This window comes from Canis lupus, chromosome 33, assembly GCF_003254725.2.
Source record: "Canis lupus dingo isolate Sandy chromosome 33, ASM325472v2, whole genome shotgun sequence".
NCBI lineage: Eukaryota > Metazoa > Chordata > Mammalia > Carnivora > Canidae > Canis > Canis lupus.
In genome coordinates this window covers 25,682,025-25,822,962 of record NC_064275.1, presented here as the reverse complement: position 1 = coordinate 25,822,962, position 140,938 = coordinate 25,682,025, and the positions used below count along the sequence as shown (strand labels likewise).

General features: G+C 38.2%; 4 protein-coding genes and 2 long non-coding RNA genes across 13 annotated transcripts; 3 read left to right on the top strand and 3 right to left on the bottom strand.

Moving 5' to 3' along the window:
* Window positions 1-222: 222 nt before the first annotated feature.
* On the top strand, window positions 223-70,540 carry KPNA1 (karyopherin subunit alpha 1). 5 transcript variants are annotated; one of them, XM_025475407.3, is made up of 15 exons: window positions 223-360; window positions 1,597-1,654; window positions 22,415-22,548; window positions 37,576-37,683; window positions 38,991-39,090; window positions 42,062-42,156; window positions 48,775-48,906; window positions 50,272-50,360; window positions 50,700-50,799; window positions 51,353-51,516; window positions 52,498-52,576; window positions 56,864-56,989; window positions 58,710-58,837; window positions 63,423-63,601; window positions 65,201-70,540. In XM_025475407.3, exons 3-15 carry the CDS (start codon window positions 22,420-22,422, stop codon window positions 65,386-65,388), a joined length of 1,617 nt encoding a protein of 538 aa, XP_025331192.1. In that variant the 5' UTR covers window positions 223-360; window positions 1,597-1,654; window positions 22,415-22,419; the 3' UTR covers window positions 65,389-70,540. The 5 variants fall into 5 exon arrangements, with proteins under 5 accessions (XP_025331192.1, XP_025331171.1, XP_025331202.1 ...); XM_035709857.2 differs by lacking the exon at window positions 223-360 and adding an exon at window positions 679-732; XM_025475397.3 differs by lacking the exon at window positions 223-360 and adding an exon at window positions 1,238-1,261.
* Window positions 70,541-74,955: 4,415 nt separating this feature from the next.
* Window positions 74,956-77,754, top strand: WDR5B (WD repeat domain 5B). Of its 3 annotated transcripts, none has more exons than XM_025475430.3 (2): window positions 74,956-75,097; window positions 75,500-77,754. In XM_025475430.3, exon 2 carries the CDS (start codon window positions 75,573-75,575, stop codon window positions 76,569-76,571), a length of 999 nt encoding a protein of 332 aa, XP_025331215.3. In that variant the 5' UTR covers window positions 74,956-75,097; window positions 75,500-75,572; the 3' UTR covers window positions 76,572-77,754. The 3 variants fall into 3 exon arrangements, with proteins under 3 accessions (XP_025331215.3, XP_025331213.3, XP_025331214.3); XM_025475428.3 differs by having other exon boundaries at window positions 74,969-75,097; window positions 75,358-77,754; XM_025475429.3 differs by having other exon boundaries at window positions 74,975-75,097; window positions 75,361-77,754.
* Window positions 77,755-78,688: 934 nt separating this feature from the next.
* FAM162A (family with sequence similarity 162 member A) lies at window positions 78,689-106,385 on the bottom strand. The gene is made up of 5 exons (XM_025475443.3): window positions 106,210-106,385; window positions 87,920-88,042; window positions 85,756-85,864; window positions 82,368-82,476; window positions 78,689-79,997 (listed from the first exon to the last, which is right to left on the bottom strand). Exons 1-5 carry the CDS (start codon window positions 106,241-106,243, stop codon window positions 79,905-79,907), a joined length of 468 nt encoding a protein of 155 aa, XP_025331228.1. The 5' UTR covers window positions 106,244-106,385; the 3' UTR covers window positions 78,689-79,904.
* On the bottom strand, window positions 92,485-106,203 carry LOC125754244 (uncharacterized). Its single transcript, XR_007407923.1, has 2 exons — window positions 106,054-106,203; window positions 92,485-93,093 (listed from the first exon to the last, which is right to left on the bottom strand). It is a non-coding gene; the product is annotated as an uncharacterized LOC125754244 (long non-coding RNA).
* Window positions 106,386-107,722: 1,337 nt separating the features above from the next.
* MIX23 (mitochondrial matrix import factor 23) lies at window positions 107,723-131,068 on the top strand. 2 transcript variants are annotated; one of them, XM_025475465.3, is made up of 5 exons: window positions 107,723-107,882; window positions 119,068-119,193; window positions 123,991-124,137; window positions 128,815-128,874; window positions 130,738-131,068. In XM_025475465.3, exons 1-5 carry the CDS (start codon window positions 107,832-107,834, stop codon window positions 130,786-130,788), a joined length of 435 nt encoding a protein of 144 aa, XP_025331250.1. In that variant the 5' UTR covers window positions 107,723-107,831; the 3' UTR covers window positions 130,789-131,068. The 2 variants fall into 2 exon arrangements, with proteins under 2 accessions (XP_025331250.1, XP_025331261.1); XM_025475476.3 differs by having other exon boundaries at window positions 107,759-107,882; window positions 119,037-119,193.
* LOC112677328 (uncharacterized) lies at window positions 111,535-120,739 on the bottom strand. Its single transcript, XR_003146989.3, has 2 exons — window positions 120,485-120,739; window positions 111,535-111,790 (listed from the first exon to the last, which is right to left on the bottom strand). It is a non-coding gene; the product is annotated as an uncharacterized LOC112677328 (long non-coding RNA).
* Window positions 131,069-140,938: the final 9,870 nt, after the last annotated feature.

Below are 140,938 nucleotides of genomic sequence, written 5' to 3'. Positions count from 1 at the left end.
TGCCCGTTTACCGCGAATCTCCTCCTCCCCAGCGGGACCTCGCCCATCCCGGACTGCTTACTATTTAGGTTCCTGCTAACCGCGAGGGCGGTGCAGGGAAGGCGCTGGAAAACTACATCTCCCGGCAGCCTCTGCAGCAGGGCCGCCCGCAGGAAGCGCGCAGGCGTGCGGGCCGGCCCCCGCGCGCAGGCGCACTGCGAACGCCCGCTGAGCTGGGTCTCGCTGCTGGGTGCGCGGCGGCGGAGAGCGAGGCCTGGTGAGCCCCGGCGCTGGCCGGCTGCGGGAGCGTGCGCGCGGGAGCGGTACGGCGGGCGGCGAGCGAGCCAGCGGCTCACGCCAGCGTCGGTTGCCTCGAGCCTGGTGAGTGCGGGGCCCGCGGCTCCGGCCCCTCCCCCTCTCGCCGGCGGCTCCGGCAGCCCGCGGCGGGACCCGGACAGGCCCCGGGGCGAGGGCGAGGGCGGGGGCGGGGGCGGGGGCGGGGGCGAGGGCGGGCGCCGGCCGGGCGCAGCTCGGGTTCCTGGGCCCGGGGGCTCGCGGCGCGTCCGTGCGTCACGTCACGGCCCGGCTGGTGTGACGGCGGCGCGGCCGGCGGAGCGGGGGTGGGGGTGGGGAGCGCTGGTGTGATCGCCATCGGGAACGCCGGTCGGGGCGGGGCGGCGGCGGCGGCGGGGACTGCGGGGCGCCGGGGAGGCAGCGGGCGGAGAGGAGGCGAGCGCCGCGGGTGGAGATCCTGTGAGCGGCGTCGGGAGGGAGCGTGTCGGCGACTCGCGGGTCGCAGCCCGAGGCGCGCGGGGCGTCGGGAGGCCGCGGGGCGGCGGCGGGGGCGGACGGCTGCGGCCCACGGATGTGGGGGCGCCGGGGCCTGAGGCGGCCGCCGGGCGTGTGGTGAGGAGAGGCCTGACAACTTGGCCGGCGGCGAGCGCGTGGCGGGGGGGCGGGGGGCCGCGAGGTGTCCGCTGAGGGGGCCGAGGGTGGCCGGAGTCGGGGGGAGGTCGCCTCGGGGCGACGTTGTAGCTCGAAGGCAAAGCGTTTCAGGTGCCACTTTCCGGGGGGGGGGGCGGGGGGGCGCGAGGGGGGGGCAAATCAGAGCATTTTTTTTTTTAAGGTTTAGATTCACAGCGTGAGCCGTTTTGAAGTCCCATTTTCTAAACCATGCGAATCAATAATAGTTGTAACTTTCTCAATCTTTTTCTTTTTTTACCCCTCCCCCCCCCTTCAAAAAGCCGTTCCTTCTAAATCCCCGGGTCTCAGCGCTAGATGAGTAAGTGATTCCCGTCCCCCTCCCCCTCCCTCCTCTCTCGTCGCTTCAAGGCTCATTCTTGACCATTAACTCGTGCTGGGTGTTATGTCATATTTTTGATATGGATCAGAAGGCCTCCCCCCCCCCCCCCCCCCGTGAGGAGATGGGATTTTGCACCTTGTCAAAGGGAAGGGATCATGAAGTCTATTGTATTTGTACCGAAATCCTGCATTCTTTGGGGGGGGGGGGGCACCGTGTCTACCTGATTGTGAGACGGAGGGGGGGGGCACCGTGTCTACCTGATTGTGAGACGGAGGACTTGGGAGAAAGCGATGAACATTTGATCTCTTTTCCAGGTATTGCGCCGAATACCTCTGGTGTAGTAAAGCGTGCAGTCCCCACAGTAACTCTGAAGTAGGTGTTGATTTTTTTTTTTTTTTTTTTCGATTCTACACATGAAACTTTGAAGGCCAGAGAAGTTAAGAACTTAACCTAAAGTCATCCAGCTCTTACTGGATGGAACCTAAGAATTCAAGAGCACTGCCATCTTAAGAATTATTTCTCCAAGAAAAAAAAATATTTCTCCTCTCCTTCATACTTCTTCGTTGTGTTTTTTGTTAAAATTTTTAAAAAAGATTTTATTTATTTATTTACTTATTTATTTATTTATTTATGAGACGGAGAGAGGGGCAGAAACACAGGCAGATGAAGAAGCAGGCTCCATGCAGGAAGCCCGATGCGGGACTCGATCCTGGGACCCCAGGATCACGCCCCAGTCCGAAGGCAGGCACCAAACCGCCGAGCCACCCGGGGATCCGCTGTTTTTTGTTAAATTTAATGTTCATTGAGTGAACACTTACTGAGTGTGCGCTCTGAGACCAGGGATGCAGATGTAGACTGAACACGCTTGACTGTGTCATGGAATCGACAGTGAGGAGGGGAAGACTAAAATAAGGAATACAAACACGAGTTGCATGGCATTTTATCAGTCGTTGTAATTGAGCAGAAACTGTAATGTACTCTAGTAAATAGCAAAGGGAATTCAAATGGAATCCAGACCTGAGCCTTGAGAAGTTTACAGTCCAGTAGAGAAACAGAACATACATCCTGTAAAAACCCTAGAATAAACTATATGACAAGTAAACCCCTCACCTGAAGTCAGTATACTCGCATTTTGTTACTTTAGGCCCTCTTCACAGACCTGTGGTTTAATGTTATAGGCTTTGATTTTTGTCTAGGATTGGAACACGGAGAGAATTTTTTTTTTTTTGAGAATTTTCATGGCCATCCTAGACTCTAATTTACTGGTCCTTATGAATACTTTAGAGGCAAATTCTTTTTAAGACAAATTGATAGACCTTAAAAAAAACAAAACAAAACAAAAAAACAAATGAGGGCTTTCATTAGGTCGTTTGTGTTTTGTAAGCCATCCTGTTGCTCTTTACACTTTGGCTGTCCGGAGGTTCAGAGCTGTGTCCAATATTTGTGATTTTCCTTAGCCTCAGCTATGTTATATACTCTTGGAATTTCTCTCATTTGTTTCCGGGACTATTTTCTTTGTTTTCTGTTGCTCTCAATTTCGTTTCTACTTTTTTCCCTTATATTTGAGATTAGGGATTCTATCTTTTAGCGCCATTGTTTTAGCCTATGTTTGCTAAATTAGTGGTTATCTTGGTTTATGATGTTTGTGTTTTTAAGTCTGTCAGATTGTTTTTAGAAGTACATATGAATACTTTGTATAAAATCAATTAAGACTTTGGACCATACAAGTAAAAGTGACTGACCTAGTGATAAAGGCAATTCCCTTTTACCCAAAGTCTTTGTTTTAAGATCACCATACTCTGCAGGTATTGTGAATTCAGCCATAATAATGGAAGAAAATGTTGGAAATGGTAAACAATTCAATTAGCTGATTGGGGCTGATTTCGTTCTGTTCTTGCTGCAGTAAGCAGGAGGTGGCCCCAGGCCAACGGGGGGCCAGATAGGGCCTGCATTAGAAAATTTTGAGGCCCTGAATTGAAAGAGCAGGAATGAAGACTGATAGAACATGCAGTTCTGGCGTGTGTGTGTGTGTGTGTGTGTGTGTGTGAGAGTGTGTGTGGTGTGTGTTTAAGATGTTAACAAGCCCACAAAACACAGATTGAAGTGATAAAATGTTTCTGACCTAGTGTAGTAGATTAATTAGGACAGTTCTTGAAAGCAGGCAATAATCCAGAACGTGGATAATGGGGATAATCTTCTTCACATAACAAGAATAATGCTGCCCTTCATATACAAAGATAAGTCTGCTTACTCATCGTGATTGATTTTCCAGCATGAGGAGGGATATGTGCTGAGTTGTCCATGAGTCTCTGTATTCTGACCAGCAAGGCAGCTTGGGGCCAGAGTGGGGGCTTGTAGCTAGGGAACAGAAAGGCAGGAGGGACTAACGTCTATTGATGGATCAGGCACTACATTAAGTGTTTTTACTTAAGTATCCTTGCAAAACCACTTTGAAGAGGTGGTTACATGTACAGAGTGGTTAGGTAACTCGCCCTACTTCACATGATAGGTGATAGAGCTGGAATTCGTACAGGGCTGTTTGTACTATGTTCACATCAACCATTGAAGCTTGATTTTGTCTTGGTTTGCAGTTCAGTCTCCTAAGCAGAACAAACTAGATGTTCTTTTAGCATCATGAAATAACTGTGAAGATCTAATTTACTAAAAGCTGAAGAAAGACTAAGTTCCTTGCTTTATAAGCCATTAAAAAATACAATTTTTAAATTAGAATGCTATATATAAAAAACAGTTGTCTCTGTCCTAGCCTTGCATTTTTAGAGGCTACCTTTTTTTTTTTTTTTTTTTTTTTTTAGTAGGCTTAACGCCCAGTGTGGAGTCGTATGCAGGGCTTGAACTTGTGACTCTGAGATCAAGACCTGAGCTGAGATCAAGAGTTGGATGCTTAACTGATTGAGCCACCCAAGTGCCCTTACACTCTATTTTTTAAAGCTGTTTACTCTTACATTAATAATTTGCTTCCATTGCTTTTTCCTGATATAGCAATTTCAGGCATTATCTATTGACTTTCCTCCATGAATACACACTGCCTCTCGCATCCTCCCAGTATAACTGACATAGTTCTTTATTAAGTCAGTATTCAGAGTGTAAAGTATTATAACTGTGTTAATATTCAGAGCTGAACCATGTAGTATATTATGATGTCATTTCTTATGTTAACCACTTTGTTTTTTTCCCCAGGATTTAATAATACCTCTCTCCCCGCCTCCCTTCATTTCCTGAGATAGCTGTTCTGGAACTCCCTGTCCTTTTAATGCAATCTGGACTGGTTACTTTCTAGACCTACTTGGTACCTTTATTCTGGAACTTCTATGTCACTCTTTAAATTCTCTTTGCCTCTCTCCTTTGTTGGGTCTCCTGTTTCCCATATTTTCTTAGCCTCCTGAGCAAGGATACCTGGGAAGTAAAAACTTTTTGAGATTGTGCATGATTGAAATAAATCTCTATTCTGTTTTAACATTTTATCAATAATTTGGCTGGGTATAAAATCGTAGGCTTAAAAAGTGTGGAAGTCGTAGCTTGTTTTCTTACATTCCATTGTTGCTGTTGATGTCCAAAACCATTCTGATTCTTCTTTGTGACCCTCCCATCTTTCCCCCTGTCTCTAGAAACTTTTCAGTTATTATTTTTAACCCCCGAAATTTCATGATAATATACCTATCTAGGGTTTGGTGTGTGTTTTATTTTGTTTTGCTTTTAATGGCATTCCATGGATGCTTACAAGCTGGAAACGTACATTCTTTAGTTCTTGGAAAAATTTTCTAAAATTATATTTTGGACCTTAGGTTAAAAGAGTTTTGAATTTAACTATGCTTCTCAGTTCTTGATGCACTATCATCAGACTATACAGGGTTCTTTAAATTTTCCTTTCATTTCTGAGCCCTATTTCCCCATTTTTAGCAGGTATCCATTGCATTGTAATTGATGTATTTCTTGATTATATATGAAACATTGAATCATTGTGAATAGTGGTGTGTATGTATTTAGTTTATTATAGATGTTTATCTGTTTCTTGCTTTTTTTTTTTTTTAGATTGTTTTGGAGACATTTCTGTTTTGTTGTGTGCACATATAGTTGTGTATAATCCCATAATACACATCTGTCTACCACATTTTTTTTTCTTTCCCAGCTGAGTTGCCTTTATGGCATCACAAATACACTGTGGTAAATATACTCTTACTTGTACCTTATTATGGACTTGTGTGAGAAATTCTCTGGGATATATACCTAGGAGTGGGACTCCTGGGCATAGAATCAGAGAACTAGCTTGTGTGCCTACTAGAACTACAGAAGGATTCTTGTTTGCCCATATCTTTGTCAGGTACTTGGTTTTATTCAGCTTTCTAATATTTTGCCAATCTGATGGGTATAAAGTGGTATCTCATTGTTTCAGTTTACACTCTCTGATTACAATGAGTTTGAGCATCTCTTGGATCCATTCAGGTTTTCCCTTTTGAAGATTGTTTTGCCCTTAGTTTTTCTTTTCTTTGGGTTGCTGTCTTTTGGGTTTGCAGAAGTTCCTTGTGGAGGTTAAATTTGAATGTTGATTTTAGGTTTGGAAAATATCTTTTCTAAGCCTGTTGTCTTTCTCTTAATTTTGTCCGTAGTGTCTTTCATTGAATGGGTACTTTATGTTTGATGCCTTGCTTGATAATCTCTTCCTCATCAACTTTTTTGTTCTCTGTTGCAATTTGTATTATTTGGGTATTGGAATTCATAGGTTGTTCTTTTAATTTTCTTTCCTTTTCCCACTCATTTTCCATCACTTAGGCTTTTTTGTTCTGCTTCCTAAGAAATTTCCTCAGTGGTATTCTTCTAACCTTTTGAGTTTTTAATTTCTTTCACATTTTAAGTTTCTTAGAGCTCATTTTATGGTATAGTATCTTTATTTATGTTTTTCAGACACTATAATCCTTCTGAAGATGTTAATGATAGTTTTTTTGTTTCCTAACCACCCCCCCCCCCCCGCTCTGTTTCTTCTAAGTTCCTTTTTTTTTTGTTTCTTTTTGCTGTCTTTTCTCTATAGTGGCTTTCCCCAGCTATAACCTTATATGGCTGTCCATTCATATTTAAGAGTGAAGTGCCAAAAACTGAATTGAAAAGTCTATAGGTGTGGCTTGTTAAAGGTGTGACCATTTATGGGAAGAGGGGACACTCATAGGTCTTAGGTCTTTTCTCTTGGGCTGGTCAGTTTCCTTGAGAAAGAGCCTCCAGTCTCTTGTGGGGAGGGTATGTACACTTGGCTGCTATATTTTGAGAACCTATCTTAGAAAAGGAGCTGGGGTTCTCACTGTTCATTGTGTTCATGTAATCCTGTTTTCTGTGTGGCATACATTCCTATCCTCACTTGTATTGGAGACCTCCATTTTGGAGTCTCTGGTTTGGTTTTTTCAGAATAAGCCTCTCTACAACTATAGGGTTGGAGGAGGGATGGTTGCTTGGCTCTGAACAGTGGGGGGGGGGGGGGGGGAAGTCTGGCTGTGATGACTGTTTTGTAGACTTTCAGCTAACCTTGTAGTTTTTTCCCCTCAACCTTCAGAGATGCCTGTGAAGCCTCCTGCTTGTGGGCAGTGTGAATCACCTTCTTTGCAGGTTTTAGAGTTATCCACTTTGCTAGTTTAATGTCGTTTGACCATCTGTTTTACAGCTTCTAACAAGGTTTTGACATATCATATGTGATTCTCTTCTTTTTCCTGTGGTTCATTCCTTTAAAAGAAAAAAGGTTATAATTTTAGTGTTGATTTATCTATCAAAATTACCATTTTATTTCTTTATATACTCTTTTAAATTTGAGTATAGTTGACACACTATATTACATTAGTTCATAAACTACTTTCTGGTCTGTTCATTTGAGGGACTACTGTATGCTCAGTGCTATGCTTAGTATTGAAGATAAAAATTAAAATTTCTGAGGGGTCCTGACCAGCTTGGTTGGTGGAATGTTTGACTTTTGATTTTGGGGTTGTGGGTTCAAGCCCCATTTTGGTATAGGGATTACTTAAAAATAAAATCCTAAAAAAATTAAAAGTTCTGAGCTTTGAGTTGTTAATCTGTTTTGGGAAGAAAGGTACATCTTGTATGTGCAGTTTCTTAATTTGAAATGTGAAAACCTTCATAAGTGTACATGTGATAGATACATTACAGAACTTATTAATTTCAGTAATGAATATGAATTGGATTAAGGCAAGTTTCCAGTTTTTCTTTTTTAATATGAAGGAACTCTTTACACCATTTTTGGGAAAGATTTAACAACAACAACAAAAAAATTCAAGGGGCCCCTGGGTGGCTCAGGTGGTGGAGGATGGGACTCTTGATTTTGGCTCAGGTTCTCATCTTTCAGGGTCATATGTTTGAGCCCTGCTTTGGGCTCTGCGCTCAACAGGGAGTTTTTACCTCTCTCTCTTCCAACCCACCCCCCGCCCCCTCGTGCATGCGCCTGTGCTGTTGCACCCGCACAGTGCTCTCTCTCTTGTAAAAGATTTTTATTTGAGAGAGAGAGAGAACATGAATGGAGGGAGAAGGAAAAGCAGACTCACCGCTGAGCAGGGAGCCCAACACAGACAGATTCCAGGTCCTGTGATCATGACTGAACAGAAGGCAGACTCTTAATGGACTGAACCATTCAGGTTCTCTCTCATAAATAAATAAATAAATACATACATACATACATACATACATACATACATACATCTTTAAAGAAAAATTAGAGTTAAAAATAAATTTTAAAAATCCAGCTACATAGAAGGAAGGAGAGGCAGTTTTTCATAAAAATCTAAAGTTTTTAATCAGATCCTTGATGAAATAGAACATTGAGTTGATAAAATTCTAGCTGAAAGTAAAGAAATGTACTGTTTTCAGTATTTTAGATAGGCTGGGAAGCTTTCTGTGTCTATATATGCTTTCAGCTCTACTTTTGAAAGACTTATTATATAAATAGTATATTCTTATTATAGAAAATTTGGAAGATACAGAAGAATAATACTTTGTTCTTAAAATTTTTGTATACCACTTTAAGTTATGAAATATTTCTAAAGGTATAGAGAATAATATAAGTTGAGTTTTTGTTCCCAACATCCAGATTTTTCATATGTTAGTATTGTTTCTCATTTCTCAGTATATTATAATTTCCATAACTTAAGCCCTCATTTTGGAGTTTTTAGGTTTACAAATTTTCACTGTAACAATCACACTGCAGTGAACAGTCTTATACATACTAATTTTATTTCCTTTGGGTATATTCCGGAAGTGGAATTACTGAATCTTGAGGTACGGGTTTCTAAATCTTTAGTAAATATTTTCCTTTAAATGTTTAGCTATTGTGAAGGTCTTTGGGGAACATTACAAGCTGTGACCCTGTAGATACTAGAAGCTGAGGTCAGAATTCAGGGTCAAAGGTTATAGTCAACTTCTCAATGGAAGAAAGTTTGAAGCTGGGACATGAAAGAAAGTAAGGATTTCTATTAGATTTATGGGGTTAGAGCTGTAATATATAACTAGAGATGAGCACAACAAATCACGTTTGCAGTATTGACTTCTCGTAGGAGAGATTTAGGGCAGTATTTTTCAGACTTTGACCCCACTAGAATGTTGTCACTAAAATAAAGGAACTATTTGAATTATTTTATAGGAAAAAAATGAGTAGGATATCTTCATTTTTTAAAAAAATGAAAAGAGAGCACACAAGCAGGGGGAGGGGCAGAGAGAGAGAGAGAGACAGCAGACTCTGCTCAGCAGGGAGCCTGACCAGGGGGCACCATCCATCCAGGACCACAAAATCATGACCTGAGCTGAAATCAAGAGTTGGACACTTAACCGACTGTGCCACCAGGTACCCTGAATAGGTATTTTCTTTTTCTTTTTCCTTTTTTTTCTTCTTTTTCTTTTTCTTTTCTTTTTCTTTTCTTTTCTTCTTCTTCTTCTCTTCTCTTCTCTTCTCTTCTCTTCTCTTCTCTTCTCTTCTCTTCTCTTCTCTTCTCTTCCTTCTTTTTAGATTTAACTACTTATTCATGAGAGGCAGAGACGTAGGTAGAAGGAGAAGCAGGCTCCATATGGGGAGCCTGATGCAGGACTCCATCCAATACCTTGCGATCCCAACCTGAGCCAAAGGCAGATGCTCAACCACTGAGCCACCCAGGTGTCCCCTGAGTTAGGGTATTTTCAATTTTACTTCTCTAATTTTTATTAAAAACTTTTAAAAGGGCCTATCACTTGGTTAGAAGTTGGTAACATGAATAATTAATATTTATAATGAACTGTCTTTCATATTTAAATTTATTTATGCTTAAATTTATAAATCCATAACTTATTTTGTAGTCATACTTTCTCATGGTTTTGGTTTTTTGATATTAAGTACATACCATACATATTTTCTAATAAAGTTATACTTACTTTATATGGTTAAGTGAACTATATGAATGTTTTATAGTGTTTCACAAAGAATATTTTGAATGTTAAATACTCAGAACTTTTAGTGTGTGTTTGGGATTTACTGACTAAGTGGATTGATTCCACACACTAAATACTTACCATCTTGAATATAATAAAATATAAAAAGATCTACATTCAGTGTGTTGGGTATAGATTGGTATAGAATGAAGAGTATTGAATCAATCAAGACCAAGGGATCTTGTAGAACAAAGAAGTTCAAATCTGATTTAAGATGTGCTAATGATTCATTCTAGGTCCTTAAGCACTGAAGTAATACAGTGAAAAAGGTGTGGAGATAAATCTGAGAGCTATGTGAAGGATGAATTGAAAAGCAGAAAGCTTGATGTTAAGGAAGGGTGGTGGGTTAGAGTTCTTGTATTTATGTGGGTATAGGATTATAAGGACGTGGACTAGACTGGTAGGAGTGAGGATAGACAGGAGCAGATAAAATCAAACACTTTGGAGAGAATAACAAGGAAAATTTGATAATTAAATGGACATGAAGGAGAAAGTGGAAGATTTCATTTTGGAAGAGTGGAATGCTTTTCTGTTGTACCACCGATTTTCCATCTGGTTTCAAATTTTATTGCTTTCCTGGCTTTTTTTCCTTAGAAAACATGGAAAATTAGGCATAATGGCTTTAACTTTAAAGGCTTCTGGTTCCTGAGAGGGTACTTTGAAAAGTTGACAGTAACCTAGGTTTTTTAATTAATTGTCTATGCGATAATATCCTAAAAATATTTTATTGAGATAAGCAGAATTTTTCATGCTATTACTTTGCTATTCCTCTTATAATCCCTCTGTAGATTTTGTTTCACTTCTTTGTTATCAAGGTTCTTTCAGTCCAACTTAAGCCTACATTTCAGCTGTATTTTGCATTATTTTCCAGTAAAGCTTTTGTTCTACTATAGTGTTTTTCAATTGCAGATGCATATCAGAATTTATTTGGGAATCTTTGAAAGAAGAAAAAAAAACAATACCAGAGACCTAGTATATGCTTCAGACTTATTAATCAAATTCTTTGGAAGGATAGTTGAGGTGTCTGTTTTTCAAAAAGCTCTCCCTTGTGGCAGATATTTAACTCACAGAGAGGGGGAACCAACCAATCTCAGTTATCAATATGAATGAATGAATATTTAAGATCTTTAAATATAGACTTTATTTTTTAGAACAATTTTAGATACATAACAGAATTGAATGGAAAGTAGAGTTCCCACTACCTTCCCCACCATTAACATTTGCATCAGATTGGTACATTTGTTATAATGTTATAATGCCATACTGATATATCATTAGCATTCCAGAGTCCATAGTTTTCATTAAGTTTACATTCATTCTTCATGTTATACATATATGTGTTTTGATACATGTGTGGTGACAGGTATGCACCATTACAGTATCCTACAGAGTAGTTTCTAAATGCCCTAAAAATCTTTTCTGCTGTTGTCTTTATCCCTCCCATCCTACAAACCCCTGGCAACAACCACTGATCTTTTAACTGTTTACATGGTTTTGATTCCAATTATGATTCCTATAATTGGAATCATACCCACCTGTTTTTTCAAAAAGTTCTCAATGTAACAGATATAAAATCCTTGTCCCCCACAAAAGGTGGGGAGGGAGGGTATTATATTAACTAATCAATCTCATTTATGGATACTGGAAAAAAATTTTTATGTTTTTTTTTTATTTGAAGTATAGCTGACGCAATATTGCATTAGTTTCAGGTATACAGCTTAGTGATTCTATAACTATACCTGTACAATGCTTATCACAAGTGTAGCTACTATATTGTCACCTTACAACATTGTTAAAATACTGTTGATTGTATTCCTGAGAAGTTGCTGTACCTTTCATCCCTGTGACTTAGTCATTTCATAATTGGAAGGTCGTATCTCCCACTCCCCTTCACCTCTTTTGCCCATTTCTCCACTCCCCTTCCCCTCTGGCTAACCACCAGTTTGTTCTTTATGGGTTGGTTTTGCTTTATGTTTTGTTTGTTTTTTAGATTCCACATATAAGTGAAATCATACTGTCTTTCTGTGAGTTTTTTCACTTAGTATAATATCCTCTAGGTCCATTCATGTTGTTGTAAGTGGCAAGGTCTCCCTCTCTTTTTTGTTGGCAGAGTAATATTCCATTGTATGTATATACACCACGTCTTCTTTATCTATTCATCTATCAATGGACACTTAGGTTCCTTCCATATCTTGGCTATTATAAACAGTGCTGCAATAAAAATAGGGGTGCATGTATTTTTTAGAATGAGTGTTTCCATTTCCTTTGGGTAAATACCCAGTAGTGGAATTACTGGATTATTTGGTGATTCTTTTAATTTTTTGAGGAACCTCTAAACTGTTTTCTACAGTGGCTGCACCAGTTTGCATTTTCACCAACAGCGCATAAGGGTTCCTTTTTCCTCACATCTTCTCAAGACAACACTTGTTTCTTGTCTTCCTGGTACTAGCTATTATGGCAGGTGTTAGGTAATCTATCATTGTGATTTTGATTTAGTGGTGTAGAAATTTTTAAGAAAATATTAACGTGTGTAGAAATTTTAAAGAAAATGTTAATATAGAGTTTAAAAGGATGAAGCACAATGACTGTTTATTCCAAGAATCATTCAATATTAAGAAATCTATTAATATCTCGCCATATTAAAGTAGATAAAGTGGACCATTTTAATAACTGCCAAAAAGTCATTTGATAAAATCCACATATTTCGGGTTTTAAAAACTAGTAAAATAGATATGAATAGCTGGTACTTAGATGTTATTTTTTTTAAAGTATCTCAAAACAGTACTGCAACACAACTGGAGCTCGTAGATTGCTGGTAGGACTGCATGATGGTACAGCCACTTTGAAAAACTGTTTGACGATCTTATATAGTTAAACATATTCTTACCATATGACCCAACAGTGTCATCCTAGGTTTTTGCCCAAGAAGAATGAAAATACTTGTTCATACAAAACCCATATATGGGGCAGCTCGGTGGCTCAGTGGTTTAGCGCCACCTTCAGCCCAGGGCCTAATCCTGAAGACCCGGGATGGAGTCCCACGTCGGGCTCCCTGCATGGAGCCTGCTTCTCCCTCTGCCTGTGTCTCTGCCTCTCTCTGTGTGTCTCTCATGAATAAATAAATAAAATCTTAAAAATCCATATGTGAATGTTTATATAGTGGCCTATTCGTCCTCACCAAAAACTGCAAACAACTCCAATGTCTGTCATCTGGTGAACAGAAAAAATGTGGGATACAGTTCAGCATTAGAAGGAATATGAATTACTGATGGATGAAACAACATTGATGAATCTCAGATTAGTTAATACTGACTGAAAGAAGCAGGTTACATACTGGATAGTTCCATTTATTTTACATTCTGGAAAATGCAAAACTGTAGGGACAGAAAATAAATCATTGAGTGCCTGAAGTTTGGGGACAGAGTGGATTTACTAGAAAAGACCTCAAAGAACTTTTCTTGGTTAAAAAAAAATGTTCTCTATTTGTAATGGTGTTTACTTAAATGCTAAGTTTACTGTGTGTGTAAATTATAAATAATACCTCAGTAAACCTGGCTTAAAAAAAATACCCCAGTATCATGTTTAGTAACAAAACACTAGACCTGGATCAAGACCAGAAATGAGATAAAAATGCCTGCTATAACCTTAGTTGCTTAACATTGCAACTTTGTCCTGGAAGTACTAGTCCAATATTTTAAAACAAGAAGTGAAATTTAATACAAGCATTAGAATGGAGGAGGCAAAAGTTAGAATTTTTTAGAGATGTTAAATATCTGGAGTGTCAGCTGAAAGACTTAATTCTTTGGCTGGCTTAAAAAATTAATATATGTATAGTAATGAGTAATTTTTTCACATATAGACAGTAGCCAGTTAGAATATGATGGAAGAAAATTTCACATCTGTGATTGCAACAAAAAAGATAAATGGAAATATATATTTAATTCTTGACCAGGAAGACAGTATTGTAAAAATGTTGAGTTTCCTTAATCTATGATTAGAATGTTATCTGAATATCCAATGACTATTTTTTTCTTAAGACAAAAAAGATTGGTTTAAGTGTTCTTAAATTTTTTGGCCTGGGAACTTCTTTACACTCTTAACTTATTGAGGACTCCAAGGAACTTTTTATGTTGTTGTTTTATATCTGTTATTTACTGTATTAGAAATTAAAAAACTAACACTCAGAAATAAATAGCACACATTCTCTTAGGCATCATAGTAATGATGTCATCACATCATGAAACTTCTGAAAAACTTTGAAAGTGAAAAAGCACATGTAACATCTTAGTGTTACGAAAATAGTTTTCATGAAAAACATTTTTTTCACATAGAATATTGTAAGTATGGAAAAGTTTGAATCAATCTTGTGTTAACAGTAATAGTGGTGGGGAACTGATGCATGCATATTCACTGGTGTACTTTGGTGCAGTATTTTAGAGGGTGTTTTGACTATCAAAATTTTAAGTGCACATACTTTAGACCTTTAGGTTCCACTGTTTATTCATGATTGGATATAATTGCAGAATATGTGCAAATACGTGAAGGAGAATATTGGTTACAGCATTGTTTGTGATAGAAAATTGGAGACAAGCTTAATTGTCAGTGATGTTTAGAGTCTGGTCTTTATGGTATAAAAATTACTATATTAAAAATAACTTAACTCTATAGGCATTATATGGAAGATTGTCCAGAATTGAAGCAAACATGCAGAATTGTGTGTATAATTTCCCATCAGTATACTATAAAAACCAAAAGGGTATATGTATACTTGTATAAACAATTTTTGAAAGGATATGCAGAGAACTTGATGGTGGTTACCTTTAGGAGAAGGTACATTTTCATTGATCTGTTTATACCCATCCATATTGTTTGGGTTTTTAAATTTTATTTTATTTGTTATTTTTTTTATTTTTTAATTTTTTATTTTTAATTTTTTTTGTTTTTGTTTTTTTTTTTTTGTTTTTTTAATGTGAGCCTTTTTATTATTTAAAAGGGAAGACTATTTCAAAGGCACAAGTGTACTATATGGATGATAGAAATTACTAGTTTGAGAGATGGAGTCATTTGAGTTCTCAGATACCACAATTTAACAAAAAAGAAAGAAAACAGGCACTGGCATTTCTCATGTCTATCTTTTGAAGAGCAGTTGCTCTAATCAGATAGGATTTAACTGCTATTCTTCATCAGTTGTATTTTCTAATGTTTGTCCTTTAATTTGTACTCTTGTGGGTATTTCTCTCTTAACTGCTGAAATTCTATTCTTCACAACATAGCTGAAACACCATCTTCTCTATAAAGTTATACCTCATCACTTTAGTCAGAAGAGATCTTTTTTTGAACCTTTAGAGCTATTTATAGCCATTTCTTCATTACACAAATATCAGGTGTGAGCTATATATGGGTTAGACAGAGGGAGTATGCTTTCATCTTACTTCTCTTCACCTTATAAGGTAATATGCCCATTGTGCAATTGAGGAAACCAAGACTCCCAGAACTTTCGTATTTCTATATCATGGTGCTAGGAAGTAAATTTGAAAACAGAGCTTTAAGGCCAGCCTCTTCTCCGGACTTGCTGCTTATGTTACTTTAATAAAAAGAAGCAAGTGGATAACAGTTTTGTATGAACATTTTTTCCTTTTAGATTCTTTTTCATATTTAAATTTTTTTGCTTTAATTTCAAACTTACAGGCCTTTCAAGAAGTGTACAAAGGTCTCCTTTTTACTCTTCAACCCCATTCCTCAGTCATTCATTTTACCTTTTACTCCATTTTTATCATTTATTTTTTCTCCCTGTAAATGTGTATTCCTAACATTGCCTTTCCTTAATTGTGTGCCCTTCCAGCTCCATGTTGAGTACAGGCTTCCAATTACTGAAGTCTAATTGGTTTTTGGTATTGTTAATCTTTATCCAGGTCTTGTCCTGTATCCTACAGGCTTTCTCCTTTCTTTGACCTAAAGCTTCTGATTCTTGAACTTGGGTCATCATTTTAGCACTGCCTATTATTATGCTATATTGTGATATTTCAGAACCAAAATGCTACTTGCTTCAGGAATGCAGCTTTTTTCTCTAGATCATTTCTCAGCAGTGTTAAATGGTTCCTTTAGAATTATTTGCAGATTCTTATCTGTATTGCCTCTGCCTTTCAGTCTGATAAAGCTCAATCTGACAAAATACCACTGGGTGTATATATTAGTCTGCTTGGGCCACCATAAAAAATACAGATTGGGCGTCTTAAACAACAGAAATTCATTTTATCCCAGTTCTGGAGGCTAGAAATCCGTGATCAAGGTGCCAACAGGGTTGGTTTCTGGTAGGGCTTCTCTTCCTGACATGGGGATGACCATCTTCTCGCTGTAATCTTTTTTTGTGTGTACATAGGGGGTGGGTTGGAGAAAGAGCTCTCTTGTGTCTCTTCCTCTTCTTGTAAGGACACTAGTCCATACTGGATTAGGACCCCACTCTTATGACCTCATTTAACCTTAATTACCTCCTTAAAGGCCCCGTATCCAAATATAGTCATTATGGAAGTTAGGGCTTCAGTATATAGTTGGTAGAGGGGGAGCACAGTTCAGTCAATAACAGTAGAACATCAGGTTTATAATCAGGAACCTAGGTTCCTATCCTTGCTGTATGTTGTATTAAGTGTCACTTAACCTCTTTTAGCATCCTGAATCCTTAACTGTAAAGAATGAGAATAGTAATTTCTTGCCTTGAATGTTTGTTAAGACATTTAGGTAATGTAGATGTTACAGCATGGCACATTATAAATCAAATGATTCTCATTTGCTTGCGGTAAAATCATCTTAAAAATCACTGTTTTGTGAATTCCAGCCTGACAGCACAAAGAGTGCTATAGACCCATTCCCTAGTAAAATTGGGGAAAACTTGAAAAACAACTGTTTAAAGTGTCTGGAAATGCTTCTAGGTCATATTAAATGAAGAGCTTCCAATTGGAGGGAAGGTGTTTTTGGGAGGAGCAGGACATCAGTTTTCTCATCTTACCCCCAGCTGCTTGCTGCTGAGGCTAGGTTCTGGGTTCAGAGAACTGCATTGTGTCCAGTCCCCAGTTGTGGAACAGAGACCCTACCTGAGTGCAGAGCTGCTGGGAACACGGGAATAGATTATTTTTTTCTGTTTTATAAGGTGGTGATTCCATGTCAGAATAGACCAGCTGAGAAAACCTCAGGCTGCTGGAAAACCTCACCCGTAACAAAATACTCTGCTCCTATAGGGTGTATCTTTCAGAGAAGTGTGCTGTCTGTACTCCGGTTTAAGGGAGAAGATTTAAGATTTAAGGTCAGAGATTTGGTTGGATGGTTAGGGGGAGAAGCAGGTTATAATCTCTTCTTCAGGAAATTGACTTACAAGAGAATCCTGATAAGAATAATAGCTGATTTCTCAGGAGAAACAGTGGAGGCCAGAGGCAGTGTAATAATATAGTCTAAGTACTCAAAGACAAATACAGTCATCCAAAAATCCTATATATCCAGCAAAGCTATTTTTAAAAATGATAATGAAATGGGATGCCTGGATGGCCCAGTTGGTTAAGCATTTGCCTTTGGCTCAGGTCATGATCTCCGGGTTCTGGGATCAAGCCCTGCCTTGGGCTTCCTGCTCTTCAGGGAGTCTGCTTCTCTCTCTCTCTGTCTGCCTTGTGCCCTCCCTCCCTTCCTCTGCCCCTCATCCACTGCTCATACTCTCTCTCTCAAATCAATAAAATCTTTTAAAAAAAAAGTTAATGAAATGAAGATTTTCCCAGATAAAGAGGAACTGAGAGAGTTTATTACTAGCAGACCCACCTTGCAAGAATGCCAAAGGAAGTTCTTTAGGCTAAAAGCAAGTGATCCCACTTGAATCTATATGAACAGAGAGTACCAGTAAAGATAATTATGTAATTTTAAAAGAATATAACCACATATTTCTTTTTCCTTTTTAGTCAAAACTGATTTAAAAAGCAGTTTGTGGGGTGTGTGGGTGGTGCGGTTGGTTAGGCGTCTGATTCTCGGTTATGCTTAGGTCACAGTCACAGGGTCATGAGATGGAGCCCTGTATTGGACTTGAGCTCAGTGCGGAGTCCACTTCACATTCTCTCTCTTCCTCTGCTCTTCCCACTTGTGCTCACATGCTCTCTCTAAAATCAGTCAATCTATTTTTTTTTAAAGGCAGTTGTGTAAAATAATATGTATACAATGTGTTCTTGGGCCTGTATAGAAATTCATATTTGTAATATATCTGTCAGCACATAGGAGGTGATGGAGGCAAAGCTATAGTGACTATAGCTGGTAAAGTCATAATTACAATATGGTGCGTTGGTGGATTTGTAATATTAAATAGAATATGTATCACAATCAATATCATCAAATGGAGGAAAAGGCAATAAAGCGTAACATTTCTATATCTTCCTGGAAGTTGTTAAGCTAGTAGAAGTCTGAAGCTGTTCTTAAGTCTGTAGTTAAAATATGTATGGTAAGTCCTTGAGCAGCCACTAGGGGGAAATGTAAAAAAAAAAAAAAATACAGAGAAAAGGTCATTAAATTTAAGTGCTTCATTAGAAAATACTCACTTAATGCAAAAAAGTAAATAGCAGTCAAAGAATAATAAATGAATAAAAAAAAGACATGAGACATAGAAAATGAAAAAAGTACAAATCAAATATATCAATAATAACATTAAACATGAATTGATTAAAGTATATATATAATAAGGCAGAGATTGTCAGGGTATCCCAACTATATGCTCTCTATAAGAGGTTTACTTTAAGTTTAAAGATACAAATACATTGAAAGTATAAGGATGGAAAAAGATCTATTATGCAAACAACAACCAAAAGAAAGGAGTGGCTACATGAATATCAGAAAAAATAGATATTAAAACAAAAAATGTTACTAGAAATATAGAGGGATGAAAGAGTCCATCTACTAGAAAGATAAAAATTATAAATATATATGTATCTAATAACAGCACCAAAATACAAGAAACAAAACCTGACAGAAATGAAGAGAAAAATAGACAATTTAGCAATAATGGTTCGGTGACTGCAATATCCCACTTTTAGTAATGCATATAAAACAACCAGGCATAAGATCAACAAAGAAACCACACTATAAACCAACTAGTGCTAATAGGTATCTGTAGAGCAAACCACCACCCAGCAGCAATAGAATATATATTTTTCTCAAGTGAATGTGAGACATTTTCAAGGATAAGCCATATGCTAGGCCACAAAACAAATCTTAAAAGGATTGAAATAGTACAAAGGTTGTCCTCTGACCACAGTGGAAAGAAATTAGAAATCACTGACAGAAAGTTGGGGAACTCACAAATATATGGAAATTAACATACTTCTGAATAACCAGTAGGTCAAAAAACAAATGAAAAGAGACATCAGAAAATACTTTGAGCTAAATGAAAATGAAGTTACCACCTAAGAAAACTTATGGGATATAGTTAAAGAGTGCTTATAGGGAAACTTTTAGTAATAAATGCTGTTAAAAAGAAGAAAGATCTCAAATCAAGAACTATCTTTCCACCTTAAGTCACTAGAAAAAGAGCAAAGTAAAGTTAAAACAGAAGGAGGGAAATAATGAAGATGAGAGTAGAAATTAATGAACTAGAAAATAGAAAAACAATAGAAAAGAGTAAAGCAATGAAAAACTGGTTCTTTGAAAAGATCAATAAAATTAGCAGACCTTTAGCCAGATTGACATAGAAAAAAAAGAGGACTTAAATTACTAGAATCAGAAATAAAAGAGAGAACATTACTACTGGGATTACAAAATGGAAAGGATGATAAAGGAATACTATGAACTGTATGCCAGTAAGTTAAATAGCTTAGATAAAATGGACATTTAAAAAGATTTATTTTAGCGCACGCATGCGATGGAAGGAGGGGCAGTGGGAGAAGGGGAGAGAGAATCTCTAGCAGACTCCCCAGTAAGTGTGGAGCCTGATAACAGGATTCAATCTCATGAGATTCTAAGATCACGAGATCTTGATCTGAGCCAAAATCAAGTGTCAGATGCCCAACCAACTGAGCCACCAGGTATCCCTAAATTGGACAGATTTTTAGAAAGATACTGAAATTAACTTACATAGACAAATTGAATAGACTTATAGCAAGTGAATAGATTGAATTAATCGTAAAGCTACCCACAAAGAAAAGCCCAGGCCTGTATGGCTTCACTGCTGAATTCTGTCAAACACTTAAAGAAAAATTAATGCTAACTCTTCCTAGAAATTGAGAGGGGGAACACTTTGCAATTTATTTTATGAAGCTAGTATTAGTATTATCCTGATAGCAAAGACATCACAAGAAAACTACAGACCATTATGTCTTATGAAGATGGAGACAAAAATCCTCAAATTGTTAGCAAAGCTAATTCACCAGCATATAAAAAGAATTTTGCACCATGACCAAGTGGCATTTATCCCAGAAATGCAAGATTAGTGTAAAATTCACAAACCAATTAATATATCAGGAAATAAAAAGCAAAAGCCACATTTGTTCTCACAATAAATACAGAAAAATTTTTTGATAAAATCCATCACACTTTAAATGATAAAAACACTAAAAAAACAAGGAATAGAAGGGAACTTCCTTAACATGAATAAAGGCACCTATGAAAAAATTGAAAGATAACATCATACCTAATGGGGAAAACTGAACACTTTTATAGACTAACAATTCAAAAATGAAATGAAAAATTCAAAAGAATCAAAAAATTAAAATAGGAATAAATTTAACAAAAGAAATATAAAACATTGGAAACTACAAAATTTGTCTTTCAGCAAGGGTGTCAAGACCATTCAGTGGAAAAGTGGAAAAGAATAGTCTTTTCAACAAACGGTGCCTGGAACAAATGGGTAGCCATATGTGAAATAATATAGTTGGACCCTTACCTTATACCACAAATAATAATTAACTCAAAGAGGATGACCTAAATGTAAGAGCTAAAACTTTAATTTAGGATAAAGGAAGGAAATTTAGGATTAAGAATACAAACTTTTGTGCTTCAAAAAACACCATTAAGAAAGTGAAAAGAAGGGACACCTGGGTGGCTCAGCGGTTAAGTGCCTGCCTTTGGCCCAGGGTGTGATCTTGGAGTCCTGGGATCAAGTCCCACATTAGGCTCCCTGTATGGAGCCTGCCTCTCTGTGTCTCTCTCTGTGTCTGTGTCTTTGCCTCTCTGTGTGTGTGTCTCTCAAGAATAAATAAATAAAAATCTTAAAGTGGAAAAAAAAAAAAACCTATAGAGTGAAGGAAAATATTTAAAAACCGTATATCTGATAAGGGACTTTTTTTTTTTTTTTAAGCATGTGAGAGCGGTAAAGAATTTAAAAATGGGCAAAGAATCATTCAGATGTTTTTTTTTTTTTTAATGGAGGATATACATTTGGAAAAGAAGTATGTGAAAGAACAGCAGACACCAAAAATTGTGATAGTGGAGAAATTGTCAACCCTCATACACTGCTGGTGGGAATGTAAAATAGTGTAGCACTTTGGAAAAATAATTTGGCATTTCCTCAATTAAAGAGTGTTACCCTGTGACCTAGCAATTTGATTTCTAGGTATATTCCAAAGAAAAATGAAAACACATGTCTGAATAAAAACTTGCCTACAGATGTTTATGGAAACATTACTCAAAATAACCAAAAAGTAGAAAGAACTCAAATCTCTATCACTTGATGAGTTGATATATAATGGGGTATATCCATATGATGGGATATTACTCAGCCATAAAAAGGAATAAAGTACTGATATATGTTGCAACATAGATGAACTTTGAAAATATGCTAAGTATGAAGACATTTTTTGATACTGAAGAGTTCACAAAGTTTGTTTCTTGCACACCCTCTTTGAAAGAATTACTGGAGGATATACTTTAGCCATCTAGGATGAGTATAATAAACCTGTACACACAGTACATATATATATATATATTACCTTCCTCTCACAGCAAAAGTCAAAAAGGAAAACAAAAATAAAATGCCACAATCCTACCAGGAGGATGGGTCCTGAACAGCCGTATACTTTGGGGAGAAGGGGAAAGGAACTTTACAGATGCTACTTAGATGTTGGTGAAGTTAAAGGGTATATTAAAATTAGTGTTAATCATGTTAGCGTCTGTAGGAGTAGGCTTTCCAAACTACTGGGGAGAGGGAGAGAATCCCTGTAAACAGACAGGAAGAGGTGGGGTGAAAGCAATAGAAAAGCACAGGAAAAAAAGATAACAGTATAAGTAGGAAAAGATGCAAAAGTTGAACTTTTATTACAAGAAGTTATTCAACTTTATATCCTTTATCATGATGTGAATCTTCAATCTGTATATTAAACCTTTTTCCTTTGGAAAAAAAAAAAAAAGAAAATATGCTAAGTAAAGAAGCCAATCATCACACATATGATTCTCTTCATATGAATTGTTTTGATTAGAAGTGATAGCCAAACAGAATCTTTTTGAGGTGATGAAAATATTAAAAAATTGACTGGTGGTGATTTGTGTGTAGCTGTGAAAAGACATAAAGCTGTTGACTTGTACACTTTAGTAAAGGTGTTTTAAAAAGTAGCTATTTCTGGTGTCTCTATGTAGTAAGGCTAGGCTATTAGCGTAACAGAGCTCTTTACCATAAGCGAAGCTCATTTGTTCTCTTCCTCTCTCTCATTTTTGTAGAAATCATGACTACTCCAGGAAAAGAGAACTTTCGCCTGAAAAGTTACAAAAATAAGTCCCTGAATCCTGATGAGATGCGCAGAAGAAGGGAGGAAGAGGGACTGCAGTTACGCAAGCAGAAAAGAGAAGAGCAGGTAAATCCTTTACTCTTATTTATTTTAAAGAACTTCTGTTTTAAGTCTGAAACCACTCTATTTTAGTTTTAACAATGCTACATATTTATGTGTGTAAATACATAGCCCTTCCTTCATAAAATCAACGTGTTTTGGGAGTAGGGGAGAGGAAGTAATGAAAAGTGGAATATAAGAATCAAACCTAGTTCTCATATTCCCAGTATAACTACTGTTTACTATTTTGGCCAATTTTTTTTAGTGTATTTTATGTTTTTCTCAAGTTGCAACTTAAGATTTTATGTGCATGTTTGTTAATGAATTCTCAAGTGACCAGTAAAATACTGCTTTTCGTTATAATCTTTAATTTGAAAACCTGTAAACATACAAAATTAAAAAATAGGTGAGCCTCATACTCTTTTGCGTTCAGTAATTGTTAGTAATTTGCCATACTTCATGTCTATCTTTATGTTTATTTATTATGTACTATTTTAATCTATCTAGCAAAATATCTTGCTATTTTAATCTAGCAAAAATCTCAAGGAATATGTCTTCTAACCCCTAAATTAATTTGGTATGATTCATTAGGACATTGGTTTGGATCTTTTTTTTTTTTTTTTTAATTGGTCCTTTTTAACAGAATGAATATTTACAGGAGAATTTGGGACTCACTCTCACTTTACCTTCTAAAAATGCTTAGAATAAATGGTACATCTCAAAGGCAAAGAAATTTAAAGACAGGTAACTTTTTTTTTGCTAATTAGAGACTTTTGAGCTTGGAAGTACCTTTTGACCCCCATGCTGCAAAAGCTCCATAAAAGGCAAATAAATGAGTCACAATCTTTCATACCTTAGAAATAAGGTAATCTGTCATAAATATTTTGCAGTTATAGTGAGCTAGTCTCAAAATAACACTGTTCTTTTGAGTAATATTGCACTGGAACATCCAGTTAAAGTCCAAGAGTATATTACAACCTCAGTGTTTTTTTTGTTAGGGCTGTAGATGTTTGAATCAAACAGTCATTATTACTATTATTTTTTGGGCAAAGAGAGTTTTTTGGGCAAAGACTAGACTCTACTGTCTAGTCTTACAGTAGAGTTTATATATATATATTTTTTTTCTTAAAGATTTTATTTATTTATTTGAGGGAGACTGTGAGAGAGCAGCAGAGAGAGAGGGAGAAGCAGACTCCCCGCTGAGCAGGGAACCTGACATGGGCTCGATTCCAGGACCCTGGGATCATGACCTGAACCAAAGGCAGACGCTTTACCAACTGAGCCACCTAGGCACCCCTATAATAGACTTTATAAAGTGTGGTAAATTAAGTATGAGTTACAATTTATTCATAAAAGAATGAGTTTCTTTGGGTTTCTTGTATCTCTTTATTCATCTCTGCATCTTATTTGAAGTGGAATCTTTCCTTTGGATTAGCTTCTATTTTGGGGATAAATTTTAGAAATCATAATAGCATTGTTACATATTTATATTCCCATATGAATACATAAAAATATACACATGAGCCCAAGTATAGGTCTCAGTATAACCACCAGCTTATGCATCATATTTGGCATAAAGCCATTTGAAGATGTAGTAATGATGCTCTGCCATTGACAGCATTCATTTTATTCTCTCTTGGTGATGGGTGATTTCATGTAATTAGACTTCATTGTAAAGTTTATATAAATAAAATTAATTTTTCATATTAACTGCCTGAAGACAAGTGCTCTGAATGCTTAACATACCAAATGGCAAGTATGGCCCCATATATTGGACTAAAAATATTTGTAGTTGTAATCCTATGAGGTTCATTGTAGGAGATCTCAAATTATGCCCCTGGCTTTAATAAGTTTCTGTGATAAGTTTTTGGAATATTGCTCTATTTACAGTCTTTTTTTAAAAAATACTTTATTTATTCATGAGAAACACAGAGAGAGAGAGAGAGAGGCAGAGACACAGGCAGAGGGAGAAGCAGGCTCCATGCAGGGAGCCCGATATGGGACTCGATCCTGGGTCTCCAGGATCAGGCCCTGGGCCAAAGGCGGCGCTAAACTGCTGAGCCCCACCGGGCTGCCCTCTATTTACAGTCTTAATTTTTAAATTTCATATGTGCTCTATTATAAAGAGAAAACTAGTAAAGCCAATCAGGCTTCTTAATATCAAAACAGTACTTCATGCCTAATTTGTAAAATAATAAATATCAGTAAAATACAGATTCATTTAGGTACTGTTTATCTTTCCACAGTTGCTTTGTCATCAGGAAAGGCACAGGTTGAAGCTAGTTTGAAGAGCTAGATGTAAGGGTAGCACAGGAGTTGATGTTGGCAAGTGTGCAGAAGATACTAACTGCATCTTTAAAGAGCTATCTTTTTAGAAGACAAACACTTAATTTTTGTTATATCTAGGCAGCACTTTATAAATGACATCTGTCCACTTGACACAGACCAAACTAAAACTCATTTTTGGCAAAAAGTTTTACTAGTTGGTGTCATTCTGATTGAGCCAGTCCTTGTAAATTTGAATTAAGTAGACTTTTGTTAATTCAATGTGAATAGGTTAGCTTGTACTGCTTAAAAGTTCATAAGCCCCATCATGATGCAGAATGGAGGTTTGCTTGATGTTTTTAGTTGTAAGAAATATCTTGAGAAGTGAGCAAGTTGATAAACTTGTGGACAGGCAACTTTTCCCGTTGATTAACTTGGTTGACAAGTTCAGTCAACATGTAATCTGTAGATAAGGTATATAAATCTTGATTGTTTGACAGTTTTTTCTTTTTTAAAACCTTTCTCTGAGTAAGACATGCACAGTTGAAATAATTAAATAGCACTACAGTACTTGAAATTAAACTACCAGTGTTCCTGGTCTCATTCCCAAGTAAACCATTTTCAGTCCTCTTAACTAATAATTTAAAATGTCACCTTTTGATGTTCTGTTACGGTAAGTAAATATTTAAGCTCTTATACTGCTTTTCCCTTGTGCCTATTCTCCTAATACAGTCATACTACAGTATGTATTATTTATTGCTGAGCTGAATAGTATATGGTGATTTCCTTTCTTTATACTTTGTTTTTCCTGGAGTTGTCTGATTTTTTTTTTTTTTTTTTTTTTTTTGCTTGGTTTCAGATTTCTGGCTGTCTTTTCATTCTCTTCTACAGCTGCTTTAAAATTATTTTTATCTGATTCTCTATGTGGTTAAACTTCACAAATAATTTATCAGAAAAAAAAACCAAATAATTTATCAGTTCCATGTTTTTTTCCACTGGAGATCTCCACCCTATATTTTCTGTCTTCCTGCACCAGTCAGAATTGTTTATCCTGTGTTCTTGATGTTTAGCTGTAGGCTTAGGGGACTTCCCTTTGCTGAGAATTTCTCATATCTTACCTTGTCATCATCCTTGTGATGTAAATGGTATGATGTTTTTAATTTCAAATTCTACTTATCAATCAGTTGTATTAAAGATCATAACAGTACCCTGCCATTCCATTTTAATAATGACTACATGTGGATGTAAATTTTGCAGTACCAAGAAATGTTATTTTAGTGATTAGGTGTGATTTTGGAGTCATGTAGATGCTTTAAGTAATTGTGAAACAAAATGAAATCCTAATGAAGGAAGAAATCCTTAAAAATAAGAGGAATTAAATGGTCCTGTGTGTCATGTTTGTGGCTAAACCACACAGGAAATACAGCTGGGCACCCACAGTGGCTCAGTGGTTTAGAGCTGCCTTTAGCCCAGGGCCTGATCCTGGAGACCCGAGACCAAGTCCCACATCAGGCTCCCTGCATGGAGCCTGCTTCTCCTTCTACCTGTGTCTCCCCCCCCCCCCCCCCCCCCGTGTCTCATGAATAAATAAATAAAATCTTAAAAAATAATACAGCTTAATATATGGCACAGTGATTAATTTTCTCTGTTGGGCTGTGTCTTAAGGACAAAAAGAAGTATAAACAAATCTTGAACTGCTTCAGTGATCATATAGGATAGATCCTGAAACTATATATATTTATATGTGGATATTCCAGATAACTATGTTAATATTAGGAACCTGGATTTTTAAGGTTGAGATAGAAGTATAAAATCAAAGAAGTTATATAAATTTGAATAGGTAATATTAGTAGGATTTCATGATGTATAACACAGATATACACACAAACCCAGTTTTGTCCTAGTAAGGCTTCGAGATAGTGAAATACCTTATATCAGTGAGCACCTCTAGCACCCTGAGATTGCGGTCATTAGAGAATTTTTCTCTTAAACAAATAGGCTTCTTAGAAGAAACACCTGATTCTTGTTTTAGAGATAGGGAATATTCAAAGTGAATGTGTAGTATTTTTTCATAACATAGAGCGAGGAGGTTTAAGACTGTCGAAACTTGTGTTGAAAAGACTCAGGAGATAGCTTGAACAGGCTCCCTTTAGCCATAAGTGGGACATTTTGAATTAGATAGGGCACTTTGAGGACTCCTGCTTCCAGCCAAAGTGAAATAGCAGGGCCCAGATGTACCCTTCTACCTGAAACAAACCAAGAATAAACAGATAAAATACATGAAACAGTAGTTCAAGATACCAGACATTAACCAGTGAAGGACAGTGATCTCTAGAGATAGGAAACCAAAGAGGTGACCTCTATGATTGCTTCAACAAGAGAGTTTTCAAGTTACAATAGGGAGAGGGAACTAAAGGCCACCGCCTTCCTGAATTGAGGAGACAGAGCTGAGAGTCTGGGGAGATTAAGCCATCTAGAAACAAATAATAAAAGGAAGAGACTATGTATGGAGAAAGAAGCCTAGAGGTCTTCACTGTGTTTCTTTGAGTATTCAGCAGAGTACTGATCAGCATATGTGCTTGAGGAGACTACTCAAGGCTAGAGAAACTATCATCCAAAAAGATTAGAGGGAAGAGTGTGTGGCCCTTACACAGTGCTGAGAATAGCACCTGTTCCTCTAGCCAGACTGGAAAAACTCATCATTTGCAGGGCATTAGGTAGAGTATTCAGGAGAGTCTTGCCTCAGTAGTGGAGATTAATTAGCCATAGACTTAGTACTGCTCCAGACCTCCCTAACAAATCATAAAAGCAAGATCCAAGAGGATCAAACTGCACACTTTGGTGTTTCTGAGTTAGTAATTACACTTATTCTTCTTTTTCAGAATAATGAGTTGGTTTCTTAGCATCCTCTGGAGGGAACAGGAATGTGTTTTAATATTATTAAGAACTCATACTGTTGAGATAGACGTATTTCGGTTTTTTCAGCTATGTTTTCTATGTCTTTTAAAAAACTTTGACTATATAGTTGACATAGAGTATACAATTTAAGTTTTGACATATGTATATATCTGTGAAACCATCACCATACTTAAAATAGTGAACATATTGTTACCTGGTATACCTTTGTATTACTTTTCCCCACCCCTCACCTATCTCCAAGCAACTTCTAATCTTTTTTTTTCAGTCACCACTGATTACTTTGCATAAATGACTTGATACAATATGTGTTCTCTTCTGTCTGGCTTCTTTCAGTCAGCTTAATCATTTTGAGATTCATTTCTGTTGTGTGTATCAGTTCATTCATTTTATTGATGAGTAGCATTCTTTTGTAAAGATAAAACCACAATTGGTTTATCCATTCACCTGTTGGTGGCAGTTTGGATTGTTTCCAGTTTTAGATGATTACAAATAAAGCTGCTACTCATAAAGCTCCACGTTCGTGGACAGCTCTTTGTATGGACATATATTTCCATTTCTCGGGGATAGGTATCTAAGAATGGCTGGGTTGTATAGTAGATGTGTTCTTAAGAAGCTGTCAGCTGTTTGCTAAAATGGGTTGTACTACTTTACTTTCACGTCAGTAGTTTTATGAGAGTTTCATTTGCTCTACCACGTCTTTGTGAACATTTGTTATGGTAGGTCTTTTTCATTTTATCTATTCTAAGGTGTGCATAGTAGTATGCCATTATGGTTTTATTTTACGGTTCCCTAATGACTGAAGGCGAGAGCATCTTTTCATGTGCTTATTTGCCATCTGTATATCTACTTTAGGTGAAGTCTGTTTAGTTTTTAAAATTGTTTTCTGGATCCAAGATATATTGCTAGATATATGATTTTTAAACATTTTCTTCCAGTCAGTGGCTTGCCTTTTCATTTTAAGAAGCGCTGTTTAAAGAGCAGAAGGTTTTGATTTTGGAATTCCATATATCAGTTTTTTTTCTTTTACGGATTGTGCTTTTGTGTGTCAAATCTAAGAATCTTTGTCAAAGCCAAAGGTCGCTGAAGATTTTCTTCTGTTTTCAGTAAGTTTTATTGTTACTAGTTTAAATTCAGGTCTGTGACTGTTTACATTTAGTTTTTGTACATAATGTAAGGTAAGGGGAAAGGGGACATTTTTTTACATATGCTTCTCCAGTTATTCAAGTGTCATTTATTAAAATGATTGTTTCCCCTCATGAACTGCCTTAGAACCATTACATTCAGTTGGCCATCTCTGTGTGGGTCTGGCTTCTGAAGTTTACTCTGTTCCATTGGTTTATTCATCTGTCTTATATATCACACTGTCTTGATTACTGTAGCTTTTATAATAAGTCTTGAAATCATATTACTAGCCCTCTAACCTTGTTCTTTACAAAAATTGTTCTATTATAGGTCCTATGCATTTTTTTTTGTTTTGGTCCTTTGCATTTTTTTTTTAATAAAATCTTTTTTTTTTTAAGATTTATTTATTTATGATAGACATAGAGAGAGAGAGAGGCAGAGACACAGGAGGAGGGAGAGGCAGGCTCCATGCCGGGAGCCCGACGTGGGACTCGATCCCGGGACTCCAGGATCGCGCCCTGGGCCAAAGGCAGGCGCTAAACCGCTGCGCCACCCAGGGATCCCCGGTCCTTTGCATTTTTATATGAACTTTAGAATCAGCTTGTCAATTTGTGCACAAAAGTCTGCTCTGAGGATTTGATTGTGATTATATTAGATCTGTAGATCAGCTTGGGGAGAATGGATATCATAACAATGAGACTTCTGACTCATAAACCCCGTATCTCCATTTATTTAGGTATATAATAGCTCTCAGTGATTTGTAGGTTTTTGTTTTTTTTTTTTTAATTTTTTATTTACTTTTGATAGTCACAGAGAGAGAGAGAGAGAGAGAGAGGCAGAGACATAGGCAGAGGGAGAAGCAGGCTCCATGCACCGGGAACCCGACATGGGATTCGATCCCGGATCTCCAGGATCGCGCCCTGGGCCAAAGGCAGGTGCCAAACTGCTGTGCCACCAAGGGATCCCGGTTTTTTTTTTTTTTAATTTATTTATTTGAGAGAGGAAAGAGAGCCTGAGTGGGAGGCACAGAGGGTGAGACAGATGCTCAGACAGACTCTTTGCTGAGCATGGAGCCTGACGTGGGGCTCAATATCATGATACAGATCAGGACCTGAGCCAAAAGCAAGAGTTGGATCACTTAACCGACTGCGCCACCCAGGTGGCCCTGATTTGTAGTTGTTATTGTTTTGTTTTGGTTACATTTTTCCCTATGTGTTGTGTAGTTTTGATGCTGTTTGTCAGTGGTATGTTTTGAATTTCAGTTTTTGATTGTTCATTGCTAATATTTAGAGACCCCTGGGACTCACTGGGAGAGGTGATTCCTCCATTTTGAAGCATATCTGGGAAGGGTGGCACTGACTCTCAGGGACAAAAAGCCAGTGAACATTTCCTTCCCCTGCTCCTCAGCATAGGTGCAGAGATACCTGCTGAGGGTGGCTAACTTGGATACTGGCTCTTTGCTGTACTTCACTTCAAACTCCATACCCCTGCACTTTGGTGACTGCCCTTCTGGGACAAACCTGCATCAGTCCTAGTGCAGTGAGATCCACCGTCAGAGGGCCAGCACATGTCCACAGCATATCAGGTCCTTAAAGTTGGGAGTTTTAAAATTCAGTGTGCCTGCTTGGGATAGACCCCAAGGTGCTACCAGGCAGGCAGATGGCCAGGACACAGACGGGTGAAGGCAGCGAGCTGAGGGATTCCTAGGACCCATGAGGGGAGATTGTTGGCTCTTCTGGGAGGGCTTCCTGCACCATGGCATGTACAAACTCCCCCCTCTGGGGACTAGGGAGCTGACTCACATTTTTCTCCCCCCCACTCTTTACCATAAACTAACTTCAGTAAGCAGCACAGTGCCAACAATAGTGGCTTAAACTGTTTACACCAAGCCCTGCCCCCTGTGCTATTTCACTAGCGTAGTTGTATTTGAGAACCAGAGCAGTGGACCCCTCCCCCCAGAAGACCAGCACAGACCCTGCATGCACCATATCTGCTGACCATAGAGTTCTGCAAAGCTTCAGCTCTAGTGGAAATAGCATCAAGTCTCTATAAAGGCAGACCAGAGACACCTAATTAAAACTCACCATACTCTGGCCAGGGTCCAAACACTTCCCACTGCAGGCAAGAAGAAACTGCAGAGGACTGACCTGAGAGAAAGAGCAGCCAAAGCATAGCAGCAGAGTGCACAAAGCATCACCAGAGACACTTCTGAAGTGCCCACCTCTGGACAATAGATGACGTCTTCTTCTTAAAGCCATTATTCTCAGGAGCAGGAAACATAACAGGCTTTCTTAGCACACAGAAGAAGACAGAGAGACTTACACAATATGTCAAGACAGAGGAATTCATCCTTAAAGAAAGAACAAGAAGAGTCATGGCCAGAGATCTAATCAAAGCAGATATAAGTAATATGCCTGATCTAGAATTTAAAGTAGCAATCATTAAGGATACTAGTTGGGCTTGAGAAAGGCATAGAGGACACCAGTGAGTCCCTTACTGTAGAGATAAAAGACCAAAAAACTAGTCAGTCTGAAATGAAAAATACCGTAACTGAGATTTGAAACCAACTGGATGTAATAACCACAAGGATGGAAGGGTCAGTGGAATGAATAAGTGATATAAAAGATAAGAATAATGAAGCTGGGGATCCCTGGGTGGCGCAGCGGTTTGACGCCTGCCTTTGGCCCAGGGCGCGATCCTGGAGACCCGGGATCAAATCCCACGTCGGGCTCCCGGTGCATGGAGCCTGCTTCTCCCTCTGCCTATGTCTCTGCCTCTGTCTCTCTCTCTCTGTGACTATCATAAAAAAAAAAAAAAAAAAAAAAAAAGAATAATGAAGCTGAAAGGAAAGAGGGAGAGAAAAATATTAGATCACAAATGTAGACTTAGGGAATTCGGTGATTCCATAAAGTGTAATAACATATCATAGAATCCCAGAAGAAGAAGAGAGAAAAGGGGGCAAAATGTTTATTTGAAGAAATTATAGCTGAAAACTTCTCTAATGTGGAAATAGACATCCAAATCCAGCAGGCACAAACTATTGAAATCAACAAAAGCAGGCCAATACCAAGGTATATCATAGCTAAATTTGCAAAATAACAGAGATAAAGAAAAAAATCCTAAAAGCAGTAAGACAAAAGAAGCTCCTAACTTCCAAGAGAAGACAAATAAGGTTAGTAGCATATCTCTCCTCAGAAACTTGGCAGGCAAGAAGAGAGGCATAATATATTCAGCATGCTGAATGGGAAAAATGTGGAGTCAAGAATACTCTATCCAGCAAGGTTATCATAGTTTTCCAGGCAAACAAAAACTAAAGGAGTTTGTGGCTACTAAACAAGCTCTGCAAGAATTATTAAAGGAGACTCTTTGAGTGGGAAAGAAAGACCAAAAGCAACAAAGACTAGAAAGGAACAGAAAATCTCCAGAAACAATGACAAAACAAGTAATAAAATGGCACTAAATTCACATGTATCAATAATTACTCTGAATGTAAATGGGCTAAATGGTCCAATCAAAAGACAGAATGGATTAAAAAGCAAGACCTATCGGGGATCCCTGGGTGGCTCAGTGGTTTAGCACCTGCCTTTGGCCCAGGGCGCGATCCTGGAGTCCCGGGATCGAGTCCCACGTCGGGCTCCCAGCATGGAGCCTGCTTCTCCCTCCTCCTGTGTCTCTGCCTCTCTCTCTATGTCTATCATAAATAAATAAATATTAAAAAAAAAATAAAAAAAAAAAAAGCAAGACCTATCTATATGCTGCCTACAAGAGACTCATTTTAGACCTAAAGATGCCTGCAGATTGAAAGGGGATGGAGAACCATTTATCATGCCAATGAATGTCAAAAGAAAGCCAGAATAGCAGCATCTGTAGCAGACAAACCAGTTTTTAAAAAAGACAATAACAAGAAATGAAGAGAGCATTATATCATAATAAAGGGATCTATCCAATAAGAAGGCCTAGAAGTTGTAAGTATTTATGCCCCCAACTCGGGAGCACCCAAATATATAAAACATTAACATAAAAGAACTCATTGATAATTATACAGAAATAGTTTGGGACTTTAACACTCCACTTACATCAAAGGACAGATCATTAAGCAGAAAATCAAAATGGAAATAAAGAATGGCTTTGAATGAACACACTGGACCAGATGGACTTAACAGATATTCAGGACATTTCATCCTAAAGCAGCATAGTACACATTCTTTTCTAGTGCACATGAGACATTATCTGGAAGAGATCACATGCTAGTAGGTCACAAATCAGGCCTCAACAAGTACAAAAAGATAGAGATCATAACATGCATATTTTCTGATCATAGCAATGCTATGAAACTTGAAGTCAAACAGAAAAATTTGGAAAGACCACAAATACATGGAGGTTAAAGAACATCCTACTAAAGAATGAATGGGTCAACCATGAAATTAAAGAAGAAATTAACTACAGGGAAACAAAAGTGAAACCATGACAGTCCAAAAACTTTGGGATGCAGTAAAAGCGACCATAAGAGGGAAATATATAGCAATACAGGACTACCTCAAGAAGCAAGAAAAATCTCAAATACATAATCTAATCTTTTACCTAAAGGAGCAAGGAAAAGAATGATGCCTAAAGCCAGCAGAAGAAGGGAAATAATAAATATTAGAGCAGAAATAAATGATACAGAAACAAAATAGTAGAATAGATCAATGAAATTAGGGGCTGATTCTTTGAAAATATTAATAAAATTGATAAACCCCTAGCCCAGACTTACCAAAAGGAAAAGAGAAGGGACCCAGATAAAATCACGAATGCAAGAGATCACAGCCAACACCACAGAAATAGAAACAATTATGACAATATTTTGAAAAATTATATGTCAACAAATTAGGCAATCTGGAAGAAATGGTTAGAAACAGAAATTGCCAAAATTGAAACAGGAAGAAATAGAAAACTCAACAGACCAGTAACCAGCAAAAAAATTGAACTAGTAATCCAAAATCTCCCAACAAACAAAAGTCCAGGATCAGATGGCTTCCCAGGGGAATTCTACCAAACATTTAAAGAAGAGTTAATACCTATTCTTCTCAAACTTCCAAAAAAAGAAATGGAAGGAAATTTCCAAATTCATTCTACGAGGCCGACATTACCTTGATTCCAAAACCCGACCAAGACCCCACTAAAAAAAGATATACAGGCCAAAATTATGAAGGCCAAATATTCTCAACAAAATACTAGCAAATCAAACCCAATAGTACATTAAAAGAATCATTCTCCAGGATCAAGTGGGATCTGTTCCTGGGCTTACAAGGGTGGTTCAGTATTCACAAATCAACGTGATACACTACATTAATAAAGCATAAGAACTATATGATTCTCTCAATAGATGCAGAAAAGTATTTTGACAGAGTACAACATCCATTCTTGATAAAAACCCTCAACAAAGTAAGGGGTAGAAGGAACATAACCTCAATATCATAAAGACCATAGACAGAAGACCTAGCTAATAACATCCTCAGTGGGGTAAAACGGAGAGCTTTTTCCTCTATAGTTGGGAACAAGCCTTGGGACTTTCACTCTCACCACAATTACTTAATATAGGACTGGAAGTCCTCGCCTCAGTAATCAGACAACAAAAAGAAATAAAAGGCATCCACATTGGCAAGGAATAAGTCAAACTTCCATTATTTACAGATGACACTATACTCTATGTAGAAGACCCAAAAGCTCCACTAAAAAATTGCTAGAACTGATACACAAATTCAGTAAAGTTGCAGGATACAAAATCCAGCCTACAGAAATGTGTTGCATTTCTATGCACCAGCAATGAAGCAGGAGAAAGAAATCAAGGAATTGATCCCATTTACAATTACACCAAAAACCAAAAGATACGTAGGAATAAATCCAACCAAAGAGGTAAAAGTAAAAGATCTGTACTCTGAAAACTCTAGGACATTTAGAAAAGAAGTTGAAGAGGACACAGAGAAAGGGAAAGACATTCCATACTACTGGATTAGGAGAACAAATACTGTTAAAATGTCTATACTACCCAAAGCAGTCTACACATTTAATGCAATCACTATCAACATACCACCAGCATTTCTCACAGAAATAGAACAAACAATCCTAATATTTATATGGAACCACAAAAGACTCTGAATAGCCAAAGCAAACCTGAAAAAGAAAAGCAAAACTGGAGGCATCACAATTCCAGACTTTAAGTTATATTACAGAGCTGTAATGAACAAGACAGTATGGTACTGGCACAAAAACAGACACATAGATCAATGAAACAGAATAGAAAACCCAGAAATGGACCCACAGCTATACGGCCAACTAATCTTCAAACAAAGCAAGAAAGAATATCAATGGAAAAAAAGTCTCTTCAATAAAAGGTGTTAGGAAAACTGGACAGCAGCATGCAAAAAGAAAGGCCATTTTCTTACCCCATACACAAAAATAAATTCGAAATAAATTAATAAATTAATTCAGGACCTAAATGTGAGACAGGAAACCATCAAAATCCTAGAGGAGAACACAGGCAGCAACCTTTTGACCTTGGTTGTTAAGCAAGTTCTTATTAGACACATTTCCCACAAAAGCAAAAAATGAACTATTGAGACTTCATCAAGGTGAAAAGCTTCTGCACAGCAAAGGAAACAATCAGCAAAACTAAAAGGCACTCTGCCGAATGGGAGAATATATTTGCAAATGACATATCCAATAAAGGGAATTTAAGAAATGAAACAGGTGAACATAGGAGGAAAACGAGAGACAAACCATAAAATAGACTCTTAACTATAGAGAGAACAAGCAGGGTTGATGGAGGGACATCAGTGGCGGATGGGTTAAATGCTTGATGGGCATTAATGAAGGCACTTGTGATGAACACTAGGTGTTATATGTAAGTGATGAATCCCCAAATTTTCCTGAAACTCATATTATACTCTGTGTTACTTAACTGGAATTTAAATAAAAACATGACACTAAAAAATTTTTTTTGGCCATTTTCCAAATATATTCCCCCACCCCAACCTTAGGGACCCCCGTGCATGTATTTTAGGTCACTTGATGTCCCACAGCTGACTTATATTTTATACCTGTTTTCTCAGCCTTTTTTCCATGTGTTGTATTTCAAAGTGTTATACTGCTATGTGCTTAAATTCAGTAATCTTTTCTTCTGCAGTATATAATGTGCTGTTAATTCCATCCAGTGTACTTTTCATCTGAAAATTGTATTTTTCATATGTAGGTATTTGCTTAGCCTTTGTTTATCTCTTATCTTTCCTAATATTTATACTTCTACTTTTTGAATATGTGGAATATATTTATAACAGTTTTAATGTTCTTTCCCATTTCTCCCATTTCTGTCATTTCTAGGTGGTTTTGCTAGATTGATTTTTTTTTTCCTTCCTGATGTCTTTTCTTCTTTTTAGTGCTTGGTAGTTTCCAATTGAATTCCAAGGATTATGAAGTTTACCTTATTGTTGGAGCTTTTATACTTTTTAAATATATATAATTCTGAATTTGTCTTTGGATTTAGTAAATTACTTGGAACCAGTTTGTTTTTACATTTCATTGGGCTGGACCCTTAATACCCTTTAATCTAGAGCTAATTAAGCCTCATTTCTGAACCAGTATCCTTCTTAGTATTCTGCTAAATGCCCTATGTATATTAGGAAGTCTTTTCACTTGAATATTCCTTGACTTGTATAACTTCCAAAATTATTTGCATGTTTGTTGGAAGTGGAAGTGGTTCCTTTCCCAGCTTGTTTTCTCGTTATATACCTGTTCTTATAGTATGAAGCTAAAGACTAATGGGAACTTTCTACAAAGTTTGAGTTCTCTGTTGATCTTTTGTCTTCATTACTTTGCCTATGGATTCTAGTTGCCTTGGCCTCCTCATTTCTAAACTCTGTCTCCTTACCTGAGGGAGCCTTTAGGCTCTGTTTGGGTTTCACCCTCCCAAGGCTACAGCCTGGAAACTGTCCAGACAATAATCTGAGGCAATCATTGGGCCAGGTTTTTTTTTTCCCCCCTTTTCTGAAGGATCACTGCCTGGCTACATGTTATCCATTTGCTGAAATGCATTATTTCATGGATTTTGTCTGCTTTTAGAGTTGCATAGGGAGAGAGGATGAGTTATTGTTACTCTATCGTGGCTTGAACAAATGAACTGCTTCGGACAATTAAAGATATAATGAAGGCACCTTAGTAGGCTACCTTTGTAAGGAAGTATTCTTTACCTTCACAAATTAATGGATACTTTAAAGGCAGTGTTCAAGCAGGAACTGGTTGCTGAACAGGTTGGAAAGGTTGAGAAGTCTCAGTTTATTATCTTTGAAGGTTAAGGGGGAAATATTAACTTATTCTGACATCATTTTTATCATTTCCTCTAGTGCATTGGTAAGACTATAAGATCACCAATTTAACATAGAGGAAAGAGGGGAGTGGCCAAGTATGCCCTAGCTCCTTTTTCAACCTTCCTTTTTTTATGTGTCATGTCCTGTCAGGCTTCTCTTAGTAAGTTTTACCACATCAAGTGTTAACAGCATGTTGTGATAGTTAATTGCATCAGATTATAACACTGGAGAATTCTGAAATAGTTCCTCATCAGGAAAGGTTGAAGGTGGCACAACCTTTAGAATGTTTTAAATCATTTTCGGAAAGCTCCATCCTTCCTTACTGCCTTTTAAGTGGGGTTCCTAGTGTTCGCATGTTGAACTCCCTTGTATTAGAATACGTGAGTCACAGTTTTTTATTTTTCAGTTATTCAAGCGAAGAAATGTTGCTACAGCAGAGGAAGAAACAGAAGAAGAAGTTATGTCAGATGGAGGCTTCCATGAGGCTCAGATTAATAACATGGAGATGGCACCAGTAAGTAAGATAATGAAAGAAACTTTTTTTTTTAGTGTTTTTCTGAGGAAGATAGGAGATGTAGCTTACTATTTGGGTCTTAAAAAAGGTATTAGTAGATACTATAAAAAGTACTTGCCATTTCATTTTTAAAAAGGAGCCATATAATTTATTTCATGGTTCATTAGATATTTATTATAGTTTGAACATGCAGTTAAACAGAATTAACTAAATTGTAAGGATTAAATCAGTGATTAAAACTTCAAAAAAGATAATTATAAAATTATTCCTTAAAAGTTAAATAACAAGGATACATTAAAGGAAATTCCAGTTTGCTATTCATTCCAGTTATCAAAGTGGGCATGTTTATATGATTTTCAAAATCGGTTCCACATCGCAGTTGTTGAAATTTTCTATTATAACCCATTTCACAACTTTTTTGAGGTTACATAAGCAGATAAAAATATGCTTTATGTGGATTATACCTTTCTGGATTTCTAGTTTATTGTAGTCAATTAATTATATATTTACACACACATATATGTACATATATATACGCACACATACACACACACATACACGTATATGTGTTTTTCAAGGAGAAATCTCTTCTATTGAAGAGAATGGAAAAGTTATCATAAAACAAGAAAATAGTGGAAAACTAAAAAGTTATTATAAAGAAATGGAAATTTTAGATAAATTTAGGAGTCCGTTGAATTTGATAATGGCTAAAATCTATGATTCTGTGAGTATACTCATACTATCTATACTCATTCAATAAATATTTGTTGAATGTTTGCTGTATGCCAACCATCAATGATAGGAATGGTAAGATGGACAGGGTTTTTGGCTTTCAGGAAGCTTATACTATACTGCAGGAACCTGGCCAGTAAATACTTAACTGAGAAAAATATCTAATAGTGGAAAGGGCTGGCATAGATCAAAATAGAGCGATAGAGATGGAGCAGCTGCTTTAGATTTGGAGGTCATAAAGAGCCTTCCTCTAGAACTTAACACGTAGTCTGAATGACAAGGAACAACCAACCAAGTGATGAGGAAGGGAGGAAGAATAATGAACTCCTTGTGTTAGTATTTACTACTAAGATTACTTTCTTGTTGTCATGAGCTTCTTAACGATAGACAGTATTTGTCTTTGTCACATTGTTTATCATCTCAGATGCTTCTGTGTGTAAAGATTATCTTTCGTGTAACTTTTCTAGATATAAATACGATTAATTTAATAATGTGGCCACAACTTGTACTGTCTTTGTTTTCCTTTGAATTAAAGTTAAAATTTTATCATACTTGCTTTTTGTTTGTGTTGCCAGGGTGGTGTTATTACTTCCGACATGATCGAAATGATATTTTCCAATAGCCCAGAGCAACAGCTTTCAGCAACACAGAAATTCAGAAAACTGCTTTCAAAAGGTGAGTTCTGGGGATCCCTGGGTGGCGCAGCGGTTTGGCGCCTGCCTTTGGCCCAGGGCGCGATCCTGGAGACCCGGGATCGAATTCCTACATCGGTCTCCCGGTGCATGGAGCCTGCTTCTCCCTCTGCCTATGTCTCTGCCTCTCTCTCTTTCTCTCTCTGTGACTATCATAAATAAATAAAAAAAAAAATTAAAAAAAAAAAACAAAAGGTAAGTTCTAAATATGTTAAAGTACAGTTGACCCTTAAATGACAAAGGGCTTGAACTGTGCGGGTCTACTTACAATGCAGATCTTTTTCAATAAATACAGTACAGTACTATAAATGTATTTTCTCTTCCTAATAATTTTCTTAGTATTTTCTTTTCTCTAGCTTTATTGTAAGAATACAGTTTATAATACATGTAACATAACAAAATATGTGCTAATTGCCTGTTTGTTATTGGTGAAGTTTCCTGTCAACAGTAGGCTATTAGTAATTAGGTTTTGGGGAAGTCAAAAGTTACCCAAGGATTTTCAGCTGTGTGGGGATTGGCACCCCCAAACCTTTGTATTGCTTAAGGGCCAAATGTATATTTTTTCATTTAGTTTAAAAAATAGTACTTTCCCATAATCTATTTTTCAGATCACGGATAAAAGACCTTAAAATGATAAGAACAGTAGTCAGTAATTCGTGTTAATTCAAATTGAGAAACTCCACTCTTTTTTAAGAAAAATGTTTTTTTGTTGTTTTTAAATTTAATTTTATATATTTTAAAGGTTTTATTTATTTGAGAGAGAGAATGAGCGTGAGAAAGAGAGAGCATGAGCAGGGAGGAGGGGTAGAGGGCTCGTTCCCAGGATCTTGGGATCATGACCAGAGCTGAAGGTAGATGTCTAAAAAATGGAGCCATCCAGGTGCCTTTTTGTTGTTTTTTAAAAGATTTTATTATTTTTAAGTAATCTCTACAACCAGTGTGGGGCTTCAACTCACAACCCTGAGATCAAGGGTCACATGCTATGGACTGAACCAGCCAGGTACAGGTGCCCTAAGAAAATCTTTTAAAATATTAGTTGAAAGATCAGTGATTATTGGTTTTAATATTATCATTTTATGACTGAAATTTAAGTATGAGTTTATTGGTGGCATGGTAATTATCTATAATTAGAGTAGACTAGGCCTTTGCCAATTCTGTACAAGCGAAAAGAACTGGACCTCTGAACCTCATTAAAATGTCGATAATAAACACTGGCATTAAATAAACAGCAGACTCCCTCTCCCCCAGGAGATGTGTAAGGTGTAGTTTTTTGGAGTCATGAGTGATAATATATCCCTTTTGAGGTACCTGGCATAGAAAGCTCTGTTAACATATAGACATAACAAAATGTGTGACATAGCAAAAGTTACAGTTTTTGTATGACAGTTTATTAATATTTGAAGGCCATTATCATGTATAGCTTCCCTTTTCCCGTCTCTTTTCAGCTTGCTCACACTATGGGGCATTTTAGGACCTTTCATTGCTCTCTACTATTTTCCTGCCTGGATTCTAGTTTGCTGTCCATCCCTCTTAAAAATGTGATAACTGGAATACAATACTTTAGATGTGTTCTTATTACCCTAAGGTGTGGGAAGAGATTGCCTTCCTTGTCCTGAGACTACACATTCCAATAATGTACTCCAAGATAGCATCAGTTATTTTGGTAGTCACAATACAGTAATGCTTCACTGTATTTGTAGCCATCTAAACTCCATAGAACTTTTCTCCATGCACTGTTTTTAGGTTTTGTCTCTAAAATCATGTAGCTTTTTTTTTGTTTTTAAGGTTTATTTATTCATGAGTAACAGAGAAAGAGAGAGGGAGAGACCTAGGCAGAGGGAGAAGCAGGCTCTTCACAGGAGTCCAATGTAGGACAAGATCTGGGATCCCAGGATCATGATCTGAGCCGAAGGCAGATGCTCAGCGGCAGAGCCACCCAGTCGTCCCTCATGTAGAATTTTTTTAAGTTGCTTTTTAAAAAACTCAGTTGCTAAATCCTGCTTTAAACCCTGTTGTTTTCTTGTTAACTTCAGCTTACTGTTTTTCCTACATGCTCTGTAATCTGTCATTTTAACTAATCTTTATTATGATCATCATTGTTATCTGAATGGTTGATAAAAATGTTGAACCAGGCAAAGATCATGTCATCAGAGCTTGCTCCAAATAATACTGAACTATTAGTCACCTTTTTTGTTTTGTTTTGTTTTTCAGTAAAGCCATGGACTTGGCTAAGAATCCCTGGTAATAAGTACTGTAATCCATCTGCCATTTTTCTTACATCACTCTATGAATGTCATCAAGAACTTCGTCAGATCTGTCACTGAAATTACCATACGATTTTTCAGGACATTTTCTATCTATTTACCCAACAGATTCTTAGAATGATTTCATTTATAAGATACTCTGTTGTCATAAATGAAAAACGAGATTAATTTGGCAAATAATCTTTAATGAATTCTTGCTGGCTCCTACTTACCACTACTGCTGTAAAATTAAATCCTGCAAGCACATGCAGTCACCTAATGCAGTTTCTTAAAGCAACTTATTGTTAAACAGAAAGACTAAAAACCCATATACAGAGATGGGGCTAAATGAAGTGTACCGAAATAATAATATGGTTGTGTTTGGTTTTCCCCCACTTCCTAAGTTTTCTAAAGTTGTAGAGGCGATAACTTTAATTTTTGAGAAGTCTGCTCATCATTTCCACATTAAAGCTTACCTTATTGTAAGGTAAGGTACAATAGTCTCAAAGTGAGCTACCCTACTCTCAAAGTGATTGAACTCAATTTTACATTTTAAATTTTACATTTTTTTTTTTTTTTTTAGATTTTCAACATGAAAGAGATGCTAAAATGGAGGGAGGGATATTATGAAGTAAATTTGAGATAATAAAGTCCTTGCATTGAAATGAAAGGATTATTTTTCTTCTTTCCTTTTATCTTACGGGGAGACAGAACCTAATCCTCCTATTGATGAAGTCATCAGCACACCGGGAGTGGTGGCCAGGTTTGTGGAGTTCCTCAAACGAAAAGAGAACTGTACACTGCAGGTGCGAATCATTTTCATTTCTTGCCTCATATTTTAATTCCCTTTGCAAACTTAAATTTTATATACAGATTTGTTACTTCTGTTAATTTACACAAGGGGTTCGTTTTTGGTACATTGTTCCTGACAACCACATTACAAGCTGCTGTGATAGCTCTGTTAACATCTAAGGCCCTTGGCTTTACTCTTTAGAATTCTTGTTATTTTTAGTCATGAAAAGGACTATTTTATGGTGATTGTGGATAATACTTATTTGATAGGGAATTGTCTGTGGTAGAGGAGTCATTATAAATAGAATTTAAGGGTGAGCTATGTAAAATTTGGTTTTGAAGGATTTTTAGATTATATTTGTTGGCTTTGCAGGACTGTATAACAGAGGCTAGATTAGAGACTCACTAATCCCCAAACCTGATCCTAGTTAAATCCTTCCCTTTATCCTCAAGAGCTGACAAGGAGATAGCCTTGTCATGAATGTTGGTGCTTGGTACTAGGTTAATTTAGTTTATCTCAGGTACTGTATTATGTAGAGGTTCCAAGAGGAAATTCTTCACCTTCTAGATTGACAGTTTTCTTTCTTTCTTTTTTTTTTTCTTTTTCTTTTTTTTTTTACGATTTATTTACTTATTCATTCAGAGAGAGCAAAGAGAGAGGCAGACACAGGCAGAGGGAGAAGCAGGCTCCATGCAGGAAGCCCGATGTGGGACTCGATCCTGGGTCTCCAGGATCACACCCCGGGCTGCAGGCGGCGCTAAACCGCTGCGCCACCGGGGCTGCCCCGATTGGACAGTTTTCACAGTGGAAAGAAATAGCTGTCAACTACTCATTCTGGTAGTTACCTGGAAGTTTTAAAATACTGTTTTGGGTTTCTTTTTCTTTCTGAATAAAGTTGGATTTTTAGTAAACTGGTAATTTTTTAGTAGCTGTATTTCCTTGGTAGTAACCCACTGAATCAGTTTCTGCATTACTCTTTTAACTAGTACCTTTAGTATCTAAATTGTTTTCTGTAGTATCTAATCTGAAGGGCTCTGGCCCTTTCGAGAGATTCCATAACTATAAAAATGGGTTAGGTGCAAAGTAGATCACACATGAGGTTAGTTTTCCAAGTACATTTGCCAATAACAAGTTAAGTGTAAAGTAATTTTCACCCTCCTGTTTGTTTTTGCCTTACTTTCTAAGGCTATGGAGAGTGGGGCAATTTTTATAAGTGATGATAACCCCTGCCCCCAGGCTCTTTACTGTCCAGAGGATTGTAGACAATTCATAAGACTTGATGCTTTGTCTTGATATTTTCTCTCCTTTCCTCCCACCCCATCTTTCTCCTCCTTTTACTCTCTTTGTTGCGGTGATGAGTTCTTTCCAGAAGAAAAACAAGAAATCCAGAAAAGGTAGAGTACTTCAATGTCCCATCAGTTTTTCTTCTCCAGTTTGAAATTTACTAATCCCCAAGTTCATTTGAATTAAGATTCTGTTTTGCTAGCTGCCTCTTGGATTGTAATTCTGGTCCCCGTCTAAGGCCAGGATCATCGGACACCTGAAAAATAATCAGGTTCACCTAGAGAGCAAGGAAAGAGACTTTTATCAGAAAAAAAAAAAAAAAAAAAAAAAGGAAATCCAGACAACCAACACTGCAGAGTACCAAGCCTGAGCCCTAAGCAACCTGCCAAGAGAACCAGAGGGACCAAATGAAGAGCCTTACTGCAGTTTATCATTTGAAAAGCTTTGTAGGAAGAGGGAGGTAGGGAAAATTATCATTGTTTATGTGAACATATGTTTTTGTCCTATTTCTGACAATGAGAGTGGTTGAGAGATACTGAATTTTCTCCTGGATCTAGCCATTTTAAATAGGTGGTCACAGAGGTCCGGTTCCTTAATGTATTAAAGAATAATGGTATAACCTCCTAGGCCTAAAATGAAAAAAGAGAAACGGATCTTTCCCCATCTCCACATTTTCCAATACTCCCTAAAGAGTGCAGTGTGTTCTCTCAGACAGTGCCCTCTCCTGGCTCCCATGTGTAAATTCTACATCATTTTTGATTCTGTAATCCTAGAGCTTGATCTTCTGAAGATGAAAGCCTTTGGAAATCTCTAATATGCTTCTATCTAAATTCTGAGGTTTCCACCCTTGTGCAAACAATCAGGCTGGAAGATTGAGAAATGATTCCTCTAGAAGCGACCATCTCATGATTTTCAACTTAGCTATCCAAAGACTGAGAAATAACCACCCTGTTTATTATTTAAAGGTCATCATCCCCAGCTTTTCTTCTGTGTACATTTTAAGCATGGTGTTGTTCTCTCTCTAATGTGGCTAGTGGGTAACATCAACCAGTCCAGAAGCAGGAGAAGCAACTATATTGAGGGAGACACTAGAGCCGGGAGACTTCGTGCTCTTATAATTAGACATGCTCTGGGAAGCTTGGAGGGTACTCCTTCCTCTATCTTCTTAGAGAGCATTAGGATGTAAGTTGTCCCTGATACTCCTGCCTGCTTCCTAGAAATTTGAATAGTGTGTTTTTGGAATGGGGCTTTTGCCATTTCTCTTCTGGAAAGAGAGTAATAATATATAGTCATAATAATAGCTCAACTCACTGATAAATTCTGTGGACAAACTTAATCCCTTCATTTCATAAAGAACTATGAATCCTAGTGAAGGGTCTCTTGACTTACTTTCTGACTCTCCTTGTGCCCAAATCAGTGAGGTACCTCATGCCAAGGAGATAACAATGTCTGCTTTGGGCAGTGCTACCCAGATACTCATCTCCCTTCAAATAAGATGAACAGGGATGGAATCTAGGATTTTGGCAACAGTGTCCTCTAACTAAGAGCATTCTCCAGCTCAGTGACATGAAGGCCTCAGTCATATCTGAACCTTTGATACAAGATTGGTCTGCCTTATGGTATATTCTGTGGGCCTACTTTGTTTGGTTTTTTGAGTCTAGGCCCAGCATGTACAATTGTACTGTCCTTTGCAGTGCTGAGATGCATTCTCAAACTTCTTATAGAAGCTTTTTATGAAAATAGCTAGAAATAAGTAAATTGCACCCTAGTTCCATTCATTAAGTACTCTTAAAACTGTAAATTTAAATTAAATTGGTTTAGTTTCCCCATTCTTTCCCTTCTTGTCCCATAGAAAAGCTTAATGGGATAAACTGCAGTAAGCCTTCATCCTCTTGTGTCTTTTCCCATCCTCATTGATCCCTCTACCTTTCTTGAAAGGTTGCTCAGATGACTCAGGCACTGTTCTCTGCAGAGTTTGATATCTGGGTTTATTTTTCTGATGTGAGCCTCTCTTTTCACTTGCTCTCCAGGTGAGCCTGGCATTTGCTAGGAACCAGAGTGGACCCGGCAAAGTGGCCAGCAACAGAGTCCTGATCCAAATGGAGAAAGGGAACCAGGCGTACCTCAACCTGGAGTGGGAAACTTGATAGGAGGTCAGAAGTACTTCAGCTTTGGATTCTCATTTTCCTTACTTAAGGAACTGAGCACCAGAAGGTAGAGACTGAGAAAGGGAAGAGAGAAAATACCAAATCTTCAGTGTGACCTTCAGATTTCAACTCCAGCCTTATTTAGCAAGTCTGGACAGTGAAAAGTAATAGTGGAATTACAATTTATAAGCAATCACAGCATGACAGGTTGTTTTCCTCGCATGGTACCATTCTTAGAACATTCAGAATATGGTAGTTTAAAACAAAATAGAGGGAGAAAGGATTATAATTATTCTGGCTACCATTTATTTTCAAGTGATAGCATTTCTTAGATTTTACCCATCGTATTACTGATTTTTTTGAATCTCGTGGTTACTTAAATTACTTTTTCTGGCCATTTGTTTTTGCTGTCAACTCTGGACTTTCACATTTCATAGCTCTCTTGCATGTTAAATTCTAATCTGGGACCCAAGGCTGAAACATTACAACACTGAAAGCAAAACTCAGTGAAAGAGAGGTTACATAGTTTGAAGTACCATCAGTTTCTTAAAAACATACATATTAAACACATTTGAAAGTTGTTTCTTTTAGCACTTTAACAGGGGCCTGTATGAGGGGAAGTTTCCTCCCTCCCTCCCTCCCTCTCTCCCTCCCTCCCTTCCTTCCTCCCTCCCTCCTACCTACATATGTACATTTCACACAATACACAGATGGGCATCTGATGAGTTTTTATAAGGTAAACATCAAAGTAATCAGTATGTGTGTGTGTGTGTGTGAGAGAGAGAGAGAGAGAGAGAATGCCTTGTTCATGCAGATTATGAATTTCAGCAGCTCTCTGGTTATAAGTTACTTATCTGTCTCTGTCTCTGATGCTTTCTGATTTCTGTTCTTACCAAGTGAGGCCCTGAATCTTGTTTTCAGAGGTTGTCATCACTGTGTACTTCTTAGTAATAAACATAACTCTGGTACATTCTTCTTTTTTCAGATATCCTAATTTCCAATTTTTTTCCATCCATGTTTAGCTTATTATATTTTCCTATTCATTGTCACTTTGTTTTGCCATTTCATTCTCTTCAGTAGCATCTGGAATTCCTTCTCGTTTCCTGTGAGACCCCTGTATTAAACCTCATCAGATAAAGAGCAGTTTGAACTCTGGCAGCAATGAGTATTATAATTTTTTCTCATTGATAATTCTTTAACAAGCCTTCACCTACACAGGTCATTGTTACCATTTTATTTACATCAAAATCTCACCACAGTCTATTTTCTCTTAGATGTAGACTGGTATGTATACCCATCTCACTCATTCTTCATAGTTCTCATTCCTTTGGCTTGGTGTCTTTGGTATCTGATGACTCTTTGTTCAGCTTGGAGCCTGTCCTCTGGCAGAAAGGTTTGCTTTTGTATTTATATTATCTATCTCTGTTAATCAATTTTAACTCTGCTAGTTAGTTTTCCTAGAAAGCAAAGGAAGCTACATTATAGGTGAACTGTTTTTAGCATCTTCTAAATAATCTGGCATATCTTTGGCATATCATTATTTGAAATTTTTTGCCCTAAATAGCAAAACTCCAAGCAATTGAAAGATTCTTGTCAGTGTTACAGGTGTGTGTCTGAGAGGAGACTGGCTGGACTTCTAAGTATACTCGATTGGGACGCTGTAATCTAGGTCTCTTTGAATGGCTGCATACATAAATTATTAGATTGTTGGATATTTTTCTCATGGTTTCCTCAGTCATAAACTGCAAAAGCCACACTTCTCTGGGATGTTGTGAGGAACATATGTGAGTAATGCTTTGAAGATATAAAGTACTGAATAAATGTAAAGTTTCAGTTCAGACAGATTGAAAAGGATTAGAGCGCTGGTTTCAGGAGTGATTTAATTATGGAGATATGAGATGGAGTTTTTATTTTGTGATCCTCAGATTTAGAAGTCTCTTGAACTCTTAACAAAGTTACCTAAAAGAAAATATTTTCCCTTTAACAGTGGTGCTCCTGGTCTGGTCCTCCTGGTTGCCATAATATCATTGTCCATTTAGGCTGTACTGTATCTCATTTGTGTATGTCACATTTATAGGTTTCTTGGAACATCCCTTTCTTTAAGTGTCTTCTGTGAATTTGCTGTCATTCACATGGCTTTAGACTATGCTAATCATATGGTCATCCCATGTCCTCTGCCTTCCTCCCTGCAACTCCAGTGATTAATGATTTAGTTTGTCACATGACTCAGAAAGCTTTTGGGTTAACTGAAAGGCAGCTGTCATGTGACAAATTATAGTTTAATAAGAACTCCTAAGTAAATAGAACTTTAAGAGTTCATTCTTGGATTTCTTCATTTTAGGCTACAGAGTCAAATTATTGTAGAGATGGGCAGATTACTAAAATAGTATACTTTTTGTTGGCCATGATTTCCTTCATACCTTCTGTTTACCAGTTTATCAACCTTTAAGAATGTTCTTAAAAAAAAAGTCTTAACCTCTGCACCTTAATTTGGAGCCCTCTCATTTTGTCAGAAGCTCTTATGCTCTGAAGTTGCCATTTCTATTAATTGAATGCGAGTTAACTCCTTTTGGCTCAGTTATTTAAAATATCTGTTACCTTTTTCAGTGTGCTTGTGTCTTAAACATTTTACATTAACATCCTCTCTGCTTTTTACTTCACCCTATAGAAGTATTTTGTATTAGATAATATGGTTTAAGGCCAAAGGATAGTACATAAGGTTTTATGATGAGAGGTTTCCCATTCACCCCTACCTCTCTATATAGGTAACGACTATTTATGATTTTTTGTGACGCCTTCCAGAGATATTCTATACCATAAGTAAATTAATGCATATATTCCTTCTTAGCCTTTTTAGAAAATATATGAAGTTATCTTAATGTAGAGTTAGGCTTTTTTTTTTTTTAATTTGTTTTTTTGGGAGATCACTATATCAGCATATGAAGCAGTCCCTCATTCTTTTTTGGTCTTAATGTCAGTTCTACTTCGGTCTGAAATTTGAGACATCCAGAATATTCTTCTAGATTGAGGTATTTCTACTGGGAATTCTCCATTTAAAATTGATACCAGAATCCATCTGATAATTATGTGCAAATAATGATTTCATATTCTTTTCTTCATATACAGAAAACCTTATTGTTATAGCTAAAAACAAGCTATTAAATGCTAATAAGATAATAAAATTATTTTTATTTTTATAGTTTGAATCAGCTTGGGTATTGACAAATATTGCTTCAGGGAATTCTCTTCAGACCCGGATTGTGATTCAGGCAGGAGCTGTGCCTATCTTCATAGAGTTGCTCAGCTCAGAATTTGAAGATGTCCAGGAGCAGGTAAAAAAAAAAAATGAAGCAAAGAGAAACAGGTGAAAGAATACCATTTTTTCCTTTGGTCCTACATTTAGGGCCTCAGTTTCACCACCTGGCCGTGGTGATCCGTGGTTCATCACAGAGAGTGTTATAGAAATCTAACCAGAAGGGAATATTTCATAGTGAATGTAGGCAGCATCTCTTCTGGAAACATAAAACCATTTTCCCCTTGTAACCCTGAAATTTTTTTAAGTGCTATATATACATTTTATTTTTATTTTATTATTATTTTTTAAAGATTTTATTTTTTAGGTAATCTGTATACCCAGTGTGGGTCTTGAACTTAGAACCCTGAGATCAAGACTTGCATGCTCCACCAACTGAGCCAGCTAGGTGCCCCAAGCCCTATATACTTTTTAAATTTTAATATTTATTTATTTATTTTGGAGAGTGCATATGAGCAGGGGGAGGGGATAATAGGAAGGGGGAGAGAGAAGAGAGAGAAAGAATATCAGGCCGACTCCCCGCTGAGTGTGGAGCCTGACAAGGGGCATGACCCTGAGATCATGACCTAAGCCAAAATCAGAGCTGGACGCTTAACCAAATAAGCCAGCCAGGTGCCCCAGCCTTAGTAGTAGACCACGTAAGTAGTTACGGAGCTTTTACTTGTGGGATCTCTAGCATTGACTGAAGTAATAGGTCTTTGCTACTTTTATGCAGAAAAAGAGCTAGAAAACGTGAATTTTTTATTACTGCAGACTTTATAAAATTCATAAATAGAAGTCAATGCTAAATGAGCAGGATTTTCTTCTGCTTAAATGAGGTATAATTTACATACAGAAAACTGCATATATTTAAAATGTACCATTTGATAAGTTTTGACATATGTATTTACCTGTGAAACCATCACAGTCAAGATAATATATCCGTTACCCCCAGAAGTTTAACAGCTTTCTGCATTTTGATTGCTCTTAAATTCTTTGTTCACTGTTTTCTTTTGTAAGCAAGCTTAGAATACATTTTTATCAGAGACTGATAAGCCATTTGAATCTCTGCTCTGTACCAAGGGGTGTATGGAATGTTACTTAGGGGTGGAGTCCCCTGAGGTAAAGAATATGTATAAGAACTGGTTCCTACCTTTAATAAGCTTATACCATGAGTGTTCATATGTCCACGTTATAATATTTTAAGTCTTTCCCCAGTCCTACAACTACTGCATTTGATTCCCTGATAATGAACTTAGAAGTGTTAATAGTTCATGCCTGTATATGTTGATTAATTGCTATATAATTTTGTTAAGAGTTATTGTGGTATTTTGGCATCTTTCCTGAAAGAATTATGAGAGAATTACACTACACAGCCTATCATTAATGAATAATTCTTTCACAGGCAGTCTGGGCTCTTGGCAACATTGCTGGAGATAGTACCATGTGCAGGGACTATGTCTTAGACTGCAATATTCTTCCCCCACTTCTGCAGTAAGTTTGTTTCTATTATTACTACTATTTTTTGAGTAGTAGAAATATAGAAAGTTCCTCAGAAAGCAGTACATCTTTAGAAATTGTTTTGGATTTTCTGTTATTTTTCATTACAGATATTTTCCTACTAACTTGTTCAGATCATTTCTTCAGGGACTCTATCTTACTCTAGGGCCAAAATTCTGAATTGGTGCTGTTAGAATTAATTCAGCTTTATTATTCTGGAGAAAAGCTATTTAAAGACATGTTTATCAGTAACATTAGGTTTAGTATTTATCATATGCTATGAGATAATTAATATCCATTACAGAGTTTACCATTGTATCATCATGCTTACAGGTTATTTTCAAAGCAAAACCGCCTGACCATGACCCGGAATGCAGTATGGGCTTTGTCTAATCTCTGTAGAGGGAAAAGTCCACCTCCAGAATTTGCAAAGGTAAGGATAATGCTGTGGGAAATGGGCAGACAAGGTAGAACTCGATAAATATTAATGTGAACAGAAGGATTATAATTTTTCATAAAATTTAAAATGTTAGGATTTTAACTGTTTAATGTTTAATTTTATCTAGAGAAATAGGGTTTTTCGTTGTTTGTTTTTGTGTAATTTGGGATAAATATTCACCGACTGTGTACAAAGCTCTGAATGAATCTTAAAACCTAGCATTTTTTGTTCATAGCAAAGTATCTAAAACACAGAATTTCTTAGCTTTACCACCTGTGAAAGTTTGTTTCAACAAGGAATCTCACTCTGAGAACTGGTATATTCTTCAGTCTCTGAAATTATTTTCCTTGGTCTATGACCACCTCATTAAAGTAAACTGCAAGGCACTGACCGCATTCCCAAAGATGGAGATGCCACTTGGCCACTTGCTACTCCGTTTCTAGAAGTATTATTCACTCCCAAAGTTAACCACATGTGTATGAGTTTCTCACCTCACTTTGGCTTTTATTCTGTTGAATTTCATTATTGTATCATCTTCCCTTTACAGGTTTCCCCCTGTCTGAATGTGCTTTCCTGGTTGTTATTTGTCAGTGACACTGATGTCCTGGCTGATGCCTGCTGGGCCCTCTCATATCTGTCAGATGGCCCTAATGACAAAATTCAAGCCGTCATTGATGCAGGAGTATGTAGGAGACTTGTGGAGCTGTTGATGTAAGATATCTTAAAGTGTGTCTGTTCTTTTGTCCCTATATTAGTTTGTTTTCTAGATGCTGATAAATATTTTAATACGTGATACTGACTTAATGTGCTTTGGGCGGCTCTCTTTTGTTACTTACATTGATGTCAGATCTGTTTATTGTGAGGCTTCTATAAAGAACTGCTTATTCTTTTGCTGTGAGCAGTCCTTCAGCAGGAACATTTGGAAAGCTCTGTGTAATTCAGCTAATGATTAATGACCTTAGACCAACCACTGGATAGAGAGCAGAAGGCATATTGCCACTAAAAATAGTCATTCCTAAGGTGCCTGGGTGGCTCAATCATTTGAGCATCCAACTCTTGATTTTTGGCTCAGGTCATGAACCTCAGGGTCATGAGATGGAGCCCTGCATCAGGCTTTCTGCTGGGCATGGAGCCTGCTTAAGATTCTCTCTCCCTCTACCCCATGCGCCCCCCCCCCCACCTCTCTTTAAAAATAAGTCATAAAGAGGAAGTGAAAACTATATTAAAGAACGAGAGGGGGATCCCTGGGTGGCGCAGCGGTTTGGCGCCTGCCTTTGGCCCAGGGCGCGATCCTGGAGACCCGGGATCGAATCCCACGTCGGGCTCCTGGTGTATGGAGTCTGCTTCTCCCTCTGCCTATCTCTCTGCCCCCCCCCCCCGCCCACGTGTGACTATCATAAAAAAAGAAAAAAAAAAAAAAAAGAACGAGAGGGAGATCTTGGAATCCAGGTGATGGAATACCTGGGAAAGATTATAAGAAAGATTTGTAGTCTTTATCCAGAGATACTAAATAAAGAGTAAGATAGGTCTTCCAGGGGATACCAAACACAACCTCATAGCATTTCCTTAAAAACCACCATAGATACCTTTGTGCTCTAAAGTCCCATCACATTATTTGGTTTGGATTTCAGTCCTAAGGAAGAGAGACTAGGGATAAAACTGTTGGATTAACATTTCTTTTCATGGTTGCAGGCATAATGATTATAAAGTGGTTTCTCCTGCTTTGCGGGCTGTGGGAAACATTGTCACAGGAGATGATATTCAGACGCAGGTATGAGTAAATGTAACTATTTTTTTCAGTAAGACACAGTACATTGAACCCTGTGATTGTTTCTATTACAGTATTTAACTCTGTGTTACTAGGGAGAATTGTCACTTTGTTTCATTAATGTTTGTTAAAAATGTTGCCTTAGCAGCTACTATTCAGTACCTTCACTGGCTCTCTCTTGACCTGTTGTTTATAGCAATTTTGGCTTCCCCTGGATAGAACTTACCCTTTGTTAGTCAAGTTTATTTCCCACTACTCCTTTTACTTGAAGTGGTTCTTGTGAGCACCGGAAGCCTCCGGTAGCATCCTTCTCTGTCATCTTTGTCTCATTTCTAGTAACTTCCCCTTTTTTGTACATGGTTAGTCTCCTATGTGAAGAGGATTCTCTCTTATTCTTAATGTCACCCCTCCCCCCCCATTCAGCTTCTATATCAAGATATATCATTCACAGTGGACTGTTCTAGCTATTTTTCTTTATCTCTCAGATATACTGGCATTGTCTTTAAAATTCATTTCCGGGATCCCTGGGTTGCTCAGTGGTTTGCCACCTGCCTTTGGCCCAGGACGTGATCCTGGAATCCCAGGATCAAGTCCCGCATTGGGCTCCCTGCATGGAAGCCTGCTTCTCCCTCTGCCTGTGTCTCTGCCTATCTCTCTGTGTCTCTCATGAATAAATAAATAAAATCTTAAAAAAAAATAAATAAATAAAATAAAATTCGTTTCCTAGGCTTCCATGGTATTGAAGTATTTTTGGTCTTCTGCTTCACTGATCATTTCTCCTTAGCAAGTTCCTCTTCCTGTTCTTTCTTGTTTGTGGGATTATGCCCTGGAGGGGATAATTATTCACTGATATTATGTGTAACTTCAACCATCACCCTGGGGCAGCCTGATTGAAATTGAGAATTAGGTTTTCCCCTTAGTTCTTGCTTAACCAGCCCTGACCTGCAGGAAGGCATTTAATGTCTTCACTTTTCTAATTTCTAAAATTTGGATTTGTACTTGAAGGTGTCTTCCAGCTCTAATACTTACTTTAAATATATGCTGTCCAGAATGGTATTCATTATTTTCCTTGATATGCTTGCACCTCTGCTTATTTATTTTACCTCAGTGAACAACACCAACAGTTGACCACAGCAAAAACTTGGACATTAGCTGGATTATTCCTCTTCCACCTTTCTCATCAGTCACTAGGTGCTGTCTCTAATCATCCCTTGTAGTGCTTAGTTTAGACATTTCTTGTTGCATTCCTGTGTCACCAGAAGGATGCTTGTAAAATGCAAATTTTATCATGTCATTCTCTTACCTATAATTTTTTATGGTCTCCTATTGTCCATAGAGGGTGTTTAAGATCCTTTAAAATCTGGCACCTGTTTAATGGAATGCTATGCACCAGAATGAAGAACTGTTGAGCACTGCTACAGAAATATCTCCAGGTTCTATCATTTAAAAAGGAAAACAAGGGGCGGCGGAATAGTGTGTAGGATCTTTACTATTTATATAAAAGGAGGCAGGGAGGAGAGGAGAAGAAAACAACATATATGCTTAATTATATTTGCATAAAATTTATCTGGAAGGAGACACAGGAAACTAGTAACATTGGTTGTCTCTGTAGAGACCTGGGTTGCTGGGATACAGGAATGGAAAGGAGGTGTTTTTGTTTGTTTGTTTGTTTTAATATAGTCCTTTATACTTTCTAAATTTTTAAATTAAAAAAAAAAAGTTTCTGTCTTTCCCTATGCTATGCTCTGTGGTTTTTCTATGTTTATTCCTTGGATTCTCTGTGACCACACTCATCCCTAAGTTTTAACACACTCTTGCTTCCCTCTGTACCGAACGTAACTCCCACGTCCCCATCCCTGCTCTAACCACTCCTTATACGGATCCATACTCTGCTTTGAATGTCGCCTCATTCTTCAGGTGTTAATTAATCATATAATATCCTGTTAATATTATTTTTTCTGAGAAGCCTTGTTGCTACCACACTCTTACGTTAAGTGCTGCCTTTTGTTTCATCTGTCATAGCACGGATCACACTGTACCGTAACTGTCTAATTATGAGATTGCCAGCTTCTAGTGGGAGACCGGAGTCAATGTTTTTCATTTTTGTCCTTCTGTAGTCTTAGGAGTTCTGGCACAATGTGTAAGGACTCAAAAACTACTGAATGAATGAAGTTCTGTCTACATCTAGTTCTGATGTCCCTTAAGTTCTATTCCTGGATCTCCAATAGTCTGCTTGCATGTCTCACATTTGTGTCTCTCACAGTTTATCTTCTTTCCCCCAGAAAGCTGCTTCCAAGTCTTTTTTTCCCCCATTTCAATTAATGAGGTAACTATTCACTCCCTATTGAAACTTTGCAGTCATATTTGGTGTTTCCATCTCTCACACCTTGTATAGCACAGTCACCAGCTCTTGACTTTCAGTGTTTTGGTATCCTTATCTGCTTACCCTTAGTTGGCACATGTTTTCTCTCGCAGAAGGGCTGTTGCTGTATCCACCTAATTTGTCTTCCTCTTCTCCCCAGCATTTTACTCCCTCAGTTGACTCCTCCTAATTACAGCTTAATATTTCCTAAAACAACCTTGTTCATGCTACTGTTCTCAGAAACATTGTTCTCAGAAACAATGAAGTTCTTTAATGACTGAGATAAAGAACTTTGAAAAACTAAAGAATTTGTACTTCAAGAAGATTTTAGTTGCATTCTTTCTTGTAGCCTACTGTTAATTTTGGGGGTACAGAACTCTTCCATATTTTGGTATTTTGTGGTAGCTTGTCTCAGCACTTTTTCATTTCTAGCCTTTATCTGCTATGTCCTCCCTCTTTGCTTGTAAAATCCTATCCGTGTTTTAAGGCATTCCCCTCACCGCCGCAGTCTTTTTTCCTGACTACTCCATACCAAGTCACAAGTTAAAGACAGTGGTTTTTTTAAATTATTTTTTGACATGTTTATTTTCTAGATCACACCTTTGGCTTTTAAAAATTGCTTTGTAGTATCTTTGAATACTGTTAAGATTGTGTTTCTTTAACCACGTTTAATTTTTGAGCTGTATGAATTAAATAGGCAAAAAATGGCTTCATTTTAATGTGTATTTCTTTTATTTGTGAGGTAGGTAATGTATTAAAATTTTAGTTTCTTTTAACAGTTTACATATTAAAGACAGCAACCATCTTACCTGTTGCAATTTTTTTAATACTATGTAGTGTGCATTTTAATTTTTTATTTTTTTGACGTGCAAATATTTCTATTATTGTCTCCCTGTAATTTCTTCCATTGTTTTTATGCTTGGAAAGTCCTTCACTATCCCAAAACCAGCTATTTATTGATACTGTCTTCTGTTTTTATTGTGTGGTTTTTAGGTTTACTCTTTAAATTGGTTGTGGGTTTATTCAGAATTGACTCTGAAAAAAATACTTTTCAAAAATAAAAAGTTGGGTGCCTGGGTGGCTCAGTCGTTTAAGCGTCTGCCTTGGACTTAGGTCATGATCCCAGGGTCCTGGGATCAAGTCACTTACGGGGCTCCTTGCTCAGCTTGTGGGGAGTCTCACAAGCTCAGTTTCTCCCTCTGCCCCCCACTTCATGCGCGCTCACTTGCTCTCTCACAAAACTAAAAAAACTAAAAAAAATAAAAGTTTTTCAACTAGTTAATCTCTGATAGAACTTTATTATATATTTAATTACTTATAATTACCTGCATTTATTTCTGGATGAGATATCTGTTCTGTTATTCAGTGATTGATTCTTGAGCCACCACATATTATTTCAATCATTATAACTTTATGATCTTAGTTTTGGTAGAGTAGATCTCCTTCGTGTGTATTTGTCACGTTCTCCCTCATCTTCGTAAGCTGTTTGATACTGAGGGCATATCCTTTTTATCCTTGTGTCCTCTAAAGCACCTGGTATACTTCTTTAAGTATGTATTTGTTGATTGACTACTGGGTAGAATGTTATCAGAGACTTAAAAAATCTGAGACCACTTTTGAATTTCTGGCCACTTGATATATTTACCCATTCAAAAGACCTTTAATATTCTGTAGGGAAAGGAAGATGAAGGGACACATTATTATGCCTTATGAAGGAGCAGTTATACAGTTGTAATATGTATCACAAAACTTTAATAATCTTAGAAATTAATTCTTATGGGCACTGAGTACTTTTCTACATATATAAAGTTATTTATTTCTAAAATTTCAAGGACAGACCTTATTTCTTTGCTTATATTTAACTCATGTTAAAAACATTTACTTCTTTTTGGATCAAAAGAGATTAAGTTTGAAACTTTTCCTTTTAGGTAATTTTGAATTGCTCAGCTTTGCAGAGTTTATTGCATTTGCTGAGTAGCCCAAAGGAATCTATCAAAAAGGAAGCATGTTGGACAATATCTAATATCACAGCTGGAAATAGAGCACAGATCCAGGTAATCCCATAGCATGTCCTTTTTTCTTCTATTTTTTTTATTGGCAAGTTTTAGTTTTTTTTTCAGTTAGCCTTAAATTTGTTTTTCATTATTGCCTTGGAGATCATTAACTTCCAACATTCTTATCTTGTTTAGTTTACTATTTTTTGTTGTTTTTTTTTTAATCCTACCTTACAGAAGTTCAGATTTTTGAAACTTACACTTTGGTCTTGGTTTTTCCCTCTGCCTTTAATATTTGATGATTTGCTAAGACAAGACAGAGGGTCTTAAATTTTCAAAATGTTTTGATGATCTTTATACTAAACAGATTGGCTTTATTCTTGCCAAGTAAAATATTTTTTTTCTAGTGGACCCATGTATTAGATAACTTTAGTTTTTCATAAAACCTTTGGGGACCCATATTTCTCTAAATGGTTATCCGCCCTTTAATTTTGTTCTTACATTACATGGGAGGGTAACCCAAATGGAAGATAAAAGCAAGCAGTGGGCCAAAGCGTTCAGCATAGGCCATGAGAAAGGCTAAACAACTGGTTATAAAAAAATAAAACACAGACCTATGGGACTTTGAGCGGAGTGGAACATAGAGGTTATCTCATCTAATATTCTCATTTGATGAAACTAAGGATGAGAGAAATAAAGTGATTTGCTCAAGGGCAGCCCTAGTAAATGACAGGATCAAGAGGACATGTCTTTCTACTAGACTTTGTTGGCTTCCTTCACTAGTATGATAGAGTTCTTGATCAGGAAAGCATGGTTGATGAATCACTAACTTCTGCTCATGAAACCAATATTACACTGCATGTTAACTACTTAGAATTTAAATAAAAACTTGAAACAAATAAAACAAAAAGCCAGAATGCTGCCAGGGACTAAGATTGATAGCTATAACGGTTCATATGAGGTGATTTCAGCTATAGTTGATTGCCTGCTGTCAGGCTCCTATGTAGAATTTGTCGGTTTCTGGATTTAGGAAATGATATGAATTCATTTTAGGTTTTTGAGCTAAGGAGAAAAATGAGGGACATAATTTGAGGCAGACTGTTTTAGTGTTCATATATGAGGAGTGAGTAAAAGTACTCTGTCCAACTACAGGCTATGCTGGTAATCTGGTGGGAGGTGGTGGGTTGGAATTGGATCAAGGCAATGCTAAAAGGGGAAGGGAAAAGGTGGCTCGGGATGTTTTAAATTGAGAATGTAAAGGAGACTTAGTGACTGATGAAATTTAGAATAAATAAGTAAATATACATAAAGAGAGGTTTGAGAAGGAGAACTTATATAGAGAGGGTGGATGATGTTTGAAGTGGATAGCAGATCTAAAGCAAGCTTTAGATCTTGGGGTGGAGCACCCAGAAGTGAGGACTGGATGGTTACAATACACAAGTCAGAGTTAGGTGCTGTGAAAGAAAGGAGACTAACAGAGAATACAAAATAGAACTTTTGTAATTTGTTACTGTGAATGAAACAAGAGACAACAAAGAAAAGAACTCAGGGAAAAAATTAGGAGATTATAAAATCCCAGACTCCAGGGCGGGTGTTACCAGTGATAATCAAGTATGGTTGAAAGGTTAGCGGTAAGAGGACTTAAACTCCTTCCAGTTAATTTTTAACACAGGGGAGAGGTATCATTAGGAAAGCTACCTGAAAAGTTATAATTAGTATCATGAACACTTTTACAAATTTTGTAATTTCCTTTTTCATTTAATTTTTTACTTAATTTCAGACTGTGATAGATGCCAACATTTTCCCAGCCCTCATTAGTATATTACAAACTGCCGAGTTTCGGACAAGGAAAGAAGCAGCTTGGGCCATCACAAATGCAACTTCTGGAGGGTCAGCTGAACAGATCAAGTAAGTACTAGCCAGGTAGCATCTAGTAAATTAAAAAAAAATTATGTCTACTAGTTATGAGTGCTCAATTCTAACCTCTTAGAAGATTGTTCTGAGTTTCATAACTAGACTCAAATGTGTATTTAATTCTCCCATTCCTTCTTGCTGAAATAATTCCAGGATAATAGAAAGCACAGTTAAAGTTTGAAAGAAGTTATTTATAACCAGTTGTTTGGCCTACTCTGGAGTTTTTGGTCAGAAAAATCTTAGTGTAGAAGGTTACTTGTAGAATCCTTGGAGTCCAACTTTAGCATCTAACTCTTGCTATTTTTAGTTTAGGTATTTTAATAGAATTTGATCAGACTTAAAAGAGGTTTATCTTAGAATAAAATGCCAAATTCACTAGAGACAGTGTCTCCCGAAAGTCCTATTAATACTCTGCAAAGGAAGCTGTATTAGCTTGAGACTTAAATGGCCTCTTGGGTGGCTTATAATTTTAATAGCTATAGAAGGCAAAAAGATGGACAGGAATCAGTTCCTTAAAGGAACATCATAAAATTAAATGCTAAATTATGGACATTCAGTATTTCAGATTTAAAAAATAAAAGATCAATGATGAAAAGATAAATGGAACTTAGACTCTTCCTAGCCTGCCTTAACTTTCTTTATGGGGAATTCAGATGAGGGGTTACACGAGTGTTGCAATAGTAACGCCTTCCTTATATATAATATCAGAAAAATAAAGCAATTTCTCATATTGTTGCTTTGTGGGTTAAATGTCAGCACTTAACCAATATTAGTTTTTAGTGCTCTGTTTGGAGTTTAAAAATGTAAAAGGTAGTCCTAACATTTCAGAAGTTGATTAGGTACAGAAGATAACTCTGTACCTAAAATAATATAATTTTAAAAATAGATTAACACTGCAAATAGCTATTTTGGTAAACATCATGGACAGCTTTTCAAGGAAGATTTCTAGTGGTCTTCAGAAGCAGTTTGTATGAGATTAAAGTCTTTTTCAACCTCCCAAGATTCTAGTTCTGGTTCTGGGGTATTATAATTATAAATATGCCACCACTGATAATGGCATTTATCCCAGTAATGGCAGTAATGTAGAAGTTATAATACGGTTTCTTAATTGTAATATTTAAACTTGTATACATATTTTTAAAACATTCCTAAAATACTGTGGTAGATTTCATCAGAAAGTATTCAAGGGTATTTTGCTCTGTTTAGAGAAGAGTGGAAAGGCTACTTACTATTCCTTTTTAAAATTCAGTATAGCTACTTATATAAATGAAGTTCATGATCAATCTCCTAGCAGTTTCTTCTTAACCAGATGAAGAGTTGAAAAATTATTACAGTCCAAATCACAGAAAATAAACTGACTTTATCACTGACAAAAGGCATCTGTGTGATTTTGCTTATTCTTATTCAGTAGAGAAGATTTAGATGCAAGAATCAATTAGAGTAACTTAGGAAATACCCATAATTTTTAGGTTAAATATAATCAAATGCTAATACATAGGTTTTTAGGAAGAATATTGCCTTGAATTAGAGAAAGTTTCATGGAAGAGATGAAACTTGCCATTGGGTAGAAGTTTGGTTATTGTGGAGGAGAGCAAATAGTATGAGGGTGTGAGGGAATGTGCACAGGTAATGTTATTGGAAAAGGCAACCAATATTGCTATAGGTTATGCTTTTGCAAGATGAGGAATTAAGAATTGGTGGGTTTTGGAAACTGGGATGAAGGCCTCAGTCGTGAGTATTGATTAGACTCATTGTCTTTAACTTTGAGAGTAGTATAAGAACATAATATTTTGAGGAGGAAAGAGCAATTAAGATGCCATTGCAGTAGTTAGTATACAGCCCGGATTAAGATGGTAGCATGAGATATGGATCTCAGGAGGGGAAGGAAGGTTCTGTAGGACTTGCTGGCAGGCTTTAAGTAGCAAGGAAAGGGAAGAGTCAGAGGTAACTGGGGAAGATGGTAGGTGGGTACCCTTCATAAAAATGAGGACACAGGGAATCCCTGGGTGGCTTAGTGGTTTGGCGCTTGCCTTTGGCCTGGGGCGTAATCCTGGAGTCACGGGATCGAGTCCCACATCATGTTCCCTGCATGAAGCCTGCTTCTCCCTCTGCCTGTGTCTATGCCTCTCTCTGTCTCTCATGAATGAATGAATGAATGAATGAATGAATCCTGGAGTCACGGGATCGAGTCCCACATCATGTTCCCTGCATGAAGCCTGCTTCTCCCTCTGCCTGTGTCTATGCCTCTCTCTGTCTCTCATGAATGAATGAATGAATGAATGAATGAATAAATAAATAAATAAATAAAAATAAAAAAATTTTAAAAATGAGAAACACAGGAAGGAATAGTGGGATATAATAGTGGTGGTTAATCTCTGTGTATTTTTTCTTTATACTTTTCTGTGTTTTCCAAATTTGCAACTAATGTTTATAATCATAAATAAAGCTTGGGGGGATCCCTGGGTGGCGCAGCGGTTTGGCGCCTGCCTTTGGCCCAGGGCGCGATCCTGGAGACCCAGGATTGAATCCCACGTCGGGCTCCCGGTGCATGGAGCCTGCTTCTCCCTCTGCCTGTGCCTCTGCCCCCCCCCCCCCCCGACTATCATAAAAAATAAATACATAATAAATAAATAAACAAATAAACAAACAAATAAAGCTTGGTTTTTGTTTTTAAAGATTAATTTATTTGAGAGAGAGAGAGAAAGTGCAAGTGGAGGAGGAGCAGAGGGATAGAGGCAGAAAAGCAGATTCCCCACTGAGTGAGGAGTCCAGTGCAGGGCTTGATCCCAGTGTCCTGAGATCATGAGCTGAGCTGAAAGCTTTTTATTTTTATTTTTTTAAAGATTTTATTTATTCATGACAGACACACACACGGGTGGGGGGAGGGGGATGTTGGGGCAGAAACATATGCAGAGAGAGAAGCAGGCTCCATGCAAGGAACTTGATGTGGGACTCAATCCCGGGACTCCAGGATCACGACCTGGGCCAAAGGCAGGCGCTCAACCGCTGAGCCACCCAGGTGTTCCTGAGCTGAAAGCTTTTTGTATTGTATAATCCTGTAGGTTTTCGTGAATGCATGTCCTATTTCTACCACTGTTGTGATATACAGGATAGTTCTACTGCCCTAAAAAATCCTCATTACTACTCTTTTACCCCCACCCCTCAAATCCCTGGCAGCCACTATATTTTTTTATTGTCTTTCTTTTTTTTTTTTAGGGGGGAGGGGAGAAGAGCAGACGGGAAGAATCTTAAGCAGGCTCCACACCCACCACAGAACCACAGAACCTGATCTGTACAGGGCTCAATCTCATGACCCTGAGATCATGACATGAGCCAAAATCAAGTGTTAGACATTTAACCAACTGAGCCACCTAGGCACCCACTTTTTATTGTCTTTATAAAAGTTTTGTCTTTTCTAGAATGTCATGTTTGGAATCACATAGCATGGAGTCTTTTCAGACTGGCTTCTTTGACTTAGTATGTTTAAATTGCCTTCATGTCTTTTCACAGCTTATTTCTTTTTATCACTGAATATAGCCCATTGTCTGGATACACTACAGTTTATCCATTTACCTATTTAAGAACATCTTGGTTACTTACGGGGTTTTTTGGAATTATGGATAAAGCTGCTATAAATGTGTACAGGTTTTGGCATGGACCTAAGTTTTCATCTCAGTTGGGTAAATGTCCACAGCGTGATTGTTGGATTGTATGGAAAGCTATGCAAAAAACTGCCAACCACCTTCCAAAGTGATTATCTTGTGTTGTAGTCCCATTAGCAAAAAAAAAGAGAGTCCTGTTGGCCCTCATTCTTTTTTTTTTTTTTTGGCCCTCATTCTTGTCAGCATTTGGTATTGTTGTGTTTTGCATCTTAATAGATGTGGCATTTTTTTTTAAGATTTTTATTTATTTGAGAGTGAGAGAGATGGAGCATGCGCATGAGCGGGGATGTTGGCGGAGGACGGTGCAGGAGGAGAAGCAGACTCCACACTGAGGAGGGAGCCTGACTCAGGGCTCAGTCCTAGGACCCCAGGATCATGACCTGGGATGAAGGCAGCTTCTTAAACAACCGAGCCACCCAGGTCGGTTAAGAAGCTGTTTTAATTTGCAATCCCCTGATGATATATATTAACGTTGTGTATCTCTTCATATTTTATTTGCCATGAGATCTTTTGACCATTTTTAAATTATTTGTTTTTTGGGGATTTTAAGAGTTCTTTGTACAAAATAGAATTGGCCTTTTGGGTCTATGGTGGCTTTAGCACCTGTTTCAGAGGTGTGGCTACCTACAGAAACAAAAATGAAATTAGCCAAAAGTATACTGTTTTGATGAGTTGCTCGTATTCAGAGTAAGAGTATTCAGTTTCTTGGAGTCCAGTTAACGTTGGAGGGGGATAAATGGAGATGGTATTAGAGAATTGGTTTTGTTTCATGTATTTGTAGCTTTGTAAGAAGGTGTAGCCAGTTAGGTTGAATGGGTGCTTATTTTTATCTCTACAGTTGGAGGATGACCCACTTATCTCATAAAAGTTTTATGAAATTGAAAGCTTTAACTAAATTATTCCTTGTATTAATTTAGGTACCTCGTAGAACTCGGTTGTATCAAGCCACTTTGTGATCTCCTCACAGTCATGGACTCTAAGATTGTACAGGTTGCCCTAAATGGCTTGGAAAATATCCTGAGGCTTGGAGAACAAGAAGCCAAAAGGAATGGCACTGGCATTAACCCTTACTGCGCTTTGATTGAAGAAGCATATGGTAAGATAGTGTATTTAATAGATATCCTGAAATTATTTTCCTCTTGCTTTTCTGACTTGTCTACATCTGTCAGTGAGTGCAAACTCATTTGAAAAATTTGTTCTCTTATGAATAATACTGTTTAATAGGCAGAAGTGGAAAAGAATATGCATTAATTGTGAAGGGAAGTGAGTACCCTTCAATTTAGCCATTGGACCCTAAGGATCTTCCCAGTTCCTGGACTCTGCTTGCTTGCCCACGTGGGTACTCTTGAATTTTTACTACTCCATCTGAGCCTTAAGAATATCTGTATCTACTGTAGACGATGCCAGATTCTATTCCTTTTCTCTTGTAAGATTTAGAGTTTGCATTTTGGATTGTGTCTCCCAATTCTTGTGTTCTTAAAGTGTTCCTGACTCTAAAAGTTTCATCTTGAAGGTTCAATATGTGCCTTTTGTTTTCTTCATTCTTCCAATCTCAGTGTTAACTGTACTCTTCATCATTAGATTACTAATGTATATTAACCTTTTAGTTTCCTAAGTGATTTTAATGCATAGCCAAAACCATAGTGGTTTTCAACCACTACTCTAGGGTTTGCTTATTCCTAGGATTGGAATTAGGGATCACAGGGTATGTTCTTCGTTTACCAGATAATGCAGAACTGTTTTCCAAAATGATTTTAACAATTTACCATTTAAAAAAAATCTGATTATAACAGCTACACCTGGGGCACCTGAGTGGCTCAGTGGTTGAACGTCTGCCTTCAGCTCAGGTTGTGATCCCGGGATCCTGGGATCGAGTCCTGCAGCAGGCTTCCATGGGGAACCTGCTTCTTCCTCTGCCTCTCTCTCTGTGTTTCTCATGAATAAATAAATAAAATCTTAAAAAAAAAAAAAAAAGCTATACCTACTTAGTATATTTTGAAATGTATAAAAAAGGAAAATGTTCCTGTACCTGGAGATCTTTCTCCACAGAAGTAACTTGTTAATTTTTTTATGTATATGTATTTTAATGTGGTGATATATAAGAATATGTATTTTTTTTTCCTTTGAGCAATAGTAACATTTATTTCCAGTATTGCTATAGCAGTCAGCTTGCTTATGCCTGCAAGTAAAAGCAAAACCTAGCTCTGATGGGCTCAAACTTAGTAAAGGGAATATGTTGGCTAATTGTTTCAGTTGGATTTCTTAGATTATGCAGTAGAAATTGATTCTGGCTGTTATTTTAAGGATGTCATATTCGTTTGTTGACATATTCAAAAGCTCTGAACTTGGATCAGAGCCAAGAATTAATTAGGTCATAGATACAGTTCAAAAGGAATACTTCTGCTACTGGCCTCGGACACTGAATGATGTGAAGACTGTTATGGAAGTTGCATCTGGGGACTGGTTGTTGCTTGCATATGTATTTAAGATGTCAGTTTGTAATACTAGCATTCAGATGTAATCCCAGTGATATTTTCTGTGCTGTTACAAAATACTAAAGATAGAAGTAGAGAAAATCTTCCTTTACAGTAGGAAAGGAGAGATGGCACAATACAATTTCGTTGGCATTTCCAACAGATACATACAAAAAAACATATATGTATTCACACACAGATTTTTTTTTATTCCATTCTAGGTCTGGATAAAATTGAGTTCTTACAGAGTCATGAAAACCAGGAGATCTACCAGAAGGCCTTTGATCTTATCGAGCATTACTTCGGGACCGAGGATGAGGACAGCAGCATTGCACCCCAGGTTGACCTTAGCCAGCAGCAGTACATCTTCCAGCAGTGTGAGGCTCCTATGGAAGGTTTCCAGCTTTGAAGCAATACTCTGCTTTCATGTTCCTGTGTCAGACCAGGCTACCCAGTCAAGTCCTCTTGTGGAGCCCACAGTCCTCATGGAGCTAACTTCTCAAATGTTTTCCATAATACTGTTTGCGCTCATTTGCTTGCCTTGCGCACCTGCTCTCTTACACACATCTGGAAAACCTCTGGCTCTCTGTGGTGGAATACCCTTCTAATAAAAAGGGTAACCAGAACGGCCCACTCTTATGGAAAATCCCTAGGCTTTGGAGATCCGCACTTATATATTATAAGAGTCATGGGATTATACACATATTAATGTGGCTCCCTTTCTTTGTGGGGGAAAAAGAGGACTCCTCCTCATTCCCTTTAAAGTGGGGAAAAACACTGATATTAAAAGATGAGACTAAACCTTTATCTTGAATTTCACACAACTACTTGCAACAAGGGAGATGTTTAGACCTGTTGTGTACACTTCAGAGTACTTCTCATGAGTTCTTCCACAGTGAACCCTTGGATTACCTGGTGGCTTTTCTAGCCAAATTTGCATTAATCCTTACTGAGACTGGATGGTTTTCTTTCCTCTATTGGCGCCATTCTTCACAGATATTAAAGTTAAACCATCCGCTCCCTCACCTTCAGCCTTCAGTGAATGTGCTTTCTAGTTGTCAGGAATGCTGAAGAATTAACACTTTGACTCTTAAATGTGATACTGGTTTGAAGATTCCCTTAGAGCAGAAAGGAGAGGGGCACATATTAATTTGTATGGCTATTGCTTCTCTTTGGTCTTATGTGTCTTAGGATTTGGAAGTGGTTCGATTCTAATGCTGGTATGAAGATTTAGAATCCTTAGTAATCGAAACAATATCCTGTAATTCAATAAAAAAGTAAAAAAAGAAAACACAAAAAATCCCTCCAATTTTCCCAGACTCAACCAGTGTGACTAGAGGCTGTGTTTCTGCATTAAAACAAATGTTTCAGGCTTTGTGGTCCTGACCAAGGTCCTCATTAAATTGGAGTTTACCCTAGGTGCTTTTCCCCTCTGTGACTGGCAGACAACACATACTTTTACTAAATAAAGGTTACTTAGGGAAACTTTTTTTTCTTAGCCAGGTGCAGCTTGATTCTAATGTATTCATGCTGCATATATGATCCCTTTAATGTAGCATCCTTATCTTAAATAATCATCTTCTCAACATAACCTGTTCAACCCAAATAAGGGCAGTGATTTTTTTTTTTTTAATAACCTCATTGTTCCCTAATCATTTCATCTCCTACTAGTACTGCCCAGTCAACTCCCCATAAAATAAAAAGTTTCTACCTTCTGGCTCATTTAATGATAACTGCAATGTACCTGCAACTGGCGCTTCCAGTACTGTCTTCAGTGATCCACATTTGTGCTTGGACCGGAATGAAAAAATAAGCTTAATTGCCAAGAGAACTGCAACTGAGTTCAATACAACTTCTTGGTGCTAGTTGGCCATCTTGACTCAATGTTGGGACACACTATCAGAGAAGATTTTTTTGTTGATATACTGTTCAAAATGAATTCTGAAAGAAAAGTTGCTCACTTCTGTTTTAAAGAATACCCTTTTAAACCTCTTTAATCTTGTCCTCTTCTAGAATTCATTATAATCCCAAAATGTAACTATTTGGAAGTTCCCCTGACAGGTTATCATACATCTCTGGTAAATCCTGCTGAATGTTAGGGATATTCAGAGCTTTCATACCTCATCATGTTGTTATTTAAGCAGTCAACTTATGTAACCTGGTTTAAACTTTTAAAAAGTCCACTTCAAAATAGAAAGATACAAAGGACATATATCAGCCAAGTGTGTGACACATTCTTCGCATCCACTCTGTAGTTGTGTCTGTGCTCTGGATGGATACCGTCTGATGTCTGTCTGTTACTTGATGGAGCAGCCACTGCAAAACTAGTCAACTCCCATCTATAACTTTCTCTAGTGCTGCTTTGTGCTGAAAGGACATTTTAGTTTACTGCACTTGACCTGTAAAAGACTTTGATTCTTTGTAATTTTAGGGACAAATTAGGTGTTTAATTTAAAGAAAAAACTTCAATTTTGCCTTTACATCACATTAAAATATTAACTTCTTTCAGAAGGGTAATAGAAGCACTGATTCATAGTAAAAATCTTGTTTTTAGCTTTGACTTTTTTTGTGGCTGAGTTTTTTAAAACTGTACATCACTGGTAACACATCATTTCTCTAGGATGTTTTCAATTATGTACCTTCTATGAGATAATTTTACAAATTTCATTTTTGATGAGCCAATTTGGGAAAAAAGATAAAGCACACAAAGTTGTTTCCCCAGGTTAGTAGGAAAATCGGCATACACTGGGAGATTTGCAATTGCAGGTGTCTCAGTGAATGAATTAACCAAAGTCCATTTAACTATTGTGGTCTATTTTCTGTCTAAAACAGGAATTTATCTTGCTCCTGTTCTACAAGTTCATGAGCCATGAGATGAGCTAAATTTTTTTTTTGAATAAAATGTTTTTAACATAAAAATTGGAATTAACTGAAGGATAAATCCCAGCATAACTGTTAGAACTGATAAAGCAGCCTTTTTGGTTATAGAAATGAGACTTTAGGAGGTAACTAAGTCCTAATTTCAGTTCTCTGCCTGCCAGATTGTATTAATGTACGTTGAATTTATTGAAACCCTATCACTAAGATGTTACTCATTACAAAAGCATGTTAATTTCAACACAGGAAAACTCTTCTGCAATATATACTAATTGGGGGGGGGGAAGTGGCATGATTATCCCTCTCCCCCCCCTTTTACCTCCAGACTTTCAAAGTATGTTCTTTGAAATGAAAACTTAGGTGGGGGAAAAACACTGACAGCATTTGGGATATAAAGGCACCCTGCATTTGAAGGACCAAGAAGTAGATATGGTTGGATTGAGAAAAACCAGGAAAGGAAAACAGATGAGAGTTTTCTATGGAACACTTTAATTCAGTGTAATTGTTACTAAGTAGGGCCCTTTTAAACCTTTGTCAGCTACACTGTTTTTGAAAACTATTGCCCTAGGATGGTTTCTTCCATCTGCCAGATAAAGCCAAATGGGCTCTGGGCCATTTTTTCATATAGCCACAAATTTAAACAATGACAGTTATCCCATAATAAATCTGAATTATTCCAGATTGTTGCTAATTTTGCCTGAGGAAAAAAATGTAATATATTTTATAAACCAAACTTTGTCAATTAAATCCTGTTGTACATGGCCACTCACAGGCAACTTTGAATTTACTTCTCTAGTGCTAAACATTTCAGTTATTTATAATCCCCTAATTTGGGGTTGCGTTATGAAAGGGTTTTCCTCAATTTGAAAGATTTTTCTTTCTTGCTGATTGGTTTTGTGAACATATTTTATATCAGTAGGCAAGTCTTTGCATATTAGTATTTTAGAGCTTGGGGCTTTTCATATATATTGCAATGAAATCTTGATGTGTAAGGATGTTTTTCAGTAAAGAAAAGGGATCCACTTTTAGAAGGGCATTGTTTGCTTTTCATATTTATATATTATGTTCTACCTCCTACATTCCAAAATTTGCTCATTTGAGAAATAGGTGTACCTATCTATATATGAAGTCTCAAATCTGGACTTTTTGCCATCTGAAATTAACAGAGCCACTTTCTTCTGTCTTCATTGTTGGGTGAGCAGAATAAATAGGTATCTGCCAAGTTGGAAAATATTTTTAGCTACCTTTATCAAAAGTTCATTATTGGGATTGGGCACCTGGCTGGCTCAGTAGGTAGAGCATGTGACTCCTGATCTCAGGGTGGTCAATTTAAGCCCCACGTTGCACATGGAGCCTACTTTTAAAAAAAAAGTTTATCTTAAAGAAATTTTACAAATAAAAAAAAATCTGCTTCCTCATGGGGCATCTGGCTGGCTCTTGATCTCAGGGTCATGAGTTTGAGCCCCATGTTGGGAGTAGAGATTCCTTTAAAAAAAAAACTAAATTTTTTTTTTTTTTTTAAGTTAAAGTAACTGAAGGCCAGATGGGGCACTAGTACAGTAAGTCTGCTCTAATATGGAGAGTATCCTATAACATACTTTATTGTCAGAAAAGGATAGGTACTAACAGTGGGTACCAGGACATCACAAAAATGTGGGATGAAGCAAGTTATCCACTTATTTTAAAAATATCAAATTGTCACTGGGTATAAATTTGGAAATTTAGGGCAAAAAGAAAAGATTAAGGATAGATGAAGTTTTGCTTTCAGCTGAGGGTAGAAAAAGCCCCATTTTCTTTTCCCATGGGTCACAAAGGCAACTAGGTCTTTGAGCCTCTGTTTTGTGCCAGGTGCCTGCCCGGGATAAGGGTTCCCATTTTTTCTCTTGTAATCCTCCAACTTGCTCTTCGAGGGAACTGTCACTGTGATGTAGGCGACAGAATCAAGACTTAGGAGAATCTACTTTGCCCCAAGGTCACAACCCTTAGACGCTGAATGTCCAGTGGTGGGAAAGAGCCTGTAGGTTGTGTCTGGAAGAAAGCAGTCATGTGGAGGTGTTCTGGGTCAGGAACTCCCAGACCAGACTTAAACAATAGCCACAGCTGGACCAGTCTTTTCTGGCTCTTTCTCATCAGCACCCTTAAAATAACTAAGGTATAAAGTTGCTTTTAGGTTACATATTTTGGGAACATAAGAGCCTCTCAGCCCAAACTTCTTTTCCTTTCTGTGGTGCTATAATTCTGTATATGACCTGACAAAACAACAGAAGTCAAAAGATATATATGCAAATGATTGATTTTGAGTTTAGTAGCATAATGGGTAAACTTAGAAACATGTTTCCATTCAACAAACTCCAATGTAGAAGTACACAGAGAGGGAAAGGCTTTGGAATGAAGAATTCGGTCTTAGAAAGCAGTGGTATCCATGGACGTGAACTTAACACAGCTGACTTCCTAAAGGAATCTCGTCCCAAGGAGTATCGAAAGATAGATCACCTCTTTATGTTGTTGAGTATGTTCTGCTTACTTCATCATTATGACCACTCTATGTTGTTTTTCAAAGTGTTCTTACGCTTTGATTTGGAATGGATCTGATGATTCTTTGTACTTGAATGTGGTCTGTCAGGCCATGGGTGAGTGCCTTGCACATAGTAGACTATTCAATAAATACTAAATGACTGAAGGAATATGCATCGATGTGATATTAGTAAAGGGTACTTGGTTATAAAAGAAAATTCAAAGAATTCTTTTATGCTGCTGTTTGAAACCAGGAATTAACAACTCTTAAGACTTAATGTCTCAATATTTAAGTGTTTAAATGTGGTTACCTTTCAGGAGGACATTAATTTGACCTGAAGTTTACAAAAGCAGACACAGTCATAGCAGTTCATTATATAAAAACAAAAAAACCTATACCTTCTGTGAAAAGTTACAGGTATATTTTACAGGGTAACTTATAATAACCCCATGTATCTGTATTATCAAAAATAGCACATTAATCTCTTCTGTCCTATTTTAAAGTTAAGAAAAAAACTTTTTGCCAATTATATCCAACTTATCTGGAAGCTTGTGGTTGCCTTAGGATATGAAACAGGGTTTTTGTTTTTCCATTTTTACTGCTGTATGTATTGCTGAGTGATTCTACTGGCCAGGTATTTTTTTCTGAAAACAGAATCTTAAAGCAAAATAGAACTAGTTCCTGCAGACTACACTGTCATCTATAGTACAAAACAGCTGAGTTTACAAATTTCATTGCTTCATCTAAACCACTTGGGCATTAGTGATGGTGAGGAGAAAACACAAACCCAGACCACAGTGGTGGGGAAAGAGCACAGGTTTGAGAGAGAGATGGAGAGGCTGAGGTGTAACCTACCATATAAAGAGTACAGGATTTTCCAAGATCAAGTTGTGATTTATGTCCTCTAGAAGTCAGTGACTATATTGGTTTGCTAGGTATAGTCCCAAGGTTTTAGCTCAGTTAGCATCAGTTGATTTTTTTAGTGTTCCCTTTCATTTTAAAATGGCTCTCAGTTTAGATAAATTATAGGCCACTCCATATTTAGTCCAAGTAAATTTTTATTTAAATTGCTACCCCTACTAAGAAACTACATAATTCTATTATGCTTGATTTTTGAGAACAGGATTTGGTAACTGGAATTGCTGTGAAGGGAGTCCGTCAAGACATTCCTTAATACAGGACTTAATCCCAGTCCTGACACACATACCCAAAACATTTATTTAAAAAACAAAAAATGACCTATTCGTGGCATTTCTATTTAGAATATCTGCAAACTTGACTGCGGAAAAGGGAAATAAATCAATCATTAGGAACTCAGTTCTAAAACATTTATGGGAAATCTAAAGTAAACAAGTTGACTTCTAAAGAGAGGGAAACTTCTAAATCACCTAACTGGTGAAGATTAAGAGCTGCAAAAATAGAAATTGTTAAAAACAGGACCACCTGAGGAACTGCTTGAGAGCAGCAAATGCAAAGCTCTAATTAGGATTTCTGCCACTTTGGATTTACCTTTATCAGTATTCCTTACTCCTACACACTCCACATTGATGCTACCCTCTCCCAAGGACCTAACTACAAAATTCTTAGGCCTAATTCATAAGGACTACAGTATCAGGACTACATATTAATATTAGAACATGACTGGTAAAAAGACTTAACTACTTACATTTGTAGCTTTAATTATCTTTACACAATTTATTTTATTTATTTATTTATTTATTTATTTATTTATTTATTTATTTATTTATTATTATTTATGATAGTCACACAGCAGAGAGAGAGAGAGAGGGGGGGCAGAGACATAGGCAGAGGGAGAAGCAGGCTCCATGCACCGGGAGCCCGATGTGGGATTCGATCCCGGGTCTCCAGGATCGCGCCCTGGGCCAAAGGCAGGCGCTAAACCGCTGCGCCACCCAGGGATCCCTCTTTACACAAATTTCTGATGCACTTTGTAAACAAAAAATTCCAAAGACCTAGGAATTGGTTTTAATAGTGGAAATTTCCTTAAATTCTGGGAAAATCTGAAGAAAAATTATTTCTGGACATTACTTTTTTTTAAAGTAAACTCTACCCCTAATATGGGGCTTGAACTCAATGACCCTAGGGATCGAGTGGCCTTGCTCTATTCACTGAGCCAGACAGGCGCCCCTATCACTAGGCTGCCTTGACTGCCCCTTGTCCCCCTCATTCTTGTATTTCTAGTGGGTTATTAAAATATACTCCAGCACCAACACCCCCTCCTAGTCTTCATCTCACAAGTTTACCTTCTATAATTTCCCTTCTTTACTCTCCTGGTGCATAGAACAGGTATTTGAAAAATACAAATTTACTTAAAATCTTTGGAACAAAGCCTACACTTTGTTCTCTATAGCGCTCCTAAATTTATTTTTTAAGGAGTTAATAAAAATGAAAATAGTCTCAACTGATGCAAAATTTTGGAGGGTTTCTAAGCTTCCCAGTAAAAATCATACAAAAGCTAATAATGGGAAAGAAGCAGAGTTTAATCATAACTTTAAGATCCATAAAAGACAAAAAAAGAAAAGAAAAAAAAACAGAAGTGCTCTCTTTTTAAAATGTTACAAGGGGAATGGTCCGTGGTGGCTTGGCTTTAATAAATAGCTAAGAAGAATCCTACTTATTTATTTTTTATTTATTTATGATAGTCACACAGAGAGAGAGAGAGAGAGAGAGAGAGGCAGAGACACAGGCAGAGGGAGAAGCAGGCTCCATGCACCGGGAGCGCAACGTGGGATTCGATCCCGGGTCTCCAGGATCGCGCCCTGGGCCAAAGGCAGGCGCTAAACCGCTGCGCCACCCAGGGATCCCTTATTATTATTATTATAATTAATTAATTAATTAATTAATTATTTCTAAGAAGAATCCTAATTTAACGGATATAAATGGATGTTACAATCTACTTAAAAAGATGCTCTTCCTATTTCCAGCACCTCGTTATCGTTATTCGGTTAATCTGCACCAGCTAAGACTTAAGCTTTTGTCCAATTCCTGCCCAAATTCCAAACCATAGTAGTGGGGTCTTAAGGTAAGGAGGTTTTTAACTATATAGTCGATCATTACAGGTGATGGAATTATGTCGTGCCTCATTTAAAAAAAATTTTTTTTAAAGATTTTATTTATTCATGAGAAACACAGAGAGAGAGGCAGAGACACAGGCAGAGGGAGAGAAGCAGGCTCCATGCAGGGAGCCCGACGTGGGCCTCGATCTTGGGATTCCAGGATCACGCCCTAGCTGTAGGGGGGGCGCTAAACCGCTGAGCCCCCGGGCTGCCCCGTCGTGCCTCCTTTAAAGGCCAGACTTTCAATGATCCCTAATAAAGAACAGGCCAGAATTTATTTGCTTCCAAATGCTCTTAACTGTTGTTGGCTGTCCGGAAACATCCAGAGATACCCGCCGCAGGGGCGCCTGGCTAGAGACGTGGTAGGTACACACTACTCTTGGGTTGACGTCCAAAAAAAAAAAAAAAAGCAGCAGCAGCTATTTGCCAATTACAAGTAGGTACAAACTCATCAGGTTTGCATTTTTTTTAAACTTTTTTTTAATTTTTATTTATGACAGTCACAGAGAGAGAGAGAGAGAGAGACAGAGAGAGAGAGAGAGAGGCAGAGACACAGGCAGAGGGAGAAGCAGGCTCCATGCACCGCCCGATGTGGGATTCGATCCCGGGTCTCCAGGATCACGCCCCGAGCCAAAGGCAGGCGCCAAACCGCTGCGCCACCCAGGGATCCCCCCCCCCCCTTTTTTTTTTAAGTAAGCTCTAACGCCCAAGGTGGGGGCGTGAACTGGAGACCCGGGGATCAGGAGTCGCACGCTCTGCGGGGCTGAGCCAGGCGGGCACCGAGACAGCAGCACCTGAAAACCATGTATCTTTGCGTCTCACTCACTCGGCCGCGGGACGTTCCCGGGGACTTGAGGTTCTCTAAAGCCGATGGCCGGTTAACCTCACAGCCGCCTTTATCGCTGCACCGACCTCTCGGTCGTCTTCGGGCTCAAGCACCCAGGCGGGGCTCACCTGTTGTCCTAGAAAGTTCGAGAAGCCCGGAGGACGTGCCGGAACACACGTCTGCGCTCTCCCCGGCGCCGGCTTCTGGAGGCCCGCGACACCCTGTCCTCCCCAGGACGTTCAGGCAACGCTGTTAAGCCAGCAGCTTTACGGTCGGGGCATTACCCGGCTCAGCGCCGCTCGCCTCCCTCAGCCTCAGGCCCAGGCCGCCGCGACCACCGACCTGCGGAACCAAAGGCGTCCCCGGAGCCCAGGCTCAGGCCGGCGCCGGCGGGGGGAGCGGGGTCCACGCTACCTACTCGCCGCAACGTAAAGGGAATCGGGAAATCCAGTCCTTTCTTGTGACACGGTTTCCAAAAAAGAAATGAACGTTCCTTGAAATAGTCGCCGCTAGCCAGGGAGGCCGGGGACGAGCCCCGGACACCCGCATCCTCTCGCCGAAGGACGCCCTGAGCTTGCGCTTGCGCTCGGCAGCAGCCGGCGGAGGCCACCGGAAGGAAACGCCGGCGCCTTCCTTTGCGCAGGCGCAGGCGCAGGCGCAGGCGCAGGCGGGCCTCTCCCGTGGGGCCCCTCGGCGCGAAGTTGGGGTGCGCATGCGCTCTGCGGTGGGGCCGCCGGGTTGGCCGTGAGGCGGCGACGCCGCGCGGCGCCGTGTTATCCGCGGCTTGGAAGCGCCTGGGCCGCAATTCGTGATGCTTACGCAGGTTTGGTTTTGTTCTTTTTTTTTTTACTTTCTGAAATCTTTTGTGTAAGGCGGAGATTGATTCGTGCTCGTCTGTCTGACTGGCGGGCTTGCTCAGCGTCCGCCTACGTGCGGGGGCGGGGTGGGGGCGGGGCGGCGAACACCCTTCCTGCGGCTCCCACGCGCCCCTCAGCGCCGCGCGCGGCCGTGGACGCCCGGAAACCACCCCCAGCGCCACGCTTGCCGACGGCGCGTTGGACCCGTTTAATACTGTTTCTCCAGTAGGAAGCGAGGAGGCAGGAAAGGGGTCCGAGCCGTGCCGCTGAGTCGTTGTACGTGGTCAACACAGACCGGAAATTGTAATCCTCAAAAGACCGATTATTTTTGAGTCTGATGCTTTTAATCTTCATTTTTTGCCGGGCAGAGAGTCCGAGTATGGGGCTGCCCGGTTCCGGGCCGGACGCTGACCCAACCCACTGACCCGGAGCTTCAGAACCATGGCGACGGAGGCAGGAGAGGCCAAGGCGGAGTCGGGCCTCCTCTCCTCAGCCAGTCGGAGCAAGCAAATGCCTGAGAAACCAGACTATGCTCTTAAATTCACTCTGGTGGGACATACGGAGGCTGTGTCGTCAGTTAAGTTTAGTCCTAACGGAGAGTGGCTAGCAAGTTCTTCCGCTGACAAAGTAATTAGGATTTGGGGAGCCTATGACGGGAAGTATGAGAAGACACTCTCTGGTCACAGCCTGGAGATATCAGATGTTGCCTGGTCATCAGATTCCAGCCGTCTTGTTTCTGCCTCAGATGATAAAACGCTGAAGGTTTGGGATGTGAGATCTGGAAAATGTTTGAAAACCCTGAAGGGGCATAGTAATTATGTTTTTTGCTGTAATTTCAATCCACCATCCAATCTCATCGTTTCAGGATCTTTTGACGAGAGTGTGAAAATATGGGAGGTGAAAACAGGAAAGTGCCTCAAGACTTTGTCTGCTCACTCTGACCCGGTGTCTGCTGTTCATTTTAATTGTAGCGGGTCCCTGATTGTGTCAGGTAGCTATGATGGTGTCTGTAGAATTTGGGATGCTGCATCAGGCCAGTGTTTAAAAACACTTGTTGATGATGATAACCCGCCCATCTCTTTTGTAACATTTTCTCCAAATGGAAAGTATCTTCTAATTGCAACTCTGGACAATACTCTTAAACTGTGGGATTATAGCAGAGGAAGATGCCTGAAAACATACACTGGTCATAAGAATGAGAAATACTGCATTTTTGCAAATTTCTCAGTAACTGGTGGAAAATGGATTGTGTCTGGTTCAGAAGATAATCTGGTTTACATTTGGAACCTTCAGACTAAAGAGATCGTACAGAAACTACAAGGTCATACAGACGTCGTAATCTCAGCAGCTTGTCATCCTACAGAAAACATCATTGCATCAGCAGCATTAGGAAATGACAAAACAATTAAACTGTGGACGAGTAATTGCTTATCCCTTTAGAAATCAAGTAGTAGAGCCAAGTTGGAAAAAAAGTATTTAAGAAGATGGGTTTCTCTTAAGTTTGGCATGGTTTTGCATTTCTTTTTAATAGTCTTAAGACTTCAGACCTATTACCTAAATTTACAAAGCAAGACAATTGGAAAAGCAAGTCTAAAACTTAGGGCTTCTCACCCTTAATCTTCAGGTCTGGTAATAACTTATGTCTGTCCCTGAACAGATGGCCATTCTGTGTCTTTCAATATTTTTGAAAAATATTTGGAAGTAAGGTTCACAAAATAGGATGACTGATTAAATAAGGGGAGCCAGAGTTTGGAATCACTCCAGTTATTGGTTTGGAGGATGAATAAGAGCATAAGCCTGGGATAGTGGTGGATTGGAGATGTATGGCAGCTGCCACTTACATGAAATGGTTCCATGGAACCAAGTCCATATAAACTGGGGAAACTAAGTCATGGTTAGGTTTGTTGTGAGAGTCTGAACATTTTAAGTTGTATGGTTTTTTAAAAAATGATTTTGAGAGAGAGTTCCAGTGAGAGAGTACAAGCAGGAGGAGGACCGGAGGGAGAAGCAGGCTTCCCACTGAGCAGGGAGCCCAATGTGGGGCTTGATCCCAGGTGGGATCATGACCTGAGCCAAAGGCAGCCAATTAACCAAATAAGCCACCTGAGTGCTCCACATTTTAGGTTTTTTATCAAGATAAAAACTAAAAATAAACTGGAACATCATAAATGACATTTTCCTGAGGGACTTCTCCACTACCCTGTCATATTGTGCCCTCATGATTATCAGGCAAGCTACATGTCTAAATGGTGAGGCTATTCTCTTTCACTGTGTCTGACGAGTAACTCCTACCCCTACTTTAAACTCGGTTCAGAAATCACCACTTTGTGGACCATCGCTGCCTACCTGACTCCAATCACACCACACAGCTAAGTTAGATTTTTTTCTTTCTATAGCTTCTGTTATAAAGTTCAGAATATATCTTTTACCAATTTGTTTTATAATGATTTCACCGGCCATGTTTCCAGCATATTACAAGCTCTAGAAAAAAATAGGTTTTTATTCATTTTTGTTTTCTCAGTATTTATATATATAAGGGACTACGGTAATGTTTGAATGACAATGAATTATACTATCACCACTTCATTTCTTGCCTATTTTTCAATAAATGTTTGGAATCATATCCCCATACTATAAAGTGTAAAACGGTTTCTGCCAACTTTACCTACAGCGACATAAACGTGGAAAAAAATCTAGAAATTAGCACAATAATTGAAAGTAACAGGGCAAAACTTAATTTTTTGGTATTCTTTAGTAAAATAGTGCTTATTAAATCTGATTTGCCTGACAAGTTCTGAGGAATATAAGGTATTAGAGTTATTAGTAAGGTATGACTGCCAAGAAGGTATTATGTGAGGGTACGGGAAGAATTGGGATTTTTTTGTTTGCTTGGGGCAAAAAGAAAAGATTAAGGATAGGTGAAGTTTTGCTTTTAGCTGAGGGTAGAAAAAGCCCCAGTCTCTTTTCCCATGGGTCACAAAGGCAATTAGGTCTTTGAGCCTCTGTGTTGTGCCAGATGCCCGCCCAGGAGAAGGGCTCCCGTTTTTTCTCTTGTAATCCTCTAACTTGCTCTTCGAGGGAACTGTCACTGTGATGTAGGTGACAGATCAAGACTTAGGAGAATCTACTTTGCCCCAAGGTCACAACCCTTAGACGCTGAATGTCCAGTGGTGGGAAAGAGCCCTGCAGGTTGTGCCTGGAAGAAAGCAGTCATGTGGAGGTGTTCTGGGTCAGGAACTCCCAGACCAGACTTAAATAGCCACAGCTGGACCAGTCTTTCTGGCTCTTTCTCACCGGCATCTTTAAAATAAGGTATGAAGTTGCTTTTAGGTTACATATTTTGGGAACATAAGAGCCTCTCACCCCAAACTTCTTTTCTCTTCCATGGTGCTAGAATTCTGTGTATGACCTGACAAAACAACAGAAGTCAAAAGGTATATACGCAAATGATTGATTTTGAGTTTAGTAGCATATAATGGGTAAACTTAGGTAGGTACTCTAAGTTACTGAATAGGAGAATGACACAAAATGAGAAATGATCATGTAAATTCTTGCTGTTCATTTTAACATGTGGGAGTTTTGGTTTAATGAAACTTTTTTACAATAAATGTCCAAGATAACACTTTAAAATACTTCTTTAGTAGTTAAAAATGGTAGTATTCTATGAAGGAAAACTACTTATTTTTTAAAGAAGTAGATTAAAATCAAAGAACTTGATATCTAAAAAGCCAAGGTCAGATTACTCTAAAGTATATCAACAAACATCATTAACATCATCAGATTATGAAATTCCATGTGGTGCGATACAGCTGCATATATTACTTCCTATCTGTAATAATCCTCTGAAGACAATTAGCAGGTTGGGATGAGGACTTCTCAGCCATTAATACTCCTGAGACATGTGAGAATATAAGAAATTCTTAAAATAGAAACCAGCATCCATACTTAAGTATGAGACAGGCTGGCATCCCAAAGTGTAAATGAAATACATACCATGTGCCAATGCTTATCTCTCAACATTTGTAAGAAAAATGCATTTGATAGATTTTTGTAATTGAGAAATTCAGTGTAAAAGTAAAAGCAAAAGGACTAATTGGGAGTTCGAAGCCATAGAGTAGAAGGTGTGTGCTGGCCCCAAGTGCTGGGATTTCAGAATTCTCAGAAACTCATGGCCAGACTCTCATCACCCTACTGGGACCTTTTCCAAGACTGCTGTCTGATAAGCCTCAGTCTGCCAGCATGCCCCAAGACGGCAGAGTATGATCCAGCTGCTTTGCGGGGTTCTGGCATTTGGGGTGGTTAGCTCCCCAGGATGTACCTAGGCGGCATACTCAGCTGGCCTTCCTTATCTCTCTAGAAATGAGTACACAAGAGAGAGAAATACAGAACTAGAAGCCATTTTGGCTTCTACAGAGGAAGTCACTTTGGTAATGGGAAGTAAAGTAAGATACGGTATCTGACTCTCTAAAGGAGAGTTAATACTAAAGTTTAAATCAGTTGCCCCATTCTTCATTTTCTCCAAGAGCTGAAAGGCTGCATTTAACCCGGATCAAAGCCACAAAAACATAAGACAAGTCATTTCTTTTTTTTTCTTTGACATTTCTTAAAGGAAATTTATTTGTACCATTATAGCAGAAATAGGGAAATTATAAGTCTGTGCAAACCACACTTTGGATTCATGAAATGAATCCTCATACCATATTCTTTTAATACAGGCTAATGCTGCAACATTATTCCTGCATTTTCAAAGTCCAGCCAGCATGGATACCACTGCTACTCTGTCTTGGCCTTCACAGCTGCTTCCTCTCTCAGGCGAGCTTTTTTTTCTAAGTTCAGGCTTGTTAAGGACTCGTTTCTTTTGGCAGCCTAAAGTAAAACAAATTTGAGTAAGTGATTATTTATGCAGGTTTGGGGAGGCTGTCATTACGCCGCACCAATGTCAACAGATTAACTAGGGCACTGCAGGCCCAGAATGATCTACCGTGGACACCCTGAGCACAGAAGCCCCTGCTGTGCCTTCTGCTTCCTCTGATGCTTCACAGTCCTGTAGCATGAGAGAAATGCCATCCAGTCAAGCATGAGAGAAATGCCACACCCTCTACCTTCCCTTTCTTTCTGGCCCGTTCCTTTAAATCTGCTTTCTTCCCTTATCATTTATTCCTTTATCTTTTCTCTTTTTTCCTCTCTTTAGTATTGAATGCCCTTTTATTTCCATTTCTATCCTTTTTTTCCTTCCACTTTTCTTTGTTGCTACCATTTCTCCTTCCCCAACTTATTTTATACTTTCATACCCTTCTAACTCCTTACTCCTCTTTTACCAAAAATACTGAGCTTTGGCGATCCCAGACTTCACCAAATACTGAGACTAATGACTGAGCAGTATCTATCCCGCTATCCATCCCTTGACCACAAGTAGCAGTGGGGGAGAGGCAACCATCCTCCTCCCATGTTTCCCTCCATGTGACCGGTTACACGCCTGTGAAGCTTACATAAGCAGACCAGTTTCAAAAGTTTTATGCCAGATAAATGAAACTAGCACCCTATATATAAGGTGGGATTTTCTTATACCTATGTAATTTCACGTGTAAAGAATTAAGTATGGGAAGGGAGAGAATGGGAATGCTAAGTTGATAGGATAAAGCATACAAGGTAATTTCTCTCGTCTAAATAGCATTCCAGTAGCATTTACCAACTTGTAAGAAACGGACAGTTCCATGTAAAACAAATAAGATAGTTTTCTGGCATATAAGGGAGAGAAACTTTTAGAGTATATGGTGTATACCCTTAGATGAGGCTAGAAGAAATCCCAGGAGGTGACTTACTTCTCGAGTACTTAGACTCAGTATAATCAAGTATACATAAGTAACGCAGACTTCTTGGAATTCTAGAAACCCCTATGTCCTGTCCACATGCTTCTGTAGGTTTCAGTCTGAGAGCTATGCATGAGAAGTCAAAGAGGAAGCCAGAAGAAAATCTGAAGTGGGGTAGACAGAAATGTCAAAAGAACTTCACCCAGTCCTGCACACTTGTCCTTCAGGCTCCTGTAAGGTTAGTCTAAATGGTCAGTATTTTCCATTCCAAAAGTCTACAGAGAGCCAGAAGTTCATTTCCTTTTATTCTGTACTCACTGGGAATAAGGGAAGTCAGTTACTGCTGGGTTGATAGAAAAACCCTTTTAATAACTCATAATAGATATAAGACATCTCTTTGCATGTGGAAGCTGTAATATATAGAATTAGACATGGTATTAAAATAGGGGTATGATCAGTGCTGCTGCATATTTTTTTAAAAAAACCCTATATTTTAATCACAAGATAGTATTATAGGAGTCTGAAAACTTGCAAACTTGGCTCTAAATTTTTATCCTGCCACTTATGTGCCTTTGGGAAAATGATTCAGTATCCCTAAGCTGCAGGTTCCTCTTATAAAGTATAGATAATAAGAGAACCTACTGCTTAGGTTCTAGGATATTGTGGTGATTGAATGAGTTTAATAAATGCCTGCTATATAATGAGCACTTGATAAGTGGGAGCAATTTTACTATCACCTCAATTAGGTCTAGGTTCAAACTGTGGCTCTGCCATTTAGGAGCTGTGTCATCTTGGGCAAGTGAGCAGAGCTTTCGAAGTTATGTTTCCTCATCTATCAGTGAGGTTCTAATAATCGTACCTATTTTGCCATACTATTGTGAGGTTCAAATGAAAAAAGAGCCAAGTGCTTAGAAGACAGTGAGTATTCAATGAATGATAGCTATTAATAATGATCTGGGTTAAAACAGATTTTTGGAGTTAAATTCCTATGTACTTATTTAGGATCTATTATCCTTAAACACATGGCCCAGTGTGGCCGACCTTCAAGGAAAGAACAGTGACTAGAATGCTCACTAGGGTCAGTGTGGATAAATATGCCCATGTCCTAGAAGTGCTATACAGACATACAGGTGTCATCATTAAATACAGTGATATTTTTCTGGTTTCATATTATGACATCTGTGATAACTACCCCCCCCCCTTTTTTTAACTTTATACAAAACTAATTTAGTCCTTTACCTTGCCAAAATTAAGAACTTGCAATTTATCCCCAGGCATAATATCCCAGGTTGTCTCTACTGTTTCTCATTTTGTTTCTTACCATTTCTCATGTAGAAAGTAGCCTCCTAAAGAATAAATTCAAGGGTCAACCCCTGATTTCTTTTATATCCTTTGTAGAAAACAGACAGAGGAAGTCCACTCTTACCTTCTTGCCCTCAATAACCATCCAGATGCATCCTGCCACTGTCAGGACAATCATTGCATAGCTAACCTTCACCCGGATCTTGTTCTTTGCAGCATCAAGCATCTCAAACCTAATAGCACAAGGAAAGCATGAGAGAAAGTTAACTCCTTTATGAAGTTGCCAGTAGGAAATAAAACTGTGTCCCACAAATCAGAAGTGAAATGGTACCTATAAATAGAAAAAAGGATGCAGGGCCTGGAGATCTTGGAGGATTTTGGAGAAGATGAAACATTTTCACAATTCACTATAAACTTTTACATAAAATCCAATAAGATAACACAAACTTAAAAGTAAGAAAAAAGAGAAGAAAGCATGAAGACAGAAAGTGAATCCAAGGGATGCCTAGGTGGCTCAGCAGTTGAGCATCTGCCTTCAGGTCCTGGGATTGAGTCCCACATCGGACTCCCTGCATGGAGTGTGCTTCTCCCTCTGCCTGTGTCTCTGCCTCTCTCTCATGAAAAAATAAATAGAATCTTAAAAAATAAAAATAAGAAAGTTAATCCAAGAAAAAAAGCGGGGGGAAAGGCACGGTATATTAATCTATGCTTGTGATGGTGGCCCCCAATTTTGGCTTTCAAGTTTCACATTAGCGGCCAATGCTAAAAGTAAAACCAAGAGCTGTTTCTCCCTGGGGTTCTTAAGAAGATCTTATACAATACAGTGATTGTCTAACAATATCCTGGCAACAGGTGCTACAATGAGCTTCGTTGAGTTTTATACATTTCAACACAAATCACAATTCAGAAAATGTAAGAGGAAGTTAAACAATGTGCTATTTACACCCAAGTTTTTCCTCTCTGCCTTGAACCAGGAATAGACTTAATAATCTAAATCTAATACTTAGATTCCAGAGAATATCTGGAACAGCACAAAAATCTTTTAAGCAATGCTCCCCTAATGTTTACCTTTTAACTAATGTTTTGCTAAAATTGCGTGACAGTTAACCTGAGACTGTGCTCTTTGGCATGTACCTCTCTGAACCTGTCTACTGAATACAGATCCATGTACCTTAACAGAAAATTGAGGGTTGAATCCAAACATTGTGTGAAAGCTAAGAGGCCTACCAAGGAAGAGTCTAAAGAGAAGGCCACTCCTCCTTGATTCTGTTATATAGGCAGTGAGGTGTGGTTCTGAGTTTAGTAGATCCTCAGGGCAGGGCAGGAAGAGTCCAAATGGACCCTGGAAAGAGCACTGGCCTACTCAGTAGGGGTGTAAATAGGAATTGATTATCTCTAGGTGATGGGATGAAAGTGCTAACTTCTTTCCTTTCTTTTTTCCCCAAATTTTTAACACATTACTTTTGAAATCAGAAGGGAAAAAGTACATTTTTTGCCATCTAGGAGGCACAGGGTCCAGGCTTTGCAGGTGGTAGGAGAACCCTGAAAGCATATACATTGTGATGGGAGAGCTGGAACCCAGTGAGGCAGCAATGTGAACAGAGTTCTCCAGGCACTGAAGCTGGGCCTGCAGGGGGGTGGGAAGACCCAGGGACAACTGCTAAGGACCATGAGTTGCTCTACTGAGAGCATCTGAGAGGCCGCCAACCACAAACTACCCATGTTGACAACATGTTATATGAATTGGCATGTCCAACATAAGTGCTGTGATACTCATGAAAATAATATATTTTACTTTTCATTAGAAGTATTTTACATTTTGGGATGCCTGGGTGGCTCAGTTAAGCGTCCAACTCTTGATTTTGGCTCGGGTCATGATCTCAGGGTCATGAGATCCATCTCCACATTGAGCTCCATGCTGAACATGGAGCCTGCTTAGGATTCTCTCTCTCCTTCTGCACCTTCCCACCCTTGCTCTTGTGTCATTGTGCTCCCTAAAAAATTTAAAACTTTTTAAAAAGAAGTAGTATACATTGAGTATTTTACATTAAAAAAGTAAAATGCATTTAAATAAGATCATGAGGCTGCCCTCCATTCTACAGAAAGCAATCAGAATGGGCAAGTTCAGCAGTACCTGTTCAGAACTACCAGCATAAGGATGAACACTTGCCTAGGCCCAGAGCAGAACATTCTAGGGTGACTCAGTAAGTACTACTTTGGGCTTGAGGAGGATCTTGGAATGACCTGCAAGGCAGACTGAGGAAGGTGTTTCATGGCAAAGTCTATCTGGCACCTATTAGGTAGGCCATGAGTATACAGCAGCTTGTTTTCTGCTAGAATATTCAGGAAGAAATTAAGACATAGCCAAGAAATTAATATCATTGATATTTCCACCTTGCTCTTATTTCCCAGGAAAGTACACTGTCACTTTAGTTAAGAAGGACCAGGGCTTTCCTGCTTAAATAATTTTAGTGAAAATAATGTGCTATTTGACAGAAGTAGAATGGCCCTGTTAAAGCCGTTGTAAACAAAAAGCAGATAACTCTTTTTTCTGGGAAAAGATACCCTGAATGAACTTTTAAAATCATGCCTCAAAACCAGAAGCCAGAAGGTCCAAGAATAGTTTCTTACCAGAAAGGAATGTCTAGAAGCTTTATCCCAAGTCCTTATCTCTGAAGAGGATGATGCCCCACAGGAGAGATGGCGCCTACTTCTCAGAATCTCTCTTGGCCAAGATGCAAAGCAATCGGGGTCTTTAACACTGGGCTAGAGCACTGGTTCTCAATCAGGGGTGTTTTATTTATTTTTATTTTTTGTCATCCTAGGGGACATTTGGCAATGTCTGGAGACCTTTTTCACTGTTAAAACTCAATGTTACTGGCATCTGGTGGATGAAAAGGCCAAGCAAGGGTGCTGCTCAATATCCTATCATGTACACAATGGCTCCCAACAACAAAGAATTATCTGGCCCAAAATGTTGATAGCCTGGGGTTGGGAAATCTATACTCATCCATAGACTCTAAAATAAAGTCCCAAGATCCCAACCAGGGCTGGATTTAAGGAAGTTGGTGATAGGGATAGGAAGCATGCGTTCTGGAATCCCGAAAAGAGGATATGTTGCTCATAAATACTTTTATGCCTATTGTTAAATATTTAAGTGGATTTTATAGAATATAACTATTAACTGTAAATGGTATGTGATAGACCCAGATTAGAAATAAGCTAAGAACAGTGACCATCACTGCTTAGTCACATTTCTGTAGCTAGGAGAGGAATCAATCAGTTAACTTCAGAGTACCTGAGAGGCACAACATAAGGTATCTATGATAAGACACAAGATTGTCCAACTGTTTTTACTGCAAGTACCCACCAAAGAGGAAACATTTAGTGAAGTGAAAACTACTCTAAAATTTGGTTGAAAGGTTTTAAATAGACTCAGAGGAACTGCTTTGCTTTTGAAATATATCAGCGAGAAAGAAAAGCTGCTTGTAACCCCTACATTCAGCACTCACGAGACAGTCTCTGGGATTTCATCTTCCTTTTTGAAGCGACCTGACCACAGCAGGATCTTCTTCTCCCAATGTGTAGGTTTGTGTAATGGCACTCTGTGGCTGTAAGTGTCTATGAGAAAAACAAGACAAGTTATCTTATTTGAGGTTATGACTAAAATTTAGCAATTAAAAATACTATTTTTAACTATTCACGAAACAGAAACATTGAGAAACCTCAAGCTAACTAGAGCTTTATTTGAATGATTTCTTAGGATGCCTCATTTCTCAAATGAGGTTCCAAAAGTCTTTGAGGACTGAGGTAAAATAAAAGCCTAATTTCCTAGGCATTGAAAGTTCAAAGAACTCCCTAAACAAAAATATAAAGGTAAAGATGAATTAAAAGGGAACAAAGAGAAGCTTACTTGACTTCACTAGAAGAAAAGGGTTATAAGGTAAAATAAGGTTACAAAAGACCCTGAATGCCAGGTTAAGCTTTTGAAACCGGATTTGGGAACCACTGTATATTTTGAAGAAGGTAATGTTTTAGAAGATTAATCTGCATAATAGATGGGAGAGAGAAGGGAAAGATAGGCTAGAGTGGGCAGCAAGTCCAAATGGGGGGTTGTAATCTAAGAATGAGGTGACATGGTCTGAACTGGAGCTGTAATGGTGAGAACGGAGACAAAAAAAGTCCATCTCAAGATGACTGAAAGAATCTGGAGGGTGATTAAGGACGGCAAAGAGGCAGATGAACAAAAAGGTACACGATCACAGACTGGGAGAGAGTGTCTTCCAAAAAAGTCACTGAAGGAGCAGAAAAAGTTAGGGAATCACAGACTGTCAGGGTTGGAAGGGACCCTGGAGATAACCTCATCTAACTTCTATGTACTGCCTGCATCTCTTGCAGAAGGACCACCTCCTTGGCTCTGCCTACAGGACACGCTCATTCCTACCCCCACACCTTTGCTTGTGCTGCTTTTTCCACTTAATCAGAAGGCAGCAGCAAAAGGAACTACAAAGTCCCTCAGGAAAAAAAAAATCCATGAAGAACTGAAGGCAAGAAGAGGATCAGAAATATAGAAATACATTGCTGTAGTTTTATCTTTTAACCCTTCTAGCATAGCTTTATAGTTGTTTTTCCATTTTTGTTTTTAAGTACATTAAAGATAATTTGGAAAGCATAGATGGAAAAAAGGTAAAAAGATATCTCCAATTCTCCTGTCATAGCAGAATCACTGTATTCTTATTTTGGTAGTGTTTCTGAAGTCTTATCCCTGTAAGTATGGGGATTTATATGTGTATATATCTATATGTGTATCATGCTGTGCTTATAAAGGATATAAAATTTTATATCCTGCTTTGTTCACTGACATTAGGACAAACATTTCCCATGCCAGTACATGGTATTTATAAGCACCATTTCAAACAGCTGCACAATCTCATCAAGGAGATCTAACATATATACTTAATCATTCCCAGATTATCTGACATTTAGATTAGTTCTCATTTTCCTATTATATATAAAAAATGAGAATATCTTTACACTCAAAGCTTTTTCCACATATAGGGATTATTTCCAAGGATCAATCACCAGAAATGCAATATCAGGTTGAAGGGTACAAACATTTTTAAGCTCTTGATAAATATTCTTTGAGAATAGTTTTTTTCTATTTACCAAGATCTGCCTGACCCTAGTATATTCCTATTAAGAATTAACAAGCAAATAGCTCAGGGGACCCTACAGTTTATATATTATGCTCCTTTTTTCCACATGGACAGTGACCAGGATTTAAGTTAGTAAAAAGACTAATAATGATGGCTGAAATTAATGCCCAAGCCAAGGCTAGCACTATTTATACTGTACCCAAAATATCATTTCCTGATTTGGTTCCTCTTTGGGGTTCCTTAAAAGACCATTTCTAGATCACTATTACTTTGGTGCACCTATTCTCCAACAAAAAACTCAACATAATCCTGGAAGCAAGGGTTAAAAGTGACAGATGAGGAAAATGAAGAAAGCATTGCTTTATGGGACTCAATATAAGTATAATTTAGGAGGGATGGACTACAAAATAGGAGAGGATGTCAGAGCCCCTGGGACAACCTTTTAGGTTCTTTTGATTCCATGTAGTTTCACTCTTTGGAGCTGCTTAGTCTATAACAAGAAAAATGAATAAAAACTTACAGGATGGAGCTTTTGGACTTTCTTGTGGTTTGGCACAATATCCATTTATTCTCTTCAAAGCAGAGTTTCTGGTAAGTCTTAGGGATGAAGAAGCACCTCTTTCATATAACCTAAAATAACTTCCTATAAAAGACAGAAAAACGTTTCAGAGAAAGAAAATCTAATGTTGTCTCAAAATGAAAAATGCCTACAGAGTATTATTTCATCTATAAAAATTAACTCATTTTAAAAGTGAAAATGCTACTCTCTATGTAGGATACACATATTTAAAATATGATACTTGATGCTGTTAATTTCAGCTATTTTATAAAAGTACTTCTTACATGTATCTTGTTATAACAATGGTTCTGGTGGAAATATTACATATTATAGCACCCAGCAGTTTAGGTAAAGATTAGAATCTCCCACAAGTAATAAACCAAGATGTCAAATTGCCAATACTACTCTGGTAAACTCTGGGTAGGGTGCAGTGGCCAGCAAGGGGCTCTAGAAAGCCTTTTTCCACCCAAGGCAAAATTTTCCAACTGGAAATCAACTTTAGGTATAGTCATGAATTTTGTGAAATTTTTAAACTATATATTTTAAAAATATATAAAACTGTATTATATATATAATATATAATTTTAAAAATTTAAATTCTAAGGACACAAAGGCGTCAGAATTATAAATCTCCATGTACTCACCACCCAGTGTCAACAATTAACAACACATGGCCAATAAATACGGTTTCATCTGAACACCCACACTCTCTACTTCCTACTGAATTATGTAGGAAGTAGAGGAATTATGTCTCTCCTGAGAGAGACAGAGTGAGCAAGTTGGGGGAGGGGTTAGAGGGAGAGGAAGAGAGAGAATCCTCAAGCAGACTGCACTGGACACACAGCCCAACATAGGACTTGATCTCATGACCCTAAAGATCATGACCTAAGCCACCGTCAAGAGCTGGACACTCAACTGACTGAACCACCCAGGTGACCCCCAACTGAATTATTTTAAAGCAAATCCCAAACATCCTATTAATTAGTTCATCTATAAATACTTCAGTATGCATCTCAAAACAGCAACTTTTCAAAATCATTATCTGGAATACCATTAGCTTAACTAAAAAATATTATATCCTTGATATAGCATATGATGATCAAATAATGTATTTCCCCAGTGGGCTCCTAATTTTTTTAAATAGTTGGTTTATTCTAAATAGGTACACACTGAATATGGTTGATACATCCTGTATAGGTTTCCCCTTCCTTTCTTTCTTGTCATTTTTTGAAAAAAACAGGTCATTAGTTCTATAGAATTTCCCTCATTTAGGATTTTGCTGATTGTATCCCCACGTTAACATACTCTTCTAAATTCTTTTTCTTGTAAGCGGATTGTTGAGGCTTCAGCAGATTTAAATTAGATTTTTTAGCAAGAATAGGCCATAGGTGATACTGTGTATTCTCTACTGTATCACACCAAGAGGCATACATCAATTTTGTCTTTTTGTGATATTAAGATTAATCAGTAGATGCTATTATTCTGACTCAACCCTTATAAAATTGTCCACCAACCTTTCCTTTGATGTTTTAAGCATTGTTGTTACCTAGATCTGCTGTTTCAATATGAATTGTAAAATCGAAGTATTCTACAGTAACTATTTGATTATCCTAAGGTAAAATCCACAAGAAATGTGGAATAAATGCTTGATTCTTTCCATTTACCAGTTTTCAAATTCACAAATTGTTTTCCTTGCAGCCTCCACAAGTGATATTTTGTTTAAAAATAACATAAGGGAAAAAAAATAACATAAGGGGGGGTTCCTGGGTGGCTCAGTTGGTTCAGGGTTGACTCTTGGTTTTGGTTCAGGCCATGATCTCATGGGTTGTGGGACTGAGCCCTATGTCCGGCTCTGTGCTCAACAGTGTCTGCTTGAAGGGTCTCTCCCTCTGCCCCTAGCCCCACTTGTGTGCGTGTGCTCGCGTACTCTGTCTCTCTAGGATAAGTGGAGAACTCTTTTTAAAAAATAATTAAAAATAACATAAGGGACTCTTGCAATTTATTTTATTTTTATTTTTATTTAAAAAAAAATTTTTTTTTCATTTATTTATGATAGTCACACAGAGAGAGAGAGAGAGAGGCAGAGACATAGGCAGAGGGAGAAGCAGGCTCCATGCACCGGGAGCCTGATGTGGGATTCGATCCCGGGTCTCCAGGATCGCGCCCTGGGCCAAAGGCAGGCGCTAAACCGCTGCGCCACCCAGGGATCCCTGCAATTTATTTAACACATGTACTCCAGCCCATTTCAGTCACTTTGTTTTAATGCTCAGATATTCCCATTTTTAGTCACTAGGGACCTTTTTATGTTGGCTCCTGAGTACTTTCAGCGTGTGCTCAGTGATCATTGGCAGCTTCCTTACTTTCTGACATGATGGTCCAGATTCATTTTGAATGCTTCCTGCCCCTGCTTTGGAATCAGACATTCCTTTAGGGTGCTCTGGTTCCTTTAAAGAGGAAGTATTTTTAGAGATGCCTTAGGGAAGGCTCATTGTTACTGAGATTGTCATTGTTTCCATGCCTTCTCAGTGAACAAAACTAGGGAATGCATTCATTCCTAAAACAAATGTATGCTAAAGAACTTAGTTTCAGGGGGTGCCTAGTTGGTTAAGTGCCCAGACTCTTGGTTTCACCTCAGGTAGGTGACCTCAAGGTCCTGAGATCCAGCCCCTCATCAGGCTCTGAACTCAGCACAATCTGCTTGAGATTCTCTTGTCTTCTCCCTCTGCCCCTCTCGCTCATGCTCTAAAATGACAATAAATGTTTTTTAAAAAAACTTAATTTCAGTTAGCCATTTTCACCTTCAGCCTTATTAGCATGAAAATTTTAAGTCAGTCATAATCAGAATTCAAAGCAGAGACAGCCAGAAATAGTTTTGATGAGGGTGAGAGAAAAGGAGGGTGATTCTGAGTATGGGAGTCATGGTACAAGAGGGACCAAGGCTGGTATCGGATTCAGAATTAGAAAATCCCTAGCTACCTAGAACACAGAAAAAGATGAGTGCTATTAAGCACAATGGAACAGAAAAGAAAACTGGAAAGGCACCACCAGTGATAAATTTGATTAATGACCAGGCACTGAGTGATGCTGGGGTGACCAAAAAAGGAATGCCTAAGACTTGTCTTTAATGCAGCAAGAATGTGCTCTCACAGCTATGTGGATAAAAGCTCACAGAAAAGCTCAAGTCGTTTTAAAAATCTGTTTGTTAGTAGACAAATAGTCTGTACCGTTGCAGTCCCTAACTCCCAACTTGGATATCTTTATAGCTTCAGAGTTGGAGCAATAAGGGGAGGCAAAAGAGGGGATAGGAGTAAAATATGGTTAGAGGTGGACTTCACAATGCTGGTGAGCAGCAGGGTTTATTCACTTTTTCTCTCTTGCTGTTAAAAAAATTTTTAATGTAACAATTAAAAGATATTACTATAGATTTTATACGGGCCTATGTTTATATTTGTGTAAAGATTTTTAAGATAACACTTATTGACACATAACCCTATATCACAAAATTCACCCTTTAAAAAAAGATTTATTTATTTACTTGAGGGGAGGGAAGGGACAAAGGGAGAGGTGGAGAGAGAATCTCTGGCAGACTCCCCATGACCCTTAATACCATGACCCAAGCCAAACTAAAGAGTAGGACACTTAACCAACTGAGCCCCCAGGTGCCCCAAATTCAACCTTTTAAAAATCCAACAGTGATTTTTAGCTTATTCACAGAGTTGTGTACTGATCACTACCATCTAATTCCAGAAGGTTTTCATCATCCCAGAAAGAAACCCCATATACATTTAAGTCACTTCCTGTTTCTTTCTCCCTCCAACCCTAGTAAATCACTAATCTACTCTCTGTCCCTATGGATTTGCATATTCTGAAAATATAGACATTTCTGGATGTTTTGTATGAACAGAATCATGTAATATGTGGTCTTTTAAGACTGGCTTCTTTCACTCAGCATGTTTTCAAGGTTCATCCATGTTGTAGTACTTATTAGTACTTTTTTTTTTTACTGACAAATCTCATTCCATTGCATGGATATCCTAGATTTTGTTCATAGCTAATAGACATGTAAGTGGTTTCTACTTTTTGGATATTAAGAATAATGCTGATATGGAAAATTATGTACAAGTTTTTGAGTAAACATTTATTTTCACTTCTTTGGGGCATATACTTAGGTGAGACTCCTGGGTCGTACTGGTAACTCTGTGTTTAATCGTTTGAGGAACTGCAAGCCTGTTTTCCAAGTGGCCACAACATTTTACATTTCAACCAGCAACATACAAGGATTCCAATTTCTCCACATCCTGGTCCACATTTACGTTTTTTGATAGAAGCCATCCTAGCATGTGTGAAGCAGTCTATCCCACTATGGTTTTGATTTGGATTTTTCTACAGAGGAGTAATGACGATGAGAATCTTTTCACCTGCTTATTGGCTAATTGTGTATCTTCTTGGAGAAATATTTATTCAGCTCCCCTCCTTATTTCTGAACTGGGCTGTCTTTTTATTATTGAGTTGTGAGAATTCTTTATCCACTCCCCCCCCTTTTTGGTAACTAACAAAGATTTTTTATTCAATAGCCTTCTGTTCTTTATAATTTTCAGATACAAGTTCCACATCTATGATTTGCAAATATTTTCCTCCATTTCATGGGTTGTTCCCTATCTTTTTTAAAAAAGATTTTATTTATTTATTTATGAGAGACACACAGAGAGAGGCTGAGAGAGAGGTAGAGACATAGAGGGAGAAGCAGGCTCCATCCAAGGAGCCTGATGTGGGACTCAATCCCACGGGGATCACATCCTGAGCCGAAGGCAGATGCTCAACCACCAAGCCACCCAGGTGTCCCGTCTTTTCACTACCTTGATTAAGTCCTTTAAATACAGAAGTTTCAAATTTTGATGAAGTCCAATAATCTATTTTTTTCTTTTGTTTCCTGAACTTTTGGTGTCATATACAAGGTCATAAAACTTATTTCTATGTTATCTTCTAAGAATGTTCTTGTTTAGCTTTAACATTTAGGTCTGATCCATTTTGAGTTAATATTCGTATATGGTGTGTGGAAAGGCTCCAACTCCATTCTTTTGCAGGTGGATATCCAGTTTTCCCAGCATCATTGGTTGAAAAAACTCTTCTTCCCCCTGTTGAATTGTTTTGGCACAATATAGAAAAGCAATTGACCATAAATGTGAGGGTTTATTTCTGGACTCTCAATTCTATTCCATTAATCTATAGTCCCTTGTCTTCCATGTACGTTGTGTTCGCTTAGTGATTAGCTAATCACTGGGCAGAGACCTCCTTCAGTGCCTTCCACCAAGAAGTTTGCCAGCTTTTGCCAAAGGGCTTTGCAAGCCTGTTGCAGTATGCTCGGGGTGGGTGGGGAGAAGCTGTTCTCACTGAATTCGCTGAGTCAGGTGGAAAAAAAGGCAAGCCCAGTGAGTGGGAGTTTCCAGAGAAGTGCCAGACAAGCAAATTGTAGCAGGTCTTGGGGGCTGGGGATTTTAGGGAGCTCCAAATCCATTCTGCCTTCCTCAGTGCCTGCTAGAAACTGCGGGTTTTCATAGTTACTGTGATTGAGAGACTATTCATTTTCAAGGCTACTGTGAAGCTGACAGGAGACAGAAAACTGTTAAAGCTATTATAAAGTTTGCTGTTCTCACTATGTTTAAGTCATTTTTCTTGGATAAATGCTACTCAGATTGTCACAAGCCTCTGGTTATTTTCTAGTTCTGAAAAACTTGATTTTAAGAATTTTTGGCAGTGTTTTCATCGCTTTTATATAGGAGTGGGTTTTCAGAGGTCCTCTTACATACCAGAAATTGGGACCTCTGTTTATGTAAAGATTGTGGTTATTTGCTGTCTGATTTCTTTCATAAGGGGCCACATTTATTTCATTTTCTAAATCTGTAATGCCATAAGGCCTTGCCCAGGTCTGGGAAACCACCCCACTAGTGCCACCTATTGGCAGTAAGTGTGCACCAGGAGGAAAGTAGATCAACTACAGTATAAATGATCTCTGCTTCTTCTTTCCTCCTTTTAAATGTGGATAACATAGTATTTACTGCACCAGGACTGCTTTGAGGGTTAAATGGAAAAACAAATGTGAAAGCATCTGGCAAGATTCTTGAAACACAGTAGGCACTCTAAATTTTAAGTTTGTTTTTTGAAGCACTACTTAATTAAACCAGTACTTTTCAAAACATTTCCATACCACTTTTCAATTTTACCCCTAAAGTAGTCAAAATGTCTCGCCAAGGTAATTTTATGCAGTTACCAGGGCATGAAGAATTCTATAAAACTTTACAATAACTTTTTATAGCTCTCGGGATTAAAACAAAATTCTGTAATGCTGTGATTCTCAAACTCAGTGTGCGCCAGAACCACGTGAGTGGCTTATTAAAACATAAAGCACTGGGGACACTCACCTCTAGTTTAGAATCAATAGTTCTGGGGTGAGGGTTGGGAATCTGCATTTTTAACAAGTTCCTATGAAGCTGCTACTAATGATTTGAAACTACATTTTCAGAACCACTCTGTTTTTTAATTGTGGTAAAATATACATAAAATTTACCATTTTTACCATTTTTTTTAAATTTATTTATTTATTTATTTATGATAGTCACAGAGAGAGAGAGAGAGAGAGGCAGAGACTCAGGCAGAGAGAGAAGCAGGCTCCATGCACCGGGAGCCCGATGTGGGATTCGATCCCGGGTCTCCAGGATCGCGCCCTGGGCCAAAGGCAGGCGCCAAACCGCTGCGCCACCCAGGGATCCCATTTTTACCATTTTTAAGTGTACAGTTCTGTGGCATTAAGTATATTCACACTGTTGTATCACCGTCACCACCATCCATCTCCAGGACTTTTCTGTCTTCCCCAGAGAACCCCTTATTTACTGTAATCTATAAGCCCCATGTGCACCATCCTGCCCCATTCCTTTCTGCAGGCACTAAGACAGAAAGGAACAAAGTTAACTGGTAGTGAGCTACAAGGTCCACAGGAAGCAAAAAGGTCAGTAATTATTTCTTTAGGTATTGCCCTTCCCCCTCCGTCTTAATTAGAACAGAGGCAATTTTGGAGAATAGAAGACAAGGTGCCTCTCAGCTCAGTTTGGGTAATAATAAGGCAAAAATGTTATCATGTACCCCTAATTACTATCAGTGATATAAATCATGTTTAGAGATACTCTTTTCACAGATAATAACTGAGTACCTACTATGTGTTAGGCAATGTTCTAGACAATATACAAAACATAAAAATCTATGCTAGTAAAACTTATATTCTACTGAAGACAAAGTATATATATACACACACACACACACACGCATATATACACATATTCATATATATACAGACACACGTATAGTTAGTAAATGCCTGAGGAAAAATGAACACTGGGGACATGACATGAAGTGCAATGTTTGTGTGCTTGGAATGGGGTATGTGTGTGAGATTTTAGGTACACTATTAGGGTAAGTTCTCTTTGAGAATGCCATTTGCAAAGGAAGTGAGGGAGCTAGCTATGCAGATATCTAGTGGCAGGATATTCCACACAGAAACAATTTTAAGTGCAAAGGCCCTACGGTGGTTCTAGGAACCACAAAGAGGAGGTCAGTGTGGTTGGAACATAATAAGGGAAGATTTGAAATCATAGAAGTATCTAGGGTACAGGTGGAAAACAGGGATGTGAAGGCATGAGAGGTTTACCTAGATCAGAAAATATGTCCCAACGTTTTTTTTTAAGACTTTATTTATTTATTCATGAGACACAGAGAGAGAGAGAGAGAGAGAGAGAGAGAGAGGCAGAGAAACAGGCAGAGGGAGAAGCAGGCTCCATGCAGGGAGCCTGATGCAGGACTTGATCCTGGGACTCCAGGATCATGCCCTAGGCCAAAGGCAGATGCTTAACTGCTGAGCCACCCAGGTGTCCCCCTCCCAATTTTTTCTTACTACAACTTCATACTGGATGCCAATAATTTTTACCTCCCTAAAGTATAACTGTTGATTAAAACATAGCAAATGTGATCATATTATACATATTAGAAATAACAAATGTAAAAAATAATTTTAAAAAGCTGCATCACTAAAGAAAATTGTGAAGCACTTAATATGATTTCAATTATTTTGCAATTACAAAAAAATAAAAGCAAATAAAAGTTTTAGTATCATTAAGACTTCCTTTTCTGTCTCAAAGAGATAATATATATTCCCCTATAGACATCCAAGCCAGAAGTTTTCCATCCTCTGGTGAATCACAATTAAAAACAAACATACAAACCAAATGAAAAACAGCCCTTTGAACCTTTGGCTGCACTTGCAGCCTGCCCCTGGCTGACCAGTTCTGTATTCCCAGGGCCCTAGCAGGAAGTCAAGATGAACCCTCACTGCTGCCTCTAAGGATGTGACTGACAAACGGCTGGTTAACCTAGAGTTGAGGTTCTTAAACTTAAGTGTGCATCAGAATTACCCAAAAGATTTATAATAGATTACTGGAACCCAGTTCCATAGTTTTTGATCCAGTGAATACAGGTGGAACCTGAGAATTTCCATTTCTAACAATTTTCCAGGTGATGCTGCTACAGTTATTGTGTTATTGAAAAACAGTACCTTAGTAGCTGGAGGCTGTAGTGGGTCAGCTGGAATGAAGCTGGCTCAAGTACTAGCTTTTGTCTTGTTGTTCCCTCCTTTCCCTAAAAAGCCTTTCCAGCCCCATGATGGACAGTGCAGAGAGGTGAAGATGCCTTTTTTTTTCCCTCAGAATCTTTCAAGACATTCCTTGAGAGAATCATCAGTGATGTGACCTTAGACATGATAAATGAAGGTTGAAAGAATGCTGGGGGAGAAAGAGGTTTTTAGATTACCGAATTTAACCTTTATGAAGATCAGTAGCCAAGTGTGATGCAAGTATGTTGGTAACTATGAAGGCTGCTAATGATCTGCTTAAAAATAAAATCATGGGGAACCTGGGTGGCTTAGTTATTTAAGTATCTGCCTTCAGCTCAGGTCATGATCCCAGGGTGCTGGGATTGAGTCCCACATCAGGCTCCTGCGTCTGCCTATGTCTCTCCCTCTCTGTCTCTCATGAATGGAATGAATGAATGAATGAATGAATGAATAAATAAATAAATAAATAAAGGCATTTGTCAAAACCCATAAAACTACATCACAAAGAGCTTTAATAAATTCAAATTTTAAAATTATCAACCAGGATGCTGGAGAATCCCAGGATGGAATGCAGACTGTGACAAATGTATCAAAATGTATCAGAAATGTATGACATGACCTAGCCTCACAACCTTCAAGGTATGGAAAAGCAGCTGACCTAAGTAACTTTGAAAAACATCATTTTGACTGGAAACTGTAAGACTCAAGACAAAAAGAACTATACATTAAACACTGTACTCTAGTTGGCAAACTTGTTTCTTAGAGGAGCATGGGTTAGTAATCCCGAAACTACTTTACAACTGTACTGGGATTGAACAAATAAGTAAATAAATGGTAGATAATGAGACCCCAGAGAAAGGAGTTCCAAAAGCAAGGGTGGAAGGCTAGAACGAATGGATCAGTCAAAGAATTCAGTATTAACTCCTTTCTTTACATAGCTATTTATTAACATATTTATTTATATGTTATTTGTATATATTTATGTGTATGAAATGACAGACATGAGATATGGACATATTCCTAAGTACATGTGTGCACATGGGTCACTATACATGCATATATTTCCTAGCTCTACCCAGTGGGAGGGCCTACAATCTTCAGTAGGAACAAACACACTCAGTGCCCAGATAATGATTTCTAAATACCATTATCTAATAAAAGGAACTAGGGCTCCTTTAAGAAAAATGTAAGCTCTTTAAGGAAAGTCTGATTTTATACTGGAGAAGAGAAAATACAAGATGAGTCTGGAATACCCTGTAGTGCCAGAAAGTGAGGAAGTATTCAAAAAAACACAAGGATGTTTTTGGATAGGGGCCATACAAAGGGACACAGGAGCTGATCTCATAGAGCCTAACCTAGAATAATTTGAACAACAAAATAATGTAGTAATAAGATTACAATTTAGGGTATAAAATATATGAATCCATATTAATATAAATAACAAATGAATAAATGAGGGATAAGGGACAAATCTTCCTTATACAAAAAAAAAAAATCCCAAATATATGTAGATAATCTTCCTTCCTGGATTGCCCCTCCCCTTGTGGGAAAGTGTGAGTTGGACTCAGTGACTTGTTTCCAAAGAACAGAGTATGGGAAGGGAAAAACAGTAACTTTTTAAGGAAGAAACAAAGTGACCAAGGTTAAAATCATCAGTCACAGGTCATATGGATATCATGTACGGTCAGAAGGATACTTGACCTCTGTGCTAGTTATTCTGTCCTCAAACCCATAACCCAGTCTAGTCTCATCATGAGAAAGCATCAAATAAACCCAAATTGAAAGACATTCTACAAATATCTGACTAGTATTCTTCAAAATTATCAAGATCACCAAAATCAAAGAATGTGAAATTGTCAGAGACATGACAACGAAACATGATGTGACCTCCTGTAACAGAAAATGGGACATCAGTAGAATAATTGCTGAGATCCAAATAAAGTTTGTCCTTTAGTTGATAGTAATAGACCAATGTTAATTTTTTAGTTCTGACAAATATACTATAGTTATATAAGATGTTAACATTAGGGGCAATTGGGTGAGAGGTAAACAGAACTCTCATACTATCTTTGCAAGTTTTCTATAAATTAAAGTTATTCCAAAATAATATTTCTAAAACATAGTACCTGGGTATTAATTATGTCTTTTTTTTTTTTAAAGATTTTTATTTATTTATTCATGATAGTCACAGAGAGAGAAAGAGAGGCAGAGACACAGGCAGAGGGAGAAGCAGGCTCCATGCAGGGAGCCCAACGTGGGATTCGATCCCGAGTCTCCAGGATCGCGCCCTGGGCCAAAGGCAGGCGCCAAACCGCTGCGCCACCCAGGGATCCCGGGTATTAATTATGTCTTGTTTTTACTTTATACATGTTTTGTGGATATTTTATATTTACTTGATATTTAGTTTATTTATTTATAAAGATTTTATTTATTTATTTTATTTATTTATTTATAAAGAGAGAGGCAGAGACACAGGCAGAGAGAGAAGTAGGCTCCCTGTAGGGAGCCCGATGAGGGACTTGATCCCAGGATCTGGGGATCATGACCTGAGCCAAAGGCAGACACTCAACCACTAAGCTACCCAGGCATCCCAGTATTTTAAAAATATGATATTATCCCTATAAAACTGTCACTCTCACTCACTTGCACTCCAATATGCTTTTGGCATGAGACAGAAAAAGAAAGGGCACAGTAGGAAATGCTCCCAATTCAGGGTGGACTAAAAATAAAGGCATCTGACTATGTTGGTGGAAATGAGATGAGAAAATTATACATGTTGGTATGTATCTTGTCACACCTTGCTATTCTCAAATGTGGTCGACATCACCTGGGAGCCTGTTAGAAATGCAGATTCTTGGCTCCCACCCCAGACCTACAGAATCTGAGTCTGCATTTTTATTTTTGTGTTGAGAATCAGATCAATTTTAAGTCTCAGGAGGACAAAGCTAAATGTATGCTTATCCTGACCACTGCAAAGCTCATACACATTCACCTTTTAATCAATACTGTATTTAAAAATTATGATGAAATTATATGTCGAATGTTTATAACTGCTCAGTAGACCTAGAAGGAAGAATGACTAAATTATGGTAATTATCCCACTTAGATATTTTATTCCCACTCAGAGCTCATTTAAATTAGAGAACCACTGATTTAGTTTCCACATTAGAAGCAAAGCTGGGCTACTCTAAAGGCTGGCCACAACAAAACAAATGAATGAACCTGAGATAACTAACTTACCCTGAGCTTTCCCAATAATTAGGCTTGATATTTCCTGCAATTATTCTAAAAAGGATGGAATTTTTTGGTTTCAAACTCTGATTTGCCCAGCTCTTATATGCAACAAAGACTTCCAAATCTGCCTGCCAGGCTCCCATTGCTCACAAACCTAACTGCCTTCTTAATAAGGTCCATGCTGATGTTCTAGAGCTTGGAACTTAAGACACTGTCCTAACTCACTCTGTCTCTGGTTACTGTACCTACCCATGCTTTCCCACAGTGAGAATCCTTTTGTCTGAAAAACTCCCACAAGGATTTGGGGACAGGTAGAGAAGATTCAAGCAGGAAAACAACAATAACAATGGTGATTTCGTAAGTAAATAGGAGTCCAGAATGCAGGATGGGCCAGGGCTGAGGGATAAGTAGGGGTAAAGGGAGTAGGAAGACATATATATGGAATCCTCCTTTTGGACAGTGTCGTAACACTGTAGTTCAAGGGGATTGTGAAAAGAAAATAAGACAGGACCCAATGAAGAGCACGACCTGACAAACGGAAGGAAAAATGGCAAGAGAGATTGACATTATGGACTTTTGTGGGCTGGCTAGAACTCTAATCACTATTTGTAACATTGCTTCTATGGGAAAAAATTTTTTGAGTTCAAAAAATAGATTTATAAATAAACCTTTGAAACCTGGCCAGTTTTTAAGTGGGGAGGAAATTCAATGGAAAAAGTCTTGCGATTCTATGAATCTGGTGCCCAAATTTTAGTGAGATGGGGCCATTTCTTGGTGATTTTTCCCCCCTCTATCAACATTCCAGCCCATTCCCAGCAGTGGTTATCTGAAACTCTGTTGGCTTTAGCTGTTGACCTAAATCTTTGTGACACAAACAAATTCCCTATTTTTCCATCTGTTTTCTCATCCTTCCCCGCAGACTTGCAAGAACACTGGGCTTTCCTGCACTTTAAACTAGTGAAGGAAGGGATGTTGTACTAAACTTACCTCACCATCTCTAGATCCTTCCCTTTGCCCCTTTCTCACCTAATGTCTGATTGATTTTTAAGATTTGATTTATTTACTGGAGAGGGAGAGAATCTGAAGCATCTCTGCACTGAGCACAGAGCCAGAAGTGGAACTCGATCCCACAACCGTGAGATCATGACCTGAGCTGAAACCAAGAATTGGAAGCTCAATCTACTAAGCCACTCAGACATTGCTCTTTCCCTGCTCTTAAAAAAATAAGCTTTAAATTATAAAAGTAACACTTGCTCATTACAAAAAAATTTGGAAGCTTAAAAAAAGTATGAAGAAAAATAAAAACACCTATAACCATATCATCCAGAGATAACATCCCGGTATGTCCTCCCCAGATTTTTCCTATGCTCGTACATAACATATACATTTTTCATAATCAAAAAATACTGCATCTTATGTCAAAACACTTTTCCAACATACAAATTAAAAAATACTTTTGATGGCTATATAACATCTAACACCTGAATATAACCTGAATTCAACCATTCCCTTGGCTGGATTTGTTTCCCAATTTCACTAAATGAACAGTTTTCTACATAAACCTTTGAGGGCATTTCTGATTATTTTCTTTTGTAGAATCCTGATAGTGCAGAGTTAGAGAAGATGAGCCCTTTTAAGAACAGAACAGTTGCTTTCTAGATAGTGCAGAGTTAGAGAAGATGAGCCATTTTAAACAGAACAGTTGCTTTCTAGAGGCAGAACTGATTTGCACTTCTACCAGTTGATGCAAGTCCTTGTCTCCTCATACCACATTCGTTCTGAGGGTACACTATTTTGTACAAAACAATCACTTGTTCTCAACAGTTCTATAAATAAAATACTAATCTTCGTTTCATTGTTCGAATGACTGAATAAGTGCCATATATTCAATTTACTACCTTAGCCTCACCACCCACACATTTTACTATAATGTTTCTTCCCCCACTCGTTTTACTAAAATTGCTCTAACATTAGTGATCTCTTTATAGTCCCATGACTGTGTTTTTTAGAATCTCATCATTAGCTCAGTTGATTCTACTCTTTCCATCTTTGAAGCCGTTTGACTCTACTGATCTCAGCCCCCTACAAGGCCTCTTTCCCTCCTTACATTATACTGCCACATTCTCTGCCTTCATCTCTGACCGCCATGATGTACATCTTTAATGTCCTTTGCCACTTCCTATTCCTTACACTGTGTCAGGCCTCCAAGATTCAGTCTTTAGTCTTTGCCTCTATCCCACATTTGTCTGTCTCAGGGAGGACTCCCTCTTTGTCCCCTGGTCTTTGACTAAGAGGCCCCACACTCACCTGTAAATCCATGCCACCTACCACTCAGTAGTGCATGACCCTCTCTGCCACAGCAGTATCCCTTAACTTTCTTATTTCAGACAACAGGGCAACACTCCTTCAGTCCTCTACACTCAAAAACTGCATCTTCTTTAAATCAACCTGTCCAGAGGTTGATTTACACAGAGCCACTAATTTCTTTAAGACACTTCCTAGATATATTCCTTTGTTGTCATTTCCATCAACATCTCACACATGGATATCTTCACAGGTAGTAACTATTCATGTTGTATGCAGCAACCATGTACATTTTCCAAAAATGTTTCCTTAATGACTTCTGCTGGAAGGCTTCCTTTTTGCCCAAATTCAAGTGGTTCAAAACCCTCAAAAGGCACACCTTATCTATTACCTCCTGATGAAATCCAAGGTAATCCTTTCTCCCTACTACCCTTTCTCCCCTCATATCCCCTGCAGACTCATTACTGCCCCTACCTCTGCTCTTGTCTATCTCCCATGCCTTCTGTTTCAACGGAGCTTTCAGTAATTTTAACCTATACTTCTATTTCTTCCCTAAAGCCAGTGGTATGTTGGTTCTTGGGAGGAAGTCAACGGGGAAAAGCCCTGATTTTGTAGTGTTTGCCAATAACCCTCACCATAGCAGATTTTAAGCTACCAATGTTAACATAACTAATTGGGAAAATATTTGTACAAAGCCAAGAGGACCTGGCTCCATGGCACCATGGCAGCACTTAAAATCTGTTCTGTAATCTAGAACTTAATATATACTGTCTTACATAAGTTCTCCCGATGTATTATATACTTGTTCACTGCAACAAACTCCAGCCCTAGAAGAGTGGGAGTCCATTAACTTTAGAGCTTTCATAGTATACAGGGCACACAGTGTGTGCTCAATAAAAACCTTCTGAGAAGACCTGGAGGGACTGGTAAGCAAAGCCAAAGAACAGTAAAAATGGGCATGTACTTATTTAGGGTTGGTTAGCAAGAACAAACAGGAAAATGAAGGAACAGAATGTAAGAGAAATAAAATCAGAATAGGAGCCAGGAGATATTGGTGACTCTTCTGGAGCCAAGTCAATTCCCTTCTGAGGCCTTAAGTTTCCTCACCAATAAAATTAGAGGACTAGACTACATGAGTCCCACATTATCTCTGGATTCTAATGCTGTAGAATGTCAGTTAAACTGACAAAGAGGCTGCTATCCATGATCCATTGTATTGGAATAATAATGATGATAATAAAATCATTTTAAAATCTGCCGAGTCGAAGTTTAGGACAACAAAAATTTTTCTGAAGGTGTGAAGAAACATTCTTGTAAAGCCATTCCATTCCTTTGACCTGATAACTATTCTGTAGAATGTAATAAGTGTTATTAAAAATAATTTTAAGTTTTTAATTTAAAAAAATTATAATTATTTAAAATAATTAAAAATAATTATTCCAAAGAATATCTACTGTCTGCCTACTCTGAGCTGGACACTGATAAGTGCTAAGGTTTAGTAAAAACAATTTAGTCTTTACGCTCATGAAACCCACAGGAGTATGGGTCAGTAGCCATTTAGTTCCAAATCACTGTATCAGTGTCCTTTTTTAAAAAAAAAAAAAAATTATTTATTTATTCGACAGAGAGAGAGAGAACACAAGCAGAGAGAGCAGCAGGCAGTGGGAGAGGGAGAAATTGACTCCCAGCTGAGCAGGGAGCCTGATGTGAGGCTTATCCCAAGACCCTGGGATCATGACCTGAGCTGAAGGCAGACACCCAACCGACTGAGCCACCCAGGCACCCTGTATCAGTGCCTTTTAACTTAAAGAGCACAGACTGCTCTAAGGAATGTATGCAAGCTATGGATCCTCTCTTCCCAAAACAAGGATATAGTCATAAAAATATGAACATAATTGCAGAGGTTCACAGGACCGCTCATCTGTGAAGGGATCCAAGAACCTTTACAAGTTAATAACTTTGACCTATATCTATACCTACATTTGCAAAATGATAAATTCAAGCTCATCAAAATCTATATTCTGTTTACTAAGAAAGTACAGCAAAGATTTCCAACAAACAATTTTAAAAAGGCCCACTGTTTAAAGGACACTATTTAAAGCCCACTTTAGCTATTTGATATTTCCCTCACCTGGAGTGAGTACCTTATTCCAAATAATATCCTGGATAAGTGATGCATGCATAGATGGTTTCTATTTGATCTGCCATTCCTTTGGTTAAGATCGCCTGATAAATCATTCTTCTTACTTGAAAACCTATTTGCACATAAATGTGTGCTTCCACTTCACAAGTAAATCTGCATTTCATGACTCTCCCATTTCACATCAAAGAGACTCAATTAGCCATGACAAACACATATACGGCACACACATATCCTGAATAAACCGCTTGACTGAAACAAAGAGCACAAGTTCCTGAATTAGATGGTACTTACTCATCTCCTGGCTCTAACATTTTATGGCTATATGATCTTGAACAAGTCATTTAACCATCTGACCTATGTTTATTCACTTGTACATTGGAGGATGGATGATAAGATTTACCTAAGAAGGGTACTATAAGAAATCAATCCAGTAAAATAATGTATGTCAAAGTATGTAACTATAAAACGGCCACAAGTGGGTGAAAGGGCAGATTGCTTAGTTGCTCACAAAACATCAGACATTCAAAGAAGATCTTTTGTTAAGAGTTCTTCATATAACATTCAAGTGGATCTATCTGGAATACAATACATTGTTCTTTAATTGCTCAAGGAATTTTGTTTTGAGTGCCCAATAGTGAAGTTCTTAAATATCAGAAGTCTGCAGAGAGGCTTTGGAATCTTTATAATGCATAAATATATTTTCAATGCAGGAAGATAAAACTGCTTAAAACTCTAAGGTCTTAGTTCTGATGTAGTCAAAGTCTCTGTCACTCCGTCTATTTTAGCTTTTTTACGGAGCAATGATTCTTTCACTTACCTTGTAACAGCTAACAGGTCAGTAGGATGTACACAAAAGATTTTAGGTAAATTACTTCCACAAAGCTAAATAAATCAATTAAATCAATCTCTTTTAGTGGAGGGAACGTTTACTTTAAAGGAAGTAAATAATATTCTTCAGTTTGAGACATGTTTTCCAGTCCATTCTCCATTGGAACACAAAATAAGCACACAAAAGATAATTTTTTTTTTTTTACGTTACTTCATGTACACTTGCAATGTGTATTTACACTATTTCAATAGGCAAATTTGGGGGCGATTCTTCCTTTAAAATTGGAAATAAATACCTTTTTCGTAATTTGTCACCACGGAATAAAAGATCAGTCATTATACCTTATCAAAGGTGACTTAAAAGTGATTTGCCCTGGTGCCTAGAAAAAAGTCAAGCAGCAAATACTCTGATTTCTCAGTCCCTACTAAGCAAAGGCTCCGCTGGTTCCCCAAGACGACAACTTAAATTCTGACTTCAAATACCCATTTCGCAGATGCCTACTAGAAAAATAAACTGCAGATTCTATAGAACACTTTCCTCAACAAAATTCAAAGCACTTAACTGCAGATCTGCTTGTAAGAAACGTACCCCCTATCTTAGGCAACACCCCCCCCCCCCATTATCCTGTAAGACCTTAAATTCCTTTGCTAATCAGACACTAAGTGCGTGGGAAACCCTAGACTCAGATTGAGATTTTCTCTGAGAGCAGGGATAAACTCTTGAAACTGTGGGGAGGCTGGGGAGACTCAGAGCTGTGGACAGGAGAGGCTGGAGCAGAAGGCTGAACCCACCAGGCAATGGGGGAGTCCCGGGGATGGCAGGCGCATTAGGAACCGGGGATATGGGGGCGATAAGGGTCTGGGAGCAAGGGCCCGTTAAGTTGGCGGGAGGGCCAGGCGCGGCGGTCACTGTGGGCCAACCCCGACTACCTGCTCGGCCGCTGCGCGCTCAGCCTTCGCTCTGTGGTCACTGGGGTGGGATTCCGAGCCACCTGGGGCTGCGTGATGCAACCGAGCAACCACCAGACCCGGCGGGCAGGAGGACTCCCCGACCTCCAACCGCCCCCAGCCCGGCCCGCGTCTCACCCGCCACCTGGCGCAGGCCGCGCAGGCTCCCCATGGCCGCCTACTCCGCCGACCCGACAGCGCCTCCCGGCCGGTGACGGCGCGACCGCATTCAATGTCACCAAGCGCCCGGGACGGGAAAGAGCCTGACTGCGCGGGCGGGGCGGGAGGGCCTGGGCGACCCGAGGCCGGGGGCGGGGCCTGCGTGATGCGCGGGGCGGGGCGAGGGGGCGGGGCCTGCGTGATGCGCGGGGCGGGGGGCCTGCGTGCGGAGCGTGTGGGACGTGCCTGACGCGCAGACTCTGCGGGCGGTGCTCCCCTCCCCCCCCACCCCGTACAGCGTGCAAGGCGCGGTTGTGTTTTTTGTTTTGTTTTGTTTTTAGTTTTTAGTTCCTGAGAGAGAAAGAGAGACACCCAGGCAGAGGGAGAAGCAGGCTCCACGCAGGGAGCCCGACGTGGGACCCGATCCCGGGTCTCCAGGGTCACACCCTGGGCCCAAGGCAGGCGCCAAACCGCTGAGCCACCCGGGCCGTCCCAGGACGCGTTTTAAAGGATGCTTTTGTGGCATCTGGGTGTCGCAGGCCTTTGCAGCCTCTTCCCTGCGTCTGTGCAAGGACTCGCTAAAATACAGGTGTGCTCGCTGCAGAACTTATGTGAACTGCACACCCTGAAATCACACTGCCTAGATAGACAAGTGTTTCAAAACTGTTTTTCCAGCATTTTTAACGAATACATATATGTTTCTTTCCTTCAAAAACACGTAATTGGGCTCCTGGTGACTGATGGGCCCCCACATCTTACTATTTGGGAGTATTCCCAGCCTACTTAGGAAATCACATGTGTGCTTCCTATTCCTTTGGTTTGTCGATTTTAATAACACCTAACATTGTATTCCCACGCCCGAACCACCTTTGTCAACCCTTACCCCACAGGGTCAGTAAAGTCTTTTTTTTTTTAAGATTTTATTTATTCATGAGAAACAGAGAGAAGCAGGCTCCATGCAGGGAGCCCGATGCGGGACTCGATCTCGGGTCTCGACCCCGGGTCTCCAGGGTCATGCCCTGGATCGAAGGCAGGCGCTAAACCACTGAGCCACCCAGGCATCCCCAGCAAAGTCTTTTTAAAGACTGTTCCTTAGCAGCCCCAAGGGCCAGGAGGTCAATGATGAAATGGGAGGTTAAGAAAAACACGACTTCTAGGCTAGATTTCCTACTCGAACGACCAGGTTGGTGCGACCAAGAAACTGTTTCCCGTTCTGTAATATATATAAATATATAATATATACATAATATATAAAAATATATAATATATGGAATATATAAATATATAATAAATACATATATATTAATATAATTAATAAAATATATATATATATATTTTTTTTTTAAGAGATTGGAGTAAAAAAGACCCCTTCCAGTTTCGGTAGTCTCCGACCCATCGAGGCCTGTTCCAGGAGGCTCTGCGAGAGCGAGACGGGGGTACGCGAAAAGGATACAGGGTTCCGGGTTTGGATGGAAACCAGCGCCAGGTCCCGCTTGGGCTCCCCGCGGATTCCCTGCGGTCTCAGTTCCGTTCAGGCGGCGACGCGGACACCCTTGCTCCGCGGTGATTGGCTCGCGGCGGGGGCCTCGCGTGTGTCCAATATGGCGGCGCCCAGTGGCGGTGTGAACTGTGAGGAGTTCGCCGAGTTCCAGGTGATGGGGTTTTCCTCGCGTGGCAGGCGTGTGCCTCCCTTGGTCCCCGCGCCCTGTTCTCTGCTGTGGCCTGGGAGGGGGTACGGGCCGGTTGTGGAAGAAGCGGGCGGGTCAAGGCTCCTTTCCCCCGCCCCACCCCCCCCCCCCAGCCATTGGAGGTCACGGGGGCGCGGGCTCGGCCGCGGAGAGCGAGGCAGCGCCGGCGGGGGGTCATGCCCGTGTCGGCGGCGCCCAGACCTCGGGTCACCTCCCGGGGAACCTCTGGTTAACACCGAGCTGGGGCCGGGTGGTGGGGATCGCAACCACCTTTTAAGTACCCTCCCCCCCGCCCCGGACGCAGCTCCTATAACCTCTGCGGTTCCCCTTCCTATACTTAGAGTCGAGCATTAGTAGGAGAGAAGAAAGTGGAGGAGAGCTTACTTCCTTGATAAAGTAAAAAACAAACAAACCCGGTACAGGCTTGGCTCTTACGATGGGGGCGATTGGTTTTAGGACCTGTTGTGGTGCTTCTGCCTTCCTATTAGAGGGAATGTGACATTTAAGGAACAGCCCAGCCCGTACCTTTTATACGTGGAGAGAGACCAGAGGTCCAGGGCTGCTATCAGCCTGTCAATTAACAGGGGTCCGGATTCTATGACTTAAGTTGCTATGAAAGGGATCTGTTTCAACCCTAGACATAGACATGGTCCTGTCTAGGTAAAGAGTGGAGTCTTGAAAACAAAACAAACAAACAAAAAAACAGGACCTTACAAATGTACGTTTTAATCAAAGACAGGGAAAAGTAATTTCAGGCGTCACCAATCTTATCTGTAGGAAGCTTTGTGCTATGACCCGTTTTGTAGGGAGTGGCATTCTTGAAGATGACCTCAACAGGCTGAACTATTTATTTTAATTTTATTTTTATTTTAGAGATTTTATTTATTCATGATAGACGTAGAGAGAGAGAGAGAGAGAGGCAGAGACACAGGCAGAGGGAGAAGCAGGCTCCATGCAGGGAGCCCCACGTGGGACTTGACCCCAGGTCTCCAGGATCGCACTCTGGGCCGAAGGTGGTGCTAAACCGCTGAGCCACCCAGGGATCCCCTGAACTTTTTTTTTTTTTAAGATTTTTTTTTTCTTATTTATTCATGAGAGACACACAGAGAGAGGCAGAGACCCAGGCAGAGGGAGAAGTAGGCTCCATGCAGGGAGCCCGATGCAGGACTCAATCCCAGGACCCCAGGATCAGGCCCTGGGCTGAAGGTGATGCTAAACCACTGAGCCATCCAGGTGTCCCCTGAACTATTTGACAATAGGATTTGGGCCAAAGAAATTTGCGTGGGAATCTTTCCACCTCTTACTTGTACCCACGTCACCCTTCAGCTCCCCGTCCTCAGGTTAGATCAGTGCAACAGCAGCCAACTTCAAACGTGATCAAAGTGTGGGACAAATACCGATGACTTGTAAACATCTTCAATAAGATGGGAAAAGACCGTTGGATCATAAAGCATAAGGAATATTTAAGTTTAGCAGGCCCGGTTGTGGCCTTGGCCTTTTCATATTAGTACTACTATGGCTTGGCTTGAGTTAGTGAGCTCAGATAACTGGGACATGATAGCCTTAAGATTTATCAGAATGAGCACTACTTAAGGAGTTAGATGACCTGGGTTCTTTTTTTTTTTTTTTTTCCTAAAGATTTTATTTATTTATTCATGAGAGACACAGAGAGAGAGAGAGGCAGAGACACAGGCAGAAGGAGAAGCAGGCTCCATGCAGGGAGCCCAACGCGGGACTCGATCCCAGGTCTCCAGGATCACACCCCGGGCTGAAGGTGGTGCTCAACGGTTGAGCCACCCGGGCTGCCCGATGACCTGGGTTCTAATACTGCTTTGGAACCTTGACCCTAATGGCTTAGCCACTTAACGAAATTAACTTTTGAATCTGTAAAATAAGATCTTGCTAAGTGACATTTAAAACCGCTTCCATCTCTATAATTATTTGAATCTCTAATAAACAGGGTTTTTTTTTTTTTTTTTTTTGGTTTTGTTTTTAAGATTTTCTTTATTTGAAAAAGAGAGGTTGTGCACAAGTGGGGAGAAGGACCAACAGACCATGAGCTGAGCAGCAGCTGTGGCAAGTGGGGGTGCTCTATCCCAGCACCCTGGGATCATGACTGGAGCCGAAATCTACCAACTAAGCCACCCAGGCGCCCGTCTAAAAACTAAATTTCAAAGGATCTCTGTTAAAATACCCAACAGTGCTTAAGAAACACTTGTATTTTTCTTTTGGAAGTCAGATAAGATGTAAGGGGGACAGAAGCTAAACTTTCTTGTAGAAACATTCCATTCACAGAAATAATGTAAATGAAAAGATTGTAAAATGGGTTTCATTAGTGAAACCTGGGGCAAGATGTTTGTTTTTTTTTTTAAGATTTTTTTATTTATTTATTCATGAGAGACACAGGAGAGAGAGGCAGAGACACAGGCAGAGGAAGAAGCAGGCTCCATGCAGGGAGCCCGACGTGGGACTCGATCCCGGGTCTCCAGGATCATGCCCTGGGCTGAAGGCAGGCGCTAAACCACTGAGCCACTGGGGCTGCTCTGGGGCAAGGTTTTAGATAGTTTTCCTAGGCTTTTCCAAGTGTGTGTTTTACAATGGAGAATACCATGGGTTAAAAGTCAGAAGATCTGGTTTTCCAGAGCTACCATGGCATATCATTTAACCTCATTGTAAATAAGTAGAACGTTTGCCCCAACTATGTCAGGCACACATGAACATAAGTTAATGTGCTATAAATGTAAAAAATTAGTATAATATTTAGGTTTAGGTGGATTGGGTAAAATTATAAGCTGTGGTTAACCGACATACAAATTATTAAAGTTAATATTTTTTAAAGCTATGAAACCATTACTTTTTGTATGTTAAGTACCATAAATGTGAAAAGCTCTGCACTGATTCTATAATCAGTGATTTTGTGTGTTTATCATATCTATCTCTCAACATAATCATCACTTCACCTTTTTTAAAAAAGACTTTATCTATTGGAGAGAGAGAATGCATGAGCTTGGGGGAGGGGCAGATGGAAAGGGAGAAGCAGACATCTGCTGAGCAGGGAGCCCAATGTGAGCTTGATCCCAGGACCCCCAGGATCACAACCTGAGCCAAAGGTGGATGCTTAACAGACTGAGCCACCGAGGTGTCCCCACCTTTTTTTTTTTTTGATGCATTTCAAAGTAGGTTGCAAAAGTCCTTATTCTTTATTTGTAAACATGTCTATTCATATCATTTTTTTTCTATTCATATCATTAACTAGAATTCAATATTTGTTCACTTTCATTTAGTAAAATTTACATGCAGTAAAATACGCTAATCTTAAGCATACCATTCTTTTGACATTTACATATACCTATAGTACAAACCTCGATCAATATTGAGAATAATACCATCACCTCCAAAAGTTTCTCATGCCCCTTCCCAGTCAGTCAGTCCCTGTCCATATATCCTTCCACCCCTGTTAAAACTGCTGTCCTGGTTTTTTTCCATGTAGGTGCAGTTTTAAAGCTTGAGTTTTTAAAGTATTTTAAGTTTTTGCAATTCTTATTTTTCTGTTATAAAAGTTGGACTTAATACTCCTGGAAAATATACTATTTCTAAAATGGAATAAAATCCAGACTAGAATGTTTAAAATTGAGTGTTTAGGATTCCATTTGAACACTCAGTTAGCAAGGATTTATTGGATGTCGCATTAGTCTGCTGGGGCTGCCATAACAAATTCCACAGAATGGGTGGCTTAGACAACAGAAATTCATTTCTTCACAGTTCGAGAGGCTCAGAGTCCAAGATCAAAGTCCTGTCAGAGTTGGTTTCTGGTTCATCGCCTCTTCCTGGCTTGCATATTACAGCCTCATTGCTGTGTTCTCACATGGCCTCTTTGTGCACAGAAAGAGATTTTTGTTGTGTCTTCCCCTTATAAAGACATCAGTTCTGTAGGATTAGGGCTCTACCCTTATGACCTCATTTAATCTTACTTACCTCCCTATAGGCTCTGTCTCCAAATACAGTCATGTTTGGGGTTAGGGCTTCAGTATATGAATTTGGTTGGGGGAAGGGACACAGATAACTTCATAACAGATACCTGTTAGGTACCAGGCACTTGGAGAGATTCAACTGACAATATAAGGAACGTAATGCAAGCAAGGAGACAAAACATGTAGAAGATACTGAGAATGTGAATAAAATGCTGTAACAGGTTAGAGAGAAATAAGAGATAGTAATTAAGTTAGCCTTAGGTGGGCAGTACCATGGGACTTCAAGGTAGACAGAACAGTATATAGGCAGAAAATTGTATGTATTTGGGGGAAATAGCCAATCAGTATTGCTGGAATTCAGGATTTGCACAGGGACACACTGAGATTACACAAAAGATTGGAACAAGATTATGAAAGGCCTTGAATGCCAAGTGTGAGATTAGGGAGTCATTTTTGTCAAAGAGATGCTTTAGGGACATTCATCAGTACTGCCACAGTCTGTTGAGACCTTATGTTTGCAATTAGCTTTGCAGTATCCCTCCCTATCTTCAGTCATTCCTTTCTCCAATATCTCCCCCAATCTGATCTTCATAATACTTTGGTTTCATATTGTTGTCTTCTAAATTTTAGAATCTGAACCATGCATCTAATTTCAGGCTTCTGTGACTAGGTCTAAACTACTTAACATGCCATACAAGACCTTTTAAAACTCAATCCCAAAGTCTTCACCCTACTTCTATCTCTTATCCTCCCTTACTGATGTTTCTCTCTCCTTAACCACTGTCACCTCCAAAACACATTTAAACTCTTCTGTCCAGCTGCATAGACTTGCTTTTCCCTGAACACATCAAGCTCTATATTTTCTGTGTTTTTCCCCCACTGTTGCCACCCTGAAATCGAGGGTCTTCCTGACCCCATCTCCAACCCAGTTCATATATCACCTGAACAAAATCAACTAAGTATTCTTTCCCAGAATGTTTAAGTCTTGGTGTTTCTGTCGGAAATACTTATTCATTTATAGACGATTGTGGTAATTAAGTACAGATGAAATAGACTTTTCTGACATCAATGATGGTTCCTTTCGCAACATGCCCAGCTGCTGTCTGAGCCTGGGGTGCTAGGTGTCAACTCTGGCAATTACAGGCAAGTCTCTGTTTCTGATATAGGTGGACACAGTGTGAGTATTACCATAAAAATGTGGTTTGAAGAACAAGATCTGTTTGAAAAGAGGACCATGTGAATAGAATCTACCTCTGGGTGCCTTTAGGCCTGGATCTAAGCTAAATTACACAGAATTCTTTGGCGTTCATTTTTAGTTTACTGTCATGTAATAGGCCTTTTACCACTCCCCATATACCCTAGAAGCTACCCAAAATAATAAAAGGAATTTACCTGAGGATTAATCTTAGGAGTAGAGTGTAGTATAATTATAGGGGCAATAGAAAGTTTTCTCTACCCCTCTCTACAAAATGTGGGCACTCATTCAGTACCAAAATTGGCTTCTGTGAGGATGAGATTTTCACCCCACAATTACAAACAAGACATAAAATGCATTTCCAAGATGAGTGTCTGAATAATTTTAAAGGGCCAGCCTAAAATTAGAAATTCATGATATCAGAATCTCCTTGTTTTGGGGAGGAAGGAAAATTGGAAAAGCTGGAGACATTACCAAATTTGGAGAGTTCGTTTTTGCTAGTCCTTTGACATTTAGAAGTTGATTAGGGTTCCAGGTCCTATACAAAGATGTGGTTTGAGAGAGCCACTGAACTGTATGTATTTCCATATTATCTCTGTGGACTTGTGGCTTATTGTGTATAATATCTGCTCGGGGTGTCTTCTGTATATTTTCTTAGTGAATTTGTGAGAGAGAAAGGAAGGGAGGATGCCATTGGAGCCAGGCATCAGATAGGTAGTAATTTCTTATGAATGATACACATGATTTAATGGCAGCACTTTGGTGTCTCCATTAACCTTCATTTGCCCTGAGTCTGTGAGGGCCACTCAAGCTTTTCTCTAGACCCTTTTGGAGCTGCCTTAAGAGCTTTGGCACTTTTTGCTTTGCCCTGTAAAGAAATGTGTGCCTAGTGAGATGGTTTGTAGTTGCTTTCCTTCTCCCTTTGTGATTTTGAAAGAAATTCCTTTCTGAATCTTACCCCCTCCTTTTCCCCTTTATCTTTAGGTTTTTGTTTTTTGTTTTGTTTTGTTTTGTTTTTGGTATCTTTTCTGTAACATTTAAGAATAGCTTATAGTTCTCAGCAATCCCTGAACAAGTGCATTATCAATTTAGAAATTCTCATTATGTTTTCTTGAATTCAGCACTGTCCAGTAGAACTGTGATGGTAGAAATTTGTGCCATCCACCAGCAACATATGGCTTTTGAGCACTTGAAATGTGGTCAGTGCAACTGAGGAACTAAATTTTAACTTATTTAATTAAAATAACTTCATATAGCTAGTGTCTACCATATTAAAAGCCAAGCTCTAGATCATATATTGATGATCTCTAGCATACTGAAAATTGATATATTTGAAAATCCACAGTTGTAGGTTCCACTGGTAAGACTGTGAAATTGACTTCTCATTACCAAGTTAATGTAGATAAATTTCCATTGCTATATAAAGGAACTTAACAGTTATGTCCACATTTTTTAATGGAGAGGAATTTGGCTATACAGCTAGTGATCAAACTCAAAGCTGGTTAAAGTTAAGAGTAAATAAAAATTCCAGGGAATGTCAAGCTTTGTAATGTCTTACCTCGATTACTGTGTTCATCTCCGAACTGATCCTTTTGCATCTACTCTTTTCCTGTCTAATTCATTTTCCACATTTTAATACTTTAACCTAAGCAGTCATTTCAGAGTACAAATTTGATCATGTAACCTCACATGTAACACTTCATTGGTTCTCCATTCTCTCAGGAAAAAGATTAAAATCCTATAATGTGACCTATAATGGTGGGCCTAATTTATACTATGTTTTTTCTTACTCTCTGTACGTAAGCCACATTAACTTTCAGTCCATTAAACATCCTATTCAAATGAAGATATTATCACCCAGGATTTCCAGCTTGCTGAATCTGAAAGTTAATTTCTGTTCACATCTTTCTTTGACTTCCTAGTAACACTCAGCACAGGTAGCCATTCCCTCCTTGAAATCTTTCTTCTGACTTTTGTGATATCAGTTTTTCTCCTGTACTTTTTTTTTTAAGATTTTATTTATTTGTTTATGAGAAATGGAGAGAGGCAGAGACATCGGCAGAGGGAGAAGCAGGCTCCTGGTAGGGAGCCCGATGTGGGACTCGTTCCCAGAACCCTGGGATCACGACCTGAGCCAAAGGCAGACGCTCAACCACTGAGCCACCTATGCCCCTCTCCTGTACTTTGATTGCTAGAGTTCTTTCTGGACTCTTCTTCACTTTCTACAGTCTCCCTAAGTGATCTCTTCTCATCTCATGGCTTTTAATAATGTCAGTGTGTTAATATGACTCTAGGCTGATTCAGTGTCAGACTGAGATTTTCAACTTTCTGTTCAACTTGTCTATTCAGATATTTATTTTTAAAAAATATTTTATTTATTTATTTATTTATTTATTTATTTATTTATTTATTAATGAGAGACAGAGAGGGAGAGAGAGGCAGAGACACAGGCAGAGGGAGAAGCAGGCTCCATGCAAGCAGCCTGATGTGGGACCTGATGTGGGACCCAATCCCGGGACTCCAGGATCACGCTCTGGAACAAAGTCAGATGCTCAACCCCTGAGCCACTCAGGCGTCCCTCTATTCAGATATTTAATGAGCATCTCAAATTTAACATGTCCAGAAAAGAAAAAAGAAAAAAACTTTTTGCTTGCAAAATTTCAGTCCTATTCAAAAGGAGAGTTGCTACCATGAAACCATATGTATCCAACCCTTAATTTCAACAGTCAATTCATGGCCACTCTTGTTTCATTTATATTCCACCACTCACCTCATTCTATCTAGCTTATTTTGCAGCACACCCTAGATACCCTTTTTCTGTAAATATTTCAGTCTGTATCTCTAAAAGATTGTAATTTTAAACATAATACCAATATCACATACAATCGACAGTCATCCTAAGTATCATCAAATATCCTGTGAGTCTTAATAGCACCTTGATCTTCTCATCCCTTCCAAATCTTTTCTTCCCCTACTCTCTCCCCAACATCTGTTAATGGCACTACCATCCATTTTGATGCTCAGACCTCAAAGCTAATGGCCATCTTGTTTTCTCTTCTCATTCCTCACCACCAATTCATCAGTAAGTCCTACCCACTGTATTTTCAAAACATATCCAGAAGCCAGCTTCCTCTCGCTATTCCACTGCTACCTCTCAAATTATCTTTATCTCTTGCCTAGACCACCATAGTAGCCTGCTATATAGTCACCCTGTTTCCATTCTCCTCTCTATAATCCATTCTCTACATAGAGGTGAAGTTATCTTTAAAAATTGATCACGTTATAGCATTCCCTTGCCTAAGGGAGAGAATCCTTCATTGTCTGCATGGCCTGTGTTGTCCCTCACTTTCTGGTCTTTCTGACCTCACACAATATCACTTTGCCCCAAATTCACTCCCAGCCCACGTGCCTTATTTTAGTTTAGCTTATATATCCTGAAGTTTGTTCTTGCCTCATCATTTTTTACTTACTCCCCCAGGTGTTCATTTAGTTGGCTCATTCATAGCCTTCAGTTCTCAGCCCAGATCCTGCCTCCTCGGAGAGGCCTTTCTTATTCTCCCTGTCTGAAGGGCTAGCCTCTCAGCCCCACTGTCATTCTTTATCCCATTACCTCAGTTTGTTTTCTTTTTCACAGTATTATCCAGTACTAAAGTTACCTTGTTTATTGAGGTACTTGCTCATTGTCTGTCTCCCCCTATGAGAAAGTTTCTCCAAGAGAGCCAGGACCTTTTCTGTTCATTCACCACTGTAGCTCTGGTGTATAGAATGGTGCCTGGCACACACTAGACATTTCCAAGTGTGTTTTGAATGAAGAGTGAGTTAGTAAATGAACTGTGCTGTGTTCTAACTGCTGCATATATTTAACGAAGAAAGACTGCTGAGGACTGTCAGCCAAGGAAAGCTTTATCTAAAAGTTATAACTTAAACCTCAGCTTCAGAAGATCATTCAGCGGCTGGTTTGTTTGTTTTGTATAGAATAGTCGAGTTGTAGGGTGCTAAAGTTGGCAAGGAAAGTCCCTGTTACTACTGCTACTTACCTGGTTTTTGACACTAAATGGTGCTGCCACCATTTGTGTAGAATTTGGCCACTCTTACACATATATCCTCCATTGTACAAAAAACGTTCAAAGTGATGGTTGCTTAGTGAATATATTGAGATTATCCCTTAAGAATTCCAGTTTATAGAGAATAATACTACCATTGACAAAAGTAGATAAAGGAAGAGGGGATAAGATAGTGACATTGATTTTAGACCTGACATTCGCCTATATTTTAATTATTAGTCTAAATTATGAGCCTTCAATAAGCTGCTTAAATTCTAGATTGAGATCAAAAAAAGGCCATTAATTTACTAATTAAAAGGTTAGTGGACTGATAGGAACAGAATCTAAATTGCAGACTTAGATGGAATGGCTTAATAACCAGATGGTTATTATAATTGGAAACACCTAAATGTTCATTATTGGAGAAGTGGCCTTACAGGTTGTGATAGCTCCACAGGATACTTAGTAACTATTAAAAATGTCTTCTTGGCACTTTCTAGTAACCAGGGCAAAATGCTCATGGTACAATGTCATAAAGTAGGCAGGGCTTTAGAGTGTTACAAAGGACCTCAAGTTTATAAAAATATTCATAGATGATGTACAGAAAAAACAGAAGGAATATCTTATAATAGTAATAGTGGTTAACTGTGGATGATTTTTATTTGTAAGTTTTTCTAATTTTCCAAAAATGATAATACTTTAATCATAATAAAAGTTTTTACTTTAACAAATAGATGAAGAAAGAAATGAAGAAATTGGTTTCAGTCATGGATTTCATTGTAGCAAAGGGAAGAAATAATTGGCATGTAGAAGGAGGCGAGGCAGAGGATCAAGCAAAGTTGCTTTTAATACACTTTAATATTGACTGTTAACTTGTTGGGGTTTTTTAATACTTATATTTCTGGCACTATATACTTCAGTTTTCCTGGTGATTTTTCAATCATGTTTTGCTAGGCTAGGGGCAGAGAGGAGAATTTAAGAAACAAAAAGAAAAGAAAAGAGTATACTCCTAGAAACTGGTTCTAGCGTTTGTGTTTTCTGGGGACAGAGCATAGCTGTTGTCCAGACTTTCTCTAGTGACAAGTGAAAAGAAGTACTCTAATCAAAATGTAGAGAGGAGACTACTACCCTGGGTAGTATACTCACCAGAGTCTTTCTTAGTCATCTGACCGGTTGGTATTATTATTATTATTTTTTTTTTTTTGGTTGGTTTTTTGAGAGTTGGAGCCTTTTGAGGAGGAAGAGATCTTGGAAAATGAGAGTAGGGTCACTAAAAAAAGATAAAACTAATTTCTATTCTGTGAACAAGAAAGCCATGAAGAGATTTGAATCCTTCTCTAGCAGCATGCTTTGTTTTACCTATTTTTGTTACAAAAATAATACACAATCATAGTAAAAAGCCTAAAAAAACAAAGACTAAAAGGTTATAGGTTAATTTCTGCAAGTGAACCACTACTGTTTCTTGAATATCTTCACGGAATTTTTCTCTCAAGCACCGCATTTTAGAATGATAGACAAGGGCATAGAGCAAGCAATCATGCTGGATTGTTTGGGACAATTTGAGGTAATTAAGTTTAGTAGAACCCTTTATTGGCTGTATGCTGGGCATGGAGAGAGCACACACTGTTTGCCAAGCACTGTCAGCAGATGGGGTATAAAAGGGAATAAAACAATCTTGACCCTTGAGATGGTCACATCTGAGCCAAGGAAACCGAGTTGGTGCCCATTCTTAGAATTCCTGTTACATAACCTACCCATTATTCTTGTAATAAAGATTTTCCTGTGGTTGCACTAAATATAGCATGGTTTCTCTCCTCCTAACTTACAAAGCTGTAAAATATCCAAGAGCTTGATGGGGTTTTTTTTGTTTGTTTGCTTAAATGTTTCTTTTTTATCACTTTCCATTTAGGTTATTATTCTTTTATTTTAAACATATATAGGAATTACTCAAGGTGATGAGGACGATTGATGACAGAATAGTACATGAATTAAACACTACGGTTCCAACAGCTTCCTTTGCAGGGAAAATTGATGCAAGCCAAACCTGTAAACAACTTTATGAGTCTGTAAGTGTATCTTTTGAGTCTTTTGTGCTTCTGTTATGCCTTTCTTTGCAGGCAAAATAAGAAACCAATTGACATATAATTAAACTGGATAAAAGTATGCCATCTTCATATTTTCTTGCCTACATCTGAGGGTGTGTATAAGTTTTGATCTGGTTGCTACAAACTCAAGAAAATGTGTGATCTTATGCACAGGCCTGTGAAGAGAGGGTTCTAAGGGATGAGCGCAGTAGTTTTTTTGGCCCCTTCATGGGCAGCCTTTAACTTAGGGAAACCTTATGCACCAGGGAATGAAGGAGAGAGTGGAACAGTCAAGTCAAACAGTGAAACAAGAGCAAGGGCTTTGAGTGAATCAGTCCAAAGAGCCAAACACCTGATACAACGAAGAATTAAAACCCTTCACACTTTCTATCCTCAATCATCAAGAACAGGAATAGAAGCATTTGGTAGGAGAAAAGCCACAGATAAATTTTCTTTTCCTGAGGCTTTGGTTTCTCAAGTATATATTTTTTCTTTGCCTCTTAAAGATTCCCGTTTTGTCTCTTTATAATTTCCAAAAGCAAAAGGAAATTGTAATATAGCTAAGTATTTTTTTATATATGTAATTTACTTCTATCTTTTCATTAATTTGGAAGCTAATGTTCAAATGACATTTGCTTTTTTGGGATCTCCCACAAGATTACTATTTAAATTCTTGTAAAGAAGGTATTACTTAAAACCTATATTTTGTTTCTCAGTTACGAAAAAAAGTCAGTTTTAGATAAGCTTATTCATATCAGTTAAATTCAGAGTGTTAATGTTGATATTTTTATTCTGCTTTTATATGAAAGTATGTTATTTCACTGAGTGGTCAGGTAATTCTGTGGCTTGAAAATTTCCAAGGTCGTGGGCTTTAATGAGTAGGATCCAGTATTGGAAGTAGGGAGCATGAGTCCAAGCCCTAATTTATTTTGAGATTATTTGATAGTTTACTTAGTTTCTTTGGGTAGCTCTCTCTGAAGAGCTAGAAATTTATGATCTCACTACCCATATAATTTCTATAATCTGTTCAATTGTTTCCATTTACAATCTTTTTATTAACTTGAAGATTTATAGTGTAGCGTTTCACAACATGGATTCCATATCTAAATTAAATCCTACCTCTGCTACTTCTTAGCTGGTAACCTAGAAAATGTTACATGACTTTTTGCCCCAGCTTCCTTATGTGTAAACTAATACCATAATAGTACCTTGTTCATAGGGTTGTTAGGGGCTTACCTGAGGTAATAAGTGCTTAGTATACTAAGCGTCTTACCTATAAATGTTTGCTGTTTTCATTACTGTTGTTTTTATCTCTTATTCCTTTGTTGAACCAGGATAATCTTGCATACTGGAACCTTTTGTTTGGGATATTTGGGATCTTTTCTGTTGTGGATATTCTTACGTATGTGTTTGGGTTTTTCTCTGTATCCTAAGGGCTCCAACAACATGAACAGCAGAGAAAGGATGGTTTACCTAGTACTTTTGTGCCAGTGATGGAACCTGCAGCAGAGTGCCCATGCTAAGAACTCCCACTAAGTTCCTTTAAGTATTGTCTCAGTTGAGAATGGAACAATGTCAAACCTCCAGAGTGTTTAAGGTTACCTTGACTTCCTTTAGTCCCAACCCTTCCTTTACAGACAGCTAAGGAAGGAATGTTTGCACTCTCTAATGATAATACTTCTTCACATCAGATGGTCAGCAAAGTTATGAAGAAGCCCTAATTGTAGAAATTCCAAAACTTAAAACTATACTCTTAATAAAAATAATTTCAGTGAAGATGCCCTTATTAGAGCATATTCCATTCAGTCTATGAAATTTTTCTAGCTGTACGTTGTTTATTGTTTAATCTCAAGATAAACATAAAAATCAGGACTGAGCCTTAAAAAGTCTATGAACTTGGAATAGTGCTTAACAAATGCAAAACTAGTATTGGTGTCACAGTAATTAATTTAGGATAATTTTTAAAGGTATCTCTTTAATATAATGAATTTTTGGAATATATGTTTAAATGATATGTTTCCTGAAACTTGAATCTTTTTGTCAGAAATGCTAGAGGAAGATTTAAAACAAAGTGCCATGACAAAAACTTATTAATTTTTATTCTGTTTTTAAGGATAGTTAAACCAAGGGTCATTGTCAGGGTTCTAAAAGGGTTCTTAAGAGATGTTTGGGGAATTAGAATTTAATTTTGTAGAGTTAATTTAGAATCAGCCTTTGTTCTGGAAAGAAAAACACCAAAAAACTATAATCAGGAAAACTGTTGGCATTGTTTCCCTTAAAGGCAAAAAGCATTGTTTTAAAATAACGATTAAAAGATAGTAGGTAAAAATTTGACTAAAAAAAGTTTTTACAGTTTTGGTAAAGTAAAATAAAACTGAAGTCCTAAGTAGATGCTACTTTTGAATCATTCTCCTGCCCCATCCCAAATGACTTTAATTCCAGAATTACTCCAAATCAAAGGAAGTATGGTTATGATAGGGGTATCATTTAGGAATTTTCTCCCGTAACCAACAGCCTTGCCTTTTACCCTACCAAGTTTCTTGATAAATTTTATCTTAGTTCCTTTAACAAGCACTTTGTATATCAGAAACAATTCTCATGTGACCCAGCTTCCAAAACATCTGAATCACTAATGAGTTAATAAGTCTGATTTAGTGCTATATTTTTCTCTGGTAGGCTTATGTCACACAGTCTTATTACTAGTTATCAAACGTCCTCATTTCTTTGACATACCATGTGTACAGAAGTCAATGCATATTCCTCTTGCCTGTGGCTCTTAATTCTGAGTTTTGTTGAAGGATAGTCATAAAAGCTAGACTAAAATAATTGATGATACAGATTAAAAGATAATTGGCTCAGTAATTTCTGTCCACATGGGAGTGGGTGCACATTGGGGCTAATCTGAAGGAAGAGTACACAGGTGAGGGTAGGAGGGTGGTCTTTAGCTAGAAGTGTGTCCACAGGAAAGGAGCCATGTGAGGGAGGGGAGCAGTGGATGAAAGGCCAACCATGGAAGGAAACTGGTGAGAGAGACTGAAAGGAAAATATTGAATATTTTGATAAAATATCCACAATTTGAACTTGATTTTAAAGTGCAGATAGAAAAATTAAAATACTGTGACAGACTTGTAGTTGGTGCTAATACGATTCTGCCAATTGTTGGAGGTTTAGACAAAATATCAAAGCGATTAAGTAGCTTCTGACATCTGAGCAGTGTACTGAATTGCTAATGCAATTTTACCCTTAAATTTTAGAGGTAGAAGGATGTTAGTAGTGATTATTTACTCATAATCCATAATTTTGTAAAAGCAGAAACTGAAGCCTGGAAATACTAATTATTTAGCTAGTCTCACAGGGAGAACTTCTTAACTCTAAAGATGGTTCTTCTTACTCTATTTTGGTAAGTTTCCTACCCTCAGTGGCTCCTTTCATTTTCTGGAATTATACCTGGAAGGAGGAAACAAATAACAAACAGCATATTAGCCAGTGAAATACATGCCTTGGGCTGTCCTTGTGAATCCTAACTGTTACCATGAAAAAAAATTAGCATATTAGAGAAATTGACTGTAGGTGGGGCTAATATCTGTTAGTTTGAATTTCCTTCTTTTCACATAGGTATGATTTATAATCAGTGCACTTTTAGTATTACTGTACTCTAGAAATGCAAAGGTTTATTTTTTCTTGGTGCATATTAGACCAGTAATTCTTAACCTTGGGGTCCTGAGATGATCATTTAAGAGATGTGTTCCAAATTACTTACAAAGAATGCTTATAGGATGGTTTAGTCCTATATTTTGAATAAATATATGTATAATGGTTAGGTATCCTTGGTATAATTGTTAGTAGCATAGTATTAAGATATTCTCTCTTCAGAGGGAAAAAGGAATGATATAATATGATTACTTAACACCTAAGGTTTAGTTGGAAGTGAATCGCCTTTTTTATTACTCCATTAATGCTCCATTAATTACATGGCATTTACATATTATTTTAGTACTTTGGTTTTTCTTCTCCCCCAGATTATTGGGGTGTCCTCTGAATTTGACTGTGATCATGGGAGTGTGTTTGAATTGTGACCATAATACTTTGTGAATCAGGGAACAAAATAGATTCAAAGTGGTATATTGGATTTGTTATATAAAGATAAAAGTTTAGTAAAGAATTGATCTATCACATGTCCTTTCAGTCAGTATACACAGTTGATGGAAGTAATAGTCTGTACTTTATACACAATTTTTCCATATTGATACTTGAACTTTAAAATCTTGGAAAGGGCTGTCTTACATTCCTTGTTTTTCTTTATTGTAACAAATTGGTTCCCTACCTCACTTACTTTAAAATTTCTTGTACTTAGTGACAGGAGGCTGAAAAAAACCATGAAAGGATAAAAAAAAAAAGAGGAAGAATAGCAATAGTGGCCCTGGAGGTTGGTGAGAGTGAACGGAGGGTAGAAGAACAGAACACAGGGTTGGAATACTGGGGAGAGAAATGTAGGGAGAAGGGACTGAAATGAAAACCCCCCTGTGAGAAATGCAGGAAGAGGAGTGGTAAGTTCCAGAAGCAAAGTGAGGAAGAAGGCAACCGGATCACATACTTTGCACCAAGAGAGGTGCTTCTTTTGATCTTTTTAGGTGATTTAGCTGGTTTAGCAAAATCTTTGCTTCCATAGATTGTTTTTAAAAATTGTTTTAGAAAGTATTATGCTTCTATAATCTAAAAAAAGGATTTTTTTACTAAAAGGTAAAAAATCGGTGTGATTTTTCTCTTTTGTTCTTTTAGTTGAGGGAGGCTCATGCCAGCAGGGACAGAGTCATAAAAAATTGTATAGCTCAGACCTCATCAGTAGTAAAACACCTCCGAGAAGAGAGAGAAAAGAATTTGGATGATTTAACGTTATTAAAGCAACTTAGAAAGGAACAGACAAAGGTAAGTTTAACAAGATTTACATTTCTGAGCCATGGATTTTCCAAATTTAATAAAGGTAGTTTTTAATATGAAAATTTTAGGGTAAGAAATGGTCATTACTTTAAAAAAAAAAAATGACCAGCAGAGTTATAATTCATTTTTAGTGGGCTTTATTTTATTACACTTAGATATTAATTGGTAAGTTAATGTGCATTTCATGCATATATGCCTGGTAGCAGCTTAAGCTTAAAGAAGCATATAGTTGTATTTTCTTCTATTTTTTTATGTATTATACTGTTAAAGATTAAAGGATTAGTATAGACCCAACACCACATCAGAAAATCTAGGGAATTCATATCTGAATCAATGTTTAAAGGCTTGACTGGAAAATAAACTTTTAAAAAGTGTATTTACATTTTGAGAATATTTACCTCTGGTTTCATCTGTAGAAATTTGCTGAAATGCAATACAAGTATTTCAGGATATTTCCTGTTCAGCCACAAAAATATAGTACTATTTGGATATAACCAGATATACTAGAACCTCATTATAATATATTTCCCTACTGCAGAGAAGTTGCTATGGGTCTTTGGCTCATTTTGGACACTTTTTTGTTTCTACTTCATCTCCCATCCCTGCAGTTTTCACTTTTAAGAAAACTGCAAGTGTCCACTGAGTGATATGTCAGAGGAAGCCTTATTTTCCCAAAGTCAGCTATAATGTAGATAGGATGTGGACCTTAGAATATAATAAATGGAACAGAACTGTTTCTTTATAGCCCTTAATGGTGACATGTCAAGAAAACAATTGAAATGTGTATCCTGTTTTATTATGTGGAATGCATTGCTGTCTTCCTTTTGGGAGTGGTGCTTAAAGAGTAATGTTTTATTTTGGTATAATTTCAAACTTACAGAAAAGTTGCAAGATGAGTACAGGGAACTCACATGTACCCTTTACCTATATTCACTCATTGTTTACATTTGCCCCACCTGCTTCACAATACTTCTCTCCACCCCTCCTTTACCTATATCCCTTCCCTTCCTACTACACATAGGTATTTTTTTTTCCCCTGAACCATCTGACAAAAATGTTGGGTCCGTGGTTCCTTTGCCCCTTATATATGTTGATTATTTCCTAAGAAGAGGGGCTTTTTCCCACGTGAACACTGAGCAATTATCAAAATCATGTCTGTATTTTAAGATGGCACAATAGGTGTCTTATTGATCTTTGGATGTCGAGTGACTGAAAACCCAGTATGGGATGGAATTGTGTTTTTCTTTACTAAATAGTCATGAAGTTTGCCCTTTGTTTAGTAGATGTAGCCAGACTTTGAAAAGGGGACCTTATCATCTCTCTCAAGCCTTTATTCTTTAACTGCCTACAGGTGAGTATGTGCACTTGCTCAGTCATCCCACTAATGCAGCATGTCTTGCTGGGTATAGATTCATCCACTGTCTTCACTGCTCTCTTTGTTCATGATGACCACTTCAGTCCTGTGTTCCATACCTGCCCATTTATCAGGCAGTGGTGGGTTCCTCAGACAGTGAACCTATGCTGTGATGGCCATCTCACTCAGTGTTTATGAAGTCTTAGAGATAATTTATATAAAACAGATTAAAATCTAGGCATTTTTGTATTTTGTATTTTAACAGACTCTTGAAGGTATTGACAAAGGAAACTGCTGGGCAGGGCTGTTGTATCAGAAACTGAAAACTCACTATTTACACGTTAAATCAAACAAAGACTAGAATGACTCTTGTCAGTGGAGAGCAAAGTTCAGAAACCACTGAGTACTTGGGAGTGACAAGTCACATAATTTGGTCCACCCTCATTTCTGCCCTTTAGCCTCTAAGGCCCAGAAAGAATCAGCTGGATGACCTTTCCAAGGAGCAGTTTTAGAAACCAGTCAGCGAGTTACAAAAGATAGCTTTCTAGACTGATACTGTATAGGACTACAGGGTGACCATGAGTACCTAACCAAGTAAGGAAGCTTGAATTTTTGTTTTAAATTTTCGAGTTTGTCATGAAGATTATGGAATCAGAGAACTCTTAGAAATGCTCCAGCTCTCCCTCTCCCTTTTCTGAACAAGGAAACTGAGACTTAGAAATACTGACATCACCAAAGTCACAAGCCCAAAGTCACAAGCTAAGTAAATGGTAGAGCTGAGACTTTAACCCATCTCTTCTGACTCTGGATTTAGTGTTTGTATGTTAAATTATGATTGATAGTCAAATTCTGATTACTTAAGTGAACATATTTATTTATATACAGAAACACCAGTCTAAAAGTCCTCAGTTCTTTCCCTCAGTCTTAACTCAGAGAAAGCACATTCCTTATTGGCACTATTATCTGTTGTCACCTGTTAGTGGCCTTTGAAAAGGAAATTGACCAGTTCAAGACCTAGAGCCTCAAAAACAACCATCTGAGCGGCAGCATTTTGTTAGTGGCACTGAAATTAATTGTATTAGAAGTTGTATTATCTGCAGCATTCAAGAAAAGAAAAAACATGGATTATAAAGGCAGATAGCTCTAAGGAATAAATCCCATCCAACCACGTGGTGGCTTTGTAAACTTCTAAATTAATTGCCCTGAAATAATCTGATATTTAGTTTGTAAAATGGAATCAAGACTTCTTAAGCTTTCATTTTTAGGGATTAGGATTAAATTATATAATGTGTCTAAGAGCTAGCATATCCCTGACACATTTAGTACTTAACTTTCCTTTCTATATTTGTTACATTGATCCTCCTTACAGTATCTCCCAACCAGTAATTTCTACCTTACGTTTAACCACTTTTAACCACTACTTAAGGGGTCGGGGAGGAAGAGTACTTGAATCTTTTGTAGCAATGCATTCTCTTTTTGAACAGTTGTTAATTATTCAGAGACTTTCTTATATCTTGTGAAAATCTGCCTCCCTGTAATATGTGATTATTGCTCCTTAATCTTCCCTCTGCAGGTATGTAGGGTAAGTCTAAACCAATTTCTGCTATGACTTCCCTTTAAATATTTGAGAGCAATTATGAAGACTGTCCTAGTGGCAGTTGTTTTTGTTTTGTTTTGTTTTAAAGATTTATTATTTATTTGAGAGAAAGAACAAGGGCAGGAGGAGCAGAGGAGGAGAAAGAGAGAATCCCAAGCAAACTCTGTGCTGAGTGCAGAGCCCAGTGCAGGGCTTGATCTCCTGCCTCTCACATCACAACCTGAGCTGAAACCAAGAGTCAGAGGCTTAACCAACTATGCCATCCAGGCGTCCCATGACCCTGTTTTTTGACTGAACTTGTTAATTTTTTGGCAGTCAGTCCATGCTTTGACAGAGCAGTGAAGTTTTAATGATTTCTGGTCTATCTATTCGATTATTATCTGGAACTGAAGTTGCTTTGATGTAAGCAGATAGGCTTCTTCAGGCTTCGTTACTACTTTACAGCATGATACTGGTTGTCAGAGATGCAGTCCTTCCTCTCGTTCTAGTTTGAGTCCTTTGTACCTGCCTATATATTCTCTGATACTACAGAGTCTAGCAAAGGAAATTACAAGGAGCCAGTGGATCAGTACTAAGTTCCTGTCTTATTAGTGTTACATGCGCATAGCTTAAGCATCCTGCCTGAGCTCTGCTCCTAACTGGTCAGGTTCTTTGGCCTGGGTCCCTGACTCATGGTTGCCTAGATCTTGTGTAGCTCACTGGCATTTTATTCCCAGATCTCCTGGCCTGAGTCGACTTTGGCCTGAGGAAATCATCCTACTTTTAACCTCTTGGCTGCTTCAACCTGTAGCTCCTGCTTTTTTTCTCCTAATATTCCTGAGTATTTTCAAGCTTCCTTCCTGGAACTAGCTAACTTCTTTTCTTTTAAGTTTCTGTGACCAGAAGTGACTAGGAGTATAATAGGCTCCACCATCTGGGCCTGGCAGTGGAATTGGCTACTTTTCTGATGGAGTAATTAGATTGGCAGTTATCAAGAAAGTTAGAAAGACTTTAACATCTTTAGCCTCAGACCTCTGGCTTGTATGCTCAAGGTGTGGAAAACTCATGCCATTCTAGATTACTTGGGCCTTATGCATTCCCCTTCTTCACTGTTTTTCTGCCCAATTCTCTTTTCTTTATCCAAATTAGGTGGCCACCTCTTTCTCCTTTTTATTCCTCTGTACTGTCTTTGCAGATCAGTATTATAGAATCAGTAACTAGAACTGGAATTCTTGAGTTAAAGAACATGTGAATTTGTTTTTATAAATCTTAACCAAATTCCCCTCCACACTTAAAAATGTGTATGAATGTATCTTTTTCCATACCCTCACTACTAGTAGGTTTTATCAGATGTACTCATTTAAAAAAATTTTTTGTCATCTATGGCTTAATTTGCATTTCTTTATATGATCTTACTCATGTAAGTAAATTTTTTAAAACACTTTTTAAAAATGTTTATTGGCCATTTGTATCCCTTTTGTGAACTACCTGGACTTTTGTATTTTAGAGATCTCAAGGTAATTATAATATGCTTGAGAACCATGGCTTTATAAAATTTAACAGCTGATTAGATATGTGGAGAATGGACTGTGTTCAAGATCTAGCCCAGGTGATACCATTAACAAAGAATGTAGGAGCAGGAGCTCCATTTTATTAGGAAACTATAAATAGAATTTGGTTTTAATTCTTTAGCTTGAATTTTCATAACTCCAACTTTTTTTTTTTCTTTTTGCAGTTGAAATGGATGCAGTCAGAACTGAATGTTGAAGAAGTTGTAAATGACAGGAGCTGGAAGGTATAAAATAATGCTAGTTCATGGAGGAAACTATGAGGGAAACTGACCAGCAAAGGGAAACCAAGGGAGGGGAATAAGGAATGCTTTGTGGCTCTTGAGAATAGATATCCTTCATTAGAAGCATTAGAAGCAACTGAAGGTTTTAACTCTGAGAAGGGATGCAGTTGGCATTCAAGTGGAGCCATCTTATAAAAATCAGCTTTACAGTCGTATGGCACATTGTATGACCTTCTGTATGGTAACAGAACTGGAGAAGAGGATTTGGAGAAGCTTAGCCAAGTCATAGATATCATCCCACCCAGGGTGCCAAGGCCCCTAATCTGAAGCCTCCCCTGATTTGAGCATTGGGAACTTCAGGCAGATGTCAGGGCTGGGAACTGATGAGACGAGCTATAAGACAAAAGGGCCAGAGTCTGTACAATTTCTGCATTTTTTTCTTTTAATTGTGAGATAACACATACCAAAAAGTATATAACATGTAGAATTAAGGAGTGTTAATAAAATGAACATTCATGTATCTACCACCCAGTTTAAGAGATTGAATTATACCAGTACCATAAAAGCTCCCTATGTAGATTTTTCTTTTATTTTTTAATGATAGTTCACAGTGGCCAAAATACATTGTTTTTTGTGTTTCGTTTTGTTTTTTAACCTTAAAAACAATTTGTTCCTTATGTCAATGAAGTATGAGGGTAAATTCTAAAAAAGAAATTATTTTAGGGATCCCTAGGTGGCGCAGCGGTTTGGCGCCTGCCTTTGGCCCAGGGCGCGATCCTGGAGACCCAGGATCGAATCCCACGTCGGGCTCCCGGTGCATGGAGCCTGCTTCTCCCTCTGCCTGTGTCTCTGCCTCTCTCTCTCTCTCTCTCTCTCTCTGTGTGACTATCATAAATTTAAAAAAAAAAATTAAAAAAAAAAGATTTACTTAAAAAAATTATTTTAGTTTTTTATAATTTTTTATTTGGACACTTAAAATTTAGGCATGATTAAAATTTTTAAAAAATATTAAATGCTATATGGTAAAAATTCTACCTCTCACTCCTCCCTTTTGGCCACTTCCTTTCTTTTCCCTCTGAAAGGATGGTATGTGTTTTTAGATATTTGCCTCTTTTCTAATTTTATGTATGTGTGTATTATGTATGTATTAAAGAAACAATTTTTGTTTCTTTAATGTATCTTGGAGGTCTTTACAAATCAGAACATACAGAGCTTCCTTATTCTTTTATGTCTGTATTATATTCCATTGAATAGCTATACCGAAATTTTTATTTAATACAGTCCCATATTAACAGACATTGAATAATAGAATGTTCTTTTAAGATTTTTGGTATTTGTTTAGATTTTAGGAAGCAAGGCAAATAGAACGGAACATTCTATAAATTTACACAATTTAGCAAAGATTGATCTCTCTTCAGGTGTACCTACTTATAAAAAGGGTACAGTACTCATTTAGAAAATCACAACAGATATCTAAATAAAATCTATATTATAAAAAGAGGGACAAAGCTTTATCTCAAACTATTTGAGATATTTTTGTCTAATTGTCCAAAGTATGCCCAGAATATGTTATCAAAATGTTTATTAGTTACTATTACTAAATAAGCTAGCTTGTGATGTTTTTTTCTTGAATAATATAAATTTTACTTAAAAATTAAAATTGTCTTATAAATGGATATCAAAGCCTTCTATATTCCTTGTGCCTATGTCATTTTGAACTCCTGAGGAAAATTCTCTGTTCCCTAAATCTGTTGATCTGGGACAAAAATGGTTATATCCTCCTGAACCATGCCAAATTTAATTCAGTTCCAGGCTTGATTTATACAAGATGTCTCAATGGCTTTCATTTCTGTTTAAATATCTTAGGTGTTTAATGAACGCTGCCGAATTCACTTCAAGCCTCCAAAGAATGAATAAAAAGATACTTTTTTTTAAAAAAGGACCGACTGGGACATCTCATGAGCTAAGCATGACAGACATCAACAAGGTGGGCTTCCTAGGATGATTTCTGAGCCAACAGTCCAAGACCTTTTGTTGATTTCAGCCCCACTTAGCCAAGACCTTACATACAAATAATTCTGATAATTATGGAGAAATCAACTGCTATTTTATACTGATTCTGTAAAAAAAAAAAAAAAAAAAAAAAAAAAAAAAAAAAAGTTTTGTAACTATTAAAATAATTTTCTGACTCAGTGTACATATTTATTTGATTGTTTTCCAAGTTGAGATAATAAGTTCTTATAAGAGAATTTGAATACAGTTTCAGTATCTGATTTGATTTTTATTATAGCTTTTTGATTTTTACAAATTTGGCAAGAATGTGGACCTTTCTGGTCATGAATGATTTTATCCTTTTATTTATCTTTGTGGCATTTATTGCTCTTAATAAGTAAGAGGGCAATATTATAAGCTGAATACTGTCCAAAGAAACTTTGTCTTGGTACCTTATCTTGTTTTCATATGCAAAAACTAATTTGGGGTGGAATTTCAATGGACAATGAAAGGAAAACAGTAAAATGAATTTGGGAAAGGCAGAGGAAGGCTTGCATACTAGTAGTATTCAAATGAGTCAGTAAAAAAACCCTATCATTGCAGAATTTGGTCATTGCAGAGAAAACACTTTCTAGTACAGAATGACCATATTAGTTTCTATTGCTGCTTGACATATTGCCACAGTTTAGCAGCTTAAAATCACACCTGTTTATTGTTTTACTGTTTTGTAGATCAGAAGTCCAAGACTAGGTTCTCTGCTTAGGGTCTCAGGCTGAAATCAAGTCAGCCAGACTGGCTCTTGTCTAGCACCTCTATACAAATAGTGTGTTTCTTGGCTCATTCCGTTTGTTGGCAGGATTCAGATCCTTTTGGTTGTAGGACTGATGTTCCCATTTCCTTTCTTGTTATCATAGGCCTCTCTAAACTAGAAGCTACCCACACTTTTTGGCATATGGGCCCCTCCTTCTAGCTAGCAACAGCGTATTGAATTCTTCTCATTCTTGGAATCTGATTTCCTTTTCTGCCATAAACCAGACAAATACTGCTTTCAAAGGGTCTGTGTGATTAGTTTAAGCCTGCCATGACAGTCTTCCTTTTGTTTAACTCAAAGTCAAATGATTATAGCTTTAATTATATCTGCAAATCCCTTTTGCCAGGTAAGGTAACATCACAGATGTAATGTCTCATATTCACAGTCTAAGGGATTAGAGTGGGCCATCTTAGAGAGCCATATTAGGATTCTGCCTACCATTGAGGATTTAAACAACCCACCTGGTTCTGGCACAGTTAGATTGACCAACTGGGTCATAGGTAGGCCTATGTGTTCGGTATGTAGACCCTTATCAGGTTATGCATTTAGAAGTGAGCAATAAAAGTATAAAATACCATTCTTTCAACAAATCTTTTGAGCACTTATTGCGGGTCAGATGCTTAGTTATTGGGGATATTGATAGATAAAACCTACTTTTGTGGAAATTATAATCTAATCTTAAAAAGGAAAAATTTCTTTAGGCCAGCAGTAAAAAAGGTTTTCTATAGGGCTTAAAGCGAGTGGTGCCTGACAGAAAGTTGTTTTATTTATTTATTTTTCTTTCATGTGTCTTTTCAATTGAAAGTACTCAATAAAAAAATAAGACTCAATGCATAAAGATTTTCCTGATGCTTAGGAGGGAATTGAGAATTCTTTGAAAGGATTCATAATAGCTTTTCCAGAATTTCAGGTCTGCTAAAATAATATCTAATCCAATTATGTTGGTTAGGATGTCTGAATCATCCCAATGTAACATGAAAAATGTGCAATCAATAGCAATCAGTGACTTTTAGTATAATGAATATTAATATGTTTGTGATGAATGGCATTTAAAGCCTCAAATATGAAGAAAAAGGGATGGCATAATGTTATTGAAAGTTAATTTGCCTCCTGAAACCATATCTTGCATATTCTTGCTGCCTCAATAATTGTTGATTTTGTTGGCTTGAAAGATAGGTAGGCTTCAGTCAGGGAGAGAGGGAGAAGAAGCAGAATGCAAAAGTTCAAAGGTAAGTTTGGCTTTTCCTCGGCAGGACAGAAGATAGCCATAGAAGAAACACCAATCTTTAATGAGTACTTGAGTGTCTCATGTATTCTAGGCACTATTAGCCAATACTAATACATCACTGAACAAAAGCAGATAAAAAGTCCCTGCTCTTAAAGAACTTCTATGTAGTGAAAAGAAACAATAGTAAAGTAAATTATGTAGTATGCTAAAAGATGATAAAGCTATATGCCAAAAAGGGAATCTGGAATGAGAAGTGGAAAGTGAGTGGCAAATGACTGATTTCAGCTGGTTAAGAGAACATGATAATGCCCTTGTCTTTGAAAAGCCAGTTTAAATAGAGACTGAAATATAATATACCAAATAAGTGCAGTAATAAAAAGCAAGTTTTCTATTAATTCATTCTCTGTGTGTGTCTTTTAAAGTAATCTCTATACCCAACATGGGCTCAAACTTAAAACCCCAAGATCGAGAGCCATACTGCTCTATCAACTGAGCTAACCAGGCCCTCCAGTCATTCTCTTCCTTCAGTTGTCCTTCAAAGATAACCAGTCTAGGAAATGGCGTGGTAATGTACCCAGTGCGACTGCAGTAGTCCTTGCTTCTGTGCCATGCTACCTATTTAAGACCGTCCAGGGATAACTTGTAAACTGGGAGATTAGTCCAACATGTAGTCTCACTGCAAATCAAAAAAAATGAATATTCTGCCCAAAGTTATGTAAGCTAATCAAAGGTTAGAGATTATTTCGTTGCTCATGATTTCTGTGTATACTTAACCTGATAGTTAAGCCTTGATTGTCCCTAAACAAACAAACAAAAAGCCACGTACATAGTTGAGCATGAACATTGTAGAATATAGTCAAAAAGTGATCACTCCTGATAGGGGCAACATTTTTAGGAGAAGCCTAATTTACCCCACAGCATTATTTTGGGGAGGAAACAAAATGTTAGTAAGGTTTAAGCAAAGATAGCTCCCAGCTTCTGAATGCAGTGGCCTGCTGAGGGTAATCCCTATAAAAGGGAAGAAGACTTAAGTTAGGTGAATTTGTGGATCTCTTGATGCATGAAGAAAGGACAGCAAATCCACTGAACTATAGTTGCAGTTGATGGAGTGGGTTTTCCACTCTAATTTTATTTTATTTTTTTATTTTATTTTATTTATTTATTTTATTTTATTTTATTTTATTTTATTTTATTTTATTTTTATTTTTCTAATTTTAAAAATGTAGGCAAAATTTGACTCCTGCTTAAAATTCCTCAGTGGCTTCTGAAGGATAAGTACCAGGTTCTTAAAACTGTTTTTGAAATCCTTTATGCTCTGGCTCCTGCTTACCTCCAACCTCACTCTCTGCAATGTACTCTATTCCCCACTAGTAGGAAACCATTTAGGTTTCCAGAAAAGACCCAGTGTTACCTCTGAACTTCAGCACATGTACTCTTCCCTGGCCAACTCCTACCCTTGCTTCATGTCTCAGCTATCGTTTCCTTTAGCGAGCTTTTCCTGACTTCTCAAATACAAATTAGATGTCCTTATGTGTCCACATGATAAACACCTCTCATGATCTTTATCATCCTGTTCAATTGGTGGTTTACCTCTAACCCACTAGGTTTTGAGGGCTGGCACTGTGGAGTCCTCAGTGCTTAGGATAGTTAAGCCTGAGATACTGCTAGTTTTCTACCCTATATCTGTTTTCCTCTTCCTGAACAATAGAATCCTGATTTTGTCTACAGGAGCATTGTGCCCAGCTTCCCTTGCAGCCCCAGATAGCAGTGAGGTAGTTTTTGACAATGAGATATAAACAGGAGACTTGGTACATTTTGGGGAAACTTTCCTGATACGGGTATTGTCCTTCTTTCTCCCTGGAGTGTGGTTAGGATTGCTAGCACAAGGGTGAGAACTATTTGCTCACATGGTGGTGAACACGAAGATAAAAGCCACATGTTGATGGCTGAACAGAAAGAAGGAGACTGGATCCTTGGTGGCATTGTGATTTGCCATACCAGCCCTGGGCTGTGTCCCCAAACTTGTTATTAAGTGAGGGCAGGGATTTTTAATTTATTCATTCAAGGATGTAATAGGAGTGGTTCATTTATTTGGGTAAACCTCTATGTTTAGGATTCTGTTACATGGAGCTAAATGCAGCCCTTAAGTGGTATGTTCAATGAGCGAACAGTATACTAATAGCTCATTTGTTCATTGCTACTAAAAATTAGTTACCATTCTAAGTATTTTACATGATTGCTATATTTGGGAGATGAAGTTTGGGAGATTCTAATAGGCAAATGCTAGAAAAGACTTGGCCCTAAACCAGGTCAGAGTGTATGAAAGAATCTGGGGGAAATTCATCCTCTTTCTCTAAAAGGAATGGCTTGGCATTAAGAGCTAGTTCAACTAGGATCAGTTCATTACTTGGCTCCTAGGGACTTGGGTCAGATCTCATTCCAATATTGCAACAAACAGGGTCCTGGGATTGAGCCCCACTACAGGCTCCCTGCTTAGTGGGGGAGTCTGCTTGTCCCTTTCCTCCGCCTGCCCCCAGTCCTGCTCTTTTACTATCTCTCAAATACAATCATTAAAAAAATATATTGCAACAAATACAGAGGATTTTGTGTGTGTGTGTGTGTTTTCTCAGTTGTTAAACCTGCATTAAATCCTCCCCCCCCCCCGCCCCCATCAACTTTGCCCCACTTCTCTAAGGACATAATATTCCTGTCTATCCGTCCAACCATCCACTCACACATCCATCCATCCCTCCATCCATATGTTCGTCATGTGGATCAGATACCAGCCACACCACAGCCCTTCCTAGGAAAGACTCTGGCCCAGAGCTCCTACTGAAAGAGCACCCCTTAGTAGCCCATATTACACTATGCTGGTTCAACCAGGGCTGGGCAACTGACCAGGAACTGCTAGATGTTGGTCCGTGTTTTAGGACATGTCCTGGGCCAAGAAGATAATCTAGATAATCTAATTCTTCAAGGCTTTGAACTGAGCAATACTGAGGAAATGATGTAGTTAGCAGTGGAAGGGGAAGCTTGAAGGGAAGTAAGTGGTGTTGAGGTGCAGTAGGGGCCACGGTGGTCCATTGTTCTGAGAAAGCAGGAGCCGTGAGGACACACAGAAGCAGAGAAAATACACAGAAGAAAGGTCAGTTGGAGCTGGCACAAAAGTGGACAGAGACAGAGATGCAGACCACACAGCTCCTTGGGGCATAGCTGAGCCCATTAATACAGCTCTAGAGTAAACCCACATCCATAGTTCCTCAGGTTCTTAGAGCTGCCTTGGATTCTGGTTCTTGGGTCTCCAGCTGCAAGACCCAGTTCTGTATGGGTCAGTCCCCCTTCACAAGGCTGGTTGTTTGACATTTCCTAGATTTCTAAGCAGGCGCATCTTTATGATAAATCTGCATTACATAAAATAAACTCTCTTGAACCAAAGGAGTCCATCAAGCATGTTCCCACTGAGTCAGGTGGACCAAGTGATATCTCCCTGTTTAAACTATCCATTGACATTAGGACATTTTTATCCTCATTCTGTACTTCCTCATATTGTCATTTAAAGTACTATGTATGTGCTTGGATAGTTCCTCGGGAGAAACTCCCCTCTGTGTCTGAACCAAATTCTAGCAAGGGAAGACTCAGAAGCCTCCAGGGTCCAGGATGAGTCTTCAGTTCTTTCCTAAAATAAGAAACCAGACAGAAAATGATAGATTCGCTCCCTCCGGTAAGTGAAGAAACCGGTTTCCCAAGCCAGAACAGAGAAGGCATTGCCTACAACCCTGACCAGAATCACTACCTCTGAGTTGTCACTTGGCCCTAATACCAGTCGTTTAAAAACAGTCTGTGGCAGAGAATTTGGGAGGGCCTAACAGCTGGCGTTGAGTCTTTCACCCTTGTAAGACAAGTACATTCTCTCAGTTTCTCTCTTGGGGATTAGACAAAATAATTTTTGCAGTAGAGTACAAATTCTTGCCCCCGGGTTCCATTTCAAATTTGATGGGGGGGGGGGGTGGGGGGCGGGAAATGCAGTTAAGTCACTCCCTTTAAAAAATATCTTTCACGTTAAAATTGTTTTTAAAAAGAATAGTTTAATGTTTCAACATAGTGCAAATCTTCAGTAACAGTGTAATTTTTCAACAACTTTTAGTAAATGAAAAATTACCTTCATACTTTTTATTTTACCCAGACTAAACAGATTTGGGTCACATTTTCTGACATCTATTTTTTTGTTTTCATCATCTTGTTTTGGCTGGTCTCAGCCTGTCAATAACCAATGTGGCTGGACCAGCATTTGGGGTTCTTACAATGATTTCAAGACACCCTGCAGCCCTTCAGCCATTGCTATCAGGAAACTTCGGCGGGGTGAGAAGGACATTATTACTGTCATGGTTTACCCTACATATCTATTCTGTTTTTAATGTACTATCAAAATTTTTGTGATAAATTTTAAGCTTTGAAATATATTTCCAATTCTATTGGGGCAAATATTAAACCTTTTTCTTTTTTCCTTTATATCACTCTATTGCTCGACCCTGGCTGACATTAGAATCATCTGGACTTTATTTCAGATTCTTAGTCAATTAGTCTGCATGGGGCCTGACTTGGGACTTTTATTTTAAAGATTTTATTCATTTATTTGAGAGAGAGTGAGAGAGGGGCTGACAGAGAGAGAACATAAGCAGGGGGAGGGGCAGAGAGGGAGAAGCAGACTCCCCACTGAGCAGGGAGCCAGACTCTGGGCTCTATTCCAAGAGTTCCATTCTGGGACTTTGGGATCATAGCCTGAACCAAAGGCAGACACTTAACCAACCAAACCACCCAGATGCCCCCCCGACTTGGTACTTTTAAAAAATTTATAAATTAAATGATTCCAATATGCAGGGACGATTGAGAATCACTGCACACATTACTTGGTCTTCTTTACTATTTATTCCTGTTTGTTACCATGTTCTTGCTAACATGAAGTCTACTTAACCAGTGACAGGTTATGTTGATCCATTTATTCAAGTCTTTTATTTCTGACAGTGAAATGCTGTAATTGTCTTTGCGTATGTTCTATATGCCCCTTATTAGATTAGTTTTTTAAATCTGTGGTATATTCAGACTTCTATACCAAAATCAGGATAATGTATAAATAAATCTAATCAATATGATTAAAGTTGTGTATATACTTGACCAGCTGCTTTGAGTTTATAGCTATAGATGTTCATGTGTCCATGTTTGCATTGTTCAGAAAAGGATTCTTATTATTAGGCCAATGGGATCATTTCTGGTATGCTCTGTTACCTAAGAGCCCTATGGCATTAATACTAGTTCATTGATTGAACTTAATATCTATGTGCTAGGAGCTGAAGGCAGATGAACAGGACAGTTTCTTTATTATGAAGGATCTAGCAGTGGTTTCTCTCAGTTTCTCCCTTGGGGGTTAGACAAAACAATTTTTGCAATAGAGTACAAATTCTTGCTCCCAGATTCCATTTCAAACTTGATTGGGGGAAATGCAATAAGTCACTCCCTTTAAAAAAATTATCTTTCACGTTAAAATTGTTTTTAAGAAGAATAGTTTAATTATATATATATATATGTGTATATATATATATATATACACATATATATAACTATTTCAAGCTCTCCCTTACGTCCTACGGGGGACAGAATACATAAGCAAATGAATTCTGAGTGTAGGGATTAAGAGCATTGGTCCTGGAGGCAAATAGCCTGGGATTATATCTTCACTTTATTAACTAGCCATGAGGCTCTGGGCAGTAACTTAACCTCTCTACACTCAGTCTTCCATAGAGAGAGGATAATAACAATATTTATCTCATGAGGTTGTTATGGGAATTAATGAGTTATATGTGTAAAGTCTTTAGAACACTATGTGGTATATAATAAGCACTTAATATATACTATTATTATTTGGGAACAGAGGGACTGATAAGTGGCACTAGTAGCGTGATGAACAGAGTGCAGAACAGAGGGAGACATTATTTTGGGCATCTTTAAAACAAATTTCCTCTTTTCCCTTCTCTCCTTTCTCCTTCCTCTTTCTTGTACTTCTTCCTTACTTCTCCTTCCTAACAATTCAGTCCAAAATCCATTAGGTAGGTCCAAGGAAGGAATACTATGAACAATTATATGCCAATAAATTAGATAATATAGATGAAATGAATAAATTTTTAGAAAGACAATACCAAAACCAACTCAAGAGGAAAGAGTCAGTCTAAATACACCTATAACAAGTGAAGAGATTAAATCAGTAATCAAAAACTTCCTATAAAGAAAAGCCCAGGCCCAGATAGCTCCACTACTGAATTCTACCAAACATTAAAAAAATAATTAATACCAATTCTACAAAAAACTTTTCCAAAAAGTAGAAGAGAGAAAACTTTTCAACTCATCCTATGAGACCAGTATCACATAAATACCAAAACCAAGACATCACAAGAAAACTATAGATCAATATCTCTCATGAGTATAGATACAAAAGTCTTCAACAAAATGCTAGCAAATCTAGCACATGAAAAAAATTATACACCATGACCACATGAGATTAATTCTAGAAATGTGAAATTGGCTTAACATTCAAAAATCAATTAATGTTAAACTCTATAGTGAAAGAATAAAAGGCAAAACCACATGAACATCTTAAAAGATGCAGAAAAAAAGCATTTGACAAAATATAATAGCTTTTCATAACTAAAAAAGAAAAACTAAAAGAAAATGTCATCAACTTGATAAAGGGCATCTACAAAAATCACACAGCTAACATCATACTAGTGAATGACTGGATGCTTTCCCTCTAAGATCAGGAACAAGACAACAATATACACTCTCACCACTTCTATTTAACTTTATATCAGAGGTTCTAGACAGTAATTAAGGACAAAATAAAAGATATTCAGACTGGAAAGGAAGAAGTAAAACCATCTTTCTTTGCAGATGATATGATCTTGTTGTAAAGGAAAATCCTAAGAAATCTACCAATAAACAATTTCAGCAAGATTGAAGAATACAAGACCAATATACTAAAATTGATTGCATTTCTATACACATGCAATTAATAAGCCAAAATAAAATTAAGGAAACAATTTCATTTACAATAGCATCCATAAGAATAAAATACTTAGAAATAAGTTTAACAAATAAGTGCAAAACTCATGCCCTGAAAACTATAAAACATTATCAAAAGAAATTACAGAAAATGTAAATATTTGAGGAAACATCCCCATATTCATGGATTGGAAGGTTTAATACTGTTAAAATGGCATTACTCCACAAATTGACCTACAGATTCAACATAATCCCTATTAGAATCCTAGCTGACTTCTTTGTAGAAATGTATTAGCTGATTCTACAATTCATACAGACTTTCAAAGGGTCCAGAAGAACCAAAACATTTTTAAAAAAGAAAAAAATTGGAGGATTCACACTTGCTGATTTCAAAACTTACTACAAAGCAACAGTATCAAGAAAAGTGTGGTATTGGCATAAAGAAAGACATGTAGACTAATAGAATAGAATTGAGGATCCAGAAAATGAATTTATGTGCCTGTGATGTTTCTACAAGGATGCCAAGACCATTCAATATGGAAATGAATAGACTTTTCAACAAATGGTGGTAGAACAACTAGATAGCCATTTACAAAAGAATCAAGTTGGATCCTTACCTCATACTACTTATAAAAATTAACTAAGAAAAATTAACTCATTAATAAAAAATTAACTCAAAAGGAATCAAACACCTAAGGGTAAATATTAAAACTATACAATTCTTAGAAGAAAACAGAGGAGTAGATCATGTGCTTGGATTTGATAAAGGATCCTTAGATCTGACACCAAAAGCACAATAACTTAAACGGAAAAAACATAATTTGCATTTCATTAAAATTAAAAACTTTGATACTTAAAGGACAGTATCAAAAAGTAAAAAAGAGCCACAGAATGGGAGAAAATATTTACAAAGTATATCTCTGATAAGACTATATCCAAAATATGCAAAGAAATCTTACAACTCAAAAAAAAAAAGAAAGAAAGAA

Coding starts and splice junctions, on each gene's coding strand:
- KPNA1 (XM_025475407.3), top strand. CDS start 22,420: ATGACTACTCCAGGAAAAGAGAACTTTCGCCTGAAAAGTTACAAAAAT. Junction 39,091..42,061: donor CAGAAAACTGCTTTCAAAAG/GTGAGTTCTGGG, acceptor ACGGGGAGACAG/AACCTAATCCTCCTATTGAT. Junction 48,907..50,271: donor TTGAAGATGTCCAGGAGCAG/GTAAAAAAAAAA, acceptor ATTCTTTCACAG/GCAGTCTGGGCTCTTGGCAA.
- WDR5B (XM_025475430.3), top strand. CDS start 75,573: ATGGCGACGGAGGCAGGAGAGGCCAAGGCGGAGTCGGGCCTCCTCTCC.
- FAM162A (XM_025475443.3), bottom strand. CDS start 106,243: ATGGGGAGCCTGCGCGGCCTGCGCCAGGTGGCGG. Junction 85,865..87,919: donor AAGTCCAAAAGCTCCATCCT/GTAAGTTTTTAT, acceptor TTTTTCTCATAG/ACACTTACAGCCACAGAGTG. Junction 82,477..85,755: donor GAAATCCCAGAGACTGTCTC/GTGAGTGCTGAA, acceptor TTGTGCTATTAG/GTTTGAGATGCTTGATGCTG.
- MIX23 (XM_025475465.3), top strand. CDS start 107,832: ATGGCGGCGCCCAGTGGCGGTGTGAACTGTGAGGAGTTCGCCGAGTTC. Junction 107,883..119,067: donor AGGAGTTCGCCGAGTTCCAG/GTGATGGGGTTT, acceptor AAACATATATAG/GAATTACTCAAGGTGATGAG. Junction 124,138..128,814: donor TTAGAAAGGAACAGACAAAG/GTAAGTTTAACA, acceptor TTCTTTTTGCAG/TTGAAATGGATGCAGTCAGA.